Source organism: Muntiacus reevesi, chromosome 10 (genome assembly GCF_963930625.1).
Source record: "Muntiacus reevesi chromosome 10, mMunRee1.1, whole genome shotgun sequence".
NCBI classification, from domain to species: domain Eukaryota; kingdom Metazoa; phylum Chordata; class Mammalia; order Artiodactyla; family Cervidae; genus Muntiacus; species Muntiacus reevesi.
In genome coordinates, this window is record NC_089258.1 from 11,814,047 (window position 1) to 11,958,225 (window position 144,179).

At 39.8% G+C, this 144,179-nt stretch overlaps 3 protein-coding genes across 8 annotated transcripts; all 3 read right to left on the bottom strand.

Annotated features, from left to right (window-relative positions):
- Positions 1–9,985: 9,985 nt before the first annotated feature.
- On the bottom strand, positions 9,986–17,880 carry C10H9orf153 (chromosome 10 C9orf153 homolog). The gene is made up of 4 exons (XM_065947558.1): positions 17,799–17,880; positions 15,392–15,483; positions 14,000–14,175; positions 9,986–10,067 (listed from the first exon to the last, which is right to left on the bottom strand). The coding sequence occupies exons 1-4, from the start codon at positions 17,878–17,880 to the stop codon at positions 9,986–9,988; spliced, it is 432 nt and encodes a 143-aa protein (XP_065803630.1).
- Positions 17,881–41,466: 23,586 nt separating this feature from the next.
- Positions 41,467–54,027, bottom strand: ISCA1 (iron-sulfur cluster assembly 1). Of its 2 annotated transcripts, XM_065946921.1 has the most exons (5): positions 53,839–53,976; positions 50,065–50,169; positions 47,059–47,112; positions 44,376–44,481; positions 41,467–43,269 (listed from the first exon to the last, which is right to left on the bottom strand). In XM_065946921.1, exons 2-5 carry the CDS (start codon positions 50,083–50,085, stop codon positions 43,121–43,123), a joined length of 330 nt encoding a protein of 109 aa, XP_065802993.1. In that variant the 5' UTR covers positions 50,086–50,169; positions 53,839–53,976; the 3' UTR covers positions 41,467–43,120. The 2 variants fall into 2 exon arrangements, with proteins under 2 accessions (XP_065802993.1, XP_065802992.1); XM_065946920.1 differs by lacking the exon at positions 50,065–50,169 and having other exon boundaries at positions 53,839–54,027.
- A 5,798-nt stretch (positions 54,028–59,825) lies between these two features.
- Positions 59,826–116,880, bottom strand: TUT7 (terminal uridylyl transferase 7). Of its 5 annotated transcripts, none has more exons than XM_065947365.1 (29): positions 116,765–116,880; positions 115,056–115,603; positions 110,809–110,990; positions 110,328–110,444; positions 109,663–109,840; positions 107,860–107,948; positions 106,085–106,136; positions 105,033–105,102; positions 104,115–104,241; positions 102,609–102,728; positions 95,582–95,734; positions 92,661–92,841; positions 90,157–91,250; positions 89,658–89,808; positions 88,361–88,447; positions 87,659–87,759; positions 85,833–85,890; positions 81,585–81,688; positions 80,860–80,949; positions 79,941–80,054; positions 79,689–79,766; positions 78,901–79,078; positions 76,314–76,361; positions 76,137–76,228; positions 74,822–74,937; positions 73,239–73,564; positions 70,338–70,414; positions 69,932–69,995; positions 59,826–60,641 (listed from the first exon to the last, which is right to left on the bottom strand). In XM_065947365.1, exons 2-29 carry the CDS (start codon positions 115,570–115,572, stop codon positions 60,574–60,576), a joined length of 4,632 nt encoding a protein of 1,543 aa, XP_065803437.1. In that variant the 5' UTR covers positions 115,573–115,603; positions 116,765–116,880; the 3' UTR covers positions 59,826–60,573. The 5 variants fall into 5 exon arrangements, with proteins under 5 accessions (XP_065803437.1, XP_065803438.1, XP_065803439.1 ...); XM_065947366.1 differs by having other exon boundaries at positions 116,654–116,778; XM_065947367.1 differs by lacking the exon at positions 116,765–116,880 and adding an exon at positions 116,016–116,134.
- Between the last annotated feature and the right edge of the window lie 27,299 nt (positions 116,881–144,179).

The following is a 144,179-nucleotide window of genomic DNA, read 5'->3' on the forward strand; positions in this document are numbered from 1 at the left end:
GCTTGAAACATCAATGCAATGCCCATGGGTATAGCAGCCCTCTTGAAACCATCTGAATGAAAAACACAGTTAAAGACTAAAATAAGGGAAGCACAGGAGTCTAAGAGACTGATATCTTAGTTCTGATGACATCTGTCCATCTCATCAGGTGCGATGAACAAAATATTCTTTTAGGGTGCTGGCATGTAAGCGTTCTCTTACTTATAGCCAAACACAATCCTCAATCAAATAATACAGCATAGGAAAAACCAATGGTCTAGGGAAATAGGAGGAATTTTGGCAAAAATAAATCCAGTGATGATGGTAATCCCAAAAAGAAGACAAGCTAGTCTCGCACAATTGCTACATACCATCCTGAAATTTGCTCCCAAATATGACAGAAGCCAAAACCAAGAGGAAATTTCTCAATACTACTGTTAACACTATTCACAACACAGGGCAAAGGTACACACTCACGGCATAGCTAGCTCACGTTTCCTAAGTGTAGACTGTATGCCAGGCCCTCCTGTAAGCACTTTACATTGAACTGAACATTTAAGCTTCAGAATGGCCTTTATGATTATTATCTGTATTTCGCAAATGAAGACATTAATATCTAGAGAGCTTACATGGCTCACCAAAGTTCAAAAAGCCAGTATTTCAACCTGAGCGGTCTTATCACAGAGCTGCATATTAATCATATTTTACAGAAATCTTATAAGTCTGATATATTATCTTTTTTTTTAACTTTGGTAAAGGGTCTGCTCAAATCTTTTCTTATTTCTAAAAATTGGGTTGCTCATCTACTTAATTATTGCCTATGTGCTCTTCAAAGTTAAAGCACTGACAGTTGAACACCCCAGAGAGAGAGTTGAAGGTAACAATGGATTGGCATCTTCAAAGACCAGAAGGAGAATCACTTCTAACCTAGAAGTCTACATTCAGGGAAAATATCCTTTAAATGTGAAAGGAAAATAGAGATTTTTTTGACAAACAAAAAAAAAAAAAAAAGAGAGAGAGAAAATGCACAGCTAGCATACTCACTTTAAAGAAAATATTAGATTGTCCTCAAGGCACAAGGAAAATTAAACAAGACGGAAGGCTGGAGATACAGAAAGAAATGAAGAACAATATGAAAGGTGAATATGTAGGTAAACCTAAATGCATATTAGCCATATAAAACTTTGTGAAATAATATCTTGTAGAGATGGCCACGTGTGTGTGTGTGTGTGTGTGTGTGTGTGTGTAGCCACTAAGATCTGGGCCAGAGGCACTCTTCCATGGGCCTTGCACTCTGGCCTTCTTCCTGCCATGCCTTAAGGTAAGGAATCCATAGGGTACATGCCCACCTGGAGCTTATGTCTCTCTACTTAGAGCACAGTTTGGGTGCCCGGGACCTCAAAATTCCCCACACACATGGATCTGATCCTCCTTCCAGGTCTGTGTGGTGTGGCCCCTATTCTCCCTGGCTCCATCCTCCCAGGAACAGACCACATTTCCAGTGCACACCTGAGGACCTAGGAGAGAATACACGGAGGCTGTTTGTAGCAGGAAGTCACAGAGCTGATAGTCCGTACACACACGTGTGAGGCCTCCCAGTGTTGGAGGTAGAAGTGGGACGAGGAGCTGGGGGTGGGAGGAGGAGGAGTGTAACTGCGGACCAGGAAACAGAAGCTAGCTCCTTTGTGCCATAATATTCTAGCAGGGAACGCTGAGGAGTCCTGAATTCAAATTCAGAATTATGAGTTCCATCTGGTTTTCTAGATTGGCATTACTGATAAATGTAGGAAAATAGCATAAATTTTGCTCAACAATTTGTTGGCATGATTTATTTTTTAAATGATCTAGATACATAGGGTATGGGTTTCCCTGTGTACTCATCCAAATCTTAAAAATGTTATGGAGTGGGCATCTCCCTATAGAATTAAAATACATGAAATCAAAAGCACATAAGTTGGGATGGAGGTAAATGGAGTTAGAGGGTCCTAAAGTAATAACATATGTGAGACATGAAAGAAGTAACATTCATTAGTTCTAAGTTAAAGACGTTTGCTGTCATATCTAGGATATCCACTGAAAAAATAGGAAGATACTATATCATAAAAGGAAATAGAGGAAAAGAAACGAGTAAGAAAAAATATTTACCCAACCCAAAAGTAGACAAGAAAGTCAAGAAAAAGTCATATAGTTTAGGTGGGAAAAGTGGAGGGCAAATAATAAGATGTAAAACTGTGTATATTGTTGTTGTTTTGTCATTAAGTCATGTCCAACTCCTTGTGACACCATGGACTGCAGCACGCCAGGCTCCTCTGTTATATTGTTCATGGGGTTCTCGTGGCAAGAATACTGGAGTGGATTGCATTTTCTCCTCCAGTGGACCACATTTTGTCAGAATTCTTCACTATGATCCATCTGCTTGGGTGGCCCTGCATAGCATGGCTCATGGCTTGAGTTACTCAAATCCCTACACCACAACAAAGCTGGAATCCATGAAGCGAAAACTGTGTATATCAACACTTAAATAGATGTGAATTGAATAACTACCTCAATTAAAAGCCAGAGATTGTCAGTATGGATAAAAAAACTCCACTGACCTGCTGCTTACAAGAGACATAATCTAATTATGAGAATACACAAAGGTTAACTGTAAAAGGATGGGAAAAGATATACCATTGAAACATTTAGTAATAGAAAGTTGTTATAGCTATCAAAATATCAGACAAAGTCAATTTTGTTTATTTATTTTATCATTTCATTTTTTATTTTTAAATTTAAAATTTATTTTTATTGGAGTATAGTTGATTTACAGTGTTTTGTTACTTTCAGACAACACAAATTTTAAGGTAAGAAGCATGATTAAAGATAAAGAGTATTATTTATCATTAAAGTTTGGTTTATCAAGAAGATAAAACATTTATAAATTGTATGCCCTGAATAGCAGAGTCTTACATATGAAGAAAAAATTTAATAGAACTAAAAGTAAAAGCAAAATCCTATTTAATCAAGATGGAAGACTTAAATGTATCCCTCCTCTCAAACTGATAAGCAAAATCAGTAGACCTACTGAAAGACATGATTAACAAATTTGACATAACTGATATAAATAAAAACCTATACCCAACAATTATGGGATATACATTCTCCTCAAGTACACATGAAACCATATCAAAATTAACTATGTGCTAGCCCATAAAGCACATTTCATAACAAGCAAATCATACAAATCATGTTCTCTGATCACAGTGGAGTTAAGCTAGAAATCAATAACAAAATGATAATGGAAAATATCCATATATTTAAGGACTAAAGTTATAATTCTGAATAGTTATTTAAAAGCAATACACCTTAAAAAATATAAATGAAAGCCATACACATGAATAACCTTAAATAATTCAAAGATATATTGGAAATTAGAAACTATCCTTTTTTTTCTAACTTATGCTTAAATAGTTGATTTTCAGCTTTTCTTCTTTTCTAATATGTGCATTCAGGTCTATAATTTTCCCTCTAAGCATACCTTTCAGCTGCTGTACAACTTTTTTGGATATCTTATCAAATGTAAATAGCAATCCTAGTGGATTGTAGACTTAAATATGAAAGATAAACCATAAAACCCAGCAATCCCACTCCTGGGCATACACACTGAGGAAACCAGAACTGAAAGAGACATGTGCACCCCAATGTTCATCGCAGCACTGTTTATAATAGCCAGGACATGGAAGCAACCTAGATGCCCATCGGCTGACAAATGGGTAAGAAAGCTATGGTACATATACACCATGGAATATTACTCAGCCATTAAAAAGAATACATTTGAATCAGTTCTAATGAGATGGATGAAACTGGAGCCCATTATACAGAGTGAAGTAAGCCAGAAAGATAAACACCAATACAGTATACTAATGCATATATATGGAATTTAGAAAGATGGTAACGATAACCCTATATTCAAGACAGAAAAAGAGACACAGATGTATAGAACAGACTTTTGGACTCTATGGGAGAAGGCGAGAGTGGGATGATCTGAGAGAACAGCATCGAAACATGTATATTATCAAGTGTGAAACAGATCGCCAGTCCAGATTGGATGCATGAGACAAGTGCTCGGGGCTGGTGCACTGGGATGACCCAGAGGGATGGGATGGGGAGGGAGGTTGGGGGGGGTTCAGGATGGGGAATACATGTAAATCCATGGCTGATTCATGTCAATGTATGGCAACAACCACTACAATATTGTAAAGTAATTAGCCTCCAACTAATAAAAATAAATGAAAAAAAAAAAAACACCATAAGGCTTTGACAAGATAACATAGCTGCATGATCTTTGTATAAGCAAAGAATTCTCCAATAGGATTAGCTGCAGAGGAAAAGATTAATCAACTGAATATATTAGAATTAGGAAATCAATTATCAAAAGGTATCACTAAGAATATAAAAAAGCAATACACTTAATTGGTGAAGATATTTGAAATACATATAACAAAGAACTCATAATCAGAATATATAAAGATTTCCTACAAATCAATTAGGAATAAAGGACAACACAGTCATGAAACAGACATGAAATTTGAATAGCAACTTACACAAGAACATATCTAACTGGCCAAAAAACATATGAAAAGGTGTTCACCTCACTTATAAGGAGAGTATAATAATATAATGAAAATACAATAATAAAAATACAATGAGCTATCATTGTATCTACTTGAATGACTAAAGTTTAAAGGAACAAAAATAAAGTTCTATAGAGCAATGAGAATCCTCATAATCTGCTGGTAGAATAGTAAATTGGTACAACCAGTTTGCAGAAATGTTTGGCATTATCTACTGAACTTGAATGTATTCAGGCCCTGTAATTCAGCAATATGCACATAATATGCACCCAAGAGAAATACATGCACATTCATATCAGAAGGTAGAAATATGACTGTTCATAGCAACAGTTTTGCATGACAAATTTCCCACATCACAATGACCTCTGATTAAGGCACGAAATCTGTCAATTTATAGTGTTGCTTTGTACCCCTCTGCCCGCAATGTGGGAGACCTGGGTTCGGTCCCTGGGTTGGGAAGGTCCCCTGGAGAAGGGAAAGGCTACCCACTTCAGTATTCTGGCCTGGAGAATTCCATGGACTATGGTAGTTCAGTTCAGTTCAGTCGCTCAGTCGTGTCTGGCTCTTTGCGACCCCATGAACCACAGCGCGCCAGGCCTCCCTGTCTATCACCAATTCCCGGAGTTGATCCAAACCCAAGTCCATTGAGTTGGTGATGCCATCCAACCATCTCATCCTCTGCTGTCCCCTTCTCCTCCTGCCCTCAATCTTTCCCAGCATCAGGGTCTTTTCAAATGAGTCAGCTCTTCACATCAGGTGGCCAAAGTATTGGAGTTTCAGCTTCAACACCAGTCCTTCCAATGAACACCCAGGACTGATCTCCTTTAGGATGGAATGGTTGGATATCCTTGCAGTCCAAGGGACTCTCAAGAGTCTTCCCCAACACCACAGTTCAAAAGCATCAGTTCTCCGGTGCTCAGTTTTCTTTATAGTCCAACTCTCACATCGGCTGTTCATGGGGGAGCAAAGAGTTGGACACTACTAAGCGACCTTCACTTTCACTTTTGTACCCATAGTTACAAGAACTTTCAGGGTAATTTGTACCAACTTATCAGCATTGTTTTTTGATAAGAGTGTTATTGATGATTGACACCTGTTTGGATGAGACTACCAGAATCTGCTTACAGAAGAGGGATATGTCTACTTGACCAGCAAAATGCAAACAGGAATGTCTGAGACTCCATTTCATGCTCACTGATTGTAAAGTGTTCCATGCACACATTGCTTCTAGATAGCAGAGAAACAGTGTGCCCAGTATAGTCCTTATAGAGGCAGGCAAAACAAAACAACAACAACAAAAAAAAACCAAGCAAAAAACAGAGAAGATGGCTAGAGCCTGGGTCTACTCTCTCTGGACCCCTTGCTGTTGTCCGTGATGCTTTTGCTGTATTGAATCCCTTTCCTGCAATAAACCCTAGACTGGCAAAAATTCTCATTTTGCATCATGTGCATTTTCTCTAACAATCAAAAGCTGTTTAAATGCCACTATTATTGCAACCCACTCCAGTATTCTTGCCTGGAGAATCCCATGGACAGAGGAGCCTAGAGGGTTACAGTCCATGGGGTCACAAAAAGTTGGACACGACTGAGCAACTAAGTGCATTATTGCAATAGCGTTTTTGTCAGAGCCCCGAACTGCAAATGACCCAGCATGGATAAAGAAGTTAGGTTATATTCATCCAACTGAGCACTAAAGAACAAAAAATATTAACAAATCCTGTTACATACAAAACATGTAAGAAGCTGTTCCCTTCTCCAGGGGAACCTCCCAGCCCAGGGATCAAACCCAGGTCTCCCACATTGCAGGTGGATTCTTTACCAGCTGAGCCTCAGGGAAGCCCAAGAATACTGGAGTGGGTAGCCTATCCCTTCTCCAGTGGATCTTCCTCATCCAGGATTTGAACTGGGGTCTCCTGCATTGCAGGTGGATTCTTTACCTGCTGAGCTACCAGGGAAACCCATTACACACAAAACATGGGCGAACCTTACAAGCATAATCTTGAAAGAAGCCAGATACAAGAAAATCCATACCGTATGTTTACATTTGTATAAAATAGTGCAAAAACAAGCAAAGCTAATCCATGGTAAATATTGGTTGACTTTGGAGGGAAGGAGTGGGATAATGATAAGGAGAGGGCAAGAGATGGCTTGCTGACAGTGTTCTATAACCTAGGTGGTGTTTCCATGGGTGTGTTCAGTTTGTTATTATTCATCAAGGTTTGGATTTTCTGTGTGATAATATACTTCAGAAAACACGTTTGTTGAAAAACAAAACAGTGATAAGTCTACATTGCTATTTAAAAAGGGAGAAAAAGACGGGGAATTCTCTTGTGGTCAGTGATTGGGACTCTGCACCTTAACTGCCAAGGATGCAGGTTCGATTCCTGGTTGGGGAACTAAGATCCCACAAGCTGTGCAGTGTGGCCAAAAAAGAAAAAGAGAGAGAGAAAGATTTCTTTGGTCAACTTAGGAGGTAACTAGAACATCATCTCTTTAATCCGGATATCGGCAGCTAAAGGGGAAATCTTAAGCAATGAATCACCTCTCTTGTGCAATTTTTCAGTGTAACTAAATAGCCCTAATTGATGGGGGGAAAGTTTTTCTTACAAATTATTCCCAATTAATAAATTTAGAATAAATGATAGAATTAGAAAATCAGCAAATGAGTAAATTGTAATGAAATAATCTAGTCAAAGATTTTTGTATTAGTTATCTCTTGTTGTGTAACACATTACCCCCCAAACGTAGCAATTTAATACAACCATTTTTTTATGTCACAGCTTCCTTGGGTCTGGAATCTGAGTGTGGTTTAAATGGATGCCCCTGACTCAGGCTTTCCCATGAGGTTGCAGTCAAGGATTCAGCTGGGACTGCAGTAGTCTCAACCCTTGGTAAGCGGAGAATGTGCTTCCAAGCTCACGCTTGCGGCTGTTGGCACAGCTCAGGTCCCTGCTGGCAGATGTCCAGAGATGTCAGTTATTTGCCACAGGGACCTCTTCATAAAGCATCTCAGAATATAACAGCTGGTTTTCCCAGGAGCTAGCAAGTGAGTGAGAGCAAGAGAGAGAATTCAAGATAATGTGCACAGTTTCTTGAAACAATGTCAAAGTGACATACCATCACCTCTGCTGGGTTCTGTTAATAGAAACAGTCATAAGTCCAGCCTACACTCAAGGCAAGGGTGTAAATTTACACAAGGATGTAAATACCAAAGAGGTGGGGATCACCGGGAGCCTCATAGAGGACGCCTACCATTGTCATCAGTGGATGGAAACCACTGGATGAAGGGCTGATGGGGAACTTCATCATCAGAGGCACCACCACCTGAATTCACTCCTCAATCTATTATAAAGGGACAACCAGCTATTATTTGCCTTCTGTTGTGAAGCAATCTGAAACTAGACAGTACTCCTGATGAAGACCCCCTCTATTTTGAACTAAAATATGATTTTAAAAAATAGTGCAAAAAATGCACTGCTATATATAAAATAGGTTAACTAATAAGAACCTACCGTATAGCACAGGGAACTTTACTCAGTACTCTGTAATGGTGTACATGAGAAAAGAACCTTAAAAAGGAGTGAATATATGCATATGTATAAACTGATTCACTTTGCTCTACACCTGAAACTAACACAACATTGTCAATCAACTAAACTCCAACAACTTTTTTTTAAATAGTGTAAAAATGAAAACTATAGAATAATTTTGGCTTCCCTGATGACTCAGCGGTGAAGAATCTGCCTGCCAATGCAGGAGGTGCAGGTTCAACCAGTGGGTCAGGAAGATCCCCTGGAGAAGGAAATGGCAATCCAGTCCAGTGTTCTTGCCTGGGAAATCCTATGGATGGAGGAGCCTGGTGGGCTACAGTCCATGGGGTCGCAAAAAAAGAGTTGGACTTAGTGACCAAACAACAATACAGACAAATTTCACCTACATACAGGCACATTTTCTAAGTAATATAATAGGAAATAGAATCCAGGTATGTTTTAATATCCATATACTCATATACAAATATTATTAAAAATTTAATTGCTCACTATTATTTCTTATGCTCCCTCTGAGTTCTTGCTAAAGTACATATTCTACTAGTAGTTTTTCAGTAAGAGATTGTGGATAGTAAGTGATTTTAGCTCTCATACATATTAAAATGTATTTATTTTTATACCTACTCTTTAAAAAGAGTTTAGCTGGTTAGATAATTCCAGATTATTGTTTTTCCTCAGGATTCTGAGTATATGACACCATCACCTTCTGACATCTTCTATTAATGAAAGTTCCACTATTGATTTGTTATTTCTTTGTATGTTATCCATCTTCTCTCTTATGCAGATAATATTTTCCTTTCTGGCTTAATGCTCTAATTTTGCTACAGTGTTTCTAGTATAGATTTATTTTTATTTTCTTGCTAATCACTCAGTGAGATTTTTCAATTAAAGATTTCACATGCTTCTTCATTTCTGGAAAATGATGTCATTTATTTTCAAGCATCATTTCTTTTCCAGTCTCCCTATATTCTTCTGCAACTTACATTGGATATATTTCTGAACTTCTAACTCTACACTCTATTACTTTTAACTTCTTTCATAGCCTTCTCCTTTATCTTACTGTGCTATGAAGCTTCTCTCTAGTGTTATCTTCCAACTCATTAATCCTCTCTCTTTAAATTATCTAGTATGACACTGAGGTAATTTATTGAGGGTTATCACTATTATGATTTTATTTTCAAAGACAATATTTTTTCCCAAGATTTCCAATTTGTTCTTTTTCAAATTTTGTTCTTGCTTCATAAATGCTAGGTCCTTCCTCATGTTTTCGAGCAGTTAGCGTGTTATTTTTTAAGTCCTCAGAATGATCTCTATAACTTCAGTTGCCAATTCTTCCATTTGTTGAATTTACTATTTTTATGATAATGGACTTCTTCATATGCCTAAAATATTTTAAGGGCTATTCTTGCTTGGGAGTTTACCTTCATATGCACTCTTCTTTTCATACGATTTAAATTACCTCAGCCCTGGTCCAGATGGGTTTCACCAGTCCAAACCAGGCATTATATTAGCAGACGAATTTTATTTATTTATTTATTTATTACTCCATAATAATGGTTTAATATTGAACCTTACATGCATATTTTATAGACTCAGTTCCTATTTTCCACGGGGCTGCTTCTTCTTTGCTTTTCATGTATAAATTCACTGTTCTCAAAAGGAAGATCTCTATCCAAGATGTTTTAATGAACTACATATTTCATTTAAGGAGGTGATAGTGTTTTTGGGTAATCAACTTGAGGATAAATGACCAGAGACTTATGAACTAGAGGTGGGGAAAGAGGATGCGGCAACTGCTGGCTCCCCACAAATCTCTTCTCGCTGTCATTCTTAATGTCTACAAGCTCATTCAAAACGCAGCGCTTCCACTTCACAAGCCCCTTGTAAAATTTCCATTCCAGATCCCTTAGATCCATGAATTGTTTTGCTGAAAAGAATCATATTTTCAAAGAATCACACAATGGCCTTATTTAACCCTCAGTTACTTAGAGATGCTTCATGAACAGAATGAACCTTTGATGAATTCAAGTCCCCTTCTCCCTTGTGTTTCTGAACTTTCTGAAGAAAGCTGGTTCTGAAGTTTTGTAAATTAAGGGGGAACCTATATTGTTCATCTCATCTAAAGCCGTCCTCCACGTGGGGAATAGAGAGGGCCTGGCTAGGGCTGGAGTGGACCCTGCGGGGCCATCACAAGTAGAGGTGTCTCCTCTGGTGTGAATCAAGAGACCAGAGTACAGAGGTCTACAGGGCATAGGAAAGGACCCTAATGTGTGGTTAAGGTGAGTGGAAAGACTGATCGCAGTACATTTGTTAGTATCATTTCTCCCAAGACACTAGTGTGAGCCCTGAGTATAAAGGGGCAGTGGTTTAGATAGAATCTGGTTGTTTTCCCTTCACTTTCGGGACCTGCTGGCTTAGGGCATCATTAGTAGTTTCAACCTCTTCATGGAGGCAATGAACCATGGAAAACTCAAGCCAACATCTACTACGCAGTCCCCTCCTCAGAAGCCATTGCCCTTTCCCTTCCCTTCAATTCTTTTCATGGCTAGTAAGGATGTGTTCATGGCTAAAAACAAAAAGAACAATAAAAAAGCAAGATCTTAGGCAGGGGCTTGGGTGTAAAACCTGAGGTCAAAGAGCAAATAGGAGTGTAAGGAATAGCAGGAGAACAGGAGAAAATAGGTCAAGCAAACAAGCAGGTGGGCTGGTCTGTTTCTCGTGGGTGACTCTAGCATTTTCTCTGTATGGTGATATTTGAGCAGGTCACCTATGGCCGAGATACTGCCCCTGCCCCAGTCAGGCCCCCATCCCTGGGAAAGGTTTGCGTCTCCCCAGGTCTGCGGGATAGGAGGTCTGTATAAATATTCTACACATGCCTGAAGTAGGAGACAGGGGCCAGGGGCTGTTCTTTGATTCAGATCTGGCCACAGTGTTCAACATCCTGTCCTAGGGCCCAGTTGCCAAGGTTGAGGGAATTTGACAAGATCTCAGCAGGCCTGGAATAGCAGGAAGGGCAGGGATATTTGGTGAGGTCATTCAGTTCAGTTCAGTCACTCAGTCGTGTCTGACTCTTTGAGACCCCATGAACCGCAGCATACCAGGCCTCTCTGTCCATCACCAGCTCCCGGAGTCCACCCAAAACTCATATCCATTGAGTTGGTGATGCCATCCAGCCATCTCATCCTCTGTCGTCCCCCTCTCCTCCTGCCCTCAATCTTTCCCAGCATCAGGGTCTTTTCAAATGAGTCAGCTCTTCGCATCAGGTGGCCAAAGTATTGGAGTTTCAGCTTCAACATCAGTCCTTCCAGTGGACACCCAGGACTTCAGGATGGACTGGTTGGATCTCCTTGCAGCCCAAGGGACTCTCAAGAGCTGAGGTCATAGAATGCGTGATATTGATTAGTGAAGAGCTTTATGTCGTGATCTATGGTGGACACTATGGGTTGGTTCACTCTATACCGAGTATAATCCTTTTCAGCCTTCCACTCCTCAGAAAGTGGGAAGCTAGGATCTCTACTGACCAGCATTCCTTGTAGTAATGGGTGGCTATTGGATACAATTCTGGCCAAGAATATGTGGGAGAGAAGGGATGAGAAGGGATGTTCTGAGGAAGTATTGCTTTCCTATTAAAAGAGGACAGAAGTAGCCAGTGTGGCTCTTTCTCTTAGCTCCCCTTCCTCCCTGAAATGTATCCGTAGCACCTGGAGGTATATACAATTTTAGCCATGAAGACAAAAACCACACACAAAAAGATGGGGAGCGTGGGTTCTTGACAACACCAGAAAGCATTGCTCTTGCCCTTGTCTGCCTCCAGATGGAAAAATTTTAAAAAACTCATTTGATTTTTTTGTTATTTTCCATAAAACACATGTCTAGTCTACATAGTCCTATAGGATTTATCCGGAGCCAGAGCAAGAGAAGCTCATGTGATAAGAGAAGAAGAAAATGTCAGCACCCACACCCTTTTCCTGCCCTGGTTCTTGGAGCTAGTAAGGGTGTGTTCTATAATATTCATTTGTATATCAGGAGTCCTAAAGTTCTCCTGGACTGAGAAAGATTTAGGGACTGGCTGGCTGATACAATAATAGCAATACCAAGTAATATAGAACAGCAAAAGATGAACTGTTACAATTAAACCTAAGTAATTACTGGGTATTCCTCATATGGATGCCTACTTGGCTTCATGTGTATTCCTTGAATAGACAGGCCATGTCTCAGAGATTCTGCCTCCAAGATCTCAGGAAAGGAATTCATGGAGGCAGAAGAGAGATGTTAACACAGAGTCTGAAAGGGCAGATGAGAGAACTCCAGAGGAAAGGACAATTAGGCACCTATGGGTGGCAAAGCTGTAAATGTTTCAGACCTATCAAACATTCAAAGCCTTCAGCACTTCTTTAGTAGGCATTTTGCAAATTCTTATTGATTCTCAGTACTTTCTATGCTTTTTAGTCTCTGGGCATACCTCACTTATGTACTTTTGTGGACTATCTACATTCCTACAGTTTTCCTAATTTCTACTCTGCCTGGTCTCCATAGCATACTAAATGTGACTCTGCAAAGGAATTTGAGACCTGAATTAGGTTCTGTCAAGACATCAATGCAGGGAATTACAGCGAAGATTCTTCCAGCATCTTGGACCAAACATGATCAGAGTACTCAATACATTTCTTTAAATGTGTTCCTTCAGACACTACTTTTAATAGAACAATGGAGGTGCCAAAATATTTGCTGGTTTTGAGTCAAGAACTTACTTCAGAGGGTCTCAAATATTTTATCATTGATTTAACGTATTTTTATAGCTACAGAGAATAACAAGATATTACTTTCCTTGCTTACATAACGAAAATGGAAATCTTAAGAAGACACCCTATCCTTGCTAAAAGTAACCATTGCATGTTTTATAACATTTTAAACTTTCTCTGTATGGTCTTTGGCTTTATATGGGTACATCCCTATTCAAAACTCAGATAAGGCTCACTTAGAGTTCATTCACTCAGAGCTCTCTCACACTCTCCGTTAAAAAAAAAAAGGAGGAAAGGAAGGAAGGAAGAAAAAGAAGAAAGAGAAAAGAAAGAAGAAAAAAAATCAGATATGAAGTTTCTTTTTGTTGTTTGTGTCCTGTTGATAGCCCTGATAGAGATGCAATAATAACGAAAGGATAAACATTTGTGAAAAAAATATTTTTAAAACCCTCCAATTACAATTGAGGTAAAATACTTAAGAAACAAAAGCCATTGCTCCATAGATACTTGACTTATTCCTCAACCCGGAAATGATGGAGTCCATGTTTAACTGGCTCACTTTATAAATGTTTAAATGCTGAGCCTCAGGAGCACAGCCTGTCAGGGGTGAATCTGAGACGTGGCCCTCAGAGTTTGATTCCCTGCTCTCTATTTCCCCCATCCCTGTGGACAGCGGGTGCATCAGCCCTGAACCTCAGAACTGCACGGCTCCCTTGGATCAAGGACTCTAGGAACCAAGGTGCAATTTGCAGTCAGAGTCCACTCGTTTTCTTCCACATGGCCTCATCTGTTTAGATTACCTGGATCGATGAGGAAGTATGTAGGGGCTTTATCTTCAAAGATAAACTTCTCTGGCGAGACGCAGGGAATGCCCAGCCGACACAGTATCTTGGTGCTCTGAATCTTCTTCCGTATGGTGACCACTGACACGGATTTGGACTGATTGATGAGAATCTCGTAAGGAAAAGTGTGCACGGGAGGAGGGATCCCAAACTCAGAGATTCTCTGCTGGGATTTGGAGAGTCTCTCCACGGGGGAGAGGGACCTGGGAAGCAAGCTGCGGTGCAGAAGCTCAGTCATAGACTCCGGCCGCTCTTCTCTTCTCACTACCTTGCACGTGAAAACAGGTAAGGAGTCATCTGCTCTCCCGTCAGTCCCCCTGGTTCCGTTCAGGAAATGCTTTTGACTGAGCATTCTCTGTGCTTCACCAGGTGAAATACAGTGTATTTTCAGGAGATTCAGTTTCTTGTTCTCCTTATTAAAATTCTCAACAAATGCATATAATTCTGGCAGCTGTAGAAAAAAAAAAGTGGGGAACCAGGAGATTGATCAAAATGTCATTGTCTGGTAGACTCAAAAGTCCTAGATCAAATAGGGCAACGATCCTACAAACAGAAACATCTATCTTTGAAAGATAACTTTGCCTAACTAACTAAACAAAATCAATCGTGGGTCGAACTTGTTGAATTCAGAAGGTTGACAGAGGGTCGAATCACAGATTGAGTCCCAAAAGGGTATTATTTTGACACATTGTTAAATCCTGTGAACTCAAACGAGCCCATTAGACTTGGATTCTAATGTCTTTAAGATCTTTCCTACTTTAAAATTCTATGAGTGATTAGGGAGAGAGACTGCTGTGGGCGTTGGTGACCTCTGTTTTGAGTAAGGCTATATTTCTTTCTCTCTTTCCTGCGAGCTCAACAGCAAAGAATCCGCCTGTAATGAAGAAGATGGGGTTTGATCCCCGGGTTGGGAAGATCCCCTGGAGAGGGAAATGGCAACCCATTCCAGTTTTCTTGCCTGAGAAATCCCATGGACAGAGGAGCTTGGCGGGCTACATTCCATGGATTCGCAAGAGTCAGACACGACTGAGCAACTCAAGAACAACAACATATCTCTTTTGAAGGAAGAAAGGGAGCTGAGCTAATCTAAATATCAAAACCTCACCCCGATATCCCAAGGGCTCGAATATTCAGGAATGCCAAGCAAAGGAAGGTGTAATTGTCCTTATTCACTGGAATATTTTACCAAAGCACATGGGTTTGTGGAGTGTTTAACAATGGTTGTTGGCAGAAAAGATAGTAAGTGTTCTTTCAGAGTACCCTTCTCCATCTAAAATCCTGTATTGAAAAAATAAAGTACCTAGAGTATCCTGCCTACTAATCCTGTTATTCCTAACAGACTTCTGAGACCTTTGGAAGGCCAGCAAGGCTGAAGTGAGAGCCTGCTCTTGGGCAGCCGAGTTTCCCTTCAGTCCTGGTCAACTCTCTTGCAAGAGCAGCAGATGGGAAGGAGGCTAAAGTTGGCACAGGGCTCTTTCACAGGCATTGCCATCACCATGAAGACACTTGAGCACCCATGCAGGCAAGCGCCGCATGTTGCTGTGACAATAGAGCATAAGTCACTTGAGTGAGATTTTTGTGTTCTCGATGGCCCATCGCTGGGTAAACAGGAGCTGGGATTTGAACAATTCTTGAATGTCAAGTGTCCTATACTCTCAAGTACATACCGAACATGTCAGAGAGTCATCTTCCTCACCATCTCTACTCAGATCCATGTCTCTATGGAAGGACATTGTGCCTTGACTTGAATCTCTGATTCCTAAAAGATCAAAATAAGGGAAGACCAAAAGAAAGATGAAAGATCAGATAAACTACAAAGAGAGAAAGGTAGCACTTTTAAGTCTTCAGAAGGTTGTAAGACACCTTTAAATTTTATACCATTTAAATATTTCTTTTGTTGTCTCCTTACTCCATCAGTCAAATTAATGCTGTTTCAACCAAATCTTTTTTAATGAAACACCTCAAATTTTTATGTGACATGTATTTTTAGGCATTTAATACTAGTTCAAAGAATTCTATATGGACTGTTCGATTTTCTTAGGTCTATATTTTTTGATCAACTTCAGTTCCTCTGAATATTAACTCACCTACCTCCTTATCCAGAAAAAGTATTTTTTATTCAGGAAAAAAAGGCTAACAATAATGAAAACAATAATTAATATTTTGAAATAATTTGCTTTGGGCCCCGTATAGAGGAGACACTTAACAGATGGGATTTTGTTTAACCCCTTCTTGATAGACTAAAAGTCGCCACAGAACATTTACAATTAGCCTCATGGATAAGAGGTGCCTGAGTATGCTCCGGGCTTCTCTAGTGGCTCAGACAGCAAAGAATCTGCCTGCAGTTTGGGAGACCTGGGTTCACTTCCTGAGTTGGGAAGGTCCCCTGGAGGAGGGCATGGCAACCCATTCCAGTATTCTTGCCTGTACTTTCCCCATGAACAAGGAGCCTGGTGGGCTATAGTCCATGGGGTCGCGAAGAGGTAGACATCATTGAGTGACTAAGGACAGCACAAGTCTGCTCAACATTTGACTGCGGGCTGGCCTTATGCTTGGCTCTGACTGGCAACACAAGTCAAGGCACTGAGGAGCTTTGCAGTTTCCCTGCACACTCTGGGAGGCCTGAGCCACCCCGTCAGGGGATACAGCTACCCTTCTGGAAAAACCATGTGGAGTCAAGACCCAGCACCAGCCCCTGGACATGTACATGGGGCCATCTTGAATCATGATGGCCCCAGATGACCTCAGCTGTACCAGAAACTCGAGATGAATTCAGATGGAGAAGAACCGTCAGCTGAGTCAGCCATCTCCAGAATCATGGCACATAATGAATTGCAGTTGTTTCTAGATGCTGCATTTTGAGTGGATTGTTACAAAGCAATAAATACAAGATAAACTCCATGGTAGTTAAATTCTTGGTTTGAATTATCCCAGTGAACCTCAGTTGGTAGGTAGGGTGTGTGAGAAAACATCTTCTTGGGCACACTTGTATGCTAACCTGTGGGTACGGTAACTGGGAGGAGTGCCAGAGACGAGTCCAGGATGCTCATTTGGTATTTGGGGATGAAGTAAAAACAGTTAGGTGCTTCCTCCTTCCCAAGCAAAGTGGGAAAATCCAGGATGAAGGGTATATACTTGAATATACATTTATTTGAATATATACTCATTTGGGGATATTTATTATTTGAAGATATCTACGTATATCTATTGGAAAAGACCCTGATGCTGGGAGGGATTGGGGGCAGGAGGAGAAGGGGATGACAGAGGATGAGATGGCTGGATGGCATCACCGACTCGACGGACATGAGTTGAGTAAACTCCGGGAGTTTGTGATGGACAGGGAGGTCTGGTGTGCTGCGATTTCATGGGGTCGCAAAGAGTCAGATATGACTTAGCAACTGAACTGAACTGAACTGAATATATATCTAAGATATAGATTTATATCTTAATATATTATTGTCACTACTGAGTCCACTATATTTATAACTATATCTGTACCTAAAGATATATATGAAGTGAAGTAGCTCAGTCATGTATGACTCTTTGGGACCCCATGGACTGTAGCCTACCAGGGTCCTCAGTCCATGGAATTCTCCAGGCAAGAATACTGGAGTGGGTTGCCATTTCCTTCTCCAGGGGATCTTCCCAACCCAGGGATCGAACCCGGGTCTCCCGCATTGTAGGCAGACGCTTTACCATCTGAGCTACCAGGGAAGTCCCAGATATATATGTTTATATATGTAAAACATAGGAAACACCAGGGAATCCAATGGCAGTCCAGCGGTCAGGATTCCTTACCTTCACTGCTGACGCCCCAGGTTCAATCCCTGGTCAGGAAACTAAGATCCTGCAAGATGTACAGCAGGGCCAGATAGAATGCCTCCCCGCCCCCAAACAAAAAACAAAGCTAATGTAACACAACATGGCTACCCACTTTCCTACCTTTGGGCAGAGGCTTCACATACTTGCTAAACCCCAACCTGCTGAAATAAGACTTGATTGTGCTTTCCTTTTGATAGGGAAAGCTAAGAAAACTATTTCTGGAAAGAAAACTATTTCTCAAACTTGCTTCACCTGAAACCTCTGGAGTTTCGTGGTCAGCCATGACTTGCCTTTCAGGGCAGTCGTCCACCACGGGAGGGCTGCCTTCTCCCATTACCAATAGGCAAAACATTCTCTCTCTCTCTTTTTTTAAATTTTATTTTTAATTGGAAAATGGTTACTTTACAATATTATGATGGCTTCTGCCATATATCAACGTGAATCAGCCATAGGTATACACACTTCCCCCTCCCTCTTACACCTCCCTCCTATCTCATTCTTCATCCCATCCCTCTGGGTTATCGCAGAGTACCAGCTTTGGATTCCCAGCATCACACAGCAAAGTCCCACTGGTTATCTGTTTTACATATGGTAATGTATATGTCTTAACACTACTCTCTCAAGTCATTCATTCCCACCTCAGCCTCCCCCACTGTGGCTGTGTCTGTTCTTTACATCTGTGTCTCTTTTGCTGCCTGCAAATAGGATCGTCAGTACCATCGTTCTAGACTCCATATATATGTGTTTGTCTTTCTCTTTCTGACTCACTTCAGTCTGTATAATAGGCTCTAGGTTCATCTGCCTCATTAGAACGAACTCAAATGCATTCTTTTTTTTTTTTTTATAGCTGAGTAATATTTGACTGTGCATATGTACCACAGCTTCGTTATCCACTCACCGGCAGATGGACATCTACATTGCTGCCATGTCCTTATTGTTGTTCACTTGTCAGTTGTGTCCAGCTCTTTGTGACCCAACGGACTGCGGCACACCAGGCTTCCCTGTCTCCCACCATCTCCTGGAACTTATTCAAACTCGTGTCCATTGAGCTGGTGATGCCAGCCAACCATCTCACCCTCTGTCGTCCCCTTCTCCTCCTGCCTTCAACCTTTCCCAGCATGGGGGTCTTTTCCAATGAGTTGGCTTGTCCCATCAGGTGGCCAAACTATTGGTGCTTCAGCTTCAGCATCAGTCCTTCCAATGAACATTCAGGGTTGATTTCCTTTAAGATTGACTGGCTTGACCTCCTTGCTGTCCCAGGGACTCTCAAGAGTCTTCTCCAACACCACAGTCCAAAAGCATCAGTTTTTTGGCACTCAGCCTTTTTTATGGCCCAACTCTCACATCCGTACATAACTACTGGAAAAACCAAAGCTTTAACTATACGGACCTTTGTCGGCAAAGTAATGTCTCTGTTTTTTAATATGCTAAGTTCATCATAGCTTTTCTTCTTCTTTTCTTTTATTTCATGGCTGCAGTCACCATCCACAGTGATTTTGGAGCCCCCCAAAATAAAGTCTGTCGTTGTTTCCATTGTTTCCCCATTTATTCCCCAAGAAGTGATGGGACCAGGATCTGAGTTTTTTGAATGTTGAGTTTCAAGCCAGCTTTTTCACTCTCCTGTTTTACCTTCATCAAGAGGCTCTTTAGTTCTTCACTTTCTGCCATTAGGGTGGTGTCACCTACATATCTGAGGCTATTGATATTTCCCCCAGCAATCTTGATTCCAGCCTGAAATTCATCCAGTCCAGCATTTAGCATGTTGTACTCTGCATGTAAGTTAAATAAGCAGGGTGACAATATACAGCCTTGATGCACTCCTTTTCTGATTTTGAACCATTTTATTGTTTCATATATGGTTCTAACTATTGCTTCTTGAGCTGCATACAGCTTTCTCAGGAGACAGGTAAGGTAGTCTGGTATTCCCATCTCTTTAAGGATTTTCCACAGTTTGTTGTGATCCACACAGTCAGAGGCTTTAGCGTAGTCAATGAAGAAAGTAGATGGTTTTCTGGAACTCTGTTGCTTTTTCTATGATCCAACGAGTGTTGGCAATTTGATCTCTGGCTTCTCTGCCTTTTCTAAATCTGGCTTGTACGTCTGGAAGTTCTTGGTTCACATACTGTTGAAGCCTAGCTTGGAGAATTTTGAGCATTACTTTGCTAGCTTGTGAAATAATTGGAATTGTGCTGCAGTTTGAACATTCTTTGGCATTGCCCTTCTTTGGGATTGAAATGAAAACTGACCTTTTCCAGTCCTGTGGCCACTGCTGAGTTTTCCAAATGTGCTGGCATATTGAGTGCAGAACTTTCACAGCATCATCTTGTAGGGTTTGAAATAGCTCAACTGGAATTTCATCACCTCCACTAGTTTTGTTCATACTGACACTTCCTAAGGCCCACTTGACTTCACACTCCAGGATGTCTGGCTCTAGGTGAGTGATCACACCATCGTGGTTATCTGGGTCATTAAGATCTTTTTTGTATAGTTCTTCTATGTATTCTTGCCACCTCTTCTTAATATCTTCTGCTTCTGCTAGGTCCATACCATTTCTGTCCTTTATTGTGCCCATCTTTGCATGAAATGTTCCCTTGGTATTCTAATTTTCTTGAAAAGGTATCTAGTCTTTCCCATTCTATTGTTTTCCTCTATTTCTTTGCATTGATTGCTGAGGAAGGCTTTATCTCTCCTTGCTCTTCTTTGGAACTCTGCATTCAAATGGGTATATCTTTCCTTTTCTCCTTTGCCTTTCACTTCTCTTCTTTTCTCAGTTATTTGTAAGGCCTCCTCAGACAACCATTTTGCTATTTTGTATTTCTTTTTCTGGGGTGGTCTGGAACACCTCCTCCTGTACGATGTTTCAAACCTCCATTCATAGTTCTTCAGGCACTCTATCAGAACTAAAGCCTTGAATCTATTTGTCACTTCCACTGTATAATCATTAGGGATTTGATTTAGATCATACTTGAATGGCCTAGTGGTTTTCCCTATGTTCTTCCATTTAAGTCCTAATTTTGCAACAAGGAGTTAATGATCTGAGCTAGTCAGCTCTCATTCTTATTTTTTCTGACTGTATAGATCTTCTCCATCTTCAGCTACAAAGAATATAATTAATCTGATTTTGGTATTGACCATCTGGTGATGTCCATGAGCAAAGGTGTCTCTTGTGTTGTTGGAAGAGGGTGTTTGCTATGACCAACACAATGTTCTAGCTATTGTAAATAGCTAGCCATGTCCTAGCTATTTTAAATAGTTCTGCGATGAACACTGGGGTACATGTATCTTTTTCAATTATGATTTCCTCAGGATATATGCCCAGTAATGGGATTTCTGGATCATATGGTAGTTTATTCCTAGGTTTTTGAGAAATCTCCATAATGGTCTCCATAGTGGCTGTATCAATTTTCATTCCCACCAACAGTACAAAAGAATTCCCTTTTAATCATACCCTTTCCAGTATTTATTGCTTGTAGAGTTTTTGATGATGGCCATTCTGATGGATATGAGATGATACCTCATTGTGATTTTTTTTAATTAATTTTTTTATTGAAGGATAATTGCTTTACAGAATTTTGCTGTTTTCTGTAAAACCTCAACATGAATCAGAAATAGGTATGCGTATATCCCCTCCCCTCATTGTGATTTTGATTTTATTTCTCTAATGATGAGCAATATTGAGCATCTTTTCCTGTGTTTATTAGCCATCTGTATATCTTCTTTGGAGAAATGTCTATTTAGGTCTTCTGCCCACTTTTTGATTGCGTTGTTTGTTTTTCTGGTGTTGAGCTACATGAGCTGTTTGTGTATTTTGTAGATTAATCCTTTGCCTGTGGTTTCATTTGCTATTATTTTCTCCCATTTTGTGGGTTGTCTTTTCACCTTGCTTATAATTTCCTTCTTTGTGCAAAAGTTTTTAAGTTTAATTAGGTTTCATTTATTTTTGCTTTTATTTCTATTACTCTAGGTGGTGGGTCATAGAGGATCTTGCTGTGATTTATGTCTAACAGTATTCTGCCTATGTTTTCCTTTGAGAGATTTATAGTTTCTGGTCTTACGCTTAGGCCTTTAATCCATTTTGAGTTTTTTTGTGTATGCTGTTAAGAAGTGTTCTAATATCATTCGTTTACACGTAGTTGCCCAATTTCCCCAGCACCACTTACTGAAGACTGTCTTTTCTCCACTGTATATTTTTGTCTCCTTTGTCAAAGATAAGGTGCCCATAGGTCCGTGGATTTATCTCCAGGCTTCTTGGATTGGAAGAATCAATGCTGTGAAAATGACTATTTTACCCAAAGCAATCTATAGGTTCAGTACAATTCCTATTAAACTATGAATGGTATTTTTCATGGAATTAGAACAAATAGTTTGATAGCTTATATGGAAACACAAAAGACCCTAAATAGCTAAAGCAATCTTAAGAAGACTGGAGGAGGAGGAACCAACCATCCTGACTTCAGGATATACTACAAAGCTACAGTCACCAAGACAGTATGGTACTGGTGCAAAAATAGAAACATAGAGCAGTGGAACAAGAAATTCTCTTGCTGAACCTACTGTTGAGGATCTTGCCCTCTCATTGTAGGGTCAGGACTCAGAACACTAAAACAGAATATTAGCCAATGATGCTTTTATCTAGTTTAATGCTGACTTCATAACATACTCAGATTATGAGCCAAGTCAGTGCATACACTTGGGTTAGCCCTGTAATGCAACCCCCCTGGACTGAATTCCCAGAAGAACCATGAAAATATAGCCAATACCCTGTTACAGATTCATGCAACTGGAGGGAGCCCTTGTAAGGATTCTCTAGCACTTCTATTTATCATCTGTTATTCCCAGAAATTCCTACAGTTGATTCTGATTTTACCAAGATCAAGGGCATCTCACAGGAATTCCTCTCCATCTGCCATCATACCCAACTTCTCTCTACTCATCTAATGGTAACTTTATCCATTCCACATTGGTATATTTTATCCTCCTCATAACTCTTGAACTCTTTCCCCTTCCTCCCTTCCCTTCAAAGGGGAAATAACTTCTCTTTCTCCTTCTTGTTTCTCTACTGTTCTCTTATCTTCAATCTCATGACCCCCGAGGGCTCCTTTCTTTTTTTTACAGACATGTAAAATCTCTTCCATTTGGGAAAAAATACAATTTCTCTTGACTCTGATCCTACCTCCAACCTTCAAATTTTCTCTCTCGTTTGCCTCTCTGTACATGCTATTTATAATATTCTCATTATCTAATCTTCAGAATTTAGCTTCCACCCTGACTAATGAAACCAAATTGAATTCTTGAAGGCAGTAGTGACTTCCTCCTCATCAGTGTTAATGTTGTTTTTAAAGTCCTCATTTCATACATCTCAACTCTTAACTACCCCTTTGCTTTGAAATTGATTTTTAAAACTCTCCTGGTGGTCCAGTGGCTAAGACTCTATGCTCCCAATGCAGGGAACCCGGGTTTAATCCCTGATCAGGGAAGTAGATCTCACATGCCACAACTAAATATCCTGCATGTTGCAACTAAGAGCCATTACAGCCAAATAAATTAATTAATTAAAATCTTCCTTATTTTTCCTAAACTCATTTTAATGATCTCATAAATTTCTAATGTAAATGTGTAAAATTTACATTAGAACATTACACATTAAAATAATGTGTGAAATTTCTAATAAGAAACCTGATTGATTTCAGATTTGGACTATTGCAGTCATCTTCTGGTTTCCTTGCCCTTATTTTTTATTTTTACTTTTTTGTAGCCTATCCTAAATTTACTATATGCTTGTAATCTCTTTATAATGATCATGTTAATGTGTGTCTTTAACAATATTGCTTCACCATATTCACACAATTAAACATCCTTTTTGCACAGGGATCCTGACTGTACTATTGTGCCACCAGGTGGCATTTATTGGAAGTTTGCTTCTAATACTCCTTACAACTTTTTCTTTCAATCTCTCTCTCTCCTCCCCTCTTTCCTTCCTTCCTTCCCTCCTCTCTTGACTGATTTTTTTTGGCTTTAATTTATGGTATGCCTTAATTCAGCAAATACTTTACAATGTATCAGGTACTGGACTAGGCCTTAGGAAAGACAGATGAAGGACTGTGTGTGCAAATAATAAGGAAAGATTTCTAAGACATTTACAAATATTTATTAATTACCTGTAATGCCCCAGGCACTGTTTAAGTCCTTGATATACATTGGCAAACAAACAAAAAAAAGGTTTCTGCTTTTGTGAGGTTTACATACAGGGGAGACACCCAGAAAATCGTATATATAATAAATGAATTAATAAATGGGAAAGCCATAAGTGCTATAAAGGAAACAATAGACCAGGGTCAAGGGGATTGGGAGTGCCACGGGCTGGCTGTAACTTTAATAGGGTCATCAAGGGAGATAACTGAGGTACCATTTGAGCAAAGACTTGTAGGGGGTGTGAACCCTTAGGGTAACTGTGGGGAGAAACTTCCAGACAGAGCAAGCAGGGCAGAGGCCATATGCTTCTACCTGGAGAAAGAGCAGGTTGCAAGACAAACAGGAGAGCGAGGAAGTGAGGGGAAGAAGGCAGAGAGGAGACTATGCGTCCTCATGGTCTTGGAAGCTGGCTCTTCTCAGAGGGAAGCCAGGAGCCATTGCAGGTTCTGTGACAGGTTCTGACTTATACTTTTTAAAGAACACTCTGGCAGTCATGCGGAGAGACAAACTGTTAAATGTTTTATCCATATAATGCTAATTGTCCAATGTGATTCCACACATTTAAAAAAGCTGTATGTGTGCTTTATGTAGCAGAGAAAATGTATACTAAGTGAATATATCAATACATGCATAGACATCAGTTCATAGCAAATCATCTGGAAGGACAAAATTTCAACAGAAGTGAATGAGTAGGAAGGGGATGAAAAGCGAGCTTTTGCTCTTATTATCATCTTGCATTTTGCTTGAATTTCTTTTTTAAATTGTAAGCATGTGTCTCTCTTGCAATGTCAAAAGAATACCGTTAGAGATGTGGCTGACTTCCTGTTTGAGGAGAAAGTGGTATACAATGGGAAAGATCACCCCATGACTGTCTTCTTGTATATAGTTACTTATGTACTCAGTCATGTGACAGGTCATTGAGAGGATACTGAGGCAATATCTGAAACAATTCCTACTCTAAGAATGTTTTTTGAGGAACTTCCCTGGTGGTCCAGTGGCTAAGAATTGCCTTGCAGTGAAGAGGACATGGGTTTGATCCTTGGTCGGGGAACTAAGATCCCATATGCCACAGGACAACCAAGTCTGCCTGTGTCAACTACTGAGTCTGCACAATGAAGATCTTGCTGACACAGCTAAGATCTGACACAGCTGAGACCTCACACAACTAAGACCAGAGGCAAATAACACCTTATGCAATTAAGATGCAACATGGCCCAGTGGCTGTCAAGACTAGTCTCAGGGCCTGTGTTTGCAGGAAATTGGACATGGCTGTTGCCATTGCCATCTATTCTCCTAGGTACATGTATTATGAGTAGTGCTGATGAGTTTAGTTGCTTATGAAGTATTTTCTAACTCTGCACCTCTCCAATAGGGTAGCCGACAGCTCTGGGTGTGAGTGCTTGAAATGTAACTAGTCCAAACTGAGATGTTCTCTTGTATGAACAAAAGAACAAAAAAACCTCACTCATGAGTCCTATGTTGGTCACATGCTGAAAGTACATTATTTTAGATGTACTGGGTTAAATAAAATGTGCTAAAATTAATTTTGGTTGTATCTTTAAAAAAAAATTTCCCTGACCACGCCACATAGCATGTGGGCAACCAGGGTTGCCAGGTTAGTTCCCCAACTAACCAGGTTAGTTCCCCAACCAGGAATTGAACCCATGCACCCTGCATTGGAAGCCTGAAGTCTTAACCATTGGATCACCAGGGATTTCCAATTTTGGCTGCTTCTTTCACTTTTTCTAATGTGGCTACTAGAAAATTTAAGCTCACAAAAGTGACTGTCATTCTTATTCTATTGGCACTGATCTAAAACATGATGCTGATCTGGCAATGAGCACAGGCGGGTGCTGTTAGGGAAACTAAAATGGAGGTAGTCTTGTTCAGGCTTCAGAAGTAGGGTAGCTGGCCTCTGACTGACTTCTGGCCTTGCCGGAATCCTGCCTGGACTACACGCCAGGCTGCAAGCACACCAATTGTTACCAGCAAGTTAAGTGGCATTTAAGATAAGAAAGGTCTTGGAGTTTCTTAAGCCACTGGGTACCTGCCCCGTTCCCCAGGGTCTAAGGAATCTTATGATTCACAAGGTGAGACAAACAGCATTGTAAATTTAAAGAAAAACAGAGCGGCATGTTTGCAGTCTGGGATTATAAATGGGAGCCCCCAAAGCTGCAATTTGAAGTCTTATTCATGGGGTTGACACACTGGGACCCTTTCCCAGTTGGGACTCCAGATTGCTGTCCTTCGGGACTTCCCAGCGCTGTGAAATGTAAACACCTGGGTGTCTATTTTAGTCAACAGCCCACTCACTGAAATGGCTTTTCACGGAGTTTTCAGTGACAAAGAGAACAAAGAATTGCTGTAGCCTTATTCTTGGTGTATACATACAACATATGTATCAACAGTTCACAGTTGCAGCTGGAAATGCCTTGTCACATGGTATAGTGTTAGTATTTGTATAGTAAGATCTTGGATAAAACTTCTGTCGATAGTTCATTTTGTTTCTCTCTGAGCATAACATGGGATTAACTTGTAAGTTTATAAATTCTCAACAGAAATGTAAGAAAGTACTCTGTGTTTACCAATGAAATTAATCAATTTTGTCCTGAAAGCATTGTTTGTACTTGTTCTGGGAAAAACTCCACTGGTTGATTAGAATAGTGTCATGGTGTTTGCTTGTTGAATGACTCACAAACTTCAGTGGTATCCTCCAAGTGGGAATTATAACTGCATGGAGGGCTTGTAGAGTGAATTTTGATCTAATCAAATTCAGTTTTCAGGTATTTATTGTGGCACCTCTTATTCAGTTTCAGTTTCAACCACTTTGGTAAAATCATCACACCTGCAGATTTGCTTGACTCAGTAAATCCTGACTGACACTCCACATTGCCTGTGTGTTTGTAAGATTATTCTGATCTATAGGACAGATGCTACTGTTTCCATCACTATTTTATGCTTCAGTGGACCCTTTTGAGGCACTGCTCCTTTTAAAAGAATGAACTGGAGTAGAATATAACCCAATAGCAATAACAAAGGTTGCAAATTTGCTAAAGATAAACAAGTCAATGGTGTGAAACCAGGATGAATCTTGATAACTGAATGTTATGTGGCAAGCTGGTTAATGGCAATGATTACTGAAAACAAAATGGATTTCTGTGAAATCATGACAATCTTACTTCTCCAGTTCATGAGGTGTGATGATGACTGTTTCACTGCTTTTTCCTCTGAAGCCCCCAAAGGCCCTGTGGTCTGCGGAGAGATCTCTGTGTTCACTGCTGTGGGGACACTTCAAGCAAGAGAGCCTCCCTGGAGGCAGGCAAGAGCCCACAGGGACCTGAGGATTCCATAGACACATTGGCTCCGACCTGATCTCTCACCAAAATGCCTAACCGACCTTCCTGTGTGCTTTCTTTGGATTCCTCAGCCCTGGAGTCTGTCTGTCCGTCTGTCCCCAGGAACGACTTTCCTGGTGTAGTGATTGGCCCAGGGTCAGTGCTCAATAATCATAGGTCTGCTGCTCAGGTTATCTGGAGAGTTCATTGATGAGGTAATCAGCACACTTGCTTGATGACGGAACACACTTTGCTACTGTGGGTTATGTAACACAATCAGAGTAGGGAGTGTGGCGCAACCAGATTCAGCACCTCTGAGGAGGAAATGAGTCTGTGGCATCAGTCAAGAGCAGAGTGTGGGGTGAGGATGGTGACCTCATGGAAGGCATCTTGCAGCCCTGGCTGGTGCTGATGCTCAGAGAGAGCGCATCAGTCTTGAGAAGATATTAGACGCTTTCTGATGGGTAGATTTTATGACTGTAAAATGACCTTATTATTGAAATTCTTGCACTTCCCTCATAGCTCAGTCGGTAAAGAAATCTGTCTGCAATGCAGGAGACACTGGTTCGATTCCTGGGTTGAGAAGATCCCCTGGAGAAAGAAATGGCAACCCACTCCAGTATTCTTGCCTGGAGAATCCCACAGAGGAGCCTGGCAGGCTACAATCCATGGGGTCGCAAGGGTCTGAGACGACTTAGCAACTAAACCACCACCACCATTGAAATTCTTGTAGGAAAAAGAAACATTACAGTAGAGAATGAAAGTCAGTTCCCCCATTGGAATAACAACGAATTAATTTTTAAAAATTAAATGAAAGATTATTTAGATTCTGTAATGCTTTACAATTTTTAAAAGTTTCACATAAATGATTTCATGTAATTCCATAATAACCCTTTTATCTTCCTTCTTACCCCACCTTGTCTGTGCCCTCTTGCCTCTCCCCATTGGTAATTACTAGTTCATTCTCTGAATCTGTGAGTCTGTTTCTTGTTTTATTTACTTTTTATTTACTGTTTTTTTTTTTTTTGCCACTTGGCATGCGAGATCTTAGTTTCCAGACCAGGGATTGAACCCGTGCTTGCTGCAGTGAAAAAAGCACAGAATCTTAACCCCTGGATCACCAGGGAATTTTCTGACTGGTTTGTTGTGTTTTCTTTAGCGAAATAACTGCTTTTTAAAAACTTGAATTTTTGGGTGGAATACAATTATATTGCTAATTTAATACAAAACTTCTTTTTTCCTTTAAGATTTTTTACATGGGTCATTTTAAAGCCTTTATTGAATTTTTACAATATGAATTCTTTTTACTGTTTTGGTTTCTGGCTGTGAGACATGTGGGATCTTAGCTTCCCGACCAGGGATCGAACCCACACCCCCTACATTGAAAAGCAAAATCTCAACCACTGGACCACCACGAAAGTCCCAAGTCTTCTTTATCTTGTCTATAATCAATAAGCCTGGTGTTTTATGAGCAGTTTTAGTTTACAATGGATTGGAAAGTCCAGAGTATTCACACATGCCTCTCTCCATCATACACAGTTTCTCCTATCATTGACACCTTGTGTTAATGGGATGCATTCATTGAAACTGATGAACCAATAGTATACATTATTATTACTTCAGTTCATAATTTCCATCAGTGTTCATTCTGTGCTGACTGTATCCTACGGGTGTTGACAAATGTATGAAGACATGAACCCACTATTGTGTATCATACAGAACAGTTTCCCTGCCCTAAAAACCCCATGCTTCATCTTTTTAACCTTCTAAAAGCCAGCTGGGTTAGCCTTCCTGAAAGAGAACTGGGATGCCGACTTGCTCTTGCTGCAGTCAGCGCTGGCAGCGGCTTCCCTGTGACCCGCAAAGTACAAGCTTGCACCACTCGGACTGCTCGCCCTCCAGCCTCGCTTGTATCCGCCACTGCTCCTCTCTCAGGGCCTTCGACTCCTGCCGCTGCTCTTTGACCTTCCCCACACGCGCCCCTCACCTCCCCACTCCCTGCCTGTTTATGTCGTTTTTCTCTCCACACGAAGGCCCGGGCCTTTCCCTCAGAGCTGCCTTCTCTCAAAGCCCAGCGCAGGAGCCCTCCCGCGATGGACTCTGCTCCCTTGTGAGAGTCATCTCCCGCCTCTCAGAGCCTCCCTGATGCCGTCCCTCTGTCTCCTCAATGGCATTTACAGGTTGACCTCACATTACTGCACTTGCCAGATCCTGCATTTTTTACAAATTTGTGGCAACCTTGCGTTGTCAGATGATGGTTAGTATTAATATTGTAGCAATAAGTTAGTTTTTAACCAAGGTATGTACATTTGTTTACATATAATGCTATTGCACACCTAATAGACTACAGTATATTGTAGGCATAACTTTCATAGGCACTAGGAAACCAAAAACTTCATGTGTCTCTCTTCATTGCGAGATTCGATTTCTTGCTGGAATCCAGAACCCAACCCAGCACATCTCCGAGGTCTGCCTGCATCATTTTCCATCTCGTTTAGTTGGACTTGTTTTATTTCCCCCAGTGCAGCATGGTGGGTAAGAGAATGTGCTCTGGAACCGAGGCCTTTCTTGACCTCAGTATTGGGTGTACACATACATAATGTGGGGACAGTTTGCATGGTGTGAACCATCTGGAGTTATGTGAGGATAGAATGAGTTAATCCACGTGGCGTTGACAAGACAACCTGGCCCCCAGGAAGAGCTCGCAGATCATTAGCTGTTTGTTACCCCTCAGGTCTTCCTCCCACCACCCTCCGCCTGGAGGGCAAGCTCCTGGGAACCCAGGGCCTGTCACATTCATCTCTGTGTCCTCCACACGGCAACTCAGGAAAGTCTGAGAGCAAGGGCTCAATAGAAGCCTAATGGTTACACAGCCGGAGCCCCGACGTCCCATACCAAAGGAAGTGTAAAAAGCAGACCGACAAGACAGAGCTCTGATGCTTAAAGCAATCTTCAGATGAACCAGCCCTGCCCTGCCCGAGCCCATTAGAGAGAACGTGGCCATGAACATCTTTGCTGTGATGCTTACAGTTGAGTTTGTTTGGCCCTGGGTCTCAGGAGATGGGGCGGGAGGCAGCTTCAGTGCTTCAGGAAAGGGCGATGGACGAGGCCACTGTTTTCAGAAACGGGAAAGAATCAGTACCTGGTGTAGGCTCCAGCGGAAACCTCTGCGTGCTTCTGGTCCCCTTGGTGGAGGCGATGGCACTTGACCAAAAGCTGGAATCCCAAAGGCAGGAGCTGGGCTCCCAAAGATGGAAAGGCAAAGAAGAGGGACACCGTTCTACTCAGCAACCTAAAGGAGGAGGGACAGCTTCTTTGGTGTATCTTGTAATTGCGTCCATCATTGCACCTACAAATGTTTCTATTCTGCTTCCTCTGATATCAAAGAACAGCCAGGCAGCAATAGTGGGGCTTCCTGCCCGCCTCTTCTTCAGGGAACTGGCAAAGAGACTAAACAGGATTTGGGGCCAGTCTGGAAAGACTGCCCCGGGGTCAGCATGCTTGACCTGTGTGCTATTCACAATAGCACGGTTGACTTGCGGGTGCTCCGACACCTGAGACATTAAAGCAGCACATAGGAAGGAAGGAAGGATGCTGGGGTAGGGGAGCGTGGGGTGGACCAAGGGGACAATTCCATCCGAGGGAATGGCTGAGGACAGCTGCCTGTGCTGACTGCTCCGAGCGCTGCGGATGGTCCCCAGGGAACTGGGCCCGCTCAGGACCTCCACTGGCTAGATGAACACTGGCCTTGAGGACTGACAGGCCTGTTGGGACAGGGGGAGGAGGTGACATCTGGCAGCTTCGGATGGGAGCCCGCATGACTGGTTCATTTATTCCCATCATTCACTTTGGGCCCAAGAGACAGCTTGTCCCTGTGAGCTGGTTCTGGAAAACAGGAGAGAAATTTCCCTGCCTTTTTTTGGATCTCTTCGTTCAGATTTTCATCTCTACTGGGGCTGTGTGATGCTCAAGGCTGCATTTGGGGAGAGGGAGGAGAAGGGATGCCAAGCATGGTCAGAGCAGAGCAGTCCGAGGGCATGGGAGGGGAAAGCAGGGTGTGCAGAGATGGAGAGAGGGCTCCAAGGGAGGAGGGAGACTGTGTGGGCTCAGGCCTCACCCCTGGGGCCAGCTTCCCACGGCCTCCTGGAGGCCTGAAAGTCCTGACCTGACTCGGAGCCATGGACGCAGCTGCCATCTGTCCCCAGTCCTGCTCTTTTCCGCCCCTCTCTCCACCTCCCACATCACCCACCCCCTCCTTGCCAAACCCAGACTGGCTTCATTTTCCTTCCTCTGTGTTCTCACTTACACTTGCTTTACAGTTCTCTGTTTAGGTGGCCAACTTGATCATGAATCTGTGGGCCTGGGGCCAGGGGCAGAGCCTCATTCACCCTGTGACCCCATGCCCAGCCCTGCACCTGGCACATGCCAGAGCTGAGGAAGTGCTGAGCAGATGAGTGTGGCCGCCCATTGTGACATATGGACAGCCTCAAGGTCACAGAAACAGCTGTGTGACACTGTCAGGGGATCATCTCCTTGCTTGAGGGTAATGGGTGGAGGATGGAAAGCTTGTTTTTTTAAAGTGAGCTTTAAATAACTGAATTGTGAATATAATTTCTAGTCGGTCGAGTTTTTCCTTCTGTAGACATACGCAAAGTGCAAAGGAGGTGTCAAAACAGTTAAATAATAGGAGACTGACCCTTGCTCCCCGCATCTGCCTAGACGGTTGGGTTGGTTGTACTAACTGAAGGTGTGAGCCAAGATGCTGTGCCCTGGACTCTGCTCTCGCCCTGACATGGCTCCTTGCTCAGGAGATGGTTACAGTCATCACCAAAAACTCCCCAAAGACCATTTCCTTAGAAAGGAACCTAAAGGAGTATGACCAGTGTTTTCTAGACACACAGAATCGGTAGAATAAGGACTTCCCTGGTGGTCCATTGATTAAGCATCTGCCTCGCAATGCAGGGGACTCAGGTTCAATTCCTGGTCAGGGAACTAATGGCCCACATGTCGCAGGGTAACTAAGCCTCTGTGTCATAACTGAAGAGAAGATTGCGCACTGCAACAAAATGCTCACGTGCTGCAGTGAAAGGTCCCGTGTGCCGCAACTAAGAGCCGACACAGCCGAAAAAGAAAAACGGAACCAGTACGATACACACACATGCAGGGTTGGCTCTTATCATGCTCAGGCTTTGTGTCCACAGATTCAACCAACAGCGGATCAAAAATATTAGAAAAAAATTCCAGAAAGTTTCAAAATGCAAAACTTGAATATGATCTGTGCTGACATCTATTTACACAGTCTCTACATTGTATTTACAACTATTCACATAACATTTATACTGTGCTAGGTATTACAAGTAATCTCCGGAAGATTTAAAATATACGGGAGGGTGCAAGTAGGTTTTCTATATGGAACGTGAACATTTGAGGGTTTTTGTATACGTGGAGGGTCCTAGAATCAACTCCCCACCGAAACAGACAGAGGTGTATAGAAAAGATGATTTATTATGCAGAATTGCCTCACACAGTCATGGAGGCCAAGAATCTTTGATCTGCAAGTTAGAGATTCGGGAAACCTAATGGTGTGATTCAGTCTGAGGCCAAGGGCCTGAGAACTAGAGGAGCTGATGGTGTAAATGTCCGTCCCAGAACAGGAGATGAAGTGAGATATCCCAGCTCAACAGTGAGGCAGGGAAAAAGGTGGACAAAATGTTCCTTACGGTGTCTTTTATTTTATTCGGACCCTCACTGGATTGGGCGATGCCCACCCACATTGGGAAGGCAGATCTATTGATTCTGAAACACCCTCCCAGACATGCCCAGAAAAGATGTTTAATCTCGGCACCTCCCGGCCAGTCAATTTGACACAAAGAACTGTCCATCACCTTTGGGTAATTAAGTAGTCTGGCTAATTGGGAGTCATCAACTTTTAAAAATTGTGGTGAAATACATCACACGGCCCTTTCAGTAGTAAAACCAGCATTTGTTCCCTCACCAAACCCCATGCCAAATTCATCATAAAGAAAGCTCAGCATCCATAATTCCAATAGTGCTCATCAATTTAGAGGAGGGGGCATTTAGTAAATATTCCAACTGGTCGTTTTATGCACAAGGCTTCAGTCAGAACATAGAAAAAAAAAAATTCTGTGAATGAAATATTGTATGTTCAGATTTTATAAAAGACATTTTTAAAAGCCCAATTTACAGCCGTATATTTTCTTATGATGTAATTTATGAGAAGATGTCTGTGCTCACCGGTGCTGTAACACTACTGCTGTCGGATTTCACTGTTTGGTGATAAATGTATACAATATTTCTAAGGGAAACTATGTACTGTGATGTAAAAGTCTGGGCAAAATGTATATAATCCTTGTGTATAGTTGTCTATTTGATTATAATTACTGATTGTAAAGATTTAATAAAATATGTAAATATCCTGAAAAAAAAAATTGTGGTGAAATAAATATAACATAAAATTTACTATTTTAACCATTGTTTAAGTCTAGTGGCATTTAAGTACATTCATACTGTGCAGGCATTATGATTATCCACCTCCAGAACTTTTTCATCTTCCCGAACTGAAAGGGACCCCGTTAAACAGTAATTCCCTGTTCTTCGCTCCCCTAGCCTCTGCTTTCTGCTCCTATGAGTTTGATTCCTCTAGGTACCTCATACAAGTAAACCGGACAATATTTGTCCTTTTGTGACAGGTTTATTTCGCTTAGCATGGGGTCTTCAAGGTTCATCCATGTTGTAGCGTAAGTCAGAGGTTCCTTACTTTTTAAGACTGAATAATATTCCATTGTTACTGAATTCGGGTTTGGCTAATTCTAGGCACCAGTCAGGGCAATCAGGCTTCAGGTTCATTTTTACCTGTGGGGATACAGGGGTAGCGTTGGTGGTGCTGTTAATGGTGACCAGGAATGACAGCAGATGAGGTGCAGTGAGACAGGCGTGGCCTCTACAGCAACCCCAGTGGATTTTATGTGCCTAAGCTTATTGACTTTTTCTAATATAGACTTGATATTGTGGTGGCTGTCTTCCTCTAGGAGGAAAAATATCTGAATTTTTGTGGTATTTTTAAGATACAGAGAAGTTTGCTATATTGAGAGTAAAACATAACTCCCTAGAATAACTTAGGTTTTATCTCCTATAAATTGGCTTAATGCCAAGTTGTGTTGTTCGGTTGCCAAGTCGAGTCTGACTCTTTGTGACCCTGTGGGCTGCAGCACACCAGGCTACCCTGTCCCTCACCATCTCCTGGAGTTTGCCCAAGTTCATGTCCATTGAGTCAACGAGTTGTCCTCCACTCTTCCCCAGTAGCATATCGGATAACTTCTGACCTGGGGGGCTCATTTATCAGTGTCATATCTTTTTGCCTTTTTATACATTTCTTAGGGTTCTTACGGTTAGTACACTGGAGTGGCTTCCATCCCTTCCTCCAGTGGATCACGTTTTGTCAGAACTCTCCGCCGTGACCATTCTGTCTTGATGGCCCCACACGGCATGGCTCATAGCTTATTTGAGTTACACAAGCACCTTCATGAAAAGGCATTGATCCATGACGGGGAATGCCAAGTTGCTTTGTTTTAAATAAATGCTTGGACGTGGGCTATCTCCTCTCTGCCGCTCACCGCTCCAGCGCCACGCAGACACCCCTTGCCGCTTTCACGGTAATCCAAGTCTACGCCCCACCAGTGCTGAAGAAGCTGAAGTTGAACAGTTCTATGAAGACCTACAAGACCTTCTAGAACTAACAACCCAAAAAGATGTCCTTTTCATTATAAGGGACTGGAATGCAAAAGTAGGAAGTCCAGAAACACCTGGAGTAACAGGCAAATTTGGCCTTGGAGTACAGAATGAAGCAGGGCAAAGGCTAATAGAATTTTGCCAAGAGAACGCACTGGTCATAGCAAACACCCTCTTTCAACAACACAAGAGAAGACTCTACACATGGACATCACCAGACGGTCAACACCGAAATCAGGTTGATTATATGCTTTGCAGCTAAAGATGGAGAAGCTATATACAGTCAGCAAAAACGAGACCGGGAGCTGACTGTGGCTCAGATCATGAACTCCTTATTGCCAAATTCAGACTTAAATTGAAGAAAGTAGGGAAAACCACTAGACCATTCAGGTATGACCTAAATCAAATCCTTTATGATTATACAGTGGAAGTGAGAAATAGATTCAAGGGATTAGATCTGATAGACGGAGTGCCTGATGAACTAGGGACGGAGGTTCGTGACATTGTACAGGAGACAGGGATCAAGACCATCCCCATGGAAAAGAAATGCAAAAAGGCAAAATGGTTGTCTGAGGAGGGCTTACAAATAGCTGTGAAAAGAAGAGAAGTGAAAAGCAAAGGAGAAAAGGAAAGGTACTCCCATTTGAATGCAGAGTTTCAAAGAATAGCAAGGAGAGATATGAAAGCCTTCCTCAGTGATCAAAGAAATAGAGGAAAACAATAGAATGGGAAAGACTAGAGAGATCTCTTCAAGAAAATTAGAGATACCAGGGGAATATTTCATTCACAGATGGGCACAATAAAGGACCTAACAGAAGCAGAAGATATTAAGAAGAGGTGGCAAGAATACACAGAACTATACAAAAAAGATCTTAATGACCCAGATAATCACGATGGTGCGATCACTCACCTAGAGCCAGACATCCTGGAATGTGAAGTCAAGTGGGCCTTAGGAAGCATCACTACGAACAAAGCTAGGGGAGGTGATGGAATTCCAGTTGAGCTATTTCAAATTGGGAAAGATGATGCTGTGAAAGTGCTGCATTCAATATGCCAGCAAATTTGGAAAACTCAGCAGTGGTCACAGGACTGCAAAAGGTCAGTGTTCATTCCAATCCCAATGCCAAAGAATGCTCAAACTGCCGCACAATTGCGCTCATCTCACACGCTAACAAAGTAATGCTCAAAATTCTCCAAGCCAGGCTTCAACAGTAGGTGAACCGTGAACTTCCTGATGTTCAAGTTGGATTTAGGAAAGGCAGAGGAACCAGAGATCAGATTGTCAACATCTGTTGGATCATCAAAAAAGCGAGAGAGTTCCAGAAAGACATCTACTTCTGCTTTATTGACTATGCCAAAGCCTTTGACTGTGTGGATCACAATAAACTATGGAAAATTCTGAAAGAGATGGGAATACCAGACCATCTCACGTGCCTCCTGAGAAGTCTGTATGCAGGTCAAGAAGCAACAATTAGAACTAGACATGGAACAACAGACTGGTTCCAAATTGCAAAAGGAGTATGACAAGGCTGTATGTTGTCACCCTGTTTATTTAACTTATATGCAGTGTACATTATGAGAAATGCTGGGCTGGATGAGGCACAAGTTGGAATCAAGATTGCCGGGAGAAATATCAATAACCTCAGATATGCAGATGATATCACACTTACGGCAGAAAGTGAAGAGGAACTAAAAAGTCTCTTGATGAAAGTGAAAGACGAGAGTGAAAAAGTTGACTTAAAGCTCAACATTCAGAAAACTAAGATCATGACACCTGATCCCATCACTTCATGGCAAATAGATGGGAAAACGTGGAAACAGTGACAGACTTTATTTTGGGGAGCTCCAAAATCACTGCAGTTGGTGACGGCAGCCATGAAATTAAAAGACACTCTTTGGAAGAAAAGTTATGATTAATCTAGACAGTATATTAAAAAGCAGAGACATTAGTTTGCCAACAAAGGTCTATCTAGTCAAAGCTTTGGTTTTTCTAGTAGTCATGTATGGATGGGAGAGTTGGACTATAAAAAAGCCGAGCGCCGAAGAATTGATGAACTGTGGTGTTGGAGAAGACTCTTGAGAGTCCCTTGGATTGCAAGGAGATCCAACCAGTCCATCCTAAAGGAGATCAGTCCTGAATATTCATTGGAAGGACTGATGCTGAAGCTGAAACACCAATACTTTGGCGACCTGATGTGAAGAGCTGACTCATTGGAAAAGACCCTGATGCTGGGAAAGATTGGAGGCAGAGGAGAAGAGGATGACAGAGGATGAGATGGCTGGATGGCATCACCGACTCAATGGACAGGAGCATGAGCAAGCTCTGGGAGTTGGTGATGGACAGGGAGACCTGGCGTGCTGTAGTCCATGGGGTCGCAGAGTTGGACATGACTGTGTGACTGAACTGAACTGATAACCCCCTAATTGGGGGTTATATTTCCATAAACTTTTTCTTTGACTGATAATCCATGGGCTTTCCTTGTGGCTCATTTGGTAAAGAATCTGCTTGCACAAAAATATACAATGGAAAAAAGGCAATTTCTTTAACAAGTGGTGCTGAGAAAACTGATCAACCACTTGTAAATTAATGAAACTAGAACACTTTCTAACAGCATACACAAAAACAAACTCAAAATGGATTAAAGATCTAAATTAAGACCAGAAACTATAAACTCCTAGAGGAAAACATAGGCAAAACACTCTGACATAAATCACAGCAAGATCCTCTATGCCTCACCTCCCAGAGTAAAGGAAATAAAAGCAAAAATAAACAAATGGGACTTAATTAAATTTAAAAGCTTTTGCACAATGAAGGAAACTATAAACAAGGTGAAAAGACAGCCCTCAGATTGGGAGAAAATAATAGCAAATGAAGCAAGAGACAAAGAATTAATCTCAAAAATATACAAGCAGCTCATACAGCTCAATACCAGAAAAATAAAGGACCCAATCAAAAAATGGGCCAAAGAACTAAACAGACGTTTCTCCAAAGAAGACATACAGATGGCTAACAAACACACGAAAAGATGCTCAACATCACTCATTATCAGAGAAATGCAAATCAAAACCTCAATGAGGTACCATTACATGCCAGTCAGAATGGTTGCTATCCAAAAGTCTACAAGCAATAAATGCTGGAGAGGGTGTGGAGAAAAGGGAACCCTCTTACACTGTTGGTGGGAATGCAAACTAGTACAGCCACTATGGAGAGTGGTGTGGAGATTCCTTAAAAAACTGGAAATAGAACTGCCATATGACCCAGCAATACCACTCCTGGGCATACACACCGAAGAAACCAGATCTGAAAGAGACACGTGCACCCCAATGTTCATCGCAGCACTGTTTATAATAGCCAGGACATGGAAGCAACCTAGATGCCCATCAGCAGAAGAATGGATAAGGAAGCTGTGGTACATATACACCATGGAATATTACTCAGCCGTTAAAAAGAATTCATTTGAATCAGTTCTAATGAGGTGGATGACACTGGAGTCCGTAATACAGAGTGAAGTAAGTCAGAAAGAAAAACACCAATACAGTATATTAATGTATATATATGGAATTTAGAAAGATGGTAATGATGACCCTACATGTGATGGTAGAGACACAGATAAAAAGAACAGAATTTTGGACTCTGTGGGAGAAGGCGAGGGTAGGATGATTTGAGAGAATAGCATTCAAACATGTATATTACCATATGTGAAATAGATGGTTTGATGCATGTTCAATGTATCCATTGAACAGTCCAAGTTCGATGCATGAAACAGGGCACTCAGGGATGGGATGGAAAGCAGGTGGGAGGGGGGTTCGGGCTGAGGGACACATGTACACCTATGACTGATTCATGTCAATGTATGGCAAAAACCAGTACAGTACTGTAAAGTAATTAGCCTCCAATTAAATAAATAAGTGGAAAAAAAAAAAAAAAGAATCCACCTGCAATGCAGAAGACCTGGGTCTGATTCCTGGGTTGGGAAAATCCCCTGGAGAAGGGAAAGGCTACCCACTCCAGTATTCTGGCCTGGAGAATTCCATGGACTGTATAGTACATGGGGTCACAAAGAGTTGGACATTACTGACCCAATTTCACTTTTTCACTTTTCCATGGGTGAGAGGGGCTAGGACTGTAATGCACTGAGCATGCACTCTAAGCTGATGCTGCTTGCCTGCAGTTAGCTCAGCAACTCACCCCAATTCTGAGCTTGTTCTAGAGAAGGGAAACAGGCTAACAGGTTTCTTAATCTGTGTTAGGTCTCAAGAATACAAAATGACCCCAGGATTCAATCCAGGTGTATCTCACCCCTGACCTATGTGCACACCAGCCCCCCACAAATAGCACAAACTTAGTGTCAGTATCGCATTTGTGTTGATTCCACCCAGAAGCCGTCTCTCTGGCCCAAGGCGTGTCTGTTTGAGGCATAAATGTGATGCTGGTAGTTAAAGATGACAAAGACCTTTGCAGGCAGTGAGTGTCCTTACAGCTGTTAGATGGTAGGGGAATTACCAGGCACTTAACATCACAGGCTTCTGCATTTCTGGATCTCAGCCTCCAAAACAAGAAAGCCTGGTTTTTTAAGATATGTCTTGCTGAGTGAAATCTAGGAAGTCCTGGAAACCTAAGGGACATCTGATCTTGCAGGGATTTTTCCAACCCTATTCTACCCTTTCCTCTTCGAGGGGGAAAAAAAAAAGCCATTCTTATGGGTTCAGAGTCAGAAGGCAGGGCCCACCCATCATTTCTTGAATGAAATTCCTCAAGGGGTATTTTAGTCACAGTGGCCTGAGCCCCACAATTAACCTCCTGTTACGGAAGACTGACTGGGCTTCTAAACCTGATCTTCTAACCATGATCATCCATCGGCTCTGCCTCCCCGTGAAACTCCCTCCATAGCAGCTGACGGCCCATGTGTCACACAGGGTGCTACCAAGTGACCACACAGGACGCCCAGGGGCTGAAGCAGAGCTGGGATGAACAGGATGCAGAACAGACCGGACATGATATGGCTGTAGGAGTTATTCTGCCAAATAACCAAGTGCTTGGTGCTAAGTGAGTATCAAAGAAAATGACAGTGCTCCTGTCTTCAAGAACCTTTCACTATCACGCAAGCAACAAACCAAAGCCCAGACACCAGCACAAACATTTCTAACGTGATTGGCCAAAAGTCACAAAACGCTAGCCTGTTGGGGTTGGTGTTAGTGGAGTCCCTCCCACTTCACGCTGGCCCCACCCTCAGATCCCATTTGGGGTTTTGCAGTAGCTTCCTCCGGTCTGCCCTCCTCGTGTAGCCTTCTCCAGCTCCACAGGGCAGCCAGGGCACATTTCACAATGTAGTCGTTTTCATGACCTCCTTGGGAAAGCCTTCGCAGCTCCCACCACAGGCACAGAACCTAGAGTCAGTCCCAGGTCCTGGGCCCACCTGCCGTCTCCTGCACCTCGTGCCTCAGTCTTCTAAATGCTCAGTTTCCTAGAGAGCTTTTAACCCTCCTTACTTTTGTTCAATCTCTTCCCTCTTTCCCCTCTAAGACTCAGCTCAGGTGTCATAACCTCTTAGATACCTTTTTAGAAGTGCACCCGCAATCTCGGTTCTTATCACGTGTGAAAAAGTGGAACTGTTAGTTGCTCAGTCATGTCTTTGCGACCCCATGGACTACAGCCTGCCAGGGTCCTCTGTCCATGGAATTCTACAGCAAGAATACTGGAGTGGAAAAAAAAATTACTGGAGTGGGCAGCTATTCCCTTCTCTAGGGATCTTCCTGACCTCGAACCCAGGTCACCTGCATTGCAGACAGATTCTTTACTGTCTGAGCCATCCTCAGGTACCTTTTTAGAAGTGCATCTGCAATCTCAGTTATCATGTGTAGCGTGGCCTAACGGTGGGGGTCATGGGGTTGGAGTCAGATGCTGCGGCTCGTTGTCCTGACTCGACTACTTACCCTGTGACCTCAGGTCAACTGTCAATATTTTATCCATGCTACACTTCAGCTTCTCATTTATGAAAAAGACAGTCATCAGACTTACTTTACTGGGCTGCTGTGAAGAGTATGCTAATCACAACAGTTCCTGGCATGAAGCAAGTATGGAATAAATACTATCAGCCTTCACCTACTATTTTACTTACCTATTCCTTGGTGTCTGCCGCATTTGTCAGTACTGAGATCTTTGAGGTCAGAGCCTGTCTCTTGTTATCTGTGAAGTTTCAGGGATGGGAGAGACCAGGTGATTACAAATATGCCTGAAGGTATAGCAGGAGGTGAACATAGAGCTCAAGTGACAGAGTTGGAAAAAGCATTCCATATCAGGATAATACCACTTGAAAAAGTAAAGTGGGAGGCTGTAGGCCGCAGTATGGATGAAGCGAATGACCACAACTTATAATGAGAAGGGGAGAAAGGCAATGCAGAAGAGAGAGGATGAGGATGAGGACTCTGGAGCCCAGAGCAATCTGAAATGGTCTGTCAGTAGGCTGCACAGGGAACCCAGCTACCGAAAGAGTGGACGCAACAGAACTGGGTGGGGAAAATCCTGGCAGCGGGGAAACTGGTTAGAAAAATATGGCATTACTTACTAGTGGCAACAATAGCTCTACTCCCAAATCCTGCTGTCTTAAAACAAAAGGCAACTTTATGATCACAAAGAGGCTACTTTTCTTTTTTTTTATTGGCAATTCAATCTCTACATATATACAGTATTGCATAAATTATAAGTGGGTTGACAATTATAGTAACAATACAAATTCATAAGCATTTACATAAAGCGGCTGCTCTAGGTTTTGGTGCATTTTGTGCCAGGTACCTTAGTAAACATAACAAACATACAGGAACGCAGCTACTTCAATTCATAAGAACAGGCTTTCAAAAGCAGCAAATATGTCATCTCATAGAACACTTAAGTCAAATCCAGGAAAACCAATAACTAAAGGACAAAAGGGTGGCGATAAAAATGTTAGGTTAAAATATTAGGCTTAAACTTTTAGCAACTGGACTTAGGATCCAGAAAGTGTACACATGCTGGGAATTATAAGAAAAGATCCCCATATTCTGCTTCACAATCACTACCTCATTCCAAAAGAACAACTCTGGGTTGCTACGGTGCCCGCTTCCCTGCTAATATGAACTCCTGTTGCAAGTCCTAGTGAAACAAGAAGGTAATTCACATACGTGGGTTTTAAAATAAGACTCTTCTCACCCCAAATAAAATAAAGCTAAACAGGCTCTCCAAATTACAAGAAAATCTAATCAAAATGCTGACCAGATAAGAAGCCAGATCACCCAGTTACCCCCACTGGCTGCCTCAGAGCACACAGCTGGCGTGGCACCTCCGAGAGGAGATGCGGGTGGTCCCCGCTCTGCCCTAATCCAGCCTGCAGTGGGGGGGGCAAAAGTCCATCAGCATCCGTGGGGTTTTATTCCCCAGGTAAAGAATTGAGTGAGTGGGTTAGACGGCTTTTAAGAGAACTTCTTGCTATTTTTTGTTTGGCCTTGCCATGCAGCATTTTGGGGTCTTATTTCCCTGATCAGGGATGGAACCCACGCCCCCTGCAGTGGAAGCGTCAAATCTTAACCACTGGACTACCAGGGAAGTCCCTTAAAGAGACTTTAAGAGCAAGAATCTAAGTCAGCTCTGGGCAGACACTTAAGAGTGGCAAAAGAAATGGACTTAAAAACAGGTGGGTGAAGTATTTACCTTCTGATCTCATCACTGGGAACTGTTCGGCACTGTAGTTCAAGGAAAGCTTTGTCCAGTATTTTAATCTAATGGCTGGGGATGCTACAGGGTAATAAGCAAATGAGGCATCTGACACTGAAATTCTGGATAAAAAATGCAGGAACACTATGCCAAGTCTGGGTAGGAAAACAGTGCGCCATTACACGACACCAGCAGTCTAGACGTCTTGCCTCTGATTTCAAGTCATCAATCTTGCAGGGAAGAGAAAAGATCTACCAAAGCACAGCAGTTAAGAATACGTTTTCTGAAATCCTCCCAGGAAGGCCACTTCCATGGAACCAGTTCTAACAGAAAGGATGCAGGAAGGAGAATTTAACTTTTTCTTTACAGATCAGAAAGATGACCCAAAGAGAGCAATGGATTCTCATTTTCTGTCCCGTATAAAGAACAAAAGTATCAATTCTTCTGGAATCTAACACACTGGCTTCATTTTCAAATGCATCACTTTATTTTCCTTGGAAGGCAGTCATACATTACACACCTTAAGCATGTGATAGTCACATGGTTTCTTCAATAAGCCCTAGAGGTTCCACAGCTCTCCTGGGGCCTGCAGCCCGAGCAGTCCTGAGGAGTCAAATGTTAAAGCTTTCTCCACAGCCACATGTTCCTTTGATGTTTGGGTTATTGAACACAAACTCACTGGATAATTTGTCTTCAACATAGTCCATTTCTGTTCCTAACAGTGTTAGCTGTGCTTTCTTCTCGATGAACACTCTGACTCCTGAGAGAGAAGAAAACGTGAGTCATAGAACATGAGTCATGCCCACCCTGGAACCTGCTGATTCAAAGCACAACGGAACTTTAAATAGTAACCACTAACAGAGGTCAAACAAGACGCTTCTGAATCTGTCTCGTTTCCTTTAAGGAATGCAGTGCTCAGTTTCCTGTCTGTCCCCTTTCCTATACAATAATTTATGTCAAAAAAAAATTGCATTAGGCTAGACAGCTGTACACAAGCAAATTCCATAACAATTCTATGTAAAACTTAAATCTGCCACATGATGAAAATCTGTATGTTCTCAGTAAGAGTTCTGTAAAGATGCAGTCAATAAAATTAATGAAAATCCTGAAATGACATCTGTGCACACAAAAAACTGCCAAGCTTTGGGAAACACAAAGGACTATGATACAATGGACTGATTTAACAGGACTAAGTCAGAGTGATCAGGACAAGTAGTTCTGTTTTTCTACTTATGGGCTGGAAAACTGGTAATAACATAACTTCCTAGTTACTATGTAGGTGGAGGTGGGTAGCCTCATAAACACAAATGGATTAAGAAAGCTTTCTTCCTTTCAAGAAACTGAGTCAGATAAAAGATTACAGGATTAAGATACTTTTATGCATTGATTTTAAAAACAGTATTTACTTATTTGACATAGATGCTTCACACCAAAGTGGTTGGTTCATTCAAGTGGTTGAAGTTTTATCATCTTAAAATCTTTAGGCACACAATGAAAACCTTTCATAACTGAAACAAATAAGTTTATCCAATAATCTATCAACTGGTTAGTAAGAGCACCGCTCTGGGGTAAACTTGATTGGGTTCAAATGTTCACAAGGCCATTTCCTAGCTGTGTGACCTTACGCAAAAATATTTAACCTTAGTGCCTCAGTTTCTTCATCTGCCAAATGGGGGCAATAGAGAACTATTCTCATTTGGTTGCTGTGTATAAAACAGGTAACATATGAAAGCCTGTCAAACCATGTCTCCCTCATAGTGAGCATTAGACACCATTCTTACTATTATCATCATTACTCTTCAGGCTTCAAAGGCTAAACATTTTAGGTAGAACAAAGTGCCCAGAAAAAGTTTGTTTAAAACTCACCATCTTGAATAACTTCTTCATCAGAGTCTCCTTTTGTCTTTGTATATTCTAAAGTGTAGGAAAGGCCATTACAACCCCTGGTTCGGACACCAACTTTCACACCAACCTGCAAAGGCATTGTAAAAGTAAACTTGGTTTTGAAGTAGCACTGATTAAATAATTATATTAATAAAAGCCCTATCTGACATTCATTTCTTCAAAAGCGAAAGATAAATATTAGATTTCTGTTAAAAATGTCCCTTTAGGAAGCAGAATGAGAAATTAGCATATAAAGATCTCAACTATCTACACATATCACTACAATGATGGCAGGGATCTGAAAAAGAATAAAACCAATTATATACAAAGAAAAAATACAAAGGGAAAACTGCCCCCAAAACTACAGTCATCACTACCATAAAAATGAGCTATGTGTTTCTTCCTGTTTTCTCTCAGTCTATTTCATATAAAATCTAAACTTTTTTTTTTTGGCTACACCACACAGCTTGTACGATCTTACTTCCTTGACCAGGGACTGAACCTGCACCCTTGGCAGTGAAAGCCCAGGGTCCTAATCAATGGACTTCCAGGGAATTCCCTAAGCATAGCTTTTATTAGGAGTAGAAACAAAAAAGTTTATTCTCAGTTTTTTCCCACTTAAAACACTTCCCCATGTAATTAACTTGTATGATTATCATTTGCAATTAATGCCTTTGTAATATTCCACTATACCTAAACCCAAGTTTACTACTTAACGATTACTATTAGCCATTTAGTCTGGGAATAACCATTTTTAAGGGAAGAATTTTAATTCTAAAAAGGAATAATCACCTTTGCTTTTTTAAAGGAAAAAAATATCCAAAGGCAGAGATGACTATCTAAGAAAACTGGACTTTCTCAGAAATGTTTTTGCTCTGCCTCATCACGTGAGCCGCTCCCTGAAGTCTCCCTGTGGTTAGGGAGATCTCCAACCACAAATGGCAATCTCATTTTGTCTCTACGTGACATGGGGCCATAATTCTGCAAACATTCTCAACTACCAGAAAGCAAAAGACTGCAGTCAACAAAGACACAAGAAATTTAAAAAGTGGTCAAAGAGCACTTTTAAAATACTAATATCTTCTTCCATGTAATTTTCTAACATTTTCCCAATTTCTATTCTGGGGTCCCATCTTTTTCATGTGTGTATATAGCATTATTATAAGAAGTATCATTTCAGTAAGCTGGTCTTGTTTCCCTGAAAAGCAGTAACATGTGCTTGCTCCAGTAAAGTAACTATAACGTGGGAAGACATCTGGTGAAGAGCGTGACTTAGATGCTAAGCCATCTGGGGGTTCTGATGAACCAAAGCATTCAGAGCACTCTCTTCTGTCTTCAAACAAGGAGACAGTAGTCTTATTCACACCTTCAGAGTGACAGCTTTGAGAATATGAGAGGAAATTTCACATAATTTCAACAAGATTAACAGTAAACTCCCTGACTGAAATTCTGGAGCACATGTTATAAATATTTAACTTAGCTTTGATCTTTACAACAGGAAGACTCAAAGTAGCAGGAAGTTCAACTATCAGGAAAAGATTCAGGCACTTTAGGTAACTGGAGTTTGGAAAAGGAGCTGTTTATGCCACAAATAACACCTGATGAAGTGTCTGCTCAACCCTTTTCACGTCACGAACAAACTTTCCTCAACACCACAAAGCAAAATTGTGTCAACTGGTCAATTTATGCTCTGGTCTTTAGTCTACCCAAATTGAGTTGGAACACTAATACACTTTAGATTTAATAATTTTTAGGATGAACATGCTAGAACTCCCATTACACTGTAACACAGATTGTGCAAAAGAACCCAGAAATTACTCTGTTGTCTAATCACCAAATATTAATTGTCTTGGAAGTCATTTACATATCCCTTAGATAATTGACGATGCACTAAGATGATATGCATACCCCTTGTTGAACAATTCTATATCGAAGAGTAGAGTCTACATAGATGAACTAAGCTATGCCTACAGGTCTAGAGCAATGGGCATGCTATAGACAGTAAATATATGCTGAATAGTATTTGTGGCAGCATTGAAAAAGGACAACCCCAAAGACCTTTAATATGAGAGCCTGGCTAAATACACTTGTTCAGTGGAATATACTCGTCTATGCAGCCATGAAAAAGAATGAGGACCGTTACATAAGGACAGGGAAGGATCTTCAAGCCATATTATCAGGGCAAAGCAAAGTGTTACCACAGCCTGCATGGCATGCTTTCACCTAGGTAGGAAGAGAGACACATGCAAACGGAACAAGCGAGGCCTAGGCTCGCGATGCCCCTCAGGGAATTACTCTGCAGAAGCCAGAGATGCTGCCTAACATCCTGCAATCCACTCTCAACAAAGAGCTACCCAGTCCAAAACATCATTGGGGCCGAGGCTGAGAAACCCTGGTCGAGGTATAAATAAAATACAGATGTCTCTGCAAGGACACGAGGAGACTGCCTCTTAGAGGGGAGAGTGAACAAAGGACATGGGGTGAGAGAGTGACTTCCTTTACATAACAATCTGTGTTATTTGCATTTGACAATCATGAGCGTATTTTACTTTTTAAAATAAAACCCCCTAATTAATGAAAGTATACTGTCTATCACAAGATAAACTTCTTGTGAAAACACAACTTCAATTTGTTTGTAAATATTTGTCTGATTGGTTTTACTTACATGTTCAGGCTTATCTTTAAGAAGTTGTTTTATCTTGTTTACCGCTGAAGGTGTCTGAAAAAAGAAAAGGTTATTAGGTTGTTAGTTACAAACTTTACGTTCTTCAAAGCCTTGTATTTCCTAGGCTTTAAGAATTCAGGACTAATCTTTAACAAATTCATGTGATGAATTTATGTTCCATTCTTGCCAAAGTACCTTTTGGATTTTATATAGGCATGTGAACTCTACTCAATTAAAAGCATTTAAAAAATTAAAAAAGAATATCTACTAGCAACATCCTCCTCATCCCTCCGTCCTCTACTCCAGTCCAGGAGGGCTCCCCGTCGTAATCTCTACGGTACCATCTCCTCACGGCACAAGCTTTTCCGGTCAGCATCTACCTTGTATTCCTACTCTCTGCTCCACACTCGATGAGTGACATCAAGTGCCTCACTGGGAGAGACAACTTTCAGGCACTTTTCCTGTTGAGCATTATTAACGCTGTTGCTCATTCTGCTTACCCTAAACCTATTCAGAGCCAACAAATGCATGCCTAGAGGAAAAAGTAAGATAGAGTAATAACACATCAAATAACACTGAGTGTGCCTCTCATGCCAGTCCCACCAAACGTTTACAGAGATTCTTAAATCAGCATCTCGGGTATCTAAATGAAAAGGCAGAGGAATCAGAGATCAAATTGCCAACATCTGCTGGATCACTGAAAAAGCAAGAGAGTTCCAGATAAACATCTATTTCTGCTTTATTGACTATGCCAAAGCCTTTGACTGTGTGGATCACAATAAACTGTGGAAAATTCTTCCAAGAGATGGGAATACCAGACCACCTGACCTGCCTCTTGAGAAACCTGTATGCAGGTCAGGAAGCAACAGTTAGAACTGGACATGGAACTGAACTGAAGCTAGTCAATGATACAAACAAGAACACACAAAAGTTTTCAGGGGAAATGCTGTTTAACTGAGCCTAGTTGTTCTCAAAATAAGAAAATGTCTCGATGTACTACATGTGTATAGATAAACTTTCTTGATGAAAAAGCCTTTCCAGGGAGAAAGCCTATCCCAGGGCATTCTAGGCCTACGTCTTAGCTGTGTCTTAGCCCATTACTTGGCTTAAACAGGGATAAAAGTCCCTTTTCCTCAGGATTCTTGTGAAGAGCAAATGAGCAAATTAATGAAGAGCATCTAGAACAGTACCAGGAACAAAGAGCCCAACATAAGCCAGCTGTCACTACAACGATGCGAGTATGTCATCACGAAAAGACACGTCTTTCCTACTTTCTGTTTTACTAGCTCCTCTAGCTGGCAACGCTATGCAGCTTCTCTAATTTTCTATACAGGCATTTTCCTGGTTTATGAAATTGAGTGGACATTATGACCATCACTGTGGCCAGAGCTCAAGCCTGTGCTGCGGGAGCAGCCTGGATGGATGGCTCGGGGGTGCCCTTTCACTCCGTCTGGTGGGGGCCTGGCCAGATGAAGATGCTGAAGCAGAGTCTGGACCCAAGAAAACTCACGGAACAAATTTAGAAGGTTGAGACTAGCATTAAAAAAGCAACTCCCTCCCCCGCCCCCAAATAGAAGATAAACCAATGCCCTGCACTTGATAAACAGCTTGTGAAACTTTGATTTCAGTTATTAATATATGCTGTGGACATATTTCTTACTGTGTCACTGAAAAAAAAGTTAAATTAATCACAGTGGGTTAAGGTTTAAAAAGGCCATTTCCCACGGCTCTATCAGAACAGGAGCCAACAGAGCAACAACTTGGGATGGGATGGGGGTGGGGGAAAGGAGGAAATGCTGAAGAATTATGGATTTTTTTTTTTTGAGATTACAGTATGTCAGCTTCAAATAGTTACAGAAATTTTAGTGAAAAAAGTTTTTAAGTGCTTATTTACCTTTCGAAATGACTGCCAGTAAAAACTAGCTTTCCAAAATTTCCCGGTCAAATTTCCCATGTGAGAGAAATTAACCTAATTACTATTAAATTATAATCAACAGATTTTCAGTAAATTAAAAAAAAAATGGCACAGTCATGGGAAAATATTCACCGCAAGTCCAACCTGTGGAACCGTGGTTTAGGGCTGGCGGCTTGGCGGTGTGCCGCTGCGTGATGTAAGATCAGGGCAGGCGCTACGCTGCCCCTACACCCCCTGCTGCTTCTTTTCATCCCAACCAGAGCCTGGACCTGGGTCAATCTTTGGCAGTGAAAGCACCGAACCCTGACCACTGGACAACCAGGGAACTCCTGAGCCCTCTGCCTAACTTTCTAACTCGTCTAATCTGGCTTTACAAAAGTAACCCGTGTCCTTTTTTCCCCAACTCCTGGTAGAAAACACTTAAGCAGCAAACAACAATTCAGAAAGAGTGGTTCACTTATCACAAAGCGGTTGATGTTCAACATCTCATACTGAAAGGAGCTTGAGGGAAAAATAACCTGTGTGTCGGGGAACTGTTGTTATAGGAACCAACACGTGTCTTAACTGTCTAGTCAGGCAGAAACCAAACATACCCCACTGGGAGGAGTGTTACTAATGAGGATGGATAACCTTGCTGAGTACTCATTTCAGGGGAAAGAATCTTCCAAGCGATAGATGTTCAGAACAAGTCAGAACAACTGAACAGGAAACATTTGGGACCTAAGATCCTTCCAGGAAATAATATAAAAGCTTCAAAACAACATGCTGCATGCCTAATGGCTCTCCAATTTCAACATACCCCCCAAACAACTAAGAAACCCACATCTGTCCAAGAAATTTATGGATAATTAACGAGTCTAATTCACCTGAGATTTGTTCAGTGAATTAAAATTTAAGCAGTCCCTGAAACTCAATGAAATATAATGATGTTTTTCATACATGTATCACAGAACAACATTCTTTCATGAGTATCTTTGAGTGAGATATTTCGGCCTTAAAAAAATAAGAGTTCCAGTCTGTTTTTGTTGCCGAAATTACAGGAAAAAGCACTGTAGATGAAAAAACTTTTTAACTACTTCATAGCAACATACTTTTACTTTATCCAATGCCATAGGGTTTCTATTCCTTGTAGCAGAAACTTTCCATCCTCAATACTGTATTTCCTTAGTCATTCCCCAGGCAATTTTCATTTTTTGCTGTTTAAGGAAACAAGATTAAAACCCAAAGTTAACTCCATGATTATGTATGCTAAATATGAGCCAACAACTACAACCTATTTTATTTTCATAATAAATCTGACATTTTACAGTTTAAAAGATGGCAGATAAGGAGTAGCCAATGCATATATTACAGTATACTCTGTTTAATTCATTCTTTAACAACTATGGCATTATGGTGCTGTTTCCCTTTTGCCTTTTACTATTCCCGTGTCTGCAGGTAATAATTGTATCTATTCACAATTTGTAGCCTACTTTTGAAAGTTTAACATGCTTCTTATTTGACACATAGTATAATAACATACATATATTCACTGTTTGCTGAGTACTTTCCAGATGCTTAATGGTTTATATGCACCATTGTTTTATTAGATTCTGTAATTTAGGTATTAAAGATTAAACATTCAAAAAGTTGCACAGGACTACCAAGTCAAAGAATGAAGAATTATCACTCCCAAACCTTAAAAAAAAAAAAAGTCATATGATTTACAAATCTCACCAACAGGATTTACTCTAATGTAACTGACCTTTTATTCTTAGATATTTGGGCTACTTCCAATTGTTTCCTGTGTAATGCCCCTTAAACTATCTCCATATACAAATCCCACAGCTTGGTCACTGTTCCAAAGGACTTCTGGGCTAGTCCTTCAGTGAACATTTCCTTGAGCCTCAGTGTACTTAACATTATATTGTTTCCATATGCTTCTCAACCAGGTGCAGCTAAAAATTAAGCCTTGAGACACTCACTGTATATAATAAATTAACTTCTCTCTGGTGCATCTAGAATGATGCTGGCTATGTGGCATTAATTTTTACAGCTTTAGCTGAGCTTTAGGCCAGCTGTGGGTATATCTCTAACAGTAAATTACAGCTGCAATGATTCTAATTTGTATAACAATGGAAATAAAGGGCTCTGCCAGCAGTGGGGGTTTCCCAGGTGGCACTAGTGGTGAAGAACCTGCCTGCCAACAGAGGAGACGTAAGAGACGTGGGTTCGATCCCTGGGTAGGGAAGATCCCCTGGAGGAAGGCATGGCAACCCGCTCTAGTATTCTTGCCTGGAGAATCCCATGGACAGAGGAGCCGGAAGGGCTACAGTTCATAGGGTCACAAAGAGTCAATCACGACCGAAGCGACTGAGCATGTACGCATGCCAACAGTGGAATGTTAAATCTTCAAATTCTTTGGTTAGCTAAAGTAAAATTACTCTTGCTCCTCTATGTTCAACACCATTCATCAATTTGTGGGTCTGCCGGGAAGTAGGGGAAGAGGACGTCATCCTCCCGGGATGTTCTCTGCAGGTGTGAAGGGTACTGCCCTTGATGTGGTGAGTTGAAATCTTAAGGTATTCTATCAAGGGCCTACCCTGGGGTGCATAAAAGTGCCTGGGACTAATCTTTTAAGTCTTTCTTTCCAGCAAATGGCCAACTTCCCCTGGATTAACATCAGTTACTGCTGATAATTTGGTGCTGAAAACATGGAATCACACTTCTTGCTGACAGGTATAGCACTTCTCCAAGGTTGCAATACACCTAATTCTTGTCAAAATACATCTATGTCAAAACTTACATATTTAGCTAACATTTCTCTCTTCTTACCAGTTTTATTATCTCATTAAATTTGCTCTCATCTCTCTTCACTCATTAGTCCTTTGATGATTTCACCCCTTTTGCACTTAAATGAACATGGTGGTGTTAAATGTTTGCAAAAACACTTGAAAGTTAGGCAGACATCAATACATGTGTTAAGGCCAGTGTGTTAAGACTAGGCAACACATGCCAGGATTAAAATGACTTCAAGCCTGCTACCACAGACCTCTGGTGGAAAGCAACAGGGGTGTGCTTTGGCACCAGCTAAGATCACAGGGAAAGGGAATGAAGTCTGCTAGAGAGTGAAGTCGGATAAATTCACACAACGGATTCCTGCATGCTAACTGGAAATGTTGATATGAGGCAACACAGAGTCCGTGTGAACCGAGCACTGATATGATAGTATATGTGCTGCCGAAGCGAGCACAGAGCACTGAAATGATAAGGCAGTGCTGGTGACAGAACTGGCCTGGTAAGCTAGAACAAGTAATCGGATATAAAGGAGCAAGCATGGATTGAGAGCTCAGGTCTGAGAAAGGGAGCTAGGTTATCATTCCCAGTCATTTCTAGAGGTGCCAAAGGCCTGGCCCACGACTGTGTCCCAGGAGGGTGGGAAATGTAGGTCTTAGATTTAATGGTGTATCCTTCAGAAATGAAAATGGGCTTGGTGGCACAGAAAAAAGGAATGCAGAATACAGGATCATGTCCTTATGGACCCAAAACAGTGACCCATTATGAAAACAAATTCTCCCACCTGATCATGACTTTATTCTGTTTCGCTAAATCCTAATTTTCCAGCAGCAATTTGCCATAAGCCTTCTTATGGCATTAGATTGAACGAAATCCATGATTCATTCTCAATCTTTTTTCCCAGTCTTCAGGAAGTGCTTGCGCAAAAGTTTCTTAATCAAGTGTGTGTGTGTGTGTGTGTGTGTGTGTGTGTGTGTGAAGAATGCTGATTATAAGTTTTCTTACGAAATTAATCTTTTAAAACTGCAAATAGTGACTGCTTAATGGGCAGGGGGTTTTCCTTTGGGGCCAAGTGTGTGTAGGAACTACGGTTCCATAACACTGTGAATGTATTAAACGTCACCGAATCGAATGCTTAAGAATGGTTAATTTTCTGTGAATTTTCCCTCAGTTAAAAATAAAATAGGGATGGGGAATACGTGTAACTCTATGGCTGATTCATGTCAATGTATTACAAAACCCACTGAAATACTGTGAAGTAATTAGCCTCCAACAAATAAAAAAAAATTTTTTTTAAATGCAAAAAAAAAAAAAAAAAGAAAAGAAAACAAAACTGGGCAGTACGTCGAGGAACCAGTATGCACAGTTAATTCTGTTAAAGAGCTACAGCACGCACTCCGGTCCCCTTTGAGTGTGTCTGACCTTTCACCCTGAGTACGCTGTAAACTCACTCAGGGTAAGGTATCCTTCTTTGTTAGCGTCACCACGGCCTAGGGCTGCTGGAGGCACAGAGTATCTCAAAGCCTCTTCCACCCCAGACATCAGGAAGCAACCCTTTGTGAGCTGCAGCCTTGATCTCCGCAAGGGGGGTGGGCTTTGTTGTCTGCGCTCTCACCGGCGCTCACGCACACCGCTGAGGTCCTCCGGCTGGGCTCGACTCGGCTCCTCCAGAGGGCCTCAAGCTGGTTCACTCACCCGTCACGCCTGGAACCTGGCACATCAACCTCTAAACCACCCGCGATGCCCCGCACTGCAGCCCCTGCAAGACCCTGCGCGGCCCCAGGGTCCCGGAAAGCCGGGCGGGACTGCCGGGGGCCACGCTCACACCGCCCCTCCCCCTCCGCACGCGCCGGCGCGCGGCCTGCTGGGAACCGTAGTTCCCGGGCCTAGGTTCCCGGAGCCGCGCCCGCCCTCGCTTGTTTATCTCAGCAGCAGGGGCGAGTAGGCAGTGAGGGCGATGCGGCGGCTGCGGCCCGGGTCTAGGGCGCAGTCGTCGTGCCGTGCAGTGCCCCGCTACCCTGACCTCCCACCTTGCGGGGGGCAGAGGTGAACCAATGTCACCGGCCCGGCCACGCGCCCCAGCCACTAACCAGGGTGAGGGCGGCCCGGGTGGGCTGCAGCTTCCTCTTGCTCACAGCCCGGACAGTGGCCCGGACTAACGAAGCCGACATCCTCGCCGTCCTGCCGCCCCGGTGTCTAGGGCTGGAGGTCGGCCATCTCAACCTCTCTCCATGGACACCGCGGGCACTCTGACGCCACAAGCTCCAGCGCACGGAGCCCTAGGCTCCGCCCCTCGAGAGCCCGCCCTCGCGACCGCTATTGGGCGGGCCATGTGACTGACGGGCGGGGGGCGGGGGGCGGTGCTAGGGCATCGGTCACGTGACGCGGGGCGCAGGGGTCAAAAGAAAGGTCGTCACTTGCCGGCTGTCTTGGCCCGTGGTCTCTAGCAGCAGTGGGGCACGTGGAAAGAGCTCCGCCTTGTGGACTCTGGAGACGCGAGGTACCTCGCCCTGCCCTCTGGACAAGGTGCGGCGCCGCCGATTAAGAGCTCAGAGTCCACAGGCCGGGGAGCTGCAGCTTTCAAGGACAGACTGGATCCGAGGCGCAGGCAGCTCCCCACATTCCCGTCTTCCTTTTTGATCCAGCGAGGCAGTTTTTAGGAGCGTAGGATTACCGCAGATCAATAAACAACTTGCTCCCTTCCGCCTTCCCCAAGCTGCTCTGGAGGTTAAAAGACGGTACTAATGCAAAGTTCGCTTTAGGATGGAATCCAATCTTATTGTAAGATGTGACTAGGCAGCTCGGGGGATACTCACTTTTATAGCGAGTATCAGTCGATAACTTTATTGAATGCCAGTTGCTTGTCAGATTTTGTGACTCCCTTTTAATCCACAAATATTTACCGAGCCCAAGGCACTATACCCGGGCATTATTAACAGGAAGCCCGGTAAACAGAAGGAGAGATCGTGGTAGGAAGTGCAGCAGCGGTTGCAGATGGGAGGAAGACACCAGGAAAGGAGGCATTTCTCGTGAAAGTGCTAGAAGTAAAGGGGAAAAGGAGGGGTTCTGTGGACTGGTGCTGGGGAGGATGGATTCTTGAGCAGTGTTTTGATGTGGAAAGAACTATTCAGGTTTTTTTGTTTTTGTTTTTTTTAAATTTTAAAATGCCGGGCCAGGGCTGGAGTGACGAGTTTGGGCTAGGAGAGGGTTCCTGCTCGTCCCTCGCTGTGCGCACCACCGCGAGTGGAGTGTGAAGTGTTTGTTAGAGCCCAGTTATATTTCATCCCTCAGATCCTACAGAATTGGCTAGTTAAGAATTCATTAAGTGATTGTCTCTCTACTATTGAGATGGTTATTTTTCCAAGCCCCGCTATACACAGAAGAAACTGGGATTAAGCGATGGTAGCGTGGAATTTTGGAGAAGGAAATGGCAACCCACTCCAGTGTTCTTGCCTGGAGAATCCCAGGGACGGGGGAACCTGGTGGGCTGCCATCTATGGGGTCGCACAGAGTCGGACACGACTAAAGTGACTTAGCAGCAGCAGCGTGGAATTTTGGCTCATGTTTGACTAGGTGGGTGATCTAGGTCAAGGCATGTCCCTTCTCATCCCCTTTCTCCTACAGGTATGGTGAAAATTAAACGAAAAGCTCTTAGAAGAGTACAGGGCATACAGCAGCACTCCATAAACTGGCTAATGGGTAATGGATACTGGAAGATGCCATAAATTGTTTAAATAATTTATATGGTACAATACCATTATACATTTGTCTAAACCCATAGAATGTGCTATGCCATGAATGAATCTTAAACAATGGACTCTGGGTGATAATGATGTGCCCGTGTGGGTTCGTGGATTGTAACAAATGTCCCACTCTGGTACGGCATGTGGACAGTGGTGGAGGTTGGGGCACTGCACCACACTTAAGGGAACTCTGCGTTCTGCTCAGTTTTACCTTGAACCTAAGCCTGCTCTAAAAAGTAAAGTTGGTTAATAAAAAAGTTTTAAAAAAAAGGCTTGCCATGCTCTCCTCCAGGGGATCTTCCTGGAGGGAAGCCCCAGGGATCAAAGACCCATCTCTTCTGTCTTCTCCTGTATTTGCAAGCGATTCTTTACCATTAGTGCCAACTGGGAAGCTTTCTTTTAGGTTGGTGCAAAAGTGTTTGCGGTTTTATATTATTGAAATCTGCCATTTGATATTGGGATACATTCTTAAGTAAATGTGGTTATGTTATATACCATTTTAACGTGCATTTCTCACTTTATGTTTTTTGCTAATGACTTAACTACCTGCTGATTTTAGACTATGAAAATGATGTTAGGCAAAAAGCAAATTTGAGCGACTTTCTTATTCGAGTTCAAAATGGGTCGTAAAGCAGCACAGACAGCAACACCACCACCTTTGGCTCAGGAACTGCTAACGAACATACAGGGCAGTAGTGGGTCAAGAAGTTTTGCAAAGGAGACCAGAGCCTTGAAGATGAGGAATGCAGTGGCCAGCAATCAGAAGCTGACAATGGCCAATTGAGAGCATTATCGAAGCTGATCCTCTTAAAATTATATGAGATGTTGCCCAAGAACTCAACATCAATTATTCTATGGTCGTTTTGCATTGAAACAAATTGGAAAGGTGAAATAGCTCGGTAAGTGGGTGCCACAGGAGTTAACTGCAAATTAAAAAAAATCGTCTTTTTGAAGTGTTGTCCTCTCTCATTCTATGCAACTGTACCGAACCATTTCTGGATCAGATTGTGCGATGAAAAGTGGATTTTATACAATCAGCGGTGACTAGCTCAGTGGTTTGACCTAGAAGCTCCAAAGCAAACTTGCACCAAAAAAAGGGTCATGGTCAGTTTGGTGGTCTGCTGTTGGTCTAATCCACTACAGTTTTCTGAATCCTGGTGAAACCATTACATCTGAGAAGTATACTCAGCAAATGATGAGAGGCAATGAAAACTGCGACATCTACAGCCACTTGCAGTCACCACTGGTCAACAGAAAGCACCCAGTTCTTCCCCATGACAATGGATGTCACACAATCAGTACTTCAAAAGTTGAACAAATTGGGCTATGAAGTTTTGCCTTATCCACCACATTCACCTTACCTCTCAGCAACCACCTTCTTCTTCAAGCATCTTGACAACTTTTTGCAGGGAAAACACTTACACAACCTGCAGGATGCAGAAAATGCTTTGCAAGAGTTCATCGAATCCCAAAGGATGGGTTTTTATGCTACAGGAGTAAACAAACTTATTTCTTGTTGGCAAAACTGTGTTGATTGTAATGGTTCCTATTCTGATTAATAAAGATGTTTGAGCCTAGTTATAATAATTTAAAATTCAAGGTCCAAAATCACAATTACTTTTTCACCAACCTAATATTTAGTACACACTACTCAGTTTTTAGATACTATCACCAACTCAGTGGACATGAATTTGTGCAAACTCTGGGAGGCAGTGAAGGACAGGGGAGCCTGGTGTGCTGCAGTTCATGGGGTCAAAAACTGAGACACGACTTGGCAACTGAACAACTCAGTTTTTAACTTGTTGGCTGTTTTGCATGTACATGCTCAATCACATAATCTGCTTGTCAGTGGATGAGGTATACCTCATGTTATCTGAAACTGGTACAGATCCCTGAAAGAAACTGACACGTTAGAAGAGTGTCTTCATGACTATGTAAAAACCGCGTGCTTATCTCAGAGCAGCAGCTGTTCTGTGGGGTCAAGATGAGGCATGTGTGGGAACTGCTGGAAGTGGTTGCAAGGTATAACCACGTCTAGATTTCCAGTAATAGGTTAAAAACTTACAATGCGGAAATGTTCAACACTGCACTTCAGGATTTCATTTCAGGGTTCTAGACATTAAAGTGTCCTCTGGGTAAGACCACACTGGATCCTCACTATTGTGGAAGGGCAGGTATGATTTCCATTTTGCAGGCAAGGAAAATGAACTGCTTAGAGGTCAGGGGGATTTGCTACACTCTTCAGCTGGAAAAATGGCAGAGACAGAACCTAATTAAGCCAAGAATTCCAGTCAATGAAAAGCGTGCTAAGTTCTTGACTGCAGCTATCCAAATAAGCAGTCTTTCGAAGAAAAAATAAGTACTGAGCACATCTTTGTACTTTTAGAGAGGTTTGTTAAATTCTGTTAGCTTTTTCAACAATTTTCTGCCTGTAACATGAACCCTATTTACTTACCTACACAGGATTTTTTCCACTAGGGTTATATATATATATAATATATATATATTTATTTATTTTTTAAAATAAATTGAAGTATCTCAGAACACTTTAATAGTACCTCTGACTGTGCATACTGCTATTACTGTGAACACTCAGCACGAGATTAAAAAGTGTAGACTGGGGGTATGAAAATGGATTTCAATATTTTTGTTTGTTTTTGAGAGGAAGAGGAAGGGAGAACCCTGGTAGCGGGGCACTTTTGGAGCTTGTAAGAGATAGGCCAGCTGCATTTGCAAGATAGCCACGCCCTGGAAACTGGACTCAGCATGGAACAGATGTACCTGTCCCCTGGCTGGGGTGCTAAGAGGGGGCTGCGACCAGCACCGAAGCAGAGGGAGTGAAGAACCAAGGGCAGCACATTGTCCACATCTGCAGGCAAGCACTCGTCACTGTTCCACGGAGTCAGTGTGAGGAGTTGAAAAACTGAACCCGAAGCTATCAAATTCACTGGACAGAATCTACTCTAGGAATCAGAATAAAATGTAGGGAACTTTTTAACATTCTTAAAAGGATATATGAAAATATGGCATCCTGATAAGGAAGATAATAAGAAAAAACTAAAAGACAGGAACAGGAAGGTGATGGGTGGTAGGTTAGGTAAGTTCAAGAAAATTAAAAGTACAGTAACAAAAAATTGATGTGAGAAATGAATGGCAGAATGACACTAAAAATCAAGCCAGTCATGTGGAGATCAAGCTTGACAAGTTTTCCCAACAGAAAGGAAAGAGATGATTGGGAGAGGCATTTGAAAAAAAAATTTCTGAGAAATAAAATTATGAAAAAGATATATTCTAAAACAAACAAAACTTAGGTGGGAAGAGACACTGGATTCACTTTTGTTTCAGACAAAAGTTAATGTCAAACCTTTGTTTGATACAAAAGGTGTAAAGAGAAATAAACACAGAAGCATCCACACAGAAAAATAAAACCTATAAGGGAACAAAAATAAGGTTGGCTGTAGTCTTCTGTGACTATGCCATAAGACAACAGAATGGTATCAAATCTTTTCAAAGAAAGTGAAGAGAATTTTATGTCCAGTTGACTTTGCATAGCCTCGCAGCCAAAAAAATAAATGTGCGTGCGTGTGCAGGCTCAGTGGCTTCAGTCGTGTCAGTCTTTGCGACCCTATGGACTATAGCCCACCAGGCTCCTCTGTCCATGGGATTCTCCAGGCAAGATTACTGGAGTGGGTTGCCATGCCCTCCTCCAGGGGATCTTCCTGACCCAGGGATCGAGCCCGTGTCTCCTGCACTGCAGGAGTCCCACTGAGTCCTCTGGGAAGACCCCCAACCCAAATAAATAAAGTTAATTTTGATATGATTCTTCTTTAGGTGGAAAACATCTTCAAGGAATTTGTTTAAAACAAAAGCATACAGGTGTGCTACTTTCGAGCCCTCTTCTATCTGGGAAGGCTTGCCCAGCAAGCACCCCCAGCATTCCTGCCCTGAAGTCTGTGCGGCTCGTCTGCACACTCCCGGGGCTTGGCAGGCGTTGGCTGTCAGTGAACACCAGACAGACGAGCACGTGGGGATGCAGTGTTGGGATAAAGGGGCGCAGAGCTGTACCGCCCTTAATCCTTCACCTGGTTTCCTCATGAAATCTAGGACTCTCATTGGAAAGTAAGGTGGATAAAATTACAGGTTGAAACCTTGATTTTATTTCAAAATGATAATCCGAGGCATGGTTCTGACCACTTCTGAAGGGCTCGTGAATTAGAGAAACAGTTCTGTGAAGGCTCAGTCAGATCTAAATGATACCAATCAAACTTGTGATTGGAAGAGACAGTCTCTTTAATCATCAGGGATTTTAAAAGTCATCCACCCTGATTTCGGAGTATCATAAAAAGTAAAAATTACTTTTATTTTGTCATATTTTCCTTTGCAAATGTTTTTAGCAGCAAACAGGATTCTTGTTTTCCTTACTTCATTTTTATGATCATAGTAGTTATATGTCAATTTAAAATTAGACAGGGAAAAAAACTAAAAGCCCTTCAGGGGCACTGCTCATCCGTAGGAGGCTCACATAATAGGTGGTAATTCATGTTCATGTTATCAATTCTACAAATATCAATAAAATAAGGTTTGTAAATCGTAAATACAGCAGTAGCAGTTCACACGTTTGACACGCTTTCACACAAGGATTCAGTTGACAACAATAAATAAAATTTCCCCTCTTCAAAACAAACAAAAAGGACTTATAAAGGAAAAAAAGGATTAATTTACTTGGAGTTTTATCAGCCCACTATTTTTAGTGTGCTTTGAAATAATTAAAAAGCTTGAAATTGTATTCAATGAATGAATACTGGCCCATAGTTACATTTTTTTTTTTAAAACCTGTCTTAAATACATACATCATGGCTTTCTATTGAAATCCTTAAATCTATAGGGATCTGTAGTAGGTAAGACTGTATTAAACATTTTTTTCCTCATTAACAATTTCATTAAGTTAAAAAAAATCTGACATTTCCCTTAAATGTTAAGTTGAAGCCTGATCTATGCTGCTGTGTCCTGTAAAATGAACCTAATTTTCAAAGTGAATAGGAACGCCTGAGTGGCCATTTAGAATGCGGCATTTTCCTTCCCTCATGATTCCTGCTGGGTCCTCTTCGCTGAGGCTTTTCCCTGAGTCATATATTTACTGGAAAGGCTACCTAGAGGAGGGGAAAAAACAAAACCCAACATAAATGAAACAGGCCTCACTTCATCGTAAACGCTATACAACTACTTCTTACGGTTAGTATTTACAGAAACTTCATACTCGGCATTTGTTTTGAATCAAGTCATCTGGCTAGATATAAAAAGGTGTAACAGAAGCCCCGTCATATTCTTTCTAAATGCAGATGAGCTGCTAGAGTGACGTCACGTTATGACATGCATGCTCACTTCATACTGGTACAGAGGCCAGGAGAACTTTTTAAAGCTCTGCTTTGCATCTGCAACCAAACAGAATAAACTCCAAAGAATTCTTTGGTCAGAAATAAGTATCTCATGTCATTACTCTGCAGACATGAAGCTGTGAGTGGTGACATGGTAGCCATAACTTATTGATTTAAAAGAAAAAAAAGGAAATTTATTGTATTTACAGCTGAAGGACAGAAATGAGGACTGCTAATTACATGCACACCACAGAACAGTTAATAGATTTTGTTCTGGAGTCAAAACAAGCAGTTCAATGAAACAAGAAAATTGACAAATCCTTAAGTGATCACTTACAAGAAAGTAGTATCTAGCAAAGGATATACACACACTGATTATACACATTTCAAACCAATGGTGGAAAGTATGGATTGTTCAATAACTGGTATTGTGTCAAACAAGTAATTTTGGAAGGAAAGGGATAGATAAGTTTCCTTCCTCACATCATACCTTTCCTCCTTACCTAATTTCAAATGAATTATAGAATTAAATATGAGAGAGTCAAAGTGTAAGAAGTAGTGAATATTTTGGAGTGGGGAAAGAGTTTCCTAAGTATACCGCATTATGCTTTACTTATTAAAAGGGCTTTCTATTCTTAGCACTAAAGAAATTACAAATCCATAGAAAAAAGACAAAACACTAATAGACAGCTGGTGAAAGAAAAAGTAACGTATGAAAGAGAAAAAAAAGTATGTAAGTAGGTAAAAATTAATCAATATCAGTGGGTAATCAAAGAAATGCAAAGTAAAACAAGGTATCAATTCTTAACCACTAACTGCTGAAGGAAGAGCAGAAGGACAGGTAGGTGCGCAGAAATTTTGCTAACGGAATATTCATATAAACCACAGAAACCTTGTAAAGTATGCAAATAACACAAATGTCCAGAACTTGTGATGTGCCTAATTATAAACACAGTAACATATTAGGTATGCAGAGAAGGATAATTAATAACATGAAAAATGAAGGTTATAAATCCTCATGAATAGTATTTTCATTAAAACTAAAAATTAATAAAAAAACACATTTGAAAAACACCACTAATCAGATATGTATTGCCTCATTTTGGTTATCTGTAAAATGAAGACAATAATACCTATCCCCTTGGAGTTACTGTGAAGATTAAATAAATTAATATAGGTAAAACAACTGAACAGTACCTGGCACACAGAAAGTGCTCAATCAATGCTAACTATTATCATTACATTGATGTAAAAAGATGAGAAGATTTTATCTCCAAAACTGAAATAACAGCTAATGCTTTAAAATGGGACAAGTATAAATGGCTTTTACTTTCAATTTGTCTAAACTATACTTTCTAAAATGTTCAAAGTCAACTTATTAAGTATGCAAACAAACTTATGCCCCCTCAAAAGCAAACTTTCCAAAGCAAGATATCCTGAGAGTCAACTCACAGGGAAAAATCAGTGATATGGCATGAAGAATGGAAGCACTCTATGAGTATAAATACTATATTCATACCACAGATTGTCTATTGGTCAAAAATTGTCTATTGGTCAATGTCTTTGACATTCTAAACTTCATGAAGTACTGAGGAAAGGCTTTTCACTTAAGGGACAAAAATTTATATCAGTACCTCATATTCTACATACAACCAGATAGAATAAAGATCTAAACAAGAAAAATAAAGTTTTAAAGCTATTAGAAAAAAAAATATAGATGGATATCTTTACAACTTCAGGTGAGGGAAAAATTTCTGAAAGACAACCCTAAAATCATGAATCACATATCCATGAAAACTAATCAGGGAAAACCAATCATCTAATTATCTCAAAATTAAAAACTAAAGTGGTACAAGGCAAGATATACTGGAGGAAAACATTTAGAATGTATGTAATAATAAATACATGGTATTCACAGCCAGTAAGCATATAAAAAGGTGCTTAGCATCACCAGAGTAAAAAAAAAAAAATATCCATTAGAACACCACAGTATTTTTTCACTCATCATATTTGTATGAATAAACACTGTTGATGTAAGTGGCAACTGTTTCAGCCAATTAGGGGGTATCTGACAGTATTTAAGTTGAAAAGGCACATATGCACATATGAAAATGCTCAAATACTCAAATCCTATAGAATCTCTCAAATATGCTCAAGACACACACAAGAGTGTTCACTACAACACTGCTTATAACAGCAAAACACCAGACATAATCTAAATGCTCATGTACTAGGTGATGTTTACATAAAATATTCTGTATTCATACAATGCAATACTGTAAAGAGAGACTAAATCCATATACAACATATATAAATTTCAAAATCATTGTTAAGATATAAAAGGCAAGTTGTAAAACATTCATATTATACAGTGTGAGTCATTTAAATTTAAAAATTCATCAAGGATACGTATATTAAAGTATATACATGTTAAAGGATACATATTAAGAGTTTAAAAAAGTATGGGTACCTGAATTCTTATTAATAATAAATGACTGAAAAGAAAATATGAAAAAATAAGGTCAATTCTCTAATAGATGAGTAGTTGTTATATTATTTAGATCTTTAAAAAAATTTTTTTGCCCAAATGTTAAGAAACCGTTCTAAGAATAATACTTTTAGTTTTATTACTTATCACTTAAACATGAAGTCCCCTGTATACATACATATATATATATATATATGTATATGTATATGTATATGTATATGTATATGGGTGTGTATCTATGTATATAAAAATCTCAACATACCTGAAGAAGCTTCATGTAAAAAAAATTCACACACAAAAGATAAACTATGGGACTTCCCTGGTTCAGTGGTTGGGACTCTGTGCTTCCACTGCAGGGTTTGATCCCCTGGTTGGGAACTAAGAACTTGCATGCAGCACGGTCCGGTGAAGAAAAAAAGGTAAAACTACTATAAATAAAATATGAATTTTTACGTAATCTGGGGGAAGAACATGAAATTCTTAAAAATGTGTAAGCATGACTTGAAACTACCATTCAAGTTGGCTAGATCAAACTACTAAAACAGTTGGCTAGATTAAACTACCAAAACAAATGTATCCATGGCAAAATAAATCATAAATGAGGTTGAAAGAATAATAAACTGGTGGTGACGATGGATACTATAACATATTTGACAAAGCATGAAGAAATTTCTAAGTAGAAAATTAACTGGTAGCTGATAACCATCAGAATAAGTTCTGATGATACGATTATGTGATTTTTTGGTGATTTGATTAAAAAAGGAATGAAAACAACTGAGTGGCACTGTTGTATCTTCCCTTCCCAGACTCCAAGACTTATTTCTATTCCTTGTAATTTGCTATTATAAAGACTAACGAGGTTTCACAATGTTTATGAAGTATAAAACAAAAGATTAGGAAGAGAAATGATTCACTGTTTCATTCGTGCATTAAGTAGTACTACTCTGAAGATAAATGAATGCATGGGATAAAAGTCTCATCTAATTAAATGAAAGTCATTTTCAGTAAGTAAACATAGGAAGCAATTTTTAATCAAAATTTGTAACATTGGTTTTGGTCAATTATATTCTTCTAATAACTATAAACAATTTAGAAGACATTTTTACACTTTGAGATTTAACAAAAAGCTGAAAAATTCAATTTGTATGAACACTTTTGTGGCCAGTCAATAAAATGCTTGAAATATATATGATAAAAATATATCATCTTAAGATAAAACTCCATGGAAGTGAAACAAAAGAATTCAAGGAAAAAAAAAAGATGTAAAATTTCTGCAATAATATTTATATTTCATTTGATACATTTAAAAAAGACTGATTTAAAAGTTTTGTTTTTAAAATGTCAATATTTTCCAAAAAACCTCCAGAAATTACATGTTTTGCAACTATGACAAAAAACTAAACACATACAAGGAGATATATGGGTGGTTCAACATTTTGGGAGCGAGTATGCAAGCAAAAAAGTTTTGAAGACACTGATATAACAAATATTTGAAAAGAACTAGTTCCATTAATAAAGAATGGTTAAATACATAATGTATGTTCATATAATGGAATATCAAGAAGGGTATGAAAAACAACAATCTATATATTCACTGATAATAAGATCTTCCCATATGGTTTTCAAAAAGTGCTTCTATTATTTTAAATTTACTATCATAAAGACCACTGTGCTTTTGTTTTTTAATTAAGTAAGCTTTAACATCCTGGTCAAGGAAAAAAGTATACATTATCATAAAGGAGAAAAGATATTCACCAATCTCTTATAGCATCTCCAATATTTAAGATTTCAAACCCTTGGATTAAAATGGAATAAACAAAGACAGAGAGGTAGTTTCTTTTGAAAAGTAATTTTTTTTCCAAAAAACAGTAGAGGATTAAGAAACAGACAAACGTTAGTTTCTTGAGATTCTCATACTGAACAGTTTGTGATTATGGTTCTTCAATCTCCACATACTCTTTTGTTAGAAATTTCTGTTATATATTTGTCCTAGAAGTTAGACAGTCAGAGCATAGTTGGAGACTTTCTGTTAACTACAGCAATAAGAGTAGTAATAATTTATCAAGTGATGTGTGCCAGATACGGTGTTAAGGGCTTTACATATATGAAACTAATCCTTACAGTTGCCCTGTGAGATATTAGCCCCAATTTACGGACAAGGAAACTGAGGCAGAGAGGCTCACTAACTGGACAGAGGTAATGGAGCTAGTAAATGACTGGGTTGGATGTCAAGCCAGAGTAAGTCTGACTTTAAAGCTCATGTTCTTGATCACTCTCCCACTTTTCTTTACTCTGTCAAAATGAGTCCACCTCTCATCAATAAAACTTACTGAACATCAAAGGCACTGTTAGCTGTGTGTATGTGAGGGAGGGAGGAAACAAGAGCAAGGAAACTTGTGGGATTTTCTATCTACTGTTGTCTCATTGAGAGTCAAGAACTGTATGTAGCTTAGCGGAATGGAGGAAGTATCAGGAGAGGAAAGAGAACTTGGTTGATTATCGGATGTGGGTGGCTGCTTTAACCTCAGCAGCACAAGACAGATGGTGTAATTGCCAATTTTATAAACGGGACACCTGGAGCTCAGAGGCGCTCTTTCTTCTAAGGTCAATTCAGCTATTGCCGAAGAGCAGGGGCTGTACACACTAGCAGGTTCTCCTTAGGAAACCACCCACGCATCAGAGATAAAGTCTGTGAAAAGGAAGAGCTTTCTGGAAACTTAATCCTACTTAATGTTGAGACATTTCACATAACAACATACATAACTTGTGTAAATTTTTCATGGATAAATTTGACAGTATTAATAGTTGTCATTAACTTGAAGAGTTTATTAGAAAAGATAAGTTTTAACCACCTATAAATTTTTTTTCTGGTAGAAAGCAAACTTTATGTATTGCAATAACTTTTTTTTCTGTAGTAAGCTTAAGTTTTACGGTTATTCAAAAGATTTATAAATATGTAAATCTTTCACTCAGAAGATAATTTACTGAAATCCTAACCTACTGTCAATTGGTACTGCCATTTCTAGGTATATGTCTAACATCTGTACTTTTCCCCCACTTAAGAAGTTATATTAAAATTTTACTTTCAAGATGCATAAAATCTTTAGCAGAAGCAATGCTGACAGATGTCCTGCAGGAACCAAATGCCATCAGCGCCCACCAGCAGAGGCTCTCACAGCACAGGTACTGTTCTAAGTGCTTTTGCATAGATTTTGCAACAGTCCTACCAGATAAGTATTATTATTATCCCATTTAACAGATGAGGAAACTGAAGCAATGGAGGGTAAGATCACAAAGCTACAAATCACATCGTGCAATCTGACGGCAAAGCTGGTATTCATAAACTTCTTATCTTTGACAAAACAAATCTCAACTAAGCAAGGACCAGTATTTCCTTAAGTAAAGTGTTCTGGAAATGCCTATTCAAGGCTGAAGCTTGTAAAGACAACAGTCTTTTGGCTTCTTTACATCTGGTAACTATGTGACCTTCAAACTCTCAGAGGATCTACGGGAAACAGCCCCACACACTGCAGTGGAGTCTATCTCCCATCCACTCTCATTTGCTGAAGGAGCTTCCAGAGCAGCTTGTCAATCTCCTCATCCATGTTTCATGGCCACTCCCACTATCAAATCCTCTCAGAACAGACCCCATTCTCATTTCGCTCCATTTCATTTTGAGGGTTTTCCCAGTAGAACTTTTCTTATTTTTAAGTCCATGCATTCCACTGAGAACAATTACAAAACCTTCCCAGGAAAGAGCTGCTCTTGCCTGTTCTTACAGAATCTCCTATGTCTTCACCTTTCATGGATACCATGATCCCCTTTTGGGTAAGGGTGGCAATTCTTTGAAGATTTCTGTTTCTCTTTGCGACATTCTACCTCAGTCTGATTGTAGAGAAACTTGATGCCATTTCGAATGGTTTTCCCAATCATTAAAAAAACACAACTGTAAAGTATTCACATATTATAAAAATAAAGGTCTATTTCTAAGTAGATCATTTTATATACTTGAGATAATTCATCTTGGAACTAATAGAAACAGAAGTACTTAAATAATTTAATAATTCAATTTATTTTCCTTGTTAACATTTGAAGTAGAGACAGCCAAATGCCCTTCACCTGGAGCTTCGTTAGCTTTCCCAGGGTGAGACCACTGCGCCCTGGCTTGTTGCAGCAGGGAAGAGCTCTATCTGCTGCGGGGCTGGGGAGGTTGCCAAGGTTCTGGGAGTGCTCTCTCAGAAACTGACACCTGATGGGACAGACGGCTTGGCCTCTTCATTCTCTATGACTAACACAGGCATAGCTCCAATCTACAAGCAAACACTGTTTGCACCTTAGCAATAACATACAATATGTAAAAGCTGACCACGGCGGCTTGTTTTACATTATATATGAAACTGTCAGGTTTTATCAATGAAGCTTTAAAATGTCAAAAATTTTTCTCATCAACTATACAACTATACAATCAAGTTAAAAAGAGTACACAAGCTCTATTTTTTAAACAATTTCCCTTCTTTAATCCTACTTTATTGAAAATTAGAGCGCAGAAGAGAAAGAGATATTAAACAAAACTAGTTAAGTGTCTAAAGGCCAGCTGTTTGCATCATGTATTATAGTTTCATCCCCTTAAAAAAAAAGCTGAAAAAGTGATCCATTATATGTTAGTTACTTTGAATTTCTTTTACCCCTCAAATTTCTCCCTTCTAACTACTCCTGAAACACCAAGAAAGGCCTTCATAGCATCCTATTTTCCCCTCCCTTTTAGCATCTATCCTTGGGCCTGGGGGGACTGGGTAGGGATGGGGGCCCTGGCACAAAGCCATAGCTGAGGCCAGGTACCCTACAATTCTTTCAGCACTTCTCAGCACACCTCCCTACGAGCAGGTTTTCTGGCCCCCTATTTCAAAGAAATGACTCTTTTCAAAGTCACAGTGAGGACTTCTGCGTTGCCAAATAAAATGCTGCATTCTCAGTCCTCGTTGAACAGACCTATCAGAAGCAATCTGCACAAAGCCAACTGCCCCCTCTTTGAGGCACTTTCTCCATTAAAACTCCATTAAAAGATCAAACTCGCTGCTTCTCCATCCCTACTGTTAAATATTTTTTTCTGAGGGTGTGTGTCTGTCTCTTTGGTTTATTTTGCCTAAGCCTCTACATGCTTTTCTCTTTTCTATCTGCATGTATTTCCTAAGTGATTGCAGTCAGATCCAGGGCTTAACTACCATCAATTACATACTGACCATCGTCAAATTTTTATCTGCAGACTGGACTTCTGCTCTAAATGCCAGGCTCCTTCCTATATCTACTTGGCTATTCAACACCTCTACCACAATATCTAGCAGGTCCCTTAAAACTTATACATTTAAAGCTGAACTCTATCTCTCCCCATAATCTGTTCTTCCTGATGGTTCCCCAGCACAGGAAATTCAAACTTCACTCTTGTAGCTGCTCAGAACAAAAAAGTCACAGTGTCACCTCTGAGTCTCAAAATCTCAGCATTTTCTGTCATGCCTTATCATCCAACTCATCAACGATCATGTCAGCGCGACCTTTAAAGTCTCCAGAACATGAGCAGGCCTCACTTCCTCCATCCCTTCCACCCATGTCCAAGCTGTGCTCATCTCTTCCCTAACTACAGAAGGAGCCTCCTTGTTGGGTTTTCACCCTTGCCTCCTCAGCGGCCATAGAGAACCTTTTAAGGCAATTCAGATGACACCATTCCTTTGCCTCCAACAGCTGCCCATCTCGCGCAGAGAAAAAAACCCACCCCTCCCACTGCTGAAGGGGCGTGTGACCCACCGCCGTGTACCCTGACCGCACCCCCAGCCACCCTCTTCTCCCTCATCTGCTTAGTGTCGCCACTCGGGACAAAACTGTTTTCAGCTCTGTTGTAAGAGTCTAAATCCAAGTTCTTCTCGACTTGCTTCTTCCTTTGATTCTTTGCTGAAATGTTACTTTATCAGAGGCTGCCTTCTTCCCATCATTCTCTTTTCCTTCTTTATATTTCTTAACATCTATCGCCACATGAAATATGTCTGTCTCTTTTCTGACAAGAAGGCAGAGTAAATGAGAGAAGGGGCTTTTATCTTCAGTATTTAGGCCCACACACCACACTTGGAGGGGGTAGGTGGGTGGGAGGTGTGGCTTAATATTTGTTGAAGGAACCAGTAAATGACATAGTTGAGAGTGTTCAGGCACACGATTACTTTCTTTCTTTGGTGGCAAATAATATCCATGAGGAGAATATACTGCTGACAAGACAGTGGCAATTTCAAAGCAGAAACAAAAAGTGTAGAAGAGGAACAAATAATTAAGAGACTATGGTTCCTATTCAAGGATGGTATAAGAATCACCTAGAACATTAAAAAAAATACAGGCCTAAGCCTAACCCTCGAAGAATCTGATTTAGGAAATGAAGGTAGGGGCAGGTCAAGTCTATTTTTAAAAGCTCCCCAAGTTATTCTGATGTCCAATCTCTGTTAAAACCACTTATTTAAAGGAAGTGCCTCAAAAGGCATGTGGTACGCTATGCAGTAAATAAAATAACACACATTTGTTTTTTTAAAAACCCACATACCTGACTGGGGACTCAAAAATATAGATGTTTTTTGTTTCTTTTGGTCTTCATGTAAAAGCACTGCCTAAAAAACGAAATAGACTGGTTTACAAAGTCGAAAGGAACAGCATCCGAAACAGTCTGAAAACTGTAACCAAATCCAAGGAGAGCTGAAATTAGGCATGTGGGTGGCAGAACTTTGCAAGTTAATCGACAAGCAAGACACACCTGCAGGACCCCGAAAGGCACGCCCGGCAGCCGGCGCACAGCAAGCTCACCGCACACGGCACCTCGGGCAGGGCAGAGGAGCCGCCGGACCTGCCCGGCCCCTCCCGAGCACCTGGCCCAGAGCTGCTCGCACTCATGGAGTGTTTGCGGGAGAGGCAGAGACGGGAGGGTTTCCTGCTCGGGTCTGAGCTAGGTTTACCTGAACAAATGTGCCAGCTGGTCTCAAAGGGTTATGTGAAGAAGGGGATCCAAATACACAATCTGATTTAGACAGACCTGAGAAAGAAATGAGCACTTTTTGTTCCTACTTTAAATTGAAAGCAGTGGCCCTGTTTCAAATATTTACAGAAAGATTTTCTGTTGAGGTGACAGAAGCTCTACTCAAAATATCATGCGGACAAAATTCTAATGTATTAGAAGAAATGGGACAGAAGAACATAATCTTTAGACAGAAGCTGATTATTTTTAATTGCTATTGGAGGAAATTCACCATACTTTAGCCCCACTCCTCTTTTACTTCTCTTTAGTGTGTGTTAGTCACGCAGTCGTGTCTGACTCGTTGCAACCCTATGGACTGGAATTCTGTGTGTGTGTGTGTGTGTGTGTGTGTGTGTGTTAGTCACTCAGTCGTGTCTGACTCGTTGCGACCCTATGGACTGGAATTCTGTGTGTGTATGTGTGTGACTCAGTCGTGTCTGACTCTTTGCGACCCTATGGACTGTAGCCTGCCACGCTGTGCTGGAATTCTCCTGGCAAGAATACTGAAGTGAGATCCCTTCTCCAGGGGATCTTCTTGACCCAGGAATTGAACCAAGGTCTCCTGCATTGCAGGCAGATTCTTTACAGTCTGAGATACCAGGGAAGCCCCTCCCCTCTTTGGTTTACATTATGACTACTTGATTTAATACAAAAACATGGCAGTCTGGAGGAACCAAGATTCTAGTATTTTCTGTATGCTTGATAATACCTCATCCCTGTTCCAGGACAGCCCCTGTCCCTCTTGATTGGCTGCTACCCTCTAGATGGCCAGGATTATGGCTCTATGTTTTAAAAATTTTGGTAGGATCGTAGTTCCCTGACCAGTGATTGAACCCGGGCCCACGGCAGTAAAAGTGCCAAATTCAAACCACTTGACCGCCAGGGAATTCCCTACTTTCACTATTTTGAGAGCTTCATTTATTTTGTTTACTTCACTTACTACTGGCAACTTAAAACTTGCTACTAGCTAGAAAGAGAGAGCCATCCAAGCTGCGGGAATGCAGGGGCATCCCTGCACCACTTTGTTGTACCAAAGAGGAAGGCAATGCCCATGTACTTCCTGCTCTGAGTAAAAGCAGACAGTGAGCTGTTCTGAAGGGTAGCCTACAAGAGGAATTTTGATGAGACTGTATTACATCTTATCTATATATACTGTTTACAGTTTCCTCATCTGTAACTGAGGATATCAAAATAATACCACAGTTAACGGGGCTCTGGTAAAAATTAGATGAATTTACCCATGTAAAGTACTTAAATAGTGCCTGACCCACTGAAAGTGCTCAATGCCTGTTAGCTATTGCTTTTATTTTAGTTTCTTTTAAACATTTTACCCTTATAATTGTAAAACATCATTTTATTTTCCTATATGTCCCTTGTGAGGGCAATAAAAGTTTGAATTCCTTAGAAGTAGGACAAGCTGAAGCAGTATAAACATTTCATAAACATTTACATTCTATTTTAAAATTAATAATAAAACAATTTAAGAACTTACTTTTCATATAAAGCTTATTTAAAAAAATAAGGATGGCTGATCTAAAACTTTCCTATCTTAAAAAAAGATATAGTATATTGCTGATATGGTATCATAAAGTGGAAGAGAGGTATCAGTGTTCCAGGAACAACAAGGACTAGAGTGAGTATTTTAAGGAAACTTTCAGTGCTGACGTTTTTTATGCTGTCCATAAACACTTAACAGTTGAGGATATGAACAGGGTCGCTACTTTAATCAAAGACATTATTTCTCAGGGTTTCATTTTTATGATAAATTTCATCCACTTTCACAGATTTGTTCTGAGAAAAAAAGTGAGAGTGTATAAACTGCCTTGTAAACTGTAACTTACCCTCCCCGCACCAAGGTACCCTTACTTTTAATAGTCTGTTAAAAATATGCCCCAAACGGATGCTTCACCCATTTCTTAGAAAAAGCAAATTAAGATCCGACAAATCACAGGGGCAAGATCTATGGATGACATTCAACTATGGACAGAAACTACATCTTCCCTCATTTTAAGAATAAGCATGCTCACTGAAGAAAATGATGCAATGCAAAGGTAACTCTCTGCAGGCAGAGGCACCGCTAACGGTGTCACCCTTCTTCTACTCCCCTTTTAGGCCTGTGAGCACATGTGTTTAAACAACAATAGAAGTGGCTCCTGCACACAAAGTATGGTGTCCTGAGATCACTTCAGCTAAGCCTACCCATGGCTCTTCCACTTCAAAAGTGCACATCCTGAGTTGGGAAAGCTCAAGTAAGTGGTAGCTTGTTTTCTGGTCAATTAGGTCAGCGCTAGTCCCTAACCTTTCCAGTACCAGGGACCATTTCATGGAAGACACTTTTTCCATGGACTGGGTGCTGGGGGCAGGTGGAGGGGGGCAGGGCGGTGGTAGTTCAGGAGGTGATGCAAGCTATGGGGAGTGATGGAGAGCAGCACATGAAGCTTCTCTTGCTCACCCATTGCTCACTTCCCACTGTGCAGCCCCTCTCCTAACAGGTCACAGACCAGGGCTGGTCCATGGCCTGGGGGGTGTTGGGGACCCCTGTCTTAACTTTTTAAGTACTGGGGATTACTAGGTCTTCAATTCATTGATAATCTTATCTGAAAAGTCAACCAAACTTATCAGAGTCAACCAGACTGATAAGCCTCTTAAAAAACCAGGATTAAGTGTTTAAAAACACACAGAGAATTAGAAGTAAAGGTGGGGGAGGTGGGTTTACCTTCTGAAAAACAAAATCTTATCCAGTAAATAGATCTGTACATATAACTAAACAGTTAAGAACTCTAAAAAAGAGATTTCCCTTGAGATGTGAGTGCAAACATCAAGGCATGATGGGCATCCATACCTGAAGAGCCTTTAAACTGAGGGCATTCCTTTTTAATGTGCCCTTCTCTTCCACACATAAAACAACGTTTTTCTCTTAAGTCTTTGTCCTCCTGTCTCTTCCACTTCTCCACTGGTGGCCTGAGGATTTTCTCTCTCCCTGGCTCAGCGGCTGCCCTCACTGGCTTGGCTTTCTGAGGTGTGCACTGCATGGGTTTATCTTCTTTTGTTGACACCTCTCTCTCTGTGTACTTGTTTTGAATTTCCTTATCTTCTTTGCTTTTTTTGTCTTTGTTCTCAGGGTATCTTTGGTTCAGGGTATCTTCCTGATCTCGCCGTCGCCTCACTCTGCAGAAGATATAATACTGGTAGGAAAAATCTGAACAGAAACCTAACAAACTATTAAGACCCCTCCAGGTTTAGGAGACAACTAGATACAGAAAGCATCAGAGGGAAAAATAAGAATTTAAGTCCATCTTCTCTATTAACATACTTTTGACTGGGGGATTTCTGCAGAAACTATCATCTGTGGCATTAATAGATCTCTGGTCAATAATGTGTTAAGAAAAAACCTCAGAGCTTAAGGGTGTAGTTGTTCATTTTCACAATTACTCTAATGCTGTGAAACCAGTTTTTGCAATTAGTGGAACTTCTTAATTTAATACCTACTCTGGTACTGATGTAATAAAACTCAAATTACCTTTGGACTGATTTTTTAAAACTTTCTCGCCCACTAGCATTCTTTACTAGCGCTGGAAACTTGAGACATAAAACTTTAGGTTCACAATGGAACAATGGTTACAAGGAGCTTTGTGCTCTTAAACTGTCAAAATTATTTCTTCCTTGCCCTACAGGATCAGTGGCTACTATCTGAATAAAAAATAAAGTAAGAAATAAGAGCTTTGAATTCCAGATGATGATTTAAGTACCATGTTTTTAAATGAGAATATTATCGTCCACTTAAAAATACCACCACCACAAAACAAGAATATGTCTCAAGCAAGCAACCAAAAACATCTCCCTCTGCCCTCCTGAAAACATTATCAGAAGAAAGCATGATGACCAAATCAAGTAGGTCACCACAACATACAATAATTATTAAGAAATAAAATGCATACAAGTGAAGGGTCCTATAGTGCAGTATAGTATTACTGAGTCTCAATTCCCACACAGGACACCTCAGTTATTGTACATCAAAAATATAACTGAGATCCTTAAAAAAACCCCATTTTACTTTTCAATGACTGAAATGATTCTGGACTTCTCATTGCTGTAAAATGGAGGAATTTCAGTTTTCTTTTCTGCTCTTCCAGCCTTGTTGGAAAGTGTAATAACCAAATGATCATGGGGTGATGAGGGATGTGCCCAAAATTAGGAAAAGGGACGAGGCCTGGAAGACTGTATCCTGTACACTCAAGTTAATCCTAGCCATCTGACTTAAAGGCAGGTTTTAAATCACTTCATTTTCCTTGTAAAAAAATCTCAAAGTCATCTGAGAACTTCTGGGTTTAATATAAGTTTATTTCCTGGTACAAGAGAATCTCATTTGAAAACTGGTGCAGTAAGAAAATAAAAACAAAACCACCCTTTTGAATGTTCACTTACTTTCTCCTCATAGGACAGTCCTTCATGAAGTGTCCAATTTTCCCACAAATGCGGCAACATCTATCATTTGGGGCCAGCTCTCCTTCAGTTAGCACATCTGGATCAAAAAAGTACTCCTAGCAGAATATAAATACATAAAAACCTAAACTACTAATAACAGATCCAAACACAAAAACTAACCAGTATCAATCAGGGATCTTATATCTCAACATTGACAAATCATTATTTTTAATAATTATTATTATATTGTTTAAATAAAAAAATCTAAAACCATTAAGAGGTGTAATTCAGGATAGGTTTACCTGAATTCTTTGGTTCATTTCTTTTCACTGTGCAGAACACTTTAACCCTACCTTTTCCCCCAGCACAACTCTAAACAAGAGCACTACATATGCCTGTGAGTCAGCTTCCTAGGATCTGGGGAAACCTGAGGCCAGGTACAAAAACTTCATTTTCTCATAAAAACAAAAAGCTAAAACCCAAAAAGAAAGAAGCTATGTGTTGTTGCTTTGCTGTGGCTTCTGAAGGAAGTATCAGAGGAAAGGAAAGACAATGGCCTGGATTCCAGCCTCCTTACCACTGACATGAAGCTGGGTGCCAGCAGAGGCGGCATCACCTGGGGGTTTGCACGACATGCAGTCTTGGGCCCCACCCCAGACCTCCTGAATTAGAATCTGCATTTTAACAAAATCCCCAGGTGATCTGTTAGAACAAGTTTCAGAAGCAGGGTGTAGAAGACTGCCACAGCAATATCTAGCAAAAACTAGATGCAGAGATGTAATCAAATGCTGAACATGCTTGCACACCTGATAACTTAAAGTTCATTTAAAAAGCCTTAATTAGGAAAATTAATGTAGGAGAAAAACCCCCCTTTTTTAACACACAACACTCTAGTTCCTAGCCCCTTCCCCTTTTTTTCTACTAAAATGAATTTTTATAATGCAATTTTGTTTTGCTTTTATTCAGTGTGGTTCCATAAAAGCCTGAGTATCAGGTTATATGAGGACAGATTTTTAGCACAGGGAGCACTGTGTCTCTCCTAGCTTCATTAAGGTATTTATTATTCTTTGCAAGCAGACTGGAAAATTTAGATTTTCCTAAAACTAGGAAAATCCACCCAAAGTTCACTTCTGGCTATCTCTCCCCATGCTGCTGACAAATGACTTCAAAATAGCTATGTTTATGAAAAGGCTTTAATTGTGGCTAGACTCACCAAACTTTGGAGTATTTAGGTTATTACTGAAGTAATGTATACAAATTAGGTGCTTAAAAGGCTTTTGGAACTAGTTTTTTGGTATTTCCAACAGACACTTACCATTTTTGAGGGGTAGTCCTTTGGAAATCCTTTGACTGGAATCCCAAATACTCTTCTCCCATTAATAAATGCTTTCATTATAAAATTTGTCACTTAGAAAAAAAGAGCAAAGTCTCAATTAAATGGATTAACAGGAAAAGAGAAGGCATTATTATTTATAAACAAAGCAAAACTTACTTTTCCTTGATAATCCTGCTCCAAGATTATGATTCAAATCAAACGGATCTAAGTAAAGAAAATTAATGAAGACAAAAGATAAATAGGAAACACCACTATTTATACATTAAGTGAAGTCTATATAACAAAAAGAAAAGTGTTACATACTTAAAAGTATTAAAATGAGTGCATTTTTAATGAGCTTCAAGTCTATAATACAGCTAAGTACTATATATTTCTAAATATATGGAAAGTTTTTCCCAAAAAGTATCCATCAAAAAAATGAGGATATTGCTTTATATCTGAATTCTTAGAGTGCTTCATATTATGAGAAGGTGCTTTATTTTGGACAACAAAATACTATTTGGAAAAGACATGTTAGTCTGATATCACCAAATCATACTAGTTTTAGAGGCATATAGAGGCCACAAATATATTTAAAGCATTTTACCACTGAATGTTCCTGCTAATTAACAGCCTTACAAAAAATCATTTTGGAAAATAAATTTATCGGGACCTCCCTGTTGGTCCAGTGGTTAAGAATCTGCCTTCCAATGCAGGGGACTAAGATTAGATCCCTGGCTGGGGAAGTAAGATTCCACATGTAGCAGGGCAACTGAGCCTGTGTGCCACAACTACTGGGCCCACACGCTGCAACTACTGAAGCCCTGGCGCCTGTGCTCCGCAATAAGAGAAGCCACCACAATGAGAAGGCCTCGCGTTCTCTGCAACTGGGAAGAGCCCTGTAGTCTCCGGAACTAGAAAAAGCCTGTGCATGGCAACAAGACCCATGCAGCCAAAAATAAACGAGTAAATCAATCTTAAAAACAAAACAAACAAAACCAAACCAAAAACAAGCAAAGGGGAAACAAAACAGAACCTTTTTCGAGGCTCATCTAATACTTAGGAAAATGGAGGAGGTATACAGTACATGTAAGAGGAGTAAAGAAGTAAAAAGAGGCACCCTTCTGGTTGTCTTGTTACGCTTCTCATGTACAGTAACTGGGGTATACCATTTGGGATTCGGACCCACTGTGAGTTTACTGGAGAGAAGCGCCCTTCACTCAGTCTGACCTGCACTAACACTTGCTGTAAGGTTGCCTTTCTAGAAGGTTTGGCCACGCTTTCCTCTGGTGACTTCTGTGTGTGCTGTGTGGAAGTATTTCTGGTGTTTGCTTGCTGTAGCAGAGATACTACAGTATTAGTTACTGTACAAACACTGCAAACTACCACCACTGAAATTTCTCGATTCTAGAATAACTAGTCAGAAGTCTTCCTTCTAAGACAGCTTATTACTAATGGCTCATTTATAAATAATGTAAAGTTAAAAGCAAAAGGTAATGAGACTTCAAAAATTCAAAAACAAATTAATAACTGGCAGACTATAAGAATCCACTGTGATAATGGAAAGGTTTCAGACAAAGTTCTGTTTTTAGCTATGGGATACTAAAAAGTTACAACCATATCCATAATCCATAGTCATCTGAATTTAATTTTGTAAGTGGTCATCATAATTTAATAATGTAAATTAGCAGAAGTAATTACAATAGCACAACCTAAAGTAACACGTTTTTTAGGTGATTATAGTTAAAAAAATTATAGAAGACTAAAATGAACAAAATATTTCTTAAGCATTTTCAATTCCATTTTTGAGCATTTAAACTCTATTTTGTCTTTAAAATTAAAATCTCACAAATTGATCATTTACAGGTGGAATCTAAAAAAGAAAACAAACAAATGAATATAACAAAACAGAACAGACTCACAGATACAGAGAACAAACTAGTGGATTCCAGGAGGGAAAGGGAAGTGTAGAGGGGCGAGATGAGCTATGGGATTCAGAGACACAAACTACCATGTATAAAACAAATAAGCAACAAGAATGTACTGTACAGCACAAGGGATACAGCCAATGTTTTATAATAACTTTAAATGGAATATAATCTATAAAACACTGAAACACTATTTTGTACACAGGAAACTAATAAAACATTGTAAATCAACTATACAAATCAATACTGAGCAACCACTGAAAATAATTTGGTGTACAGACAGAATAGAGGATCAAAGTAAAACCATTCAGTGTAAAAAGCAAGTCTCAGAATAATGACCACAAATATCTAAAAGAAAAAAGTGTATGTATATATATAAATTTATCTGGGTACATACAAATATATATAAAGTTAATACAAAAAATCTACAATTATAAAAATTAAAATCCCCCAAATTGGAAATAAACAATCAAATACAAAGACAAATGGCCCATGAATCCTAACATTCAGCATGGGCGAACTAAATGACAAATTTTTGAAGCTTGCTTATCTCTATAGCAACCTTATTCTCCAGAACTTGTTAAACAAAGATAAAGGACTTATTATGGTGAACAAAGATTTTTGGATTTGTAAGAAACCCCACATGAGGGCATCAGTCATTAAAAAAAAAAGGAAACAGATCAGTCTGCCTGACATGGACAGTAACAGGGCAACTGCTAGGCGTATCCTGATCAGTGGCTCAGGGCGGCTTGGGAAGATCTCTGCAAGGACCAAGAATACCCTCTTCAGTTCAATCTCTATATTCTATTCAGTTTTAAGTTTGATTTTATTAGTACCTTCAATAACAATGTATTTTGATGTCCACTGTTTCTTAAAAGTTGTAAGCAGACTTTTTCTCCTGATGCTAATTACATGTTCTTTAAAATCAAATTCCTCTGTGTAGAAACGAAGAAGTCCCAACCACAGCTGCCCAACAGATTCTGTATTTTTTCCATATTCTGGCCAATAGTTGGGCTAGAAATAGAAGGAACAAGAGATATCATGCTCTATAGTAAAGTGTTAATATCAATAGTCATTTGTATCTTAGGGAATAAATCTGGATTTATTTTAATTAACTAGAGTTTAAATATATAAAAACAATTATAAAATTTTTCTAAAGTATCATTTACATGAGTTTATTAACCTCTACCCTATGACCCAGAGACAGAAAGTACTCTGAGTTTTAAATGTCAAACCTCAGAATGCATGTTTGTGGAAGAATCTAGAAATAAATTTTAGAGCCTTGGTGACACCTAGTTATTATACCTCTATACCTCAAGAGTTTTTCTAAATTCTGTAGGAAATCACAGAGCAAATTATTTGTTCATTTGGAGTAAAGCTACTTAACCATTTTGAATTATTAGTCACTAAAGAAATCCTGCATACAGTTCCTAGAAACCCACCTGGCTTAAAAAATATTTTCAACTTCAAAGGAATCATCTGTATATGCTATTTTTCTTTTTTACTATCACAATATAAATAAATATAACAACTGATAATATAATCATTGACCATCTACACTACAGCACAGTATAGCCAACTTTCAGTCAAGGATGTAAAAAATCTTTACTATTAAAATACGTACCAGTTCATCTATTTGATCAAAAAAATAAATATTCCAGCCATCAACAAATATTTCAGGTTTCTTTTCACCTTTGTATATCTGAAATTAATTTTTAAACTATTAGTATGGATTACAAACTTAGCGCATTGATACAAAAACTTGTAGGAAAATAGTAAAAATTTTAACTACAGAATCACAGAATTTTAGAGAAGGAATAGGGCTCAAAAATCATCCAGCTCTACAAATGACAAATACAATTTCCTTTACTAGTACCTCTTGAAGGACAGGAATAACTGGTGGATTCCTCTGCTGAAGAAAATATAGCACCATGAGCGTATATGCATATGACGATAAGCTGCCTCTAGAAGCATCGCCAATATCGCACATCTGGGGGTAAGGAAAAGGAGGAACAAAGGAAAGATCACTAATGTCTTCTACTACACTTGCAGCTATTCTATTGTCACTAAAAGTAAGGTGCCTCTAGACAGCACTAATATAAAAATCACACTTTTCAAATGCTAAAATATGTCAACAAAACCAAAAAAGACCAACCAAAAAAAAAAAAAAAAATCAAAAAGTAAAACAAACCCCAACAAAGTTGTGGAACTATCAGCCACAAGCAGTATTAGGTTATCATGTAAAATTAAGGTAACATTTAGTTTGTTCAGTAGGGCTTCTCAAATAGTTGGCTATGGTTCTTTAAAAATATAGGTGTATGTTTTCTTTTTTTTTTTTTTAAATTGAAGTATAGTTGGCTTACAATATTATATTAGTTTCATGTGTATAACACAGTAATGCAATTTATTTTTATAGATTATACTCCATTTAAAGTTATTATAAAACAGGGAACTGTCTGGTGGTCCAGTGTTTAGGACTTTCTACTCTCACTGTGGAGGGCCCAGGTTCTATTCTTGGTCAGTAAGCTAAAATCCCAGAAGCTCTGCGGCGTGGCCAAACAAAAAAAAGTTATTACAAAACAATGGCTACATCCTCTGCGCTGCACAACATACCCTTTTTGCTAATTTACTCCACATGTAGTAGTTTGTGTCTCTTAATCCCATAACATCCCTGTCTCCCCACTGGTAACCACTAGTTTGTTTTCTACATGACTGGGTTTGTTTCTTACTTTTTCAACAAGATTTAAAGATGTAAAGAAATTTCCTGAGGAAATCTCAGGAGGAAGCATACTTACCTTTGTAAATACTTTCATAGTATAGCACAAATATTTCACTCTGGGATCAATGGCTGAATAAGCAGATAGGAGTCTTGTGTTATGAAGGGCCTATTAAAAGGGAAATTATATAACCTTAAAAAAAGTTTTAAGGTGAAATATTCTGAATAGGTTTACAGTGTAATTCATTTTTAAGATGAAGACATTTAGACCGAAACTAATATTTTTCCCCTACAGAGAAGCTTTACTAACTTACTAGATAAGAATTATAAGAGACATCGAATCTCAGGTCACCTTAGTCTAAACATTCCTAGAAAATATGGGCTATAAAAATAATCAGTTCCCTTTAACTCAACCTAAGATCTGCATCCCTGCCTATTATTCATATTAAACGTCCTTAGGGGCCAGAGAGGTTCCAGAGAGCCTTGAAAACAAACCAGGTCTGAGACCAAAGACACACACACATACACCAAAATTAAACGAAGTTCAAGCCAAAAAAACCCAAAACAAAACAACAAAAAACACTTGACACTCTGACCTCATTTTTAATGAATACTATTACTTACTAAATTCTGTGTTATATCCCCAGTCTCAGAACACTGCCAGACACTGAGTAAGCACTAATAACTACTAACAGAATGAACAGGATGAAATGAATGGCTTAATTTTACTTAAAGACTGAGTAAATTAAGAGATACTTCTTCCCCTTAATCTCCATAAAGAAAAAGTCTAGGGAAAAATCTTACCAATGTGTTATACAAACTGATGTCCACTTCCAGACCGCTTCTCAAATGGAAGAACTTCACAATCGGCACCTTTGCTGTTGTAATAGGCAAGATGTTTCTCAGTCCTAGGTTGGGAAACAAGATAGTGTCATTAAACCCAGCAGCAGAGGGTGTAAGTTGCTCTCATGTTAATGTTCCAACATAGAATGAAGTAAACCTGGCTTTGGCTTGTCTCAGTGAGTCACCAAGACTAGTCAAAGAACTTATTAACAAACATGATTCTTCTGGCAAAGTTTACGTTTGTTAAACACACAAGAATCAACAAGGCCATCACTGTGCTTCAGGAACACACTGGATCCTGTGTACGTGTGTAGAGCTGCCAGTCTAATACCCTTCAAAACAGGAAATGACTACAGAGTCTGAGCTAGGTGCGCCCTCCCTGTTCTCTCTGTATGACCACACACATTATATGAAGAAAAGCCATACATCGTATGAGTCATCATCTGAATGCCCATCATGCAGCTAGAAGCTATGTCAGCATAAGAAAAGAATCAGTGTCAACAGGAGAGGAGGATATTGCCTCAGCTAGGTTCAGAAAAACTACAGGCAGAAAAGAGCAGGCTGAGGGAACTTAGCAGGCAAGGAGAACTGCACAGGGAAGGGGAGCTGCCTGAAACAGAACGACAAGCTCGGGGAACTTCCATGGAATTGTGCAAATGACAGAGTGGACTTGAGGGAAAGCAGTAACGCGTAACAGGAGAAGTGGCAAAAACTGAGAGCCCAAATATGGAACAAATATATCCTTGGAGGCAAAGATGCCAATGAACTGGCAAAATCTGGGAAGAATCACTGACCACTGGAGGTACCCAGAAGAGACACAGGATGACCATTATAAAAATTGACCTGGGCCTGAACTATAATGGTGGCATGGGAATAAAGAGAAGCAGCAAGACATGTTCGAGAGCACCTCTAACTGGATGGGTTGGGGAAGAAGTAGGGGAAAGGAAGGCTATAACAGAAAGAACATTCCCTGAACACCCATATTCCTTTACAAACATTACCTCCTAAGACCATTCACCCTTATCCAAAAGATGACACAGACCCAGAGAAATGGACATGCTTAGGAATATGCAGTTGGTGAATTGTGGAGTGGGAATTCAAATCTAGGTATGTCTGACTCTATTGAACCTAGTCTGCTGCTGCTGCTGCTAAGTCGCTTCAGTCGTGTATGACTTTGTGCGACCCCATGAACTGCAGCCTACCAGGCTCCTCCATCCATGGGATTTTTCAGGCAAGAGCACTGGAGTGGGGTGTCATTGCCTTCTCGTGAACCTAGTCTAGGACAGGCTAATTATCACTTCATTCATTTCGGTGATTCCAAGGATGTCAATGTCAATAACCAAGAGAGAGGATGTAGAAGGAAGAACAGCTAGTGGCAGTTGTAGCAGAAGGGAAGTGGAAGAGAGAAAGATGTGTTTATTCTGGGTGCTGAGGTCCGAGTTCCTTTTGAGAGAGTTAAATGGAGGCATCTAGAAGGACAGATGACTAGTGATCTGGAATTTAGAAAAAAAAAAAGTATGCAGATGAAAGGAATTTCAGCAGAAAAGGTCTGCATGGGAGACAGAAGAAGTCTAACTTATACTGATGGGGAGAAGGGGCAAGGAAGCTCCTACTTACTGAACACTCAGGAAGTCAGGCCTGGTACTGTAATATATTATTTTTCTTAATCTTAAATCCTATTATTGTTTTTTCTGCTTTACAGATGAGAAATTGAGTGCTTACGATGAAGGTGAGTGACTTTTTGGAATCACACAGCCAGCAAGCAAGGACCCAAGATTTAAAACTAGGGAGTCTGATTTTAGAAGCCACCATTAATTACTTTGCTATGGTGGCTTTAAATTAAATATCCTTTTTTCCCCTATCTCCTTCCTAGATGTAGGAATTCTAGAATTTGACACTGTTAAGTCACCATTATGACATTTATAAACCTGTCCTCTAGGATTTATTCACAGTACATCATTCTGGCTCCTATTTTACCTTTCCAATAGCTCCTTTTTCAGTGCCCTTAATTTCTACACTTATAAATTAAAGCTTGGTCCTCAACCTCTCTCATAATCCCATGGAACTGTTTTATTCTTGGCCTCTTCCTTCAAGGTTTTCAATACAAAACTGCTTCATTTTGTTCTTCAATCTTAACTGGCAATTCTATGTTCTAACTGCTTGCTGGACTGTTAACTCTTAGAGATTATAGCTTCATGGCAAACTATCACTCCACACTGCAAACATTCCCATTCCCATTTCTTAGTTCAGATATCAGCCTGAACCCATACTTCCTACTAGAAGGTTCTGAATCTAGGAAATCTCCCTTTGGAATCTCTCATATTCTTTTCCTTTTAGGATCACTGGCATCTGATTAAGATCCTTCTGCCCTGTCCCTTAGACTGTATCTTCCCTAAGAGCATACCAGCTGCCTAAAAAGTTCTGCTTTTATGGGGTTTCTTCTCTCAAACACAGTTCACATTTTCCTACTAGTTCCCACTTGAAACTCCTCTCAAAATGTATCAATCTTCTCATTGTCCTACAAAACCAATTACAGTGATTCTCACAGTCACATCCATGCATCTTTAGAATGACTTCTCATCTTATCCTTTTCAAATCATGTTCATCAATATCATGAGATCAGAACAAGCCCATCTCTTCCATGAACCTCCCCTACCCAACTCTTTCCCCAAATCTCTCTCTCCTCAGAAGTTATTTAATACTTACTGTAGGCTCTACAAGTCATTTTAATAAATGAATACCACCATACATTGTTCCATACCCTGTGAGAGTATCTTACCTTTGAGATCTAAGAGTTGTCAAAGGAAAGACCTGTAGACTTATTTTTCTATCCTACCTACATGCCCAACACAGGAGCACATAACAAGCACCCAATAAAATATGTGGGAAAACTGCTTTCTTAATCATCACATTCTAGCTATTATTCAATTTTTGCTCCATGCAATCTGTATTAATTATAATCTGTTTATAAAAGCCATTTTTAGTCTAAAAATGACCTATTTTTAACATGGTTCATTCTTAGAAAGTATAGGTTTTTTAGGAGAAAGTGAAGTGATGTCTGCAGCTTAATCTCAAATGGTCCAGAAAAAAATTACGAGGAAGCAAGAGATAGGATGATAAATCAAATGTGGTAAAATGTTAACAACTGGTGGATCTGAACGAAGGGCAGACAGAATTCTTTGTACAATTTTTGCTGATTTCCTTTATATTTGAAATTATTTCAAAATCAAAAATCAAAACCTACCTCACTATGAAATACCTAATAGTCATGGCAATGTAGCAATCTAGTTTCTTTGCATAATTTTCAAAAACAAAAATAAAAGAGCATATAGTTTTGAGAAGTAAAATCCCCAAAATGTTTATTTCAGTGACCATAAAAAGCACATTAAAAAAATACTGATGCTCTAGGTTACTTTTCACTAGGAATAAAACAAAATTAAGATTTTTCCCCCTGTTGTTTAAAATCACATGGTATCCTCTTTAAACTCCTGGAAATCAAAAACCCAAATAAAAGGGGTACTCCAGGTGCATACTTTGTGTGTGCATACCCATGCTGTGGATTTAAATCTGCTCTTGACTAAGATATAAGAAAGCGTTTTATGGATGGTTCATAGATTTTAAGTTTCACAAAGGCAAGGACCACATCTTGTTCACTTTCATTTTTTAACTCTTAGCACAAATGTTTGATGTACCACATTTTAAAAGACTCTCACTGTTAACAGTATCCACAGCTACCTCTGACAAAGAGAGGCAGAGAATATGTTAATGGCATTTCACCTCTGTGCACAATTACAGAACCTGTACATTTTGCAGCTGCAAATACTTGTCTAGGGTTATGCACAACTTGCTGAACAGCTCCAAGTACAATCCATCATCCCAGTCCACAGCGCTTTCCACTATACTTCACATCACAGCCAGCAACCTTTACCTACACTTTGATTTACACTCTGTTGATAAGGCAAAATGATTCCCAAAGTTTCCTGTGTGGAGGGTATACATTTTGTCATGAAATAAAACCAAGGCAACAATACGCATACAAATTATAATCAATTCCTCAGTTTTTCATACTTAACCACACTGATTTTTTTCAGACACCAATGCTATAAATGTTATATGAGCCACACTATTTCAATCATTTGTAAATTTTAAGTATGCAAAACACTAATAAAAGAGACGAGAATATTTTTTAGATAAAGCTTATAGAGGTACCTGAATGCTTTTTGAGGACTCTTGCCAATTCTTCAATAGTTCTTACACAGTCCAACCCCTGCAGCAAAAATGGCACAGATTGAATCAACAACAGAAGACAGGTTCCTAACCCTGTTTTGGTTTCATTTCCTCCAGAAATAACAAAATTAAATTCAAATTGTTCTACATTCATTTTTCTTTCTTAGGTGAGCATTAATCCCTACACATAGGAATATCCTAAGGATATGGAAACCCTCATGCACCCTACTTACTAACTGCTATTAGAGGAGCAAGAAAGGCTGAAATCAGTGTCCCTGGAAAAGTCTCTGAACCACTGAGAACCTCCAATTTTTTTCCTTTATGTGACAGAATTAATAAGAGAGAGCTTCTGTGGCCTGTCTTATTCATTCTGGGTAGGTCTTCATCATAGCTTAATTAAGAGCTGATGAACTGCTGTGGGGAGTGATTAAGCTCAGATTATTTCTCCATAGGACTGGTCGAACATATAATGCACAAAAAGTTATACAGCAAATATGAGTAACATTTCAAATATTTAAAAACATTTGGGCTGACCTTTTTAACATTAAGTCCTTTTGTTGGTTAGTTGGTTATATACTTCCCAGAATTTGGAATTTAATTTAGAAATACCCTCACAACTAGTTTATTACTCATGTAAAAATTCAATCTCAATGATGTATAATCAGGTCATTCACATATTGGACCCAATTGTCCTTATCTACCTTATTCACCAAAGTCACGCCAGATAACTTGTGGCTATTTTCTCAAATCAGATGCATCCTCAAGGGACAAAAAAACCCTGAAACTTAGAAAAGGCATAAGAAGATCCAGAGCAACAGCAGCAGCACCACTCATTTGGATGTGCAGTATTTGGACTACTGCTGTAAATAAGAAAGGGGATGGATTTAGTACTTCTTAAACTTTACACCTTTTCACAGTATTTTATATTTGACAAATACCATCAAGGTTGGCAAACCTTTTCTGCCTTGTGGGCCACATGGCCTGTTGTAAGGACTCAACCCTGGAGTTCGAGTGAAAGCACATGTAGACCACACATAAACGAAAGGGTGTAGCTGAATGCCAAAAAACTGACATTAAAAAAAAACCAAACAGGCAGTAGGCCGTAGTTCACTGACTCCTGACATACACTGATCCAAGCTGAGGTGCACAACAATCTTCTGAGGCAAGGCAAATCTCATTTCTGTATTAGAGATAAGCAACCAAAGATGGACAAGTCTGTCTTGAATCCAGTTTAGCACCCTTTTATCCCTGTGCCATGGGCTTCCCTGGTGGCTCAGCTGGTAAAGAATCTGCCTGCAGTGCGGGAGACCTGGGTTTGACCCCTGGGTTGGGAAGATCCCCTGGAGGAGGGAAAGGCTACCCACTCCAGTATTCTGGCCTGGAGAATTTCCTGGAGTGTATAGTCCATGGGGTCGCAAAGAGTCAAGACACGATTGAGTGACTTTCACCACCGTATCACACTGGCTGCCTGCTGAAACTTCAGAGGAAACCTTATGTGGGTGTATTTATTCACCTGCATCAGCCTAGTGGCTATACCAAAGGGACACTGGAAAGGCTAGTTTGGCTTTCTAGAATTCCCAGATGTTGCTTTCATATCCAGTTTGTATGACGGTTGGAAGCACAAGCCTTTCTACTCTTCACATTCACCTCTAAACTTCTAATGTATTTATTTGGCCAGACAGATTGTGCCAAATGGCATACTCCAAATGACACACCCTGATAAATTCAGAAAATACCATGCTGAATTGTGAATCAAGACTGTCAAAACACATGCCACAGCAAATGCAAGTTTTACGTGGTCACTGTACCTCAGCAGTTTCAAGTCCGTTAATTGTCATGCAGACATCAAGGTCACTCTGTTTGAACCCAAATCCATTTTTGGAGGAGCCAAACAAGCTTAATTTAGTTCCTGTTAGAGATATATGAAAAGTAACAACCAACTTGAGTACATTTAATTTTCTGACCAAAGCAACTCTCTTATGAATCAAAAATACTCAGTTATTAAGTGTTTTATAATAACCTCATAATAATTATTTTCTTTTATTAGCTAGTCTTTTATTATAGATTACTTTCTCTCAAAATTTACTATAAATAAATACAAGCTATAAAAGACATGAAAGATTATCAAATGTCACTTTATTCTTAGATGCAAGGACATTTCAAGGAAAATGTGGATCACCTAAGCACACTTAATAATGTAAGCTTACTACTTTCTAAATAAATTCACTTTTTAGAGGTCTGAACCTTGACTCTCAACTAATAAATGAAGTTCACATGTATCTGCTAAGTGAAATACTACTACACTGCAACTGTCTTCTCTGTTGTCAAAACTAGGACTGGACAGACCTAAAACCATACTAGGGAGTATCATAAAACAAAGAAGCCCTGTCCCCACCATCACTTGCAAGACTGCTTTCTTACTCTCAAAATTAATGTTCTTATAACACATGCACTCGTTCTGAAGCAAAGCAACTCTATCTTTCTTTTCTTTAAGCTAAACAATTATTTACCTGGAAACTCCTGCCTTATGAAATTTTCTAGGTTTTGCCGAATATGTTCACGTGCCTGATCTTCTAGAACAGTTGGAGAAAAATCCTCTGTTTAAGATAAACAGATACATTCAGAAACAAAGATTGTTCACATTCTCTGAAAAATATTTTTCAATAAACCTAATTAACTAAAAAAACACAAAAACCAACCAAACCCTAAATTTTGTGTCTTCTCAGTAGACAGTATTAAGCAATGTACAATAAAGATGCCTTTTTCAACGAGTCTATCACTAAGAACTGTTCCTGAGATGGAAACCAGTCTGCACAAGGGTTCTGTTCCTGGGTTTCACAGAGGCTCAGAGCCCAAAAGGCAGAGGGTGAACACAACAGTTTGTGAGTATATATTTATACATATATATAAAACACATTTTATATGTGTGTGTATATATATATTTTCACATATTCCCCCCTAAGGAGAATAGTTTTCTTTCGTCACTTTACAGTTTCCAAAGAGATTTAAAGAACAAAACCCTGATTAAGAACAAGTGACTTATGACACAGACATCTTAACATGCAGCAATGTGATGTCATAATCCTCTACTCTTAGCAGCTGCATGCTTCTCCATCAAATGGTTTTCCTTGTAGAACTTAAACCTCTGCACACCAACACTTCCCCAAAGTGATGTTCCTTAAAGGTTATTGAAGTGAAGCGAAGTGAAGTCACTCAGTCGTGTCCGACTCTTTGTGACCCTGTGGACTGTAGCCCACCAGGCTCCTCTGTCCATGGGATTCTCCAGGCAACAATACTGGAGTGGGTTGCCATTTCCTTCTCCAAAAAGGTTATTAATTAGCATTAATTAAAAAGTATTCTAAGCTCAAATTTTGGAAATGTTAAAGAGTTAGTAAATAAGCTTTTTAACTAAACATTTCCAGGAGCCTTTATTGTGCTAATATGCCCTGAAAAATCTCTAAGGGAGGGGTCAGGATATACAGTTATTCCCCCTTGACCTTTGGAATACTTCTTGTTACTAAATACTATTAATGGCAGGTACCTAGAAAAACATTTCAAGGAACACCAGTCGGGAAATGATAGTACTCCAATCATAACACTTAAAAGATTCTCCTTCCCTGTCTTTCTTTAACAAGTATTTATTGCATGTCCCAAATGGAACACGATACACAGAGTACTATGGATACAACAGACAATGCAAAAGACTTAGCCTGGATAATGTAGCTAGTGGGTTAGTGAGTCTGATTAACTCTTAAGAAAACATCAATTTAATATTTTGACAAATAAAAAGAAATGTTAATAACTTACTGTAACACTGAATGCAAACTTGATCTAAGATATTTGAAAATTTGGGTGTTAATGGAGGCAAAGGTTCCAGCTGGATTCTTTTGAAGTCTTCAGGACAGTCCTTCTTTAGATGACCCTCTCGTTTGCATAAACTGCAAACCACTGTAGGAGACTGCAGGAAGATGGCAAAGTAAAACAAGACTTAAATAAAGGAGCCTTGAATCTTTTTTCCAAAGTACACATTCTCCACCTCACATTCCAAAGGAATGAAAATATAGTGGCATGGCCACTCCAAACACACTAAGGAGAAAAGGGCAGTTATTTTGACTACCAACAGCATTTCTTTTCTCCTCTGCAAATTCCCAAGAGATTAATGACAGCAGCGGACCTAGTGGCTGCACGGGAGTGACCCACTATTGAGACGGGCGGGAGCCCTGTTTGAGTACATGAAACTCCAAAGTACACGCATTAAAGCTCTTTCAAATCTCCTAGTTCCCTGTATAGGAGTGGCACTGATTACCTTGCCTTTGGTGAAGGTGAGTTTACTAAATTCATAGAAGAAATCAGACTGGTTCACAGTTGAATTTTCCTCACGCACACTTTCTTCTTTAAGGCTGATTTTATTAAGTTCCATTAGAAGATTTCCATCTACATGGTGTTTTCCACATTCTTTCAAGTCATCACACTTAGTAGATCCATCTAATTCTACATCCTCTTCAGACAGGGCATCCTCATCCCCTGATCCAGTGAAGGTGTTGTCTAATTCGTCTCCATTAGCAATGTCATCCTCATCTTCCCTTCGGGAAATGGAAAGCCTTGGTTCTTCTTCCTCCTCCTCCTCCTCCTCTTCCTCATCAGAGTGAAGGATTCCCGATATCTGACTCTGTCTTGAAGGGGTAAAGTGGCTTACAGCATCTCCGAGTTCACTGGTACCTTCTATGCTTTCTTCATCAACATCAGCCTTGGCATATGAAGTAGGAAACTGATCATACTTTTTAGCTATAGGATTTCTGAAGCCTTCTAGATCCAAACTGGCATCTTTCTCCTTATTTCCTGGGCTGCCACAGGTGACAAGCGTGCCACACTTGCTACTACTTAAAGCTTGATCATCAGCAGTCAAAGGATGCTTGCCTTCCTTTCCACTTTTTTCTTTCTTGTTTTTACTTCCTGTTTCTTGATGTACTTCAGTGTCCTTAGAGTCACTAGAACGGACTCTTGCCTTAATACAGTCAGAGTTTTCCAGGTGGACACTGATGTGTGAGTTTTCCATTTTCTCTGCTGATGGGCTTTCAAAGTTTTTAGCAGTCTCTTTAAGAGTAAGTGGCTGTGCCTTGCAGGTGTTTGCAGTTGAACTGGCAGCACCAGAACCTTGAACCAAAACTGAGTTTTTGAGTTTATCACCTTTCGCTTGTACCTCTGGATCATGTTTTGCTATTTCTTTAGAACGTTCAGAAGTACAGCTGACAGTACTCAGAGGCTTTGGAAGGCTGGATTTCATAACTTTGTGTGGAAGAGCAAAATATTTATACGTTGTCCTTAAACAATGAAGTATATATTCAAACACAGGTTGATTATTTAGGGTCCTTGCCACATTTCTTTTTACAGAGTAGGGATCTGTAATAAAAAAAAAAAATCCACTACTTCACACATTTCTATTTTATGTTTTAAAAACCAGCCTGCTACATAGATAAAGACAACAAATAAGTAACAGTACAACTTATCATTTATCTTATGTGCTTTTTTTAAGAACTGGGGATGGGGAGTAAAAAGATACAGTTTTAAAAACAAAAAGAAATGCTTTCTTAAACATCTGCTCTATGAAGAGAACCCATTCTATTCAGAACCATTACCCCTTCCCTACTCTGTCCTGTGACTGTGGAGGTTAAAAAAAAAAAAAAGTCATCAGTGTGGCTCTCATGCCCTCGGGAAGCGGGGTCTTCCCTCCGGGCTCTGCTGAGTGCTCTGCCTCCCCACTCAGCCAGGCCCTGCGGTTTGTAGAGCTTACCTCCACTCTTCTGCCCTGGGAAGCCCCATCACTGAACTGGCTGGACTGAATTCAGGGGCGAGAGGGAGGCACCAGGAGGAGACACCACTTCTCTCAATCTTTTCTCCTCCCCTAGAACTCCAGCAGGTTAGGCAATTGGCCAGAAGAGCTGAGCCAGAGAAACTGCAGGGGAGGGTTTAAAAATGTGAGATCCCCATGACTGCACACAGAATTTATGCAAAATGCAAAAAACCCTCTTATGCAATATAAAGCTTGAAAAAAATCAAGCAAAAATAAGAGAATTCCATTTAGGAGGTTCTTTAAATTATTTGAAGGAGGAGAATTAAGATTTCTAGAGGGGTTTCCATCTCCTGACTTTGTAAAGCTGATAGGAGCTCGTCCATTTACAGGAGTCTACAGGGCACACCAGTATGTCTTTCATATCATGGTTTCAGCTAAATAAGACTTAACTCATTTAAGAGCTAAGTGTTTTTAAAGAGAAAAGGTGTTTTTATGAATAAGTTCTAAATATTACTGCAGGTATTCCAAAAAATAAACTCTCCATGGAGAGAAATTTAATGAAGAATGCTGTTTTTCATGAGAAAAGGTATTTTCCTCAACCTCTGTAAAACTAAACAACATCAGTAACAATTCATAAAAGGACTGAATCTAAAGATCCAGAAATGAGAAGAGTGAAGAGGAAAGGGGGATTTACATGTCACTTGGAAAAGACTTTTTAAGCATTTAAAGTTATTAAGCAATTTACAAAGAAAATAAGGACACAGACAGCTATGCCTTTTAGTTGCATAAGTAATTAAAATTTATCACAGCACTTAAAAAACTCAGGATGAACAATTTGGTCCCTTAGAAAGATCTACTGTAACACATGCAAGATTCTTGCTATCTACTTCACCTTTGGGGTCAGGCCTACCTTACACGTAGAAGCTGAAAAAAGACTGAAATAAAAAGCATGCTGTTAGACTGATACCTTAAAAAAAGGGGGGTGGGGTTGGGACTTAAAGATAAATATTTTGAGATACCTTCAATGGCAATGCGTTTTTTGGGCCAATCCTTTGATTCACGAGATATAGATTCTTTGACACGGATACTTATCACTAAATCAGCCAAATTAAATTCTAAAGCGTAGAATCGGAGCAATTCCACCCAGAGCTGCCCAACTGGTACTGAAGGCTGCTGTTTTGAATCAAATATTAATGATACCTATTAACAGCAAAGAGAAAATATACAGGTTATTTCAGATGGCAGTATAATCTGAAAAATTAGAGATCTTCAAGCATCAAATTAAATAAATCTGAAAAACCTTAGCAAAGATATGAATCGGCAGTCTATCTTGATAAATCACATTCTAGGTTCTATTTTGATTGTGAGAAAATAGCATTCCTTCAGTGAATTCCGGGGTTAAAGTTATGTGAAAACCTAGTCGGTATCACAGGAATAGACAGGCAGCACACAAGCAAGCGGCATTTCTAAATCTGACGTCCTAAGGGCCAGTGGAGAGAACCGTGCTGCCCCGCTACTACTCTCAGCTCTGAGTTCTCCCTGCTCCTGCCGCCGGAGGGCGCCTTTACACTGTTAGACACAGAAGTGGACTGCAGCTGTGAGCACAGAGTAAAAGGAAAAACGCTCCTCTCACGTGCTCTGAGAAGTTACATTAAGTTCATTGGTTCTTCCAGCAGCAACTGATTTTAAAGTCGAATAAATAACCCTTGATATCAGAAATACAAGTTTTCCACTCACAGACTCATAAGATGTGACATACTGTGATGTAATACAGTGGAAAGTTCAAAGGACTTAGAAAAAAAGAGGGTCCAAATACTGACTTTGTCACTTCACAGGTTTTGACTGCTTCGTGACTTAACTTCTTCATTCTTGGACTGGCAGTATAGCTCAGAAGCAAAGAGAACTGGCTTTCGAATGGGACATGCTAAGCTTTCAAATCCAGCTCTTCCATTTACTAGCTGTGTCTGATCCTGGTGAAGGTATATAAGCTGTCTAAGCCTCAGTTTCCTCATCTGAACAATGGGGATCATAGTACCCACCTCATAGGGCTGTTGGGAGGACTGAGTGAGAGAGAGTCTGTTAAGAGCTTAGCACAGTGCCTGGCACACATGTTCAAAAAATGGTCGCTATCATTATCTGCAGAGTAGGGATGATACCACCTATAACACAGGATAGTTATGAGGATTAAATCAGAAACAAGGGAAAGCATCTGGCAGACTGGTTGCTGTCTGTATTTTTTCATTTAGGTATAGTCTTTTTAAATACAAGAAATCCATATATCATTGAAACCATGTCACAACTGTAAGATGCTCTTAAGAGGTAATTTAGTTCAACTCCCATATGCTAAGAGAAGGAACCGAAAACCAAAGAGCTCATGTGGCTTGCAAGGCAGAAGAACAACGTCTCCTGACCCCAGGCCAGGGCTCTTTCACCAGACTGTGCAATGGCAACACTGTCCCGACCTCACTTAATTTTAGAAGTGGCATGATTAATCTCTCCAATTAGCATTCAAATGCAAAGATAAAAGTATTTAACTGGTCTTTCAGCAGTAGCCTTTCCTTCTAGGGTATACAAATTTGCTTCCAATTACACTTTATTATATCAAACTTCAAAATAAGTGGTGTGGTCACAGATTTATTCAGTAAATCTCAACATAAACATTCTGTGAAATAAGCTAAGAGTCATCAGGTGGATTTACAAACCAAACCTGATTAAAAATGTAGTTGTTTTGGTCCCACAAACAACAATTGAGGACACAAAGAAAACTCCAGAAATAGAAGGATACATTAGATTTCACTTCTTTATCCATATATTCAACATCTCACTGAAATGACTTCACAATATCATAACATGGAACTTAAGAGACCTCTGACATACGTAGACTAGCAGTACTTACATTGTTGTTATTTTTTTTAAAACATAGAGAACACTGTGTTTTTCAAATAAAGTAAGAGTAGTAGCTAGCATTTACTGAGGGCTTACCATATGCTCGGCACTGAGTTAAGCATTCTATAAATCAATGACCCTATGAGTAGGTACCAATATCATCTCCATTTACAGGTGAGGAAACTGGGGCACAGAAAGATTAAGTCCCCTGCCCAAAGACACACAGCTAGAAGTGGGTGAGCTGGGATACAAATTCAAATATTCTGGCTCCACAGTCTGTGCTCTTAGCCACCACTGGAACCCCAAATAGACAAACGACACAAGTGGTGTGTTCTCGTGGCAGCTCAGGTAGGGTGCCACCACCGTTCTCTTCCCCTCAACAAAACCAAGAATATGTGATTCACCAACATCTCCCCAATTTTAGGCCAGAGTAAACACGGACTACAGGAGTGACGTGACCTGTTTGTGAAGAGCTGGGATTAGAATCCCAGTCTCAGAGGTATTTTGTGGATATTACTGTCATTTTACCCCAAAGGGATATGGGAAAGCTCATGGAGTCAAGGACTGTTTACCAATTTGGGTTAGAATCCTACTGTTACGTCGCTTAGATTTTTGTTTGAAATTCTAATGGCAGCTCATTTCTAGTGCATAAATTCTCCTTCTCAATACTAACGGTATGAATAAGGACAAGTATACTACCATAGACTTATTCAATGTTATTTTAGCAATATGAGGTTAGTTAACTTCTTATATTTAAACCCCATAATACCACTTAAGACCTAAGCTCTTGGAGGATAGATAGGAACTTATTTTTGAATTCTCAGCCTCTTTCACAGCACCTTACACAGAGAAGAAACCATGTAACTGTGGATTCAATGATTTGAATTTTACCTTTTATTCCTTGTCTATTCAAACAACTGAACACACTAGAAATTAAACAGTTATGAAACAGTTAAAGATAGTTGAGGAAAGAAGAGAGAAGACTAACTCAAACTCCACAATTAACAACTGAATTAAAAATAAATTATAAGACCAGGCATGAGAGAGAACAGACCTGTCCCCTTTTAATGGCCATTTCCTTTGGTGCCTCCTCTTTTGTTGAGTCCACATCCCCTGCAACATTATCAGTGTATTCCCAGACCACGGAGTCGTTCTCAATTTCTTTAAGGTTGAAGTTTCCTAATTTGTTTAGTGAGAATCCTTCAATCTAGGAAAAATTAGACACACGTTATAAGGCAGAAACGATTTTAAAACAGAGTGTATTAATCCTGGAAGAAATGAAAAGTAACACAGTTCACTGATAATATGAAAGGCATCTTTTATCAAAAGATTATCTTTGAGACATCTGTAAATTTAAAGAGAAAAAAATCAAGGTTTTGATTTGCAAAAGAAATGGTGATTTTTGGAAATAGTGAAAGTCGCTCAATCGCGTCCAACTCTTTGTGACCCCATGGACTATACAGTCCATGGAATTCTCTAGGCCAGAACACTGGAGTGGGTAGCATTTCCCTTCTCTAGGGGATCTTCCCAACCCAGGTCTCTGGCATTGCAGGCGGACTCTTTACCAGCTGAGCCAGAAGGGAAGCACTTTTGGAAATAAATTTTTTATAGATAAGTCTAACAGACCATGGCCTAGGCCTAAGGCCATGGCTCTGGTGTAAAACTACGTAGGCCCAAATCTCACTCTTTGGCACTAGTTGTGAGACCTTCAGTAAGATCCTTGTATTCTTCAGGTCTCAGGTTCTTGTAAAAAGGGGTAACACTAGCATCTGCTTAATGGGATAGTTATGGAAAAAATAATGGACATAAAGCATTCAGATACAGGGCATGGCATATAGTAAGCGCTCAATAAACATAAAGTGTTTCTTTGGACATGGTTAAGATGCTAAGAAAAGCATAGGCTCAAAAGGTCTAAGAAATGTGGAACAAACTTGAAGAGATTTCTTTACTGTAGGTATAGTGGGATTTTTCACAGCCTTTAAACATGCTAACATACATAATGAATTGTGGGCTAGGGTATGACTGTGATAGCCTGATTCTCCAATGTATTTTCACATTAAATGGACAACTTCTGTGGTTTACCTGACAGCAATCCTAAACTGTAAGACATCACGTTGCTCCCCTGCTCATCAAAGTTTCCTTCTAATGCAGGATGAAATGTGGTCTTTTCTAGGGCCTAGGTGGGGCTTCCCAGGTGGCTCAGTAGTAAAAAAAAAAAAAAAAAAAAGAGTTCATCTGAAATGTAGATGTGCGTTCAATTCCTGGACTGGGAAGATCCCTGGAGGGAGGAAATGGCAACCCACTCCAGCATTCTTCCCTAGGAAATCCCATATGTAGAGTCTATAACCCTTAGTAATTGTTCTGCAATTCTTAGATATTCTGTTCCATTTCTTATTCATTCTTTTCTTCCTCCTTGCTTTTCAGTTTAAGAAGTTTCTATTGAGTAAAGCTTACTGATTTTTTTTCCTTTAGAGTCCTAAGCATATTAAGTCATATTGTTAAAATTCCTGGTGAGATAATTCCAACGCGCGCTCTGTTTCTTCAAACTATGACTTTGCCTTTTAGTATGTCTTATAATTTTTTTGTTGCAAGCTAGGTAAAACTCTGTAGTGTGGGGTTTTTTTTCCTTTATCTGCCTGGAGTCAGGAAATGTACTGTTTGTTGTAGCTGTAGATGTCAGCGGGCTATAACTTCTGTTGGTATCCTTGTTTTTGTCTCTTCTACTGTTTTTGGGTTTCCCAAGACACTTCTTAAATGAAATGTTTCTACTGTAACCCCATTATTACACAGGAGGCTGAATGATGCTGTAGTAAGCTGTGGAGAGAAGGGAGACATCCTATAGTCCTATGAGGTCTCAGTCTTTTAGTGAGACTGTGATCCTGGGCTATAACCTTCGTGTTTCTCAATCCTGTCAATCTGAGGTGAGACAGGGAACAACAGAACATTGGAGTCGGCTATTTTCCCTTGCCCCAGGTCAGTCAGACCGTGAAAAAACTCAAGGTGGTTCAGTTCAGTTTAGTTGATTAGTCGTGTCCGACTCTTTGTGATCCCATGGACTGCAGCACATCAGGCTTCCCTATCCATCACTAACTCCCAGAGCTTGCTCAAACGCATGTCCTTTGAGTCGGTAATGCTATCCAACCATCTCATCCTTTGTCATCCCCTTCTCCTCCCACCTTCAATCTTTCCTAGCGTTTTTCCAATGAGTCAGTTCTTCATATCAGGTGGCCAAAGTATTGGAGTTTCAGTTTCAGCATCAGTCCTTCCAATGAATATTCAGGAGTGATTTCCTTTAGGATCTCCTTGCAGTTCAAGGAACTCTCAAGAGTCTTCTCCAACACCACAGTTCAAAGCATTAATTCGGCGGCGCTCAGCTTTCTTTATAGTCCAACTCTCACATCCATACATGACTACTGGAAAAACCACAGCTTTGACTAGATGGATCTTTGTTGGCAAAGTAATGTCTCTGCTTTTTAATATGCTATCTAGGTTGGTCATAGCTTTTTTTCCAAGGAGCAAGCGTTTTTTAATTTCATGGCTGTGGTCACCATTGGTAGTGATTTTGGAGCCCCCAAAAAATAGTCTCTTACTGTTTCATTTCCCCATCTATTTGCCATGAAGTAATGGGACCGGATGCCATGATCTTAGTTTTCTGAATGTTGAGCTTTAAACCAACTTTTTCACTCTCCTCTTTCACTTTCATTAAGAGGCTCTTTAGTTCTTTGCTTTCTGCCATAAGGGTGGTGTCATCTGCATATTTGAGGTTATTGATATTTCTCCCAGCAATCTTGATTCCACTTTGTGCTTCATCCAGTCTGGCATTTCACATGATATACTCTGCATCTAAGTTAAATAAGCAGGGTGACAATATACATCCTTGATGTACTCCTTTCCCAATTTGGAACCAGTCCGTTGTTCCATATCTGGTTCTAACTGTTGTTTCTTGACCTGCAACAGATTTCTCAGGATGCAGGTAAGGTGGTCTGGTTTTCCCAATCTCTTTAAGAATCTTCCAGTTTGTTGTGATCCACACGAAGGCTCTGGCATAGTCAATAAAGCAGTATGTTTTTCTGGAACTCTCTTACTGTTTTGATGATCCAACAGATGTTGGCCAATTTGATCTCTGGTTCCTCTGCCTTTTCTAAATCCAGCTTCAACATATGGATGTTCATAGTTCACATACTGTTTAAGCCTGGCTTAGAGAATTTTGAGCATTACTTTGTTAGTGTGTGAGATGAGTCCAATTGTGGGGTTGTTTGAACATTCTTTGGCATTGTCTTTCTTTGGGACTGGTATAAAAATTGACCTTTTCCAGTCCTGTGACCACTGCTGAGTTTTCCAAATTTGCTGGCATATTGAGTTCAGCACTTTAACAAGGAGGTTCAGTTCAGCTGCTCAGTCGTGTCTGACTCTTTGTGACCCCATGAACCGCAGCACGCCAGGCCTCCCTGTCCATCACCAACTCCCGGAGTTTACCCAAACTCATGTCCATTGAGCTGGTGATGCCATCCAACCATCTCATCCTCTGTCGTCCCCTTCTCTTCTTGCCCTCAATCTTTCCCAGCATCAGGGTCTTTTCAAATGAGTCAGCTCTTTGCAACAGGTGGCCAAAGTACTGGAGCTTCAGCTTCAGCATCAGTCCTTCCAATGAACACCCAGGACTGATCTCCTTTAGGATGGACTGTTTTGATCTCCTTGCAGTCCAAGGGACTCTCAAGAGTCTTCTCCAACACCACAGTTCAAAAGCATCAATTCTTCAGCGATTAGCTTTCTTTATAGTCCAACTTGGCTCTGGTAATACTGTTTCCCTTGAGGGCAGGCTTTTACATTAGACAGCAGAACGTTCTAGGCAATGTCAAATTGACCACTTTTTTCCTCGATAGAGGATTTTTCTTGGATCTTTACCCTGAGGAACCTGGTGGGCATTTCTGGAGATAAAACTCATGAAATGAGCACCCTATGAATGGGCCCCCTGCTGTTTTTCACTTTCATGCTTATCCAAACTGAACTTCAAGAATCACTGTTTTCTTAGCCTGGTAGTGGTTCCAGTGGCAGGATTCTGTTCCTGGGTTTCTGCTCTGACAAGTTACATATCTGCCTGTCTCTCCAATTGGGGGCCAGTGGTTTTCTCCATGACCCCACTTCTGCAGGATCTAATAAGAGTTGTTGATTTTCAGCATGCTCAGCTTTTTTCTTTTTGTGAGGATGGAGCTATGACTTCCAAGATCCTTATATGGTGCACTGAATTGGTCAACAGTCAGAGATGTGCTGAGTTGCCAGAAAGAATTAAAGGTTACACTTCTCTGTATTTTCCTTCTTTGTTTTTTCCCCCTTATTATTTGGTGGCCCTAGTTCCTCTGCCCAGAAAGAGGGGTGGCTTTTCTACTAGTAAAGCCACTGAAAAACAGGAACTCACTCTATGTTGGGTCACTTGCTTAATTTTTGGCTTCTCTCTAAAGTCTGTCTGAGTTTGTTCAGTCTCCAGAGCCTTCAGGTTGTTATTTTATGTGTTTTGTTGAGAATTTACAACTGTTATTTCCAGAAGGATCACTTGTTTACGAGTTCAAGCTTCCATACCATTAAGTGGAACTTGACTTTCTATTGAAGGGGAAAAGGACTACATCTGTTCTCCTGCCTTGTTCTAGGAGTTACACATTCATGATCTCATTTCAAAATTTCTCAGATGAGTCTTTCCCCAAAGCTCAGAGATTAAACAACTTGCTCAAGGTTACAAGGATTTTAGTGGCAAATCCTGGGTGACTCTCAGGGCTGCCAAACTTTTAACGCTTGACACTACTCTTCTTTATACTGTATTACCTGGCATTCTTAAAGTGAAAATAATTGTTTCCTAAGGGCTAAGTTTATATAATCTAAAATAAAAATGATTCAAGAAAATATTTACTAGGAGACTAGTAAAATATTGTTGTAGGGGATAAAAGAGGCTAAGAAGACAGGGTTACATCTATTCATCATTCACAACTCACATATCAGTATCAAATGAAAATAAAACAAAAATTTTAATTGGGATAAAAGGTCAGAGAGACAGTCTCCAACATGAAAGAGATCTAAGTAGGTTGGGAGAGAATGACCAAAAGATTTTTGAAAACACAGATCAGAGCACAGAAATATGATAGTCTAAACTTCTTGACAAAGAATCTAATCTTATTCACCCATGTATTACTTTCAGGGCTTAGTACAATGACTAACATACAGAGTGATTTAAAGATTTTGAAGAAGTTAATGGTTTGGATACTTTCATATACATCATTGTGAGGTTTTCAATAATTTTCTACAGAAACAGTGATATAAAATATCTGGCATGAACAAGGCACTGAACTTCTTTTCTGTCACTTGTTGTATATTTTTGATTAATACTCTAGCAGAAACCAGCACACCAATACCTGACTAGTTTAAGAAGGTGAAAACTAAGATCACTTTGGGTCAGGCAGTAGTCTACCTTATTTGATATATACAGTTCAACCCAGTGTTTGACCACTATATACTTGTTTTTGTCATTAAAATTTTCAATAAATAAAAGGCATAATCAAAACCAAATTCTGTCATCTTAGAGAACTTCTAGTATCACTGCCAAGGAAATAATACACTTGGCTATAGACAAAGGTATTTATGCTTCTCGTAAGCAAATCCTGAGGAGACTCCATCACCAGAAGAGAAGCACTTTTTTTCCTGCATCTTCACATCAGTGACAGATGCCCACTTCAGAGATGATGAAGACACAAGAAAAGGCAGATTTTACTAAGACAGTAGTGATATGGCAACACAGCCAACCTCTTCTCAGACATTTTTTTGGCCCAGGAGTTCAACTGGTTTGATTGTATCTTACAGTCCTATCTCTCTTGGATCAAAGTGAAAAGAAAACTTCAAAGACTTTTTCAAAGACTTTCACATCAGACTTAGGTCTGATGAAAAGGGTTATTTGTCAACTAAGGGTTGACTTTGTTCTCTCACCCTTTTTTTTTCATGAGGAGAACAGACTAGCAAGGATACCCTGAATTTTTTAATTTCAGTACCACAAGTACAAAGAGAACTCCGTTTAGGCAACTGGGTCGCAGCACAGCAGACTGCAATTCCTAAAGCCAGGACAGTGTTTCTGCTCCAGCCTTCTTCATCTCAGGGTCTGCCTGATAAAGGTCCTTGCTTAATTCTCAACGCATTTAGTATAAAGAAAAAAATTCCCTAAGATCTTATTTAATATATATATATATCTCCAAAGTTAAACTATGGCTCTGGAACATCTCCTCCTTATGATGAGAATCCTGCATATGGTAAAAAGACAAGTAGTTAAAATACTGGATGTATCACAGTAAGTTTTACCAATTGATGCTTTTTATAAAATAAGGATACACATAAGACTTTTATCAAGGAATTTTACCTAGGGATTAAAAGTGAGGATTTCAAGAGAATGAAAATAACCTCATTTTGACTTTGAGATGGCTCCTTCTTAAATCTTACTATTTAAATAAATCAGTTCAACTTTAATTTATCCAGAGAGAAAGAGTGGTCACCTTACTGAAGTCTTATTCATCTTAAAGATTATAGCAAAATATTATTTAAGAGGTGACTTCTAAGTTCTGCATCTTGTGGTATGAGTAGCGATCTAAGCACTTATATTTTCCTTTGTTTCACAGGGAAAAGGGTAGAAAGAGAACAAAAAGACCAGTAAAAGAAAGTGATAGTGAACTGAATGCTTCCTACGGTCTGTCTGGAGGTGATACATAAATTCAACGTATCAAATTAAAAAACTGTACCCAAAGAAAGTGTGTAGCAAATGATAATGTAGGTTCACATTCTCTTGTCTTACAAACCTCAAGATCATGTGTTCCATAAATTATGTTTCTTCGGTTTAGAAAAGTAACAGTCTCCCTAGCAGAGTATATGGCAGCATCTTGTAGCCAAATACATTAATATTGCAGCAGTGAGAGGTATGAATTTTCACAATTATAGGATAAATAAATTCTTGTCAGTTCTGGTTAGGTTTTTAGACTTTGAAATTATGCACAAGGGATTGTGGCCCCATAATAAAATCAATATCAGATATATAAGCAAAAAATGTTTTATACCCATGATCCTAGATAAACAGGCAGAAGGGGTTCTTTCCTCTGTTGAAGAAAGAAAACGGCCATCAGAGCAAACACATAAGGTGGCAAACCTCCTTCTTCAGGGCGATCTATACTGCAAAGCTATAAATGAGAGAAAAGAAGATAAGCATTCTTTTGTACCAACTTGTCATTTATGCAATTTGGTCTAAAATCTACTAATTCATTTCCATTTATCACGTGATTTAGTCTTCAAAATGAAACTCCATAATGACAAAATACCCAACTTCCTTATACTTATGTTGTAAACACATATTGTGGTTTTCAGTGACAGTTTCCACTTCAAATTTTTCATTTTGAAAAAAAAATTTTTTTTTTCATTTTGTTAACTAAACTCACTTGTGAAAGGCTCTAAAAATCTATTTTTTGATATCCATGGTAAATCTATTCACTTGGTTCAAAAACTTGTTAATAAAGTCAAAATAATGATTCAATCCCAAATGTAAGCCAATTGACTTTGCTCAGTTTAATGGTCCCCTCACGCTTAGCTGCTACCTGGAAAATGCATGCTTTGGTCAGAAACATAATTAGAGGAAATAAAGCAGGCAAACCAATTAGCACTGGCAGAAAATAACAACTTAGTGATGAAGTAGGAGGCTGCTTTCAAAGCACAGCATATTGTGATTACCAGTTCACTCAATTAAGACTGGGGCATCCTCTGTCTCTGTTGCATCTTCGACTTAAGCAACAGGAACTATGTGTTGTCACTGCCACATCCTAATCCATAAAGCTTTTGGCTTTTTTCTATACAGAATCTCAAGTTTATAATTGTGATGAGACCTTATATTTTGGAGAAATGTTAGATGCTCTCGTGTTCATCTGAGCATTTCATTAGGATACCACGTTTAAAATACTGTAGAAATGTAAAGCAAGATCAGATAGTGGCTTTCATTTTCTGGGAGTCTTTGGGTATACTACTGGGGCTTCCCAGGTGGCTCAGTGGTGAAGAATCACCTGCCAGTACAGGAGATGCAGGTTCGATCCCTGGGTTGGGAAGATACGTGGGAGGGGGAAACGGCAACCCACTCCAGTATTCTTGTCAAAATGCCACGGACCGAAGAGCCTGGAGGGTTGCAGTCCATGGGGTAGCAAAGAGTCAACATGACTGACTAAGCATGGCTTTATTATTGGATGGTATAAGAGGCTTTATCTCAACTCTCCTGTATCTGAGACTTACTTCAGAAAACTAGTTAAAGTGTAAACTCATAGGCCATAACTCAGATTTGACCTACAAATCTAATTTTTAATAAGTATCATAAATCAATGATCTTTTGAACAATATGCTATAGTCAAACAGAAACAGTTTTTCTTTCTATATACACTAGAATTTCTAATACTCAGATGCCAACTCTCTTGATGTCTATAAATATGCATCCAAACATTTAAGATTAAATGAACCATGTAAAAATCAAAGAGTACTGCTTATGCATATGTAGAATGTATTCATTCATTTAAAGAACTCAAACCTACCTTTGCCCAGTACCTAAATGCAATCACCAGAGGAACCAGCTTTGATTCTAGTTTTCCAAGGGCAGTTAAATGATTTGTTGTCAGACAAGCATTTTCATTTCCTGCACTCACTTTACAAAGAAGACCACTGGTTGGGGGTAGAGGGTGACAATGGGAAGGAAAAAGAGAAAAGATCAAGTGTTATACAGATATCAGGTTTCTTTTACACCACCACCAACTAATTTACACTGATAATAAACACCTTAAAAATGAAAATAAAAAACTCATTAAACCTTTATGGGTCATTTAAATAACTGGCTTAAAAATAAGATAGGGCAGCTATTTTCTGGGTAAACTTTATTTTGTAAGAGCTATAACTGTCACGTTTTCTTATATTAAAACAGCTTTTTAGGGGAAAATGCAAAGAAGAAGTGTAAAATGTTTCAAATGGGAGTATGAATTCATCTTAGTAGGAGCAAAAGTGTTTTCCCTAGCTGGAGGAATCTGCTTGATGGTGAATCATTACAGCCTGCACACCATCCATCTACAGTGGGAATGGGAGTGTTTCCAGATGGAGCGAGAGAGCTGGGTGAAGTCATACTGACTGTTTTCAGTACTATTTAAATTGCTGCTAAAAAGAATGGCAAATAAAGGTGATCAGAGCAAGTAACTATTTGACAGTTTTTGTTTTTTTTACTGAAATGGATCAAAATGCTTCCTTTCTATATTTTTTTCTTTTAAGTAATTTTCTTCTTTTTAAAATAAAACACCTTTTCCTCTTGGGTTAAACACCAACAGTAGAGGGAGAAAGCTAATAGTAAGTTTATGAAATTAACCACTTAGGAGCTTGTAATTTTAGAAACTGGACATTAAGATGTAGTAAAGTACAAATGCTTTTGGCAAGCTGATACTTAATAAACAGCTTAAAAAAACAGAGACCTCTGCTTTTCTCTGCACACCACCACTGGCACTCGAGCATGGAAATCCGCATCAACATCAATAAAAGAGTCTGGAAAAAGAAATGAATATGACACAGATTAGTTAATTAAGCCTTTGTTCAAAAGCACAATTAGATAAAGTACCAGTACCAGCTGCGCATCATCTGTTGGGTCTTTTGAAAGACCATTATGAAATAAAGCTCTTAAAAGATGATTATGAAATAAAAATGACTTGAAAAGGAAAAAGTATTACATTCAAGAATCAAGTAATCACATTAATTTAAAACCCTTATTTAAAAAAAAAATCCTGATTTTACAAAATTAATGACTGATTAGAAATGGCTACATTATTGAACTAAAACATTTAAATGTTAGGTCAGTAACATAATTATAAATACGGATAGGACAATAAAAAACAAAATTGCTGCAAAAGCTACTAAAACATGTGGGGTCAAAATACATACTGACTGAAGTAAGAAGAAAAGTTTAAACATTTCATTCAGTAGGAACAAAAAGGATGGGAAAGACTAACTCAGGGATAAGACAATTGAACCAGGCCTATGGAAAGCACACAAGCTGTCAAGTCCCAGCTGCACATTATCTGGACATATGATAACATACATGGGAACAATTATTTGTTGATTCATTAATCTGAGTTGAGTCACACTATTTATTATTCATAAAGTATCAATTTGAACCATGGAATACAGATGCACACCCTTTAGTTTCAACATCAAGAGTAAATTTTACATATTTTGACTCTTCCCAGTCTTAGGCTAGGGCCTGTATAATCTTTACAAATTGTGACATTATCACAAAGCAAAAAGCTTTATTTACAAAATAGTTATTCTGCATAGTAGAACAACTAACAAGATTCCAATTAACCTGCTAATAATTCATGGGCATTTGCTTTAGTTTTTTGTTTGGCTATTACTCATATAAGTAAATAAAAAAACATGACTTCTTATTTTCAAAGCTTGAGAAATAAGATATATTCAAATTATAGACAAAAGAAAAATTTAATAAGAAAATGTGGAAAGAATTTGGCCTTACCATTGTTCTTTAAACATTCTTGGACAAGTAAGAGAACATCTGGCTGAGACATCTAGGAAATAAATCAATGAATACATCAAATAATTTATAAGTACTTTGGCTTCACAATCATCTGAAGTTACTCAAATGCCTTTCCAAACTAGAAAGCACCTTACTACCTGAGTAAATGAACTAATCATTGTGCTACGTGCACACAGTCAGACACAGAGAGATGAGCACTGAAAGATGATGACTGTGGGCAAAAAGAGACTGACTACTCAGTTAACTCCTGATTCTCTAATTCATGAGTTAATTAGCCTCTCAGCAAATCTCCAAGTTGTGGCTAGAAGCTGTCAACCTGTTAATACTATACTAATGTTCTGTGAGACTACTTCAACAGATTGCTTACTGGTGTCCACTTTTGTCTTGCCTTTCTCTAATCCCTGCTACACAGGGAACCAAAACCACTTAAAACCATGCATTAGATCCAGTCCTGACCCTCCTTAAAACTCTCAGTCTGGCTCCTTAATGCCCTTAGTCAAAGTCAAATTCCAGCTTCCTGCATTTTGGGATCCAGGCTACATCTCTATCCTAATCTTATGCTCCACTTTCTCTAGGTTCCTTCACAGCCCTAACAATTTTCCCTTTAGCTCCTTGAACAGGCCATGCTCAATGCTTTCAAATGATGTGCCTTCAAGCCAAAATACTCCTTCACTCTCTCCATCCATTTTCATCTTTTAGAGTTCAGTTTAAATGTTATCAATTCAAAGGGGCTTCAGGACTGCTTGTTTTCTGTCACAGAACCTTGTTTTTCTGAATTGCTCTTATTATAATTAATTATCTATACATAATTACTTATCTCCTTCACTAGGTATGAATTTCATGTAATCATATTTTTTTTGTCCTCTAGAACCTAGTATAGTGCTTGGCATATCACACAGACTCGAATGAATGACATGAAATCAAAATAACTGCCATGCTGGTAAAATATTAGAATTTAAGGTTAAAAGAAAAGTAAAATCTTGGTCAACTGACCAGGTAGCTACAGTAATTGGGGATAGCAAGGAATGAGAGTGTGTGAAACAGAACATCTGGGGAAGGAGGTCAGAAATCTTTACTTCTATTTTTAAGCAGTAACCCAAGTAAATGGGCATAAACCATTTGCAAACTGGCCTGCAGGAACCACCAGTAAGGAAATGAATAACCTACTAAAGTGCCTTCCAGTTTTAAAGTTCTGACTCAGCAACATCTTTCTGAACCATGTTTAAGCCAGAAATCTAGGCTAGGTGCAGTTCTTCAAAAGTGTAATTATTTTTACAAGGTGGGTGTATGTAAGAGGAAACTCAGAAACAAATGGAGCTTGCAGGTCTTAAATGTTTATATGTATGTATATGTGTGTATATATATATACACACACATACACACCCCCATATGAAATCTGAAATCCTTTGCTGCCACTGCAAAGCTGAATTGTCAAGATAATTTAATCTTTTCAAGTTAATAGAGCTAAGTAACGCCATCAGATTCACATGGTTAAAAAAACCAGTGTTTGGAGAAAGCATGAAAGATATGTAGAACAAGAAGAAATACTCTTTAAAATTGAAGGCATGCAGAACATTAAAAATTTTCAGGAAAAAATTATACTTTTAAAAACAAAGTAGTTTTAAGGAAAAAAAATTACACTTAAACAGTCCTTAAACATCTAAAATATAACCACATATAGCTCACATTTAGAGAAAAAAAAATAGAACTTCCATACCACTCTGTGAAAATTCTAACATTTATTTTGTACTTACAATGGCTGGAAATTGAATGTCAATGTTTATATCCGAATTTTTGAAACCGAATCTGCTACAGGATGACCCATATAATCTCAGAGAGCAATCTAAAAAAAATTTTTAAATAAATAGAAGTCATTTATAAAGTAAAATTTCTCAATAGTTAATGCAAGACACTGCTATTTCAGAAATGGAACCATCAATTAAAACTACACACAAAAGAAAAACAGTGTTCAAGTCTGGCACAATGAAAGGACAAGAATGGGTGACTTTTGGCTCTTGCTTTCACTGTATTTTATTTAAAAGAGAAGACTGCATTGAATGTAGTTTACTTTAATAGCCACTCTTTTCATACCAGTTGTAAAATACATATACTTCCTTTATTACTTCACATTTTGCAGAGAAAATACTAGCTGAAATGATTTTTAAAATATGGAAGTCAAAAAGAGATGTCTAACTTTGTTATGTTTATAAACTTTGGAGTACACAGAGGAGTTAATGCAAATACTTCATTCAGCTTTTTGAAAGCATACATAGGTGGAATTTACTATAAAGATCATGGTTCAGTAAAACAATAATCATAAAAATCAGCATTACATTACTTTCAATATGAATACTCATTATATTATAAACAAAAAGTTTAATTTAACATAATATAATTCTTTCAGGAAAACTTTAGATATATCACTGATATAACTTAAAATGTTAGGCAAAAAGTGAGTCACTCTTTAGAGGAAGATGTGTGTATGGGTACTACCTATATTTATTTTATGGCATTTTCCCCCCAATGTTTTACTACTGTTGGGCCAAAAAAGGGAACTTTGTATCTTTTTTCTTTCCCAGGTTAAGTCAGTAATTTCTTTGGGTTTTAACAATTTTTCCAAGACAAAGTACACTCAACTTTACAATGGAAATCTATGACAAAAATCAAAATTACAAATGACATCTCAGGAACTTGTCTACAACATCAAAGATGAGATACCTAATATAAGGAAATGAACAGATTCTTGTTCTTTATTTTTCTGAACACAAATATATGAATATGAAGCATATACTATATGAATATTTCAGTAAAATGAATAGTTTGATGGGTAATACAATGATAAATTCAAGTAGTGATTTGATTTCAACCCTGGCTGTGGATTAGAATCACCTGTGGAGCTTTCTATAAAAAAATAGCTTTTCATGGCTCCATAGACATAACTTGGAAACATCAATTCAACAGTACACAAAATTTATTATAAAATAGTTTTCAAAGCTCATTTTAGATGGTGCAATTCTTTTAAGCTTGGTTAAACAGAACCTTTTCTGAACAGAGATAACTTGAAAATGACTCCAGGACACTTTAACTCAAAATATTCTGTCAATATACATAGGTAGAAAGGTGTGGTGATCATTTTGTAATGTATAAAAAATATTGTTCTCACTATGCTATACACCTAAAACTGATATACTGTAAGCCAATTATACCTCAACTAAAAAAGGAACTGAACTTAGAGATGGAAAATAAACAGAAAGGTAAACAAAACATATACACAAGAGTCCCACAGTGCTCTAATTAATATGGGACATGTAGACGAACACAATGAAACTCACAATGAAGACAGGTTAATAACAACATATGTAAAAGTCTTTGCTACCCTAGGGTAAGCCAGGAAAAACAAAAACATAAACAGCTTCAGTACAAAAACATAAAAAACGAAAAATTGAGAGCTTCAGAACATGGCAAATTGATTTCTATTAGGCAAAAATTAACTAATGGTAAGAAAAATGAATGGGGTATTTTAGGTAGCTAAAAAGAAAAACAAATCTAGAAAATACCTGGTAACTTGTGTTGGAACACACTTTCCATGATACGTTTAATTTCTAGTCTCTGTTCCAAGTTCTCATTGTGTAAGCCAAACTCCTGTACCACTCTGTCAATGGCAATACCAATTGCATTTATCTGGGAGGGTGTAGGCGGGGGTAACGTGGTGAGCAACTCTTCCTCTTGCTTCTCCTTTTAAGATCAATGTTGAGATTAAAAATGACTCACACCATTTTTACCTTCTACCAGTCACTGAGACAACACCCTGTACAGTACTCTAGAATATTTTTCTCAGCCCTCCTTCTCCCTTTAGCTGTGTTAGTCTTCATCTTATCAAACACGCACACACTTCTTTATGCACATAAAATAATAGAGGGGAGGGAGGAATAAGGAAAAAGTGTAAGGAAAGAACATTAGAAACAGCAATGGCAAATTATTTACTTTGTTATTACTGGCCTAAGGACACATATCTAGGTCCTAGCATTGGCTTCATTCGTCCTTATACTGTCCTAAGGAAATTCACAAGACTACCCAGCAAAACCTATCTGACCAGTATATTCTGGTTAACATAAATTCAGCAATAATTAACCAAATTATTAGTATCACAGTCTTAAGCAAAGTCATAAAGATGACAAGTAATAACTGACAAACATATGTGTTTAGGTTACATTACACTTACCTTAATGTTTTTCTTGTGCCTCTTCTCTTTGATATGCTTATGAGCAAATGCAATGGATTCAATTAAAACATCACAAAGTTTGCAGGTGTACTTTGCTGAAGGGTAGTTTCTTGGTCGCTACAATTTGAAGAGATTTACAGACATGTATATATTTGCATATAAATACGTATTTATAGAGACATGTAGAGAGCAAGATGTACAGAGACAAAATATAGGTAGACAAAAGCTGGCCAAAAGATGATTTCCTATACATTTATTAAACTGTTAATAAATTACTGTCACTATCATTATGCTAATGATTGTTTATTACAAGAAATTCTGAAAAAAAAGGGGAAACTTTATTAAATCAAACTGAATATCACTTTTGCTCTGTAGTGCTTAAATACCAAAGTAGGATCTATAATTCATTAAAGCACATGTTCCAATTACTAACACAGTTTAAACCAAAACAAGGATTTTGACTAACAAACAAAGCGGTTACCCTCTTCAGCCTGTCGATGCAGTCTCTTTTCAGCCGCTCCTCAGCCTGCTGTAAGCCCAGCAGCTCCTTCGTTGACAGCACAGACTCATCGATCACAGGGCCTTCCAAGTCTCCATCCTGTTCATTTTCGTCATTTCTAGTTCTCCGTGGCTTCCGAGGTCTGGACCTCGGCTTCTTGTTTTCTTAAGTTAGGGGGAAAATATTATTGGCGATACGGAATAACACCACTTCCAAGTCCAAAGCAGAGTTTACATGTTTATTCATGAAATCACGTGATAGCTGAATGACACCTGAACACAGAGCAAAAGGGAAGGTACACCTCTCCCATGGATGAAACGCTTAACTGCTCACTAAGCACCTCAACATGTGGATACACTAATCCACAGAAGCCATCTTTTTGGAAAACAAAAGACTTCTACTTCAACCATAAAATCTGACTGATTCTATCATTTCTTCCTGGCATACTGCTGAGCTTTTTCAAGCAATAGTAAAAATTATCACTTGAAAGCAAGTACATCAGTAATTCTAACATAATTAATACATAATATAATGTATAATGCACATATATTTAATAATTTCTAATATACCTGTAAGGATACTTGGTATTCTAAAGAAAACTGTCCACATTTGCTTTCATTTTTTATAAGTATACAACCCCAATGGAGTAAAGATGGACAGTATATCTCCAAAGAACTCAGAAATCAACTTCATTCTTATCTGGAGTGAAAATCCATTACTAAATTGTAAATCGGGCAATCATAGAATTGGGCCCTCCCCCACGTTTAACTCAAGAAATTGAAGCCAAAATTTTATTTACTGAAGACAACTATTAACCATTTTATCTTTACTTTCATTTTAGCTTCTTTGATGAGCCTGCACAGAGAACATTTCAAATGAAAAAACAAAAACAAATTAGCAATGGAAATAAAAGCTTTCTGCAAGTACAGACTAATTCATCTGCTTATAAACTCTGCTGTTAGTTCTACAGTCCTTATAACTGATAAATGAATCCGTTCCTTTTTTAAGACTCAGGACTTTTCAACTTTAGTAAAACTGAAGACGTTTGTGCAATTCATCTACAAAAAAAAAAACTGTTCTAAATAGCTTTGGTAATTTCCATCAAGCTCTGAAAATGAAGTTGCTAGTACCATATAAAAGTAAAATGAAATTCATTTCCTCAATTAAAATTGTGATTAAGTGGACTGAACAGTTTTTAAATGGCTTACCAAAAATTATTCTCTGAAAATATAAACAAATTGAAATGCTCTGCATGAAGCGGGGTTTTCAGTGGAACTCATTACTTGTAGAGCAGGTACAATGAATCAGTTGATTGAAAAGAAATTATGTCAGGAAAGGGATGTATAGGATCCTTAATTTAAAAAAAAAAAAAGCTATCACTAACAGCTCTGAAGGAAAAGCAGCACGCAATGTACTCAAACTACTCTGAGATGAATATAATTAAATTCTACAAACAGCTTCAATACTACGATAAAGCAGCAATTAAAAGAATAAAGTATTAGGACAAATAGTTTTTTTTTTAATAGGAATCAAAATGGACCGAACAAAATAGTAAAAGACAAATAGTTAAAATCAGTCTATTGCTTTTTAACACTTCCTCTATTCCCAACTAAATTAGCACAATCTTTTAAAAATCCACTGTTGGTTCACCAAAACAAAAGTTGATATGGAACCAAATTCCTTTTTTCACTTCTCTCTCTCAATTACAAAGGCTTCTCACTATATTTGTCATATAATTTTTCTAGAAAGAGTGACTTTAATTTCTCCCCAAAAGTACAGTTAACTTTACAAAGAGAAATGGAGGGCTGCAGAGATTTTGCCTGATGATGACAACTGCAGCTACCAATATTGAGTATTTTTTCATGCAACAGATGCAACATAGGTACCCTAGGTGGCTTCAGATTAATCCCTAAAGTGATCCTATCATGGATGCTAACATTATCCCCAGGATACAGATGCAGAAAATGCTGGTCCAAGAAAGTAAGTACCTTGTCCAGGCACACATGACTAAAGCAAATAAAGGGATTTGAAGCAGAGATCAGAGCATGGATGGATTTCTGAAATTTATCTAACAATACAAGAAAAATCCTTTCTTGTAGGAAAGCTATTCACATCTAAAATAGATTAGAACTCCCTTTTACTTTGTAAAATAAACAAACAAATAAATTAACCAGAACTGACAAGGTATACAAAATCCTAAACTGAATTTCATAGGCCTGCATGGTAAAAACAGTCAAATAAAATCTCATTGGAGGGAATCGAGGAAGGCAAAGCTGGGTATTGCTAAAAAAAATTTCCATAATTACTTAGAGGAAGACTACCTGGCTCCTCCCAGGCTCTAGGTAGTAATATGAATCTCTACATACAGTATTCCAAGTTTCTCATATTTTATTTGAATATGGTCCATTACTCCATTTACAAAAGATACATGTATTTGAATGGATGTTTCCAGCTAAGATCATTAATGGCACTGTCCCAACTATATTAAATGGCAATCTAGGATATTTGAGGAATGAAGTAGGTAGGGGCAGTGAAGTGAACTGAAAAATACAAAGTTAGTATCAAAAAACAAAGCAATGCTATGATAATTTTCATTACATCTTTTCATATCATTTAATAAGAACCTTTGTTATTAAGGTATATAAGTATGATTTAAGAAAATTTCAGTTCCTTTAAGGTATATAAGTTCTCCCCAAACTGATATTTTGAAAGAGTGTAAATAAAATGAACAAAAATTAAAAAAAAAAAAAGAAAATTTCAGTTCCTTTAATGAGAGCCTTTTAAGGATACTCTGAGTATAATGCAAAGCTTATACTATAAACTGAACTTCTTGCTACAGTAAGTAATATTATGCCAAACCTTAACATTTTCTTCGTGAAGATTTTTAAAGGATAAAAACTGAACAGTCCTTCATTTCCAAACTGAAAGCAAACGCCTGTAATTTCATGTAGAGAAAACATTGGCGTTTTGGATTGACTTCAACAAAAAGATAGTAAAACTGCAGGTCCCATTCAATATCACTTAAGGTTTCCTTTTAGGACTAGACAGGAATACAGAAAAACAGGCTTTCAGTCTCTTGTAATATCTATCTGGTGGCAAACTTTTGAGCTGTAAACCTTTCCTTTTATAATGCTGCTCAAAATCAACCTTTTCTGAAAGACCAACAATTGATAACTAAATTAAAATGTCCATGTCCCACTTGGACACAGTAATAAAGAACTACTTAAATATACACAAACGTTGAAAGCCCAGAAATTATGAATACGTGTTCATTTCTCTCTGTCAGATTCCAGGTCAGTGAGGCCGAGTTCATGGCCAGAGCAGCACAGTACATGACTTCAGGCCCACTTCCTCATCTACCACTTTGCGTAAACAAGTAGGAACAAATTTAACCTCTCCGGAGACACAGCTACCTGCTCTGTAAAACTGTGATTCTACCTTTGATACATCATGACAGCGCTGCAATTCCTTCAAGTTCTTTTCAGCTTAAAGATTTACAAGGCTGTTTGATTCTTCTGTTTCTCTGCTACATGGACAAAATCTATTTGTTTTTTAGAAGAAGGGATAAATAACAGCTTTGGGGCAATTATCAAGCACATAGGGTGCTTAGAATTGGGTTTTGGTTTTACTGAAACTAAAAGGCAAAGCTTTTAACTGAATTTCCGACTTTTTAACCAATGTTTTTCAACCTGTTTGCCATGTTCACTTTTGAGAAAAAAAAATCTTGCACTCTCCTCCTCTAGACATTGATACTTCACACAAAATATGTGTATCCCTCTGTACCAGGAGATACATGCAACCTATACTATGCTTTTATATCAAATAAGTTTTTTTTAAGCTTTACATTCTGTCATTTATATTATGGAGACATACATAATTTCAAGTACAAAATTACAATATATAGTTTAGAAAACACATACATACCACTCAGAAATTATGATATATCCCTAGGGGGATAAGATCACCCTCTTCTGTAAAAAGCACCAATGGGAAACATACTTTTACTAAGGTAAAAGGAGCCTTGTGGCAAAGTAAACTTTTAAAGGAATCAATATATGCAGTGTGTTGAAGCTTCCCAAATAACAGGATTATCCTTAAAATAATCACATTAAATAAGCCAAAACTATGAAAAATTGGAACTGCATTGCTGAAAATAATAAAGCTCCTCTGAATGAAAAATAAGACATTGCTGACTTCAGGGTTGTAACTCGACAAGTTGGAAACATTACCAGGGCTTCCCGCTTCCATTTCTGACATGGTGTCCAGGTTTGTCAGCTCTTTATGAAACAGTCGTCTTATAGTTCTGCAGCCTCTTCCATCTTGCCACCTATATCCATCTTCACTTTCCTGAAAAGAGTCTCTTCTTGGTCGGTTTATAACAGGGATTCTAGGTCCAGGTTTGTATTCTCTCCAACCGTCTGAATTACTGGCAAGTTCATCAGAGAGCCATCTCTTACTCTGATCTTTGTGGTTGTCATTGAGCCAAGTGGGTTGACTGTAAATTGGGTTCTTAAATGCATATGGATTGCTAGAAACAGCATACGGTCCTTTTCTGGGGGTATTCCCATAGTTCCCTGGTGTTACTTTTTTTTTGGGAAGGCCTTTTTCCATTTTACTGCTATGGCCTTTAGCATAATCATCCATTATTAAATAATCTTGGGGGTGACCCCTTCTGAAATCCTCATCATCTGTAGTCCCTCGCTCTTTAGGACGCCTCACAAAATAAGGTTTTGTGGCATCTCCCATGGTCTTTGACTTCAGTTTTCTTCCTCTTCACCTGAAAGAAGGTGTTTTGGAGAAACATCAAACTATCGATATAACAAGGTATCATATCAAATTCACAAAATATCACACACTTATTGTACAGATGCATAAAAGCCTGCAAGAAACCCTTTTCCTAATTTCCATCACACTCCAATAATCACTACATTATGTTAGAACTGGGAGGCTTAGTTTTATAATATCTTCATAGAAATTAGTACTATTTAATATGAAGATGAAAACTAAATCTGTCTTAAAAACTGTAATATTAAAAAATGTCACTCATACCAAGCTGGTTGGCATTTATCTATATAACGAAAGCTCTTTTCTTCAGAACCTTGGCCCCTCCCCCAAAAAACCAAATACCTCACCCCGAGCCTATACTTCAGAGAACTCCCCAGTCTTTTAAAAAACAAGCTGACAATTACTTTTAAGTGTTAATAGAGAGTAACCGAAACTTTGTTGAGGCAGTACATCTCTCGACTCCACTTTTCAGTCCCTTCTCGGTACCCTGGGGCCTCGGGCTCCGCTCGTCACTATACAGAACGACAGGCTCCGATCGCTTGGGCTACAGAGAGGCTGGGCTTCCGACCAAGGCTCCGCTCGGGTCAGAGGGGCTGGCTTTACGACCAAGGGACAACTCCCGGTATCCACCCCAGTCCTCATTTCCCCACCCCAAACAACTTCGGTTTTGTCATGAAACAGCAATTCTCCCTCCTCGAGCCCCAGGTGACCGCCCCACCCCCGATCTGCCTCAGTTTCCATCCTCTGAGTGGGAGACCGAGAAACAGGAGGCGTCTCCGCACTCCTGGCCACGAAGCCACCGCGGGGACCAGGAAGCAGGAAGTGACCTGCCTCCTCGATGGGGTTCCGGGGTCCCCCCCGGCCGGACAGGGGCCTGGGGGCGAGTGCCTCCATCCCGACCCCTTTTTCTCCAGTCCCCGAGGGGTCTGATACAAAGTGAAGGTGTGGACTCAAGCCCGAGAGCTCAGTCCTCGCCGGCCTGGGGGATCCCTGGTCCTCGCAACTGAGGCGAGGAGGCCGGCAGAGGATGGAGTCAACGTACCTCTCGGGCCAGGCCCGCCCTCAACTCTGGAGACCGGAGAACCCACCGGAGAGCCACCCCGGACGCGAGTCTGAAAGGGACACAGCGGGAAAGGCGCCTAGGAACACTCACCACCTCCGCCGCGGCCCCCCGCCTCTTCCTGTCCCGGCCGGGCTCCCTCTCCGTGTTTTCCTTTAGCCCCACTTCCGGCGCTCAGCGCTGTCTCATTGTGCGCGATTGGGAGCCGGCGCTGCCCCCGCCCGAGCGCTCCGTCGCGCACGCCGGAAACGCCCGCGTCACCCGGAGCCCCGCCCCTCCCGCTTCCGCCGTCGCAGTGGCTGTTGCGCCCGCGCGTTTTATGAGTGTCGGGCGTACCGTCTGTTTGGGGGCTTCGGCTATTAGCTCTTGTTCGCTTGGAGGCGTACTTACCTTACTTTCTCTTTCTCCTGGATCTCGAAAGCACCGGGAAAGCGTGCGGAGGAAGCCTCTGGTTCTGCACGGGGAGATGCGGAGCTCGCGGTCTGGGCGCAGCAATACGCCCGGGTCGGCTCGGAGGCTCGGCTTTATCCCTGGATGCTTGGGGTTGCCTGTGGGCAAGTTCAGCCTGGGTCTGAGGCCTCGTAACGCTTGCTGTTTTTCTGATAATTCGAATGATTGACCGTTTCTGTGAGATCTTAGTTACCGACTCTCTAGAAACGCTAACGTTTAAGCGTCTCCTGTTCACCCAGGTCTCCGTGAGACTCAGGGAAATGCTTTCTCCCCACCCTCCCCCGCCCGCCCCGCCTCCTCCTCTTAAGATTGCGTGCGGGTTAGTTTCTCTTAAAAACAAAATCTTGTTTTGAAAAAAATGTATAATCGCACAGAATGACCAAGGAGGGCATTCATATGCGAATTTTTGATCGGAGAATTTTCTAATGCAGTTAGCGAACAACCTGTATTCCTTTTTTCCCTCTGTCTCTTCTGTTGAGTTTACCTTCCCTGCTATCTGCCCTGTTATAAATACTTTGAAAGCCTGGAGCAACTAATTAGGGAGTATCTAGAAAATGCGACGGTTTTGATTTATCTGCTTTTTAAGGGCGTTTAAATTTAAACCCATGAGATTCTGTTGGGATTATGGTCTTAATCCCCACACGATCGTACTGGCTGTTGCCAGGCACTGTTCTGAGTGCTTTACAAATAATTACTCATTTAATCCTCAGGACAGCTCCACTGGGAAAATATCATTATCCCTATTTTAAAGGTGGGGAAGGGGTACGCTTCTGCCCCCTTCTGATGCCTATGTCAGAAGCTTTCTCTATCTCCTTTATACTTTAATAAAGCTTTATTACACAAAAGCTCTGAGCGATCCAGCCTCGTCTCTGGTCCCGGATTGAATTCATCTCCTCCGGAGGCCAAGAATCCCGCGTCTCATCGTTCAGCAACAATCTCATCTTGGGGGCTCGTCCAGGATCCTTCAGGACAAGATGGGCCTGACAATCTGTGTGAGCCTACTTCTGCTGACTCCAGAAATCCTGAGTTTGCCGTTTGATCCTCAAGACAATGCCTTCCTGTCCTGGGCTCACTCCTATGCTGCATTCCACAATCGGTCTAACTGCTGGGTCTGCGGAGCACTCCCCTCTTCATCAGTGGAAGGAGTCACATGGTGGACATATCCACTTCAAGGAAAGTACTTTCTCCAAGTCTGCAAATACCTTCAACAATCGCATGTGATGCCTCTTCTTAAACTGATGACATCTAACAACCTTAAGATGGACTGATGTAACTATGAACATAATGTGACTTTTCATTTTGATTTTAACTTGGTTTAATGACTACTTTGCCTTACATCTGTAACTGTATAATGGGGTTTTCTAACCGTCTAAAAGCTTTTAATTTACAGATAGTTGTCCGAGCTCCTATGAGTGCCACAGCCTCCTCCAACTATTACTTGGAGCCCCTGGATCAGACATCCTCATTATGAGGATTAGGAGAATATGTTGCCTCACCAATTTAGGGACAACGCCCTTTGTCAGCTCGGAAGCAGTTATGGAATGAGAACGACGCCCTTTTTCCCTAGGCAACATAATTCTCCTAAAAGAAAAGGGGGGAATGAGAGAGTCATTTCTTAAGCAGGTTGATAAGAAGTCTAAGGGTCCCCAAAGAGAGAGAGGTCTGGGATATTCAAGGAGGAAGAAAGGACAAACTTTTTAAACTTTTTTTTCTCTACATTCCTTAGGATTATATAACAATCATGTATCCTGCCTGAGGACAGTCTTTGGATTAAACCCTCTGGCTAATTCTGTTATCTTTAAACATAAATTATGGGAGTAGGTCTGGTCTTTACAAGGATGTATCCTGCCTGAGGACAATCTTTGGATTAAACCTTCTGGCCAACTCTGTTATCTTAAAATGTAAATTATGGGAGTGAGTCTGGTGAGGTCTTTGCAGCCTCCAGACATTCTTTGGATTCATTGGAGAGTATATAACTCCATTGCTAATACTAGCAAAGGGGGTACTCTTTTGCCCCCTTCTGATGCCTATGTCAGAAGCTTTCTCTATCTCCTTTATACTTTAATAAAACTTTATTACACACACACACACACACAAATAAAGGTGGGGAAATCGTGTTTATGGTGAAGTAAATAGAGCCACTGGAATCCAATCACTAATAAGGCAGTGTATTCTTAACCACTGTCTATACTAAAGATGATTTAAAACAGGTAGGTACAACTTTCGTATAATGCTTTTTCTAGATGCTTTGGTTCTGAAAATACCTGACATGCCAAGGATCTGACAGGCAGACAGTGACCTTTTATAAAAAGTCCAAAGGGAGTGTGATGATACATGACTGCATTTATTACATGGACCATCACACCTAGTCGAGTAATTCTGTATGGAAGAACTGGTTAGGAAAAGTTGGTCTTGACTGTTTAGAGTTCTGGAGGAGTAGTAGAGGATACATCTTTTTAAGGGTCTAAAGTATTTTTTATTTGCATTTTTAAATTTGGTTTAACTACTTTTGGGATGTCTATGGAGGAAATACTGAGTTTCTTTGAACTTTTGAGGGCTTCCCTTGTGGCTCAACTGGTAAAGAATCCGCCTGCAATGTGGGAGACCTGGGTTCTATCCCTGGGTTGGGAAGATCCCTGGAGAAGGGAAAGGCTACCCACTCTAGTATTCTGGCCTGGAGAATTCCATGGACTATATAGTCCATGGGGTCGTAAGGAGTCGCACAGGACTGAGCAACTTTCACTTTGAATCTTTGAGGTGATTGCTTCATGGTCCAGACGTGTTTCCAACAATTTGAATTAGCATTGTGGGGGCTATCTGGTTTAGAGGTCATTAACAAATTGCAAAGATCTAACAAAATCTCCTTCTTCTGCCTGCTGTAGAATCTCTTAGGTAAATTATTCCAGGATCTTACATTTATGATCTAAGAAGTTGTGTAAAGGGAAAGAATTTTATTTCCAGTATGTGTTTTTAAACCTTGGGAAAATTGGTGAGTTGGTATATGTGAATAATTAAAACCTAGACTGTACTGTTCCAGAATCAGCCATTTATTTAGGGCCATTCATCCGTTTCATTTTTTCAACAAATGTTGAATGCCTGATATGTGAAAATAGTCTCTGTTCTCAAAGTGTTGAAAAATACAGTAAAGGTACAGAATGTCCTGAAATTGAAAATTTAGGACTTTGCTTAGATGAATGTACTCCTCCCACCCCACCCCACCCCCGCAAGACACCCCCCCCAAAAAAAAAAAAAAAAAAAAAACTGAGCTAATCTTACCCTGGGCTCTACTTCACTCTGGGAACTATGGGGAAAAAATTTTAAGTTGTCAGTTAACATTATCTCAAGTCTTTGCTAAGTCACATCTTTGATGATTTGGTTTCTTGGATATATGCCCCATATTTCACATTTCTTTCTCCACTCCCTTTGCATGCCATGTGGGTGTGATGATCTGGAGTCAGAATGATTGAAAAGAAGTGTCCCTGGCTGCATATCCACAAGCTCTTTCAGGGGTTTTCTTGCTTCTCTGGTCTTTTCAGTCTCTGTTCTTTGCCTTGTTGCTGGGTGTCTGATGCTGAGTTGTGATATTCAGGGACTCGTGGTTAGTTCACCCAGCTTAGTCCATCCAGTGGTTTGCCAACTTGCACCCATCCTGCATTTGATGGCATCATGCATCTCTCCTGAGATCTAGCTGCAACTTCCAGGAGATTTTCAGTGTGCATGGTCAACTACTTCTTCCTATTTGGCTGTCTCCTGTCTGCTTTACCATCTGTCTTCCTTGGTATCAAGAAGAATCCAGAAACATATTGACTCTTCAGGGATACATGGAATCTCAAGATATGCCTGAAAGTGCCAATTTCAGCTTCCTCTGTTTGACTTCAGGTTCCCCACAGCCCTGCTCTGCCAGGGCTTTTTTTTTGGTTTAACTTCCCAAGAGGCCTCAGCATTTACTGAATCAGGAACCTGAGAATATCCTTGGCCTCATATACTACTCCCTAGAGCCTGCAGCTCTCCCATTGCAACTGAAAATTGAGGGTATCTGAGACTGCAGAATTTGTCTCTAGGCCATCTTCATCTTTACAGACTCAACCCACAAAAGATACCAGGAAGCGGCTGCAGCTCCTTGCCAACCAGCCCAGGACAGGTGAGGTCCTTTGTCCCAGCACTGGACACCAGGCAGTGATGGAAATTAGCTGTATCTTCAAAAGGAGATAGAGCTGGTTGATGCGTGGGTCTTTGGCAGTGTTGGTGATAAAAAGATGGGAGAGGAAGAAAGGAAACTGCTACTGACTGACTAACCACTGGGCTAAGCAATCACTACAGTGTGTCTGATTTCTCACAATTCTACAGTTCCTGAATTATGCCAGGAAACAGGTTCGAAGGGTAAAGTCATAGGTGTTTAGTAACATGGCTTAACTGGCCTGTTTGCAACGTGACCACAACCTTTTTAGACTTTAGCACTTAACTTTTTTTTTTTTTACTGTACCATGCACCAAGCTTCTCTCCCCTGACTGAACGCTGATACCCCCAGGAGCTAGTGTTTCTGAATTCTCCTTCCTTGAGACCACTCTCTGAAACTGCAGTTCAGTTGTCCTGGGTCATGGCTCCAGCTCTGCCTCTACTTTGATTTTTGGTAAATTATCTTCCCTCATGGTCTTCAGGATCCTTGACTGTAAGCATGAGAAGAAATGTGATGCCAAACATCCAGTCAGTATTCTTGACTAATTGTGAACAGCTCAGTTCTCATTAGTAACTAATTTTTGGGCTGTGCATTTTAGTATATCTATCTATCTATCTAGATATCTATATATCTATCTAGATATCTATATATCTAGATAGATATATAGATAGATATCTATCTATATATCTAGATAGATAGATAGATGGATAGATAGATAGATAATGACTTGTCTTTATTGACTTCTAAATCTATGAAGATTGCATTTATGTACTTTGAGGTTTATTTTTAGATTATCTTCTATTTATGATATCAAATTTTTCTCTATAGTTGTGATATAAAATCTTTTTTTATCAAATACATGAATTTAAAAAATCTTATCCATTTAAAGAAAACTAGTAATAATTACTGAGACATGTCAAAAATCATGAAGACGATATACATATGATTGAACTTTGGGAAGCATTGAACCCAGTGATGGAGAGAGAAAATGCCCAGAATTAAACACTGAGGCTGTCCAACATTTAGACATTAAGAAAAATAAGAGAAGCTGATAAGACCGAAGAAGGAAGAGAATCAGTGATAAGAGGGCTTTTAAGAGAGCGTAGTGAACTGCTCTGGCCTGATGGATGCCGATTGTACCCAAACTGCTACGTCCCCTTGGGAGGGGGGGATCCCTAACCAGCCTAGGTTGAGACATTTCCTAACGTCGGGTGCTGGGCTACGTTGTGTTTAGTTGCTCAGTCCTGTCCGACTCTCTGCGGCCCCATGGACTGTCCAGGCTGCTCTGTCCATGAGGATTCTCCGGGCAGTAATACTGGAGTGGGTTGCCATGCTGTCCTCCAGGGAATCTTCTCATCCCAGGGGTTGAACCCAGTTCTCTTGCATTGCAAGCGGATTCATTACCATCTGAGCCACCAGGGAAGCCCAATATTGGATGGGGTTAACAAAAATTTCCTGAAGCAGTTCCTGCCAAGTAACATCCATTGCTTTGCAACTGTCCTGTTCTGGATCAAACAAGTGGAAACTGAGAAGGGATGGGAATGAAGGGGATGGGAAAAGTAGTATTTAGAAGTCAAAGTTGGTGGAAGTGCGGGAAAGTTTTGTAATGTAGTGAGAAAAATGAAGCCTAAATTAGGGTTGTAGCAACAATAGGTAAGGATAAAGTACGGCTTGAAGAGTAGTCTTCATTAAAGAAAATGGAGCAGAGTTTGATTAAATAAAAATGGTAAGCAAAAAATATTAATGGCTCTAATCTTGAACTGTCTTATTATTCTTTAACTGTTGTACTTTATCCCCTAGGCATGAAACAGTCTGAAGTGATTCTCAGGGTGGGGCTGCCAGATAAAATACTTGAGACATACTTATATTAAAACAATTGCTTGTTTAGCTGAAATTCAGACTTTACTGGATGTCCTGTATTAATTAGTTAATTTTTTGTTGCTAACTTTGGCTGTCTCCAATATGTTCAGGAGGCTTTCTGCTAGAGCTTAAACTCTAGGCAGAGATCCGCCAAACTGGAGTTACTTGTTGTCACATTTTCTTCCTTTCCTGCTGTTCCTCTCTTCTACCCTTTGTACATATGTGTATTCTTTAGCTGAACCATTTGAGAGTTAGTTGCAGCTATCTGGATGCCTTGGCTCCCAGACTCAGCATGTATCTTTTAAGAGTGAGGATATTTTCCTATGTAACCACAATGCAGTTATCACTCTCAGTATTATTGATGTAATACTACTTTTTAAACATGCAGTCCACATTTCGATTTCTGCAATTGTCCCAGTAATGTCCTTCAGCGTTTTTTTTTTTTTTTTTTGTATTAAAGATTTGAGAAAGGATCATACGTTGTATTGGATTTATTTTCATGTCTTTTTAATATTCTTTATGTAGTACAGGTTGACAGTATTTTTTCTTCTTTTTTTAGTATTTCATTTGTAATATTGATATTTTTGAAGAGTCCAGTCCCATTATTTTACAGATGTCTTAAGTGTTTCCCCGTGCTTAGACTTAACGTTAAACGTTTTTGGCAGGAGTGCTACATAGATGATGTATTACACATCTTGAGTGTCACAGCATCTGAGTGATGTATCACACATCTGAGCGTGTCACAACAGAGGACATAAGACATGAATATGTCCTCTTAATGATGATAAATTGGATTATTTGATTAAGGTGTTATCTACTGTTTTTCTCCATTATAAAGACTCCCTTTCCTTTTGTCATTAGTAAGTTGGAATGTGATGGAATACTTTGGGCTATGTGAAGATCCTGTTTCACTGTATTTCACCCAATGGTTTTAGTGTCCATCATATATTACTGTGGTGGTTATGAAATATGCTTTTCTATTTCTGTCATCTCTTTTATGTTTATTGTCATTCTTCTCTAAAGGAGGACTTTCTCTTCTAATCGCTTTAAAATTAAAAAAAAAAACAGCAACTGTGGACTCATGGATTCTATTTTATTTAGTGTGTTATAATCCATTCCTGTCCTTATTCACCTTAATGCTCATATTGTCCCAAATTTGGCAAGTGGCAGCCCCTTAAATGGGTTCTTATATCTCTGACATATCTTGCTCAATTTTGGGTACTTCCTTAACTTCTGGCACAAGAAAAAGCTCCATGCTCACCTTGAAATTAAGAATTTTCCAAAGGGCTTGGAGAATGGTGTTTAGAAAACACGCCCTGGGCCCCTTGTGTGCTCATTGCTCTGGACTGAGACTGCTCTTAGGTCCTCTCCATGGACAGTACTAGAAACACTTAAAAATCATGAGTTCATAATGATGCTGTGATTGATATCCAATCTGATAGAATAGAATTCTACCTCCATTTCATATTTTTATCTTTGCTCTCCCACAGTGAACTCCCTGCTTCCTCAGAACATCACTGTTTACTCATTTGCTTATTTCTACAGTATACACAAAACAGTTTCAGAACTGCTTCATCAATACCCAAAACAAGCTTACCTAGTAAAGGTTAAGATTTTTTTGTCCTTAGAATATATCCCACTGAAAGTGTTTAGTCAGAATAATTTGTTATGTTCAGATGTTTTTTGGATTCTTTCTTCTTTGTAATTGTCTTATTAACTTATTAACTTGTCTTATTAACTTATTAACTTGGTTATAATCAAGCTTATTCATTTGTTTCACTTTCAGGTCCTCCTACCCACCCATTCTTGTTTATTTATTTTTTTAATATATAAAATGTTAACATGGTTCAAATTTGAAACTACATAAAAATTATATTCGGACAGGTCCTGTCCCCTTTCCATCTCTTCCATTTCATTTCCCAATCCCCATAGCTAATCAAACTTGTTTCCTGTTAATCTTTTCTGTTTATTTTTTGTAAAAAGTAGTGATACATGTACCCTAACATTCATTGTAGCACTATTTACAATAGCCAAACATGGGAGCAACCTGAATGTCCATTGACAGATGAATGGATAAAGAATATGTAGCATACACACACGCACAAACAGGAATATTACTCAGCCATAAAAAGGAGATAATGGCATTTATAGTAACATGGATCAGCCTAGAGATTACCATACAAATTAATCAGAAATAGACTTATAGACATAGAAAACAAACTTAAGGCTACCAAAGAGGAGAGGGAGAAGTGATAAATCAGGATTTTGGAATTAACATATAGGATTGTTTGTTTTGTTCTAATTGCTAAATCATGTCTACCCTGCCAGGCTCCTCTGTCCATGGGACTTTCCAGGTAAGAATACTGGAGTGGGTTGCCATTTCCTTAGGATATCTTCCCAAGCCAGGGATGGACCTGCGTCCTGCATTGGCAGTTGAGTTCTTTACCACTGAGCCACCTTGGAAGGCCAACTACATAAAAAATAACCAACAGGGTCTTACTATATATTTGAATAGAACTTTGAACAGAATTACGCTACAATCAAATGAAACATAATTTTCAGTCTCTGTAGTTTTATGCGGAGAAGGCAATGGCACCACACTCCAGTACTCTTGCCTGGAAAATCCCATGGACAGAGGAGCCTGGTGGACTGCAGTCCAGGGGGTCGCTACAAGTTGGATACAACTAAGCGACTTCATTTTCACTTTTCACTTTCATGCATTGGAGGAGGAAATGGCAACCCACTCCAGTATTCTTGCGGGAGAATCCCAGGGACGGGGGAGCCTAGTGGGCTGCCGTCTATGGGGTCACACAGAGTCAGACATGACTGAAGCGACTTAGCAGCAGCAGCAGTAGTTTTATGTACAAAAGAATAAGTTTTATAAGGAGCTTGAGGGCAATGACCTTCAAGATGAAGCTTCATTTTGTAACAGTATTGCAAAACAGTTTGATATGTGAGGTTAAAAATAAAATGTTTTCTGATTTGAGTAAGTTGTGTATTTGCTTTGCAGTTTGGTGAAAGGTTAATAATAATCTACTTGGTGTTACAAAAGGCTCTCACTTTAATTCTGTGAGGTACATTGGGCAAGGGTTATTACCCTATTATATAGATGAGGAAATTGAAACTGAGTGAGTTTTGGGACTAATCCAAAGCCATGTGACTAATAAGTGCCAGGGTCAAAACTAAAATCTCAGGTTGTTTTGATTTCTAATTCAGCGTTCTTTCAGTAACTGACGACTAAATACTGAATTATGAATTTACATACTTTGAGTTTATGTTTTGATGGTGACTCAAAATTGGGAGTTTTTCCTTGTATGTTGATGGAAAGTTCATTTAAAAATACCAATGATTTAAATGAAATAACTCGGTTAACAAATGTTTACTTTTCTGATTTGGGGTGTGCTGTTACACATAGATTGGTAGTCAGTAGGAATGATGAGAAAACTGGAAATAAAGTATAAACGTGTTTCATTTGCCTTTTTCAGAATTTCCTAGGGATTCCTGTCGATTTCCCTTTGCCTTTAAGATAAAGACTGATACCATCTCATGACCCACAGGCCCCAAGGAGCCTGGCTGGTCCTTCGCTGCCTTCCAATGCCATGCTGCCCATTTCCCTGGGCTGTCTTTGCCCTGGCCACACTTTGCCTTCTTTCAGTCTTCAAATCTGCCACCCCAGGGCCTGTATACGTACTCATCTTCCCAGGGTGCTTTTCTGTCCTTTCTTCACCCAGTAATGTCTCATCACTCAATGCTCACATCAGTAAGATCATTTGTTCAGGGAAGCTTCTCTGACTTCTCTGGCTGTGCCAGTCTTTCTGTTATCTTCTCTCCTAGTGTCCTGTGCTCCTCCTCTATAGGTCCCCTCGTAGTCACAGTGTTACCAAAGTTTGTGCAATTACTTGATCAATGTCATCTCTCCCAGTCGTGCACACACACCAGGAGAGCAAGAACTCTGGTTTTGTCTCCATGGTGTTCCACAGCCTGCTGTGGTGCCCAGCACATAATAAAGAGCTCAGCCGGTACTGATGGATCAGTGATGATGTGCATGGTTGCAGGCATGCACGAACCTGGGCACTTCCCTCGGTTGATGCACCTCTTTCATACCTTCCCATCTTCCTGGTGGCTCAGATGGTAAAGCGTCTGCTTGCAATGCAGGAGACCAGAGTTCGATCTTTGGATTGGGAAGATCCCCTGAAGGAAATGGCAACCCACTCCAGTACTCTTACCTGGAAAAATCCCATGGAGAGAGGAGCCAGGTAGGCTACATTCCATGGGGTCGCAAAGAGTTGGACACGATTGAGCGACTTCACTTTCACTTTTCACTTTCATCTTCTCTAGGTCTTTTTGATTTTTGCATATCTGCTCATGACATTTTGAGTCTTTAGTAGATACATGTTTGTGTAATATTGCCTCTCTAGCTCCTGATTCGGCAGGTATATTCTCTTTTGTAACTTCTCAACTCAGACATAAACCCTACACATACCATAACCCACTCATAAGCTTTCGTGGATTTAGCAGTTTTGGTGAGAATTTGAGGAGCTGTCTTCCATTGCTACCCATCCTCGCATCATTTCACTGACTCTTCTTTATTCTCTGTCTATCCCAGTTTTCTCTTCCCTCCTGACTCTTCCACTTCCACTCCAGCAGTGTAACAGGCATCTCACGCCATGCAGGATCATTTAGCAGAAGCCATGATACCAACCCACAACTTTGACCCCCCCAGACCCTTTCTCAACAAAAGTAGACCTTGTGCAAGATGAAGTCTAGTACCAGCTATTAAAAGTAAGTAATAACAAAGAAATACAATGTTGCTATGCTATATTAGAATATCATTTCTAGTCAAAGTTTGAAGACTGTCCAGTGCTCTAGCACATGGCATCTGGGGAGAGATTGGTGGAAGGGAGGATAAGAGGAAGTGAGGGTAGTGAATAACTCTCACACTTCCTAAGACATGTTCTTTCTTGTTGTTCAGTCGCTAAGTCATGTCTGACTCTTTATGACCCCATATACTGGAACATGCCAGGCTCCTCTGTATTCCACTAACTTCCAGAGTTTGCTGAAATTCATGTCCATTGAGCCAGTGGTGGTATCTAACACTCTTATACTCTGCCATTTCCTTCTCCTTTTGCCTTCAATCTTTCCCAGCATCAGGGTCTGTGAGCTGGCTCTTTGCATCAGGTGGCCAAAGTATTGAGCTTCAGCTTCAGCAATAGTCCTTCCAATGAATATTCAGGGTTGGTTTATTTTAGGATTGACTGGTTTGTCCAAGGGACTCTCAAGAGTCTTCTCCATCATCACAATTCAAAGCATCAATTCTTTGGAACTCAGCCTTCTTTACGGTCCAACTCACATCTGTACATGACTACTGGAAAAATTATAGTTTTGACTCTATGGGCCTTTGTTGGCAGAGTGATGTCTCTCCTTCTTAATATGATGTCTAGGTTTGTCATAGCTTTCTTTCCAGGGAGCGAGCATCTTTTAATTTCATGGCTGCAGTCACTGTCTGCAGTGGTTTTGGAGTCCAAGAAAGTAAAATCTACCACTGTTTCCACTTTTTCTGCTTCTCTTTGCCATGAAGTGATAGTTTTTTTTTAACGTTAAATTTCAAGCCAACTTTTCCATGCTTATCTGTCACCCTCATCAAGAGGCTCTTTAGTTCCTCTTCACTTTCTGTCCTTAGAATGTTATCATCTACATATCTGAGGTTTTTGATATTTCTCCCAGCAATCTTGATTCAGCTTGTGACTCACCCAGCCTGGCGTTTCTTATGATGTGCTCTGCATATAAGTTAAATAAGCCAGGTGACAATACATCGTCTTGTCATACTCCTTTCTTGGTTTTGAGCCAATCCATTGCTCCATGTGTCTAGTTCTAATTGTTCCTTCTTGACCAGCATACACGTTTCTCAGGAGACAGGTAACATGGTCTGGTATTCCCATCTGTTTAAGAATTTTCCATAGTTTGTTGTGATCCACACAGTCAAAGGCTTTACGGTAGTCAATGAAGCAGAAGTAGTTGTTTTTCTGGAATTCCCTTGCTTCTGGCATGATCCAATGAATGCCAGCAATATGGTCTCTGGTTCTTCTGCCTCTTCAAAACCCAGCTTGTACATCTGGAAATTCTTGGTTCAGGTACTGCTGAGGCAGTAATGTGCCATCTTCCTCTTGCAGTCATTTGAGCCTGCTGGAATTTTCAAAGTGGGTGTTTCTACCACTCTCAGTTCTTTCAGGTTTTGTTGCATTTCTTCATCCAAAGCTATCTTGATAAACACGTCTTGTGTTACTGTCACTTTAGGGTCTGAGGTTTTGGTGCCTACCCTGGAGAGCTTTAGTTTTTTTCTGTTCCAGGTACTTGTAAAAGTGAGCCTTTATCTAGATAAATCAACAACAAACTGCCGTGTCACTCCACTTTCAACCATTATGGAGCTCTTTTTGTGTGCCAGGAGCTGAACTGTGGTGGTTACCTGCATTATCTCCTTATATCCTTACAACTGCCCTTCAAGACAGTCCCGACCATTATCCCCATCATATAGGGGTGGAAACTGGGACTCAGAGGGGATAGTAATCATGTCCTAAGACACAACTAGGAATAGCAGAGCCAGGTTATGAACCTCCATCTCACCCCAAAGCCTGTGAGCCTAAATGTCAAGCTATTTACCATGGCTGGGGGAGGAGGAGATGGCGAATGAAAACCAGTATTTTGTTAGGTCAACAGCTATGTTTACACTCTCTGTGTAAACAGTGAAATTTCCCCATAGGAGTCACATTAGAAGAGGCAGTAAGTCCTGAAAGCGCACTGGTGAACTTGGCTGTCTGAACTGCTGTTTGCTTTTTGTTGTGCATCAGTGTCTTTTCTTCAGCTATCATCTTTTTTTGTTTGTTAGTCAAAGTGTCTCAACCAAGCTCTCATTTGGAAAAACTGTCTGTAGTTTTCTAGAGAAAAATCTGCTTCCCTTTTCACTTTTTCCTAAGATCTCTTCCCACAAAAAGGCAATATCCTTGAATTCGTATCATTCCTGGCATTAGTGAACCAGGGTCAGAAACCTGTGTAGGTTTTTAAGGTAATTGACTTCTTTCTCCCCGACCCCCCATACATGTGCATGTGCACACACACACACACACACACACACACACACACACACACACACATAGCCTTTGCATAGTCATTATTTAAAATATAGGCTTAAAAACTCTTGGGTTCAGGTAGTCTATTAAAATGACTTCAAAAGCTGTGGTACATATACACTATGGAATATTACTCAGCCATTAAAAAGAATTCATTTCAATCAATTTTAATGAGATGGATGAAACTGGAGCCCATTATACAGAATGAAGTAAGCCAGAAAGATAAAGACCAATACAGTATACTAATGCATATATATGGAATTTTAAAAGATGGTAACGATAACCCTATATGCAAAACAGAAAAAGAGACACAGATGTACAGAACAGACTTTTGGACTCTGTGGGAGAAGGTGAGGGTGGGATGTTCTGAGAGAATAGCATTGAAACAAGTATACTATCAAGGGTGAAACAGATCACCAGCCCAGGTTGGATGCATGAGATAAGTGCTCAGGGCTGGTGCACTGGGAAGACCCAGAGGGATGGGGTGGAGAGGGAGGCGGGAGTGGGGGATCGGGATGGGGAACACTTGTAAATCCGTGGCTGATTCATGTCAATGTATGGCAAAAACCACTATAATATTGTAAAGTAATTAGCTGCCAACTAATAAAAATAAATGGAAAAAAAATGAAAAAAGCAAAATGACTTCAAAATAATGTTGAGTTTGTGTAAGAGTGGGATGGGGGTCAGTTGCAGTGTCAAGATTGAGCACACCGTGAACCAGATCTGGAGCTCACTTATAGGCCACAAAGATTTATGCAACAGGACGGCTAATGACAGGCTCCCTTCTTGAAAAATGGAGTGACTCAGAATACAGATGTTTCGCCTACCCTTGCTTTTGAAGTTAGGAGCTGGCTGTGGCAATTCCCAGGGAGTCTTTGAATCATCTGTTCTTGTATTTTCTTATACGATTGCTCTTTTTAGAACAATCTAGTACATGTCAGCTGAAAAAAAAAGTTACTTGCAAAGAGAGAATGAATTTTTATGTGGGGATGGGGACACAGAGTTCACTTTCTTCCTCTCCATGTGGGAACATGGTGAAGAGAATGAGTTAATAATTCTCAGAGAAATAGATGAGTTCTTATGAACCCAGATACCTGGAGAACTTCATGAAACAAAGTCATTGTATTGTAACTTTTAACTTTAGTCTTGGGGTGTATGAAGTGATGAAGACATGGTCATTTCACTTTAATAGATAAATACTAACACAAAGGAGATGAACCAGAGGAACCCGAATTCGTGCATAGCCTCATGAAGCAAAAATAAACTGGGTACCTATTGTGAAATCATTTTTGGTGCAGTATGCCCCAGGGATGTATCACTCCTGGTATTTTTTTCCATCTACATAGGAGTGTTCCAGTCCAAGCAGATCCTGGATTTAGATAAACAGATGGTTACTTTTTTGCTAGCACAGGAGAAAAGCTTATTTTTCTATTTGTCAAGTATTTATCTTTACTAAAGCATTCTGTAAGGCACTAAATCACGGTTTCCACTCCCATCTTTTATTATCCCCTCATTTCCTGGGATTCTGGGAGGAGTGGTGGAAAAGGTGGTGGTGGTTTAGTCGCTAAGTCGTGTCCGACTCTTGCGACCCCATGGACTGTAGCCTTCCAGGCTCCTCTGTCTATGGGATACTCCAGGCAAGAATACTGGAGTGGATTGCCATTTCCTTCTCCAGGGGATCTTCCCAACCCAGGAATTGAACCTGGGTCTCCTGTGTTGCAGGCAGGTTCTTTATCATCTGAGCTACAAGGGAAGCCCCGGTAGAAGAGGCAACAGTATTAGTATCACAGAATTTTAGATCCAAATGTGCTTCAGAGGAAATACTCCTCAAATGTCCCTCAAACGTGTGTTCATGAACTGATGATAATTAGGAGATTTTCAGCATTTGAACAAAATGAAAAGCAAATAAAATATATTTTGTGTAATGTAACATGTATTCAATTTAAAAGGAGATTAAAAAAAAGAATATCTGTCCTACTTCTCTAATTTAGGGGGAATGAAACCTTCATCTTCTACCTTTTCTTTGCTGCCCCCTTTTCTGTTAACGAAACCAGAATATGTCACCCCAAAATATGTCTCTTTGACAGGAAAAATTATTTTAAGCTGAAAGCAGTTAAGAAGCAGCAAATGTAGGAAAAGTTCTGCCTTTTGTGTCTAAACTCAGGGTATAAATTCTCCTTTTACTGGAGATGGGCTCTTCACCAGCCCAGAGATATCAGAGAAATGTAGGAACAAATCTTATTCCATTAGTGTCTTCCTGTATAGTTACCTCCCCACAGCTTGCCACTTTTGAAGCCTAAAACTATTTTCTTTTGTCCCATCATTTCTCTAAAGACTTACTGTTCTTGGTTGAAGTTGCTATATAATCTGAAGTTCTGAGCCATTGCTTTGAGTTACTCTTCTTTTAGGTTTCTCCTGACTGATGTGAGCTGCAGGCTTTGTTTTTCTCTTGTTAATTTGTTGTTGTTTTTGTTAAGAGCCCCAGCTGAAAACCTAAGATGGGTAGAGGTAAAGTTTTATTTCTCTTGCATCTGTCAGAGGAGAAGAAGCTCAAGAAACTGAGGCCCAGGTGGGTCAGACCCAAAGTATCACTTTGGTCCTGGGCTGGGCAAGAGTTCAGTAACACTGTAAATCCAGTCAGTCCAGAGGGCAGTCTCTTCCTCCCTCCTTTGCAACCAGGTTCAACCAGATCCTCTCCACAAGGCTAATCTGACTCATAATCCAGTCACAAGCAGAGGAGGTGGAGCAGAGACAGAATTATGGCTTGCTAGAGTGGGCCAGGCTTCCCAGGGGGCTCAGTGGTAAAGAATCTGTCTGCAACGTGGGAGATGTGGGTTCAATCCCTGGGTTGGGAAGATCCCCTGGAGAAGGAAATGGCAACCCACTCCAGTGTTCTTGCCTGGGAAATCCCATGGACAGAAGAGCCTGATGGGCTACAGTCCATGGGGTTACAAGAGTTGGATGCGACTTAGCAACTAAAAAACAACAGCATGTGGGCTGGACTTAGCCTGCTTCACCACAGAAAGAGACAAAGGTGCAGTGAACTCTTACCCAGACGATGCCCACCAGTGAGCCATGCCCAGTAAATGCCAGCTCTTCTGTCACATTAGGTGCTTCTCTCCCTTTTGGATGGCATGAGTGTGGAGTGAAAACTCTCTTTCCAGCATTGGCCTAGATGTGGAAATGTTGGAGGAAGATACTCCATGAACCAAAATGGAGAGTTCAAGAGGGTGGGGTTGGCTATAGACTTTACTGAAAGAGCCTCAGTGCTTTGACAGTTTCATTGTGTCTGGCATTACTGCATAGCTGAGAGTCGGAGAGAATCAGAGAAGAGAATCATAGAATGGAGTTTGTAGTTCCATAATCAGATTAAGAGATTTTTCATAATTAAAAATTTAAAAATTGTAAAATATATATGAAATTTACAGACTTAACCATTTTTAAGTGCACAGTTCAGTGATATTAAGTATATTCACATTGCTGGGTAACCATAACCATCATCTATCTCTAGAACTTTTTTTCATCTTCTCAAATTGAAACTCTGTACCAATGAAACAATAACTCCCTCCTCCCTCCAGCTCCTGACAACCACTGTTCTACTTTCTGCCTCTATTAATTTGCTTATTCTAAGTACCACATGTAAGAGGAAACATATATATTCCTTCTCAGTTCAGTTCAGTCGCTCAGTCGTGTCCAACTCTTTGCGACCCCATGAACCACAGCATGCCAGGCCCCCCTATCCATCACCAACTGCCGGAGTCTACCCAAACCCATGTCCATTGAGTTGGTGATGCCATCCCACCATCTCATCCTCTGTCATCCCCTTCTCCTCCTGCACTTAATCTTTCCTAGCATCAGGATCTTTTCTAATGAGTCAGCTGTTTGCATCAGGTGGCCAAATGCCCTACATACAAATGTAAATACCTTGTATTTCCTCTTGTGAGTAGCTTCTTTCACTTAGCATAATGTCTTCAAGGCTGGTTTCTACTGTAACAGGTGTTGGAATTTCCTTCCTTTTTAAGCCTAGCTAATAATTCCATTGTATGTATTTAACTGACTGTTCTCTGTGGAAACTTGAGCCAGACTCTCAACCTGACAGCTGGTACCTGTTGAACCAATAGTTCTAGGAATGGCTTAAAAATGCCAGACTCCTAGCACATTCCTGAGCATAGAGCTGGGGACTGGGAGTTGTAGGATAGATTTTTTTTTTTTTTTTTTTTTTGGAGACTATACTATATGGTTTAATTTCTGTGAAAATTAAGAACAGAAAATAATATACAGTGGTAGAATTTAGAATAGTGGCTACTCTGGGGGGATATATTGAATGGGAAGGGGCAGAAAGAGCTTTCTAGATTGGTGAAAATGTTCTATGTCTTGATCTGAATTGTGGTTACACAGATATATTCAAGTATAAAAGCATAAATGACAATACTTGTTGGACTAAATATGGAAGCACCCATGGGGTCTGCGGCTTCTACCCTGCAGTCAGGTGAAGATCTCAGTCTTGTGATCTGGCTCCTATTTGGATGGATGGTGTTGCATGGACCTGTGGCTCAGAGGGCAGTGGAAGAAGACCCTGCATACTGACATGGTCTCTGAATCACAGCACCCACATTTCCACTGTCCACCATCAACATCTGCTGTCTTGAAACACTCTTCAGGGCCAGGGACACCACCCATGATGGTTCATACCCAACACACTCATATATTACGATGTCACTCATATATCACACATCATATATCACGATGCTTAGGTCATGAGCAAAGGTGCCTCATGTGACCTAAAAAACCCAACGTAAGATACATTCTTCACCTCAACTGAGACGCACAGAGCGATCAAGGAAATACAGGGGTGCCACCATTTCTATGGTTTCTCTCTCAGGATCCATCCCTTGGGAAGCTAGCATGTGGACGGTACCTCTAACCTCTGACTTGGCCCTAAAAGTGCCTTTTGTGCCGTTGGGATCCAGAACCTTCTGTCTGTAACACTCATGAAGGAGACAGTTATGCTGTCAGGATTGTGTTCTTGAGAAGAAGATTCCTACCATAGAGCAGTTCAGCCTCTCTGGATGTGTAATCATTAATGTAGGCTTATGTTAATATCTGGGTGTTTTTGTGTCACAGGCTTTGTGTATTTAGAGTATCTTAGATTTTTGTCTGATGTTCATTGCAGGATGTATGGTGAGTGATGTTGAGCATTAAATGGAATATCATGTGGAATTGAAAACAGAAAAGGCAATGAATTTTGGCTTACAGTGTGTGTGGCCTTGAAGCTATCTTAACATTCTGTTCTGACCTGTTTTGGGGTCTTCTGGGGCAGTAGCTGAGCTGCCCACTTCACAGCCCCCAGGGCAGGTGTGGAGAGCGAGGCCCAGCTTGTCTGGGCAAAGGAGGCACTTATCTGATAGGCTGCACTGCATCTGATTTGGCATCAGGTGTGGTTGCTAAGCCCAGCTCCTCCGGAGATGCCAGCTGGTGTCCCCTTATTCAGTTTTGTGAGGCTCCCTGTTACTCTGTGGGGCATTGGTACTTAACCAACCCCCTAATAAAATTACTTTTGGGTCCTCATTTGGATCTCTGTCAGTTCTTCACTGGTTGTAGTAAGGGTGAGAGGAAGGGTGATAGATGATTGTAATTGTTGTCATCATTAATCTATTTTGAACATAAAGGGTTGGCAAGCCCATGTGAATCCTTAAAAAAAATTTTTTTTCCTAACTTACCAATGGACTCGTTGTCTGGAATCAACTATCTTAAAAACCACACAGAACTACATGATTGCTTTAAAAATGAGGAATCAGAAGCCTAAAGAGTTTACTTAACTTGCCCATGGTCATAGACGGTGGCCAAACTATGCTGGCAGTTTCACCCAAACTGTTTACAAGTCCCATCTGAGGTGTAGAACCCTACTAGTTTCACCCACTAGGATTGGTAACACCATGATAGTTGCTCCAGGACCCACAGTGATCTGGTGGAAGGTGGGAGAGACCCCTGGCCCTGGGCTGTCTTGACTATCATGTCCATGACATGGGAGGCCAAGATGGAAAGGGAGAAATAGGGTAAATCCAGTTTCCCCTCCTTTAAAGTCACAAAACAGTGCAGTTGAAAATTATGATGTGTGATCTGAAGGTCATGTTAGCATCTGGCTGGCAAGACTTTCTTGTGTGATCACTTGTCGAATCAGCGTCGTTTTACAAGCATGCCTCAAGGGTCACATTTCCAGGTCTGCCTTTGTATGCCTTTGTATGTCTATCTAGTGAATATTCACCCATGAGATACTTGAAAACATTGTCTCATTGATTTTTGAGTTGTGAATTCGGCTGCTCCTAATGTTTCCAATTGGACTTCCCAGTGGCTCAGTGGTAAAGAATTCACCTGTTATGCAGAAGAGATGGGTTTGATCCCTGGGTCAGGAAGATCCCCTGGAGGAGGAAATGGCAACCCACCCCAGTATTCTTTTTTTTTTTTCCACCCCAGTATTCTTGCCTGGGAAATCTCATGGACAAGAGGAGCCTGGTGGGCTACAGTTCATGGGGTTGCAAAAGAGTCGGACACAACTTAGCGACTAAGAACAATGTTCCGAAGATAATTTCTAGGAAGGGCTTATCTCCTCAGAAGGGAAATGTCCTAGTCCATTTGGACTACTATAGTGAAATACTGTGTGACTTATGAAAAATAGCTTATTTCTTACAGTTCTGGAGTTGAAAGTCCAAGATCAGAGTGCCAGCGTGGTTGGGCAGACTTTCCCTGTGTCCTCACATGGTGGAATGGCTGAGGGAGCTCTGTGGGTTCTCTCATATGGGCTCTAATCCCATTCTTGAGGACTCCAGCCTCATGAGCTAAGCACCTCCCATAGGCCCCACCTCCTAAGGCCATCTATCACACTGGGAGTTAAGTTTCATTATATAAATGGCGGGGGGGGGGGGGGGGAGTGCAAAAATATTCAGTCTGTAGCAGGATGTGTTAAAAACTAGGTGGTAACCTGTGATGGAACATGTGGTCTACCCAGGAGAACAGGTTTCACTGTCATAAGGCAAAACATATGCTATAAATACACCTTGTCCATTTCTAGAGTGCTCCCCATGTCTTCATTTATTCAATCAATGTTTATTAAGTCATGTCGTAATGTAGCATCCATTGCTCTACACACTTGGGATACATCAAAGAACAAAACAGGAAGAAACAAAGGCCAAGATCTCTGCTCTCCTGGAACTTACATTTCAGTGCAGGAGGACAGCGTGTGTAACAGATAACACCATTGTCCTGTGGGAAAGGAGGTGGGGAGGGAAAGGATGGAGCAGGGTTGGGGGGGAGCAGGAACCCGTGTGCGCTGGGGTGGGATATGGGGCCTCAGCGAGGCCTGAGCTCTCTAGACTATCCAATGTGTGCAGGCCTGGCCCTGTGGTCCTTCCCAAGGCTGATCCCTGGATGATCACCTGATCTTGGCCGCCCTCGCCCTCTCCATTTCTTTCCTTTCCTCTCCATGCCCTGGCTTTTTGGCATTTTCCCCTGTGTTTTCCCTCTCCCATTTTCTTTCCTGTGTCTATACCCCATCTTTAGTGTTGTTATTGTATTTCCCTGTCATCTATGTCCCTGTCTCATTCTTCCCTTTCCTTTGAATTTCTCCTTTCCCTCTTTTCTCCACTCTCCTTCCACTCTCCTTCTTCCAACTGGGAAGAAGAATACCATCTGAAAGGCACACGTACATGATTGGAGTGAAAGGGCCAAACAGGCCACATGACGTTATCACCTAACTTGTTTAAACATAACGTGCTGCTGCTGCTGCTAAGTAGCTTCAGTCGTGCCCGACTCTGTGCGACCCCATAGATGGCAGCCCACCAGGCCCCCCCGTCCCTGGGATTCTCCAGGCAAGAACACTGGAGTGGATTGCCATTTCCTTCTCCAATGCGTGAAAGTGAAAAGTGAAAGTGAAGTCGCTCAGTTGTGTCTGACTCTTCGCGACCCCATGGACTGCAGCCTACCAGGCTCCTCCATCCATGGGATTTTCCTGGCAAGAGTACTGGGGTGGGTTGCCATTGCCTTCTCCGCACCATAATGTGAAATATACTCTAATTTTTGAAGTATGACTTTTTTCTTAGAAATGTTACATGATGCAAAGCAACAAGACCATGGTGAATTTAACTCCTAAGAGTTTATTCTGCAATAAAACAGGCTTTGAATACAGACAAGCAAACAGCACACATTTAATTTCTCTTTTTACAGAGCCCAGAATTCTTTTTTCTCCACGCTAGGTGGCAGTCGAGTCAAAGAGAAACATTCAAAGGAGTTTAGGTGAGTTTTTCCACAAGGCTGGGATGAAGATGGGGACCAAGACAAATAGTATAAAGAGAAAGTTAAATTACTACAAAGGTGTGATATGACACTCTGACATGTCACATGATCATTTTGGAAAAATATGTTTGGGGCCATGTCTCTTTACAGAGTAAGTAAAGCATTAGAGACCTGTTAAATCTAACTCCTAATTCATGATGTAACTTTTGGTTGGCAAGGTGAAGATTTTGAATTTGCCTTTAAAAATAGTTTCTGGGTTTGTTAATATATATGGGTATTTTTGAGTCTTCTTCCTGTGAGATCTAAGTTCTCTGAGACCTAACTCAGAGGACATTTAATGTGAACATTGGAAACCCTGAGGAAATCAGCTCTTCAGTAGTTTTCAAATATTTTAGTAAGAAATTTAAGAGTAATGTACTGAAGATTCTCAAAATAGCAATAAAAATAATTATACAGAGTGGAGATAATGCAAATTTGTTAAACTGTTAGTAGTTGGTGAACCCAGATGGAAGGTATATTATGTTCGTTGTTATATGGCTCTTGTAACTTTTCCAGAGCTTTAAAATTTTTCAAAGTGAAGAATAGAAAATAGAAAAAAAAAACACCTAAGTGTAGATGGAATGTTCAATAATTGGGAGATAGTTAAAACATCTCAAAACATTTGTTCAATAGAATATATGTCTGTTATATGATAATATGTGAAAACGCTTATGACTAAATGGTGAATGAAAATGGCAGGCTATAAAACTTTATATGGAGTAGGATCTCATTATAGTTGGAAGAAAAAATACACATTCCAGGAACTAAAAATAAAAGCTACTTTACCACGATGTTAATCTCTAGGTGCTTATACTGTGGAAGGGATTTATTTTCATTGTGTTTTTATGTATTTACATTTTCCCAACTTTTTATTATGGAATTCTTCAAACAGTCAGAAAATTTGAAAGACTAATACAATGAACACCCATGTATTCTCTACTTAGTTTCAACAATTGTTCTCTCTTTTTTGCCCTAACTATATCTATCTGTATGTATCTATGTGTCACAGTTGGGGAACTAAAGTCAAGGCCAATTCTGACCCATCACCTGTTTTTGTACAATCCTGAATTAATGAAGGTTTTTTACATTTTTAAGCAGCAACATTTTATCTAGTTATACAGTTGCTCCAAAACATATTTGATTTTGTCTTTTGATCTACAAAGCCTAAAACTGTTACTGTCTGGTCCTTTACAGAAAAATTTTGCCAGCCCTGGATCTACAGACACATGTACACACACACACACACACACACACACACACACAAGCAGAGTTTTGCTGAATCATTTGAAAAGCAAGTTGCAGACATTATAACATTTCTCCCTCAGTTACTTTATTAATGCATCTCCTAGGAACAAAATAGTACTCACTTAAACGTAATATTGTTATTGTACCAAGAAATGAACAATTATTTTATAATACCATAGAATACCCATCCATATGCAAATTTGTGTAATTGCATTTGCAAACTTCACAGAATGAAAATGCATAACTTTATAAGACTAAAAAATTTCTTTAAAAAATCAGATGTTGTTAGAGTCAACATGAGTTTTTAGCATTAATTTTATACAAGGGATTTAGGCAATTTTATATAAAGGATTTAGGAAAATTGCTCTATGCAGCTATTCCCCTGGGCATTTCAGGTCAAAATTTAATGTGTTTACAGGTCAAACAGCTCATATTCTGCAAAGCATTCAGTGTTGGTGGTCATGTTATTGTTTCTACACTTGTAGGCAGGAAAAGGTATGATGCTGTGAGATTTTCTTCTTTGCATTTAAAAAAATAATCTCTAATATCTCTAATAATTTTTGAAGCTTGGGTGATTGGTGTATGGAAATTTGCTATCCTATTCCCTCTTCCACTTTTGTGTTTGTGAAAGTTTCCATGATAAAAAATGTATGTGTGTACACATCACTATAGTAATAGGCTTGACTTGAGACCTACATCTGCAAATTTGCTTTTAAACTATGTCAGAATGCTAAAACTTAGATGTGAAAATTGTGTGTGTGTATGTGTTTGAATGAACCTTTTATTTTAGAATAGGAAACATGGTAGTTATGGCAAACAAAATATAGAAAGATTGGCTTAAAAATTTGAATGGATTTTGAGAAAAGGCTACTTTGGGAGCCTTTTTGGGTAAACATTTCATTTTTTGTGGGTTGTGAATCATGTGTTGGAATCACCTGATTTAGCTGTGGTATAACTAAGTCTGGAGGTTTTGGGGGACACTCTGTTTTTAAACTTCCCCACCACCAATCATGATTATGGTTACATGAGATTCGTGTCTTAAAAAAAGAGATCTGTGTCCCAAAGCTCTGGAATTATTTAAACCATGTACTTTGGAAGCTCATCTTTGTTCTGTTTGAGCCATAATGTTATGTCTGCTTTTACCACAATCATATGGATAAGGAACTGTCAGGTCAGGCCCTCTCCCATCATGCAGCAATGTAGAATCTGCTTTACAAAGTCAATGGAAAACTCTCTTCTTGCTTTATGAAGAGGTCAGAGATAAATATTCCAGCGCATTTTTAAAAACAATGGAGATAATCATGTGTTTTTTCATAAGAAAAAAGTATTCATAAAAATTTGGGAGAGAGTTATAGTGGGCCCTTGGAAATACTTGTGATTAAAAGTGTGGTGCAATTATATTTTTGCAAATGTGAAACATTCAGATTTCTAATGTGCTCAATGAGATACAAAGAGAAAAGTTAATTATGGAGGGTTAAATTCAGGGCAGCCAGATATACTTCAATTTGCATAATAAATATTCACTCTTTTGGAAAGAAATTGTCACAGAATATTTTCTTCCCATTGAGTAGGAAATGTACTCCTTCCCCTTTGTATGTTTTCCTTATTATATGATAATCCACTTTCTGGCACTTCTTCATCATATCAATAATAAAATCTATATATGTTGAGCTTTGTGTGGGTTCATGAAGCAACTTTTCATCTGTTAATGTCATTTCTTCAACAAATGGCTTCTTTTCTTTGTGTTTTCGTCTTTTATTTTTATTACAGTATTGTTATTTTCTACAGTCACCAGGAACACTGAATTAGCAATACCAAAGCATTACTCTTAGGGAAAATACAGGGTGCTAACAATCTCTGATCATAATATTTACACAACTAGGTAAATTGGTCAATACATAAACTTGTGTTATGTATGTTTTTGTTTAAGGAGATTTTATTTAATGTATATTGTTGACTTATTAAAATTGAATTCACATTGATAGTGTTAAAACTCAGGCCTGAAGGAAGCCTATCTGACACATATTCTTTCTCTGTAAGGTACATCACAGCCTTCTTGCACCTTGGAATACTGGACAGCACTTCTGCACGATGCTTGGGGGTCATTGTAAACAGTGAAAGCTTCAACAAAAAGCTAAAAGTTGTGAAAAACATGGACCTACATAGACCAAGGAAAGGACACAATTTGTATTATGAGCCCTCTCAAACTGTTGTGAGGGAAGCATACACTGGAATACTATGCTTGGTAGGTAAGTAGGTTCTTAGCTAAGTATGTAGGATTGGTGCAGGGATGGGTAGCTTCATGGAGAAAGTGACTTTTGAGTTGCGCTTTGACGTGTGAGAAGGGTGTTTGGGGTGCCCTGCTGGTGGGAGGAGGGGCACAGCACATTGGGCTTCTGAGCGCTTCGTGTTCTGTACCTTATATGCCCCTCGTAGTCAAGCATGGTGCTGGGAATGTAATAGTTACTCAGTTAATAAATGTTGACCGGCTGGAAGGGCCCCTTTGGATCTCTTTGGCATCTGTTGCTTTGCCAAGCCACCTGTTTTCATAACAACACGTATCTTTGGCATGTTATACACCAATCTTTGGAGATTTAGTCTGTAGTAATTGAATAACAGAAGGTACATACTTCAACTAAGAGTTGCATACTTCCAAACTGATTTGGAGTAAGATTTGGAGTAAGATTTGATTTTGGAAAATGAAAGACAGGGAGAAAGAAGATAAGAAAATATGTGTGTGGGGGAAAGAAAGAGAAAAGTGACATGTATCATTGTAGGTGAATCTTAGCAGTATAATATTAAGTGCGATAGTAATTTCCCAAAGAATGTATGCTAGCATATCATCTGGAGAAACAGGGCAGCTAATGTCACCAGTGAGGGGCCTCTGAATGTGATTTACTGAGAAAAACATAGCACACAGCATCACTTCTGTGATATTCCTGTCAAAATATAAATTCTGAATGCAATAGAAAGGAAACATCAGGAGAACCCAAATTGAGTGATGTTAATAAAATACCAGACAAATATTCAATGTCATGAAGAGCAAAGAATGGTAAAGGAAATGTTTGAGATTAAAGAGGACTAGAGACACACAGCTGAATGCTGTTTGAATCTGGATCAGATTTTTGTACTTAAAAAAATTGCTGTAACCACTATTATTGGGACAGTTGAAAAAACTTAAAAATAGGCTGTTGCTAAAATATAAGTATAGAATCAAGGTTACATGTTCTCACTTGTGGTTATGTAAGAGATTTTCCTTGTTCTTAGGAAATACACACTGGTGTGTTAGGGGGTGAAGAGGCAAGATATATGCAACTTATTGTCAAATGAGTTGGAGAATAGTAACTCTATAAACAAATATATAAATCAAATATAAATAAATTATATCAGGGCTATATGGGTTGTTCTTTGTGCTGTCCTTGAAATGTTTTTGTAATTTTGAACTTATTTCAAAATAAAAAGTAAAAATCTATAAAATAAAGCTAAAATAAAGAAAAAAGTAGACATAGCACTATACCTTTCATAGACTTAAGATACTAGAGTAAGAAGTTCTAAAAAAGAGCTACATGTAGAAACAATGAAACTGTATTAAAGAAGGGGATGATGGCCAGGATTTGGTATGGTGGCCATTCTGGATTGAGGAACCAGGAGGTAGGATAGAAGGCTACCAAATGTCCTGTAGAATATTGTGAGATCCCTGCCACTCCCCGCCCCCCCCCCCCCCCCGCCTTTTTAAAAAAAATCTTTTCATTTATTTGCCTGCACTGGGTCTTAGTTGCATCATGTGGGATCTTCAATCTTTGCTGCGGCATGCAGGTTCTTTAGTTGTGGCATGTGGGATCTAGTTCCCTGACCAGGGATCGAACGTGGGCACCCTGTATTGGGAGCACACAGTCTTAGCCACTGGACCACCAGGGAAGTCCCGAGATCCCCCCTTTTTGTTTCACCAGTTGTTAGATTCACTGGTGCTTATTACATTATTAAAAAGAAGAAATTAGAAAAAGCATGAACCAAATAAAAGAGGACCATACATAGAATGTACTGAGAGTGTCATAAAACATATAACATGATTCATCTGTTTTCATCTGAGGTCGATTTAGGAAAAAACCCAGAAAAATGGTAAGTTAGAGAGAGGGCAGAGGGAAAGAGAGAGAAATGGAAAAATCAAGGAGTCAGAAAAGAATGGGATATCAGGTCTTTTGAGGGAAAAGAAAAAAAAAATAAAACAGGTCTGAAGAAATAAACTGAAGAAATGAGTGAGAAAAGATTGAGCTTATTTCTGAGAGAAGAATGGGTTGGAAGAAATCGAAAGAATGAGAACTGG

What these genes read in the sequence shown, in the direction of transcription:
- C10H9orf153 (XM_065947558.1), bottom strand. Translation starts at nt 17,880, where the DNA reads ATGGGAGAAGGCAGCCCTCCCGTGGTGGACGACTGCCCTGAAAGGCAA. An exon ending in CGAAACTCCAGAGGTTTCAG is followed by an intron (nt 15,484 to 17,798) that starts GTGAAGCAAGTT and finishes TTGATCTTTTAG; the next exon opens with GAATCAGAGATTCAAGTCAA. An exon ending in ATGACTCTCTGACATGTTCG is followed by an intron (nt 14,176 to 15,391) that starts GTATGTACTTGA and finishes TTTTTTCTACAG; the next exon opens with CTGCCAGAATTATATGCATT.
- ISCA1 (XM_065946920.1), bottom strand. Translation starts at nt 53,919, where the DNA reads ATGTCGGCTTCGTTAGTCCGGGCCACTGTCCGGGCTGTGAGCAAGAGG. An exon ending in CCCGGGCCGCCCTCACCCTG is followed by an intron (nt 47,113 to 53,838) that starts GTTAGTGGCTGG and finishes TTCTTTTTTCAG; the next exon opens with ACACCTTCAGCGGTAAACAA. An exon ending in TGAAGAAGTTATTCAAGATG is followed by an intron (nt 43,270 to 44,375) that starts GTGAGTTTTAAA and finishes CTTCTCTCTCAG; the next exon opens with GAGTCAGAGTGTTCATCGAG.
- TUT7 (XM_065947365.1), bottom strand. Translation starts at nt 115,572, where the DNA reads ATGGGAGATGCCACAAAACCTTATTTTGTGAGGCGTCCTAAAGAGCGA. An exon ending in AGGACTACCCCTCAAAAATG is followed by an intron (nt 74,938 to 76,136) that starts GTAAGTGTCTGT and finishes ATATTCTGCTAG; the next exon opens with GAGTACTTTTTTGATCCAGA. An exon ending in GACTGTCCTATGAGGAGAAA is followed by an intron (nt 73,565 to 74,821) that starts GTAAGTGAACAT and finishes TATCTTCTGCAG; the next exon opens with AGTGAGGCGACGGCGAGATC.